Here is a 140,642-nt window from a genome sequence, read left to right as displayed (position 1 = left end):
TGCTCTCCTCTCCAGACTGTCTTCTCAGTAGCCGCCCTTGTAGCTGAGGGCAGTAGCTGTAGATGTCAGGAGGCGCCTCCATTCCCCAGGGCTTGGGAAAATACCCCACACTTGACCTTGACCCCCGGGTGGAGAGGAATGTTGAGGCTGGAGCTTGAGTGGGATCTGCTATCCTGGCAGACAGCCTTCCTGTGCCTCTTGATGAGTGATGGGGAGGGGCCGTGGGTGTCAGGGACTCTCTCAGCACAGGGGGAAAGACAGGGGCAAAATCCCATCCTTGGGGCTGGCCCCCAAGACCGCCCCCTCCTTCTTGCAACAATTGGTTGTGCAGTGTTCTCAAAGTTTGTCCCCGGATGGTATCCGGCCAACCTCTCTCCAGGGAGGCTGGGTGAGGTGCCCAGAGTTGACAGAGAGGGCACTGGGGGTGGATGACTGCCAAGTCTCTCTCTTCTCATCTGAAAATGGCAACTAGGGCCAGATTAGGAGTTTCCAAGCTGTGTTCTGATAAACTCTGTGATTCCTCCAAGATGTTTCAGCGGCTACAAGGCAAGTGGATATGGGTGTGTGTGTGTGGCAGGGAGTAGGAGGAAGGCCCCTTCTCAGCTACAGCAGCTCCCCAGTTTGCTGCCTCCATCCTTGAGCTGGCCCACGAGCTGGCATTCTGGTCCCTGCATCCCTTCACCTTCTTGCCCTACCATCTGGCTTGCCCGGCGTCACCACAGCGACCTTCTGCAATTTCCTCCGACGTAAGTGCTTTCCAACCTCAGGGATTTTTCTCATAGTATCTCCTGCCTCGACCTCTCTTCTCCCTGTCTCTTTGCTTGTTTCCTATGCACCTGCCAGATCTCAGCTCATGTGTCACTTCTCTGGGGATACCTTCCCCAACACCAGCCCCCAAGTCCATATGAGGCCACCTAGCCACATGCAACTTTTTTACAGTTCTCCTTCAACTGTAACTCATTATCGATCTACTTACCTCCTTATTGGCTTAATGTCTGCCTCCCCCTGCTAGGCCAAAAGCTCGCGAGGGCAGGAATCATGTCCGTATTGCCACTGCTGTATCCTCTGGCGTACAGCAGGCATCCAATAAATATTGTTAAATGCTGAAACACTGCACAAAGATTTTTTTTTTTGCTAATTTTTTAAAAAGTTTGAAAACCATGACCTAGAGGCCTCCTTGAGCCCCGTTGAGTTCTGCACTCACATCTTTAAAACTTAGATGCAGTTACTTTCACCACCAAAATATTTCTGGCCCTCCCCATCAAACCCTTACCTGGACTTCTCCTAACTTCCAGGGTGCTCAGAGGGAGGACTGTGGACAGGAATAGGAAGAAAAATAAAGGAATCCTAATAAGGACAGGGTAACAGCCCCTCCTTCACCAATGGAGAACCAGGTGGGAGTGGGGAGGGCAGCCATATGATTGATGGAGGAAGAGGGCAGGACCCAGTATTGAATCCCAGGGGTTTTGCTCGTCCCAGGACACACTTGTCCCATGTCCATCAAGCTGCCCGGCGGGGGAAGGGTGTGCAGCCGCTTAGGACACAGTGACCATGGCTCTCAGGCCAGCTGTTTCCTTGCCTGGGAATTGGTGGCTGACCCTGAGCTGTCCCCGGTCTGTTCCAAGCAGCCTGGGAGACTTCCAAGCATGTCTCTTGCAGGCCAGATGTGTGTCCATTGGCTGTGAATTGTTGCATGGAGAACAGGTGGGTGGTAATGACTCTAGCAGAAGCCGAGTGTGACTGGAAGCTGAGGAGACAATTCTATCGAGCTGTCAAGACCAGAAACAGTGTTCGCTTTTACAGGGGAAGAGGGAGATGGAATTCAGGGCTGGAGCAAGAGCCTTGGCCCCTATGGCAGATTCTGGTGTATCCCGGAAATTCCCACACCCCACCCCACTCATCTCCCTCCACTCTAAATTGACATGCCATGTGTAGTGAACATCTGTTGTGTGCCCACCACCCCTTCCCCTTCCTCGGAGAAAGGAACTCTGTTTTCCTTCGGGGAACTCCACTGCACCAATCCCAGGCACTCCTGGTGGGACTGCCAGCCAGGGGGACTCTCCCACCCATCCACCCCCAAAGGGTGGGCACAGGACCCCAGGTACACTCATCAAACTCTCTCTTGGGGAATTCGAATCTGGAGCGAGGCCACTACTGACCACAGAAAACAGTTGGTCTTGGAATCATCCAAGCCAGCCAGCAAATGGGTTCCTATGACCCAGACTCCCAGAGCTGCCCTGGTTCCCTGGCTTCCCAGGCCTAGCTAATTGAACACCTCCTTCAATCTCCTTCACTTCTTTTATGGAACAGATGCAGGGTACTTTCTTTCTCCCCACTTAAGTTTGCCTGAGTCAACTTCTAGAACCTGAAGCCAAGGCCGATGTGTATCTCATGCACTTGGACCAGGCCTTCTTTCCCAGAAAATGCTCACCTTCTGGTTCCACCTGCAGACTCCTTTGCACTTTCCACACCTCGTGGAAATGCTCATAGCCCTTTTTCTTCTATCCAGGCCTACTCTCATGATTTATATTTCAGAGTGAATGAAAATACTGTTTTCACTCTTCCAGGGGTAGATGCATTTTCAGCTCTATGTCTAAATGTTGCCTTTTGTTTCAGGAATTAGAAGTATTCTTGAAGAGGCAGAAGAGATATTTTGGGGGGCAGAGTGGGCCTTCCCCCAAACACCTCGAAATGAGCCCTGACCACTTCTCCCCAGCACTCATCACTTGGATGCCTTGGGATTCGCCTCGTCCCAGCCCTGGTCTGTTCAGTAGCTGATTCTATCTGCCCTCCACACATTATCCCCTGATACTCGTTAGGTTTTGTCCCCACTGCAGTTACCTGCTTCAAGCTGTTAGATCTTCAGTCAACGAAACTGCACACCTAAAGCACGCAAGACCCCAGACCATCTGTATCTGGAATACAAATGTCCTTAGTTGTTGATGCTTGCAGTCTTGTTGAGCAAATAGACCCTACTCACCCGTGTCTTCTCTATGAGCCGAGTGCTATTGGAAAGCTGAGCCAGTTGGAAAGCAGGATCACAAAGGAGGGAGGCCTGCAGAGAGGAGGGGCCTAGCCTCTAATCCATCTAGCCTCTCTCTCTCTTGCTTTGTGTATAAATTAGGGTTCTTTGGCTGCAAGCAACAACAACAAGGACTCTGACTAATTTGTACATAAACAAAGAGTGGGGTTACCAGTGAGATTTTAGGAGCAAGCAAAGTGAAATAAGAATTAAACAGGTAGATATCAAGAAGGTCAGGGGGCGCCTGGGGGCTCACTTGGTTAAGCACCCGACTCTTGATTTCGACTCATGTCATGAGATTGAGCCCTGTGTTGGGCTCTGCTCTGGGCATAGAGCCTGCTTAAGATTCTCCCTCTGCCCTTCCCTGTTCATGCTCGCTTGTGCTCTCTCTCTCTCTTTCTCTGTCTCTCAGAGAAAGAAAAGAAAAGAAAAGAAAAGAAAAGAAAAGAAAAGAAAAGAAAAGAAAAGAAAAGAAAAGAGAAGAAAAGAAAAGAAAAGAAAAGAAGGAGGAGAAGGAGGTCAGGAATCTAGGCAGCAATAAGGGTCTCAGCCCCAAGAACTCCTTGGAGTGGTTTTTTTTTTTTTTTTTTTTTTTGGAAGCTGCCACAGTTATAAATGTGTGTCTCCGCTTCAGGATCAAATCATGGAAGAGAATCTGATTGGCTACTTTGGATCATGTGCCCTGTGGCAGGTATTGCAATTGGCTGCCCCATTAGAATGACCTAGAAAATGGAAGGAAATTCCGTAAAGAAAAAGGAATGCTATTCCCAGAATAGGAGAGAGCAGGGATGCTTGGCAGACACGTTGCTAAAGCCCACCTTCCTCACAGGCTAGTGACCGCCTGCCTGCCGGGTCCACCTTCGACTTGGGCTGTTCCCCTGGCAACCGCAGGCTGAGGGAAAGGCTATACCAATGAAAATCATTGCATACAGAGCTCGCTCAATCTCATGTTGCAGGTGGATAAACTGAGGTCCCAAGACAAGAGGTGACTTGTCCCTGGTCACAGCCTCAGTTCAGGTCACAGCTTCAGTCAGTGCTGAACAAGGAGCATACAGATCAGACCGGTCAGACGGGCTTCTACTTCTGGTAGATTTCTGCCCTCCTGCCCTGGCCCCACCTGACACTGGGAGGCAGAGTTGGCTCCCGCACACCAGCGCCGTGCCTAGGGTCCAAACAGAAATGCCAGGATTGAGTTCCCGGACCCTGGGCCCCTGAAGGAGTGACCAACCCACCTGGGGCTCTGTCAGCTCCTGGTTCTAGTGGGGCTTTGTGAGCTGGCTGCGGAGCTCCCAAAGTGTCCCTTCCTCCAGGACCTCTGGACAGTTCAGTGAAGAGAATGCCAGGCTCAGCCCTCCATCTCAGCCCTACCCCTCCCCTGCCCGGCCTGGCCAGGTCCCTGCAGACCCAGACAAGCCCCGTCCCTCTTGGTGTTTACAGTCTGTGAATACTTGTGGCCATTTCTGCCGCCCCGGCGGGGTTGGGACGACTCATCCATTCTGTCTGCCCTTATTAAGCCAGTTGGCCATGCAGACTTTGCCTCTGTTCAGTTTCTCTCCTCAGGATCTGTGGCTACAGCTGATGACCCCCCTGGGGCCTTTACCCTCCGCAGGGTTGGCAGGGTGCCTCTGTAACCCCTTGGCTCTCTCTCCCCCTATGCCACCGACCCTTGGCATCTTTCTAATCCCCTTTCCCCCAGGAGGCCTCATTCCGGCCTCAGCTGATTTGCCCTGACCTCCCAAGTCCCTTCTCCTGGAAGTCCCAGCCTCCAGTTTGTGAATTCAGGGTGTGGAGAGGGGACGGGCTTTGTTCCCACCCTGCTCGGTCCTCTCCCGTCCAGCTGGCATGGGGAGGGCCTTCCCTTTGCTGGCTTTCACATGCTGAGCTGTTTCCGCCTGCTTCCAGCTCATTAGTGCAGGTACAACAGGAGCCAGACCGGTCTCCCACCCAACACTGAGCTCACAGCCTGCTAGGGCCCCTTCCCGCACCCCTGCCCCAGCGCCCTCTGTTTCTCACCCAGTATAGAGCGTTTGGCACGCAGCATGCAGCCCTCCTCCCCTCGCCGACTCCGCCAGTCCTCTCTCTCTCTCTCACTTTCCCTGGCCTGGCTCTCTTTCAGGGTCTGGAAACGGGGAGGCCATTCTGCTCAGGGATCCCACCGATCTAACCCAACCTTCCTGAGCTAACACCCAGCCAGCATGAAAGTCCCCAGGTGGGTTTTGTTGGGGCGATCTGAGAGGTCATGAGCGCTAAGGGCTGGACAAGACCACCTCAAGCCATGAATCCCTTCCCCATCTTCTGAAAAAACAACAACATTAAAACCATTCCAGATTGACAAGAATTTAACCAGCCTTTAAGGACATCTGCCTTTCTTTTGCCTTTAACAGAAGGAATGTCACATGAACCTCTTTCAGCGTGTAACGCTCTTGTTGTCCCTTCTTCACATGTACTCACCTGCAAATCCTGTGTGGAACTGAAATCTGTTCCACTGCAGTATTCTGTCGTCTTCCCTCCACACTGTCCTCAGCAAGCATGAAAAATATGTCCTCACCGTTTCTCTACATTGAACAAACACCCTCATACATATGAAGACCTGATAGAATCTTCCTTTGCCTCCTTTTTCTCTGAGCTGAGGGGTTCAAACCTTACTTCTGGGGCATATACGTTGACGATCCCAGTCACTTCTAAATGACTGGCCCCCTTGATTTGCCTAGTTATCCGACCTCTTCGGGACCACAGTCCTAGGCGAGCATTGTAACATATTCGTGGGTTGTGAAATCAGTGTAGTGAGTCACAAACAGCACTCCAAAAGAAAAAAAAAAATGAGAGCACATCGCATGTAGCAAGGGTAATTTGCTCGTTAAGGGTATGGGCCCATGTGTGGTGAACCATGCTGTAAGATGTAATTCTTATCATGAGCTTCGGTTACAGAGTTTGAAAGCCACTGGTCCCGGCCGACCTGTGCTTCTGGTACCATTTGGTGCGGAAGTAGGGAGGCCACGATCATCTGAGAAACTGCCAGGCTCTAGGACTCCCTGGGACCAGGGCATGTGGAAGGAGAGACCAGAGAAGGCAAAGCCTGGAACCCTCTGTCTATTGGAATCTGTGGTTGTTGGGGGAATTGGAGGGGAGGTGGGTGGGTGGAGATTAGGTGACTGCTGAGGTCCCTTTTGATACTGAGATTCTGCTGAGACCCCACCTTTACACTGCACACCTTGATACTTTTCCTTTACTCCTCTCGAGTGCTGGGACAGTAACCCAGGCCCCTTGGTTCTGATTCCTCGTGGCATGAGCTACGGCATTAGGAAAAGTAGTTCTGGTTACTTATCTCATGCAATGCCCCGGCGGCTGGGAAAGCAGCAATCCAGATATCAGTAATGTCATCTATCCAATGAGACAGCAACCACACACTGTTGCTGTCTCCTCCTTCCTTCTCATTTCTCCAGCTGTGGTTCTTGTCTAGAGAAAAGAGAGACCGCTGGGTTTGATTCCATGAGGCAGGCTCAGAAGCATGCACTTAGCTCGTCTTTCTCCAGCTCTGTTACCCACCTGGGTTGGCATATTCCCTGGAACTTTGGGCAGTCTTCCTTGTACCTCAGAATGAACAGACTTCAAGCTCTATGAGGGGCCCTGGCACATGGAAGATTTTCTGGATGAATGAATTGCCTTTTGAGGGTCTGCTTTGGTGACCAGGAAGCACCGTAGCTTGTCAGGTCCACTAAGGAGCTAAGAAGGATTCTTTCCCTTTTGCATTGGAATCAGAGTTCATGCTGGAGCAAAGCCAGCAGCTACAGTCATGACCATGGCAGCTCGGGCCATCCAGCAGCTTCACACAGCCTTCCAAGTCCTTGAAAAATAGACTCTTCCAACTTCTAGATGTTGGTTTTTATTTCTATACCATGGAGGCTATTTCTGGCAGGTGACAAAGGTTGGGCACCAAACAAACAAACAAAGCTCCAATTAATAAAGCTGCATTAAGTTCTTCTCAAATCCACTCACACGGTGGGTCCCGCTCCCTTTTGCCCCTCAGGAGATGTGCATTTACATTTGTGTTTCGTCTCCTCCTCTTCTTCCTATCTCAGGACCCCTCCCCACGGTGACCGTGAACTTCATCTTGCCTTCTCTCCTTCCCATGTCCTAACTCTGGGGGGATGGTGGACAAGTGTGACTTTAAAATGAGCACTAATCTTCTCGTGCCATCTCTCTGGCTCTTCAGTCTATTTTCCCCTGGTCTCCCAGGACTACTCGATTCTTTGCATTGACTTTGGTGCAGCATGCTGTTGTACAGACTGCTACCCCCTGAGCTAGCTCACAGCTCTAAGGAGCCCTCAGTGGCTGTAGGACGCCTAGGGTTTCAGGAGGCAGAGCCACTCTGCTTTCCCAAAGGGCAGCTCTCAATGTCAGAGACGAGGACCTCAAGGCCAAGAGTGGAGAGGAGGCCTTGGACGAAGAGAGGTAATCAAATCTTCGGAAAACCCTGGCCCTTCACAGACTCAGATACTCCTTGGAGGTCTTCCTCCCACATCGAAATCCTTTCTATGATGCCCATCCGGCCTCTCTGTGAACACCTTCACTGTCACAGAGCTCATTACTCAGTAATGGGATCTGTCCTGCTGTTGGACAACTCCAAAAGTTGCATCTACTGTCAGTGGCAATCTGTTTTTCCTCATTTCTGATCCTGGATCTGGAACAACACCGTGAACTCTGCTGTGGCAGAGACAATACTATTAACACTCTATGTGTCATCTCAATAACTTTGGTCAGAGTTGTCTTTTTTCAATCTTCTCTTTCCTTGGATTCTGTGTCACTTCCTTCTCCCACTTTGGATATTCTTTTTTAATTTCTTTTATAGGATTATTCTCCTTCCCTCAACCTCGAAGTACTAAACGCTTAACTCTTAAAAAAGATTATTGAGGCATATTTGTATGTAGTATAATTCACCATCTTCAGCTGTAGAATTCAATTATTTTTTAGCAAATTTACCAAGTTGTACAACCACCACCTACACTCAGCTTTAGAACATTTGTACCACCCCAGTAAGATCACTTGTGCCCATTTCTTGTTAACTCCCTCCCCCTTCTCCCATCCCTGTCCCTGGGATCTACTTTGTCTCCACAGCATTGCCCTTTTCTGATATTTCATATAGACGGAAGCATACAATATATGGTTCTGGGACTGGCTTCTTTGACTGAGCATAATGTTGTTGAGGTCCATCCATGTGGTAGCAGGTACTGGTAGCTCACTCCTTTTTACTGATGAATAGTATTTCATTGTATAGATATACCAGATTTACCAGTTGATGGGCATTTAGCCAATAGCTAAGCTTTGGTTTTTATGTATAATGTTGCTAAGTCCGCATTGTTTGTGTGCAAGTCTTCATGTGGATATATCAAACTCTGAACTCTTCCCACTCCTAAGGCAGTCTTTTCCAAGTCCACACCCACAGCCTTTTTCTCCAGTTAGATTACATTTTCCAGCCTCCTTTGTTGCCAGGTATGATCATGTGACTGTTCTCCTCAATGGAATGTGGACAGAATGGTGCTTGCTTCTTCCAGACATTGCCCTTAAAAACCCTGTGCGTCCTCCTTTTTTCCCCTCTCTCCCTCTATTTATTGGCTGAATTAGGAGGAGGAAGAATCTCTATATTGGAGTTCCATGATGGAAGGATCCTAGGGGGCCCTGCATGACCCTGTGAATTGGAATCCTACTTGACATGAGCAAAAATTAACTTACTCTTTTGAGGTTCTTTGTTACTGAAGTTAACCTGTTATGACTAATGCAAACACAGAACAACTGTGTTATTCTCTTACCCAATAATCTTGCAAACAGTTGAAAATTGCTAGACTCTTCTCCAGTATCTCAAGTACTCCTCCTAGGTTGTATTTATCTTCATTCAGGTCACCTTCTCCTGGACATGCTTCAGAGTTGTAACAAGCCATCTAAAACATGGCAGCAGCATTAAGCACAAAACTGCCATTCTAATCTTTATAGCTTGGAGTACATTGTTGCCCTTCCTGTTCTAAGCCCTGGATTCTGTCCAAGATGGCACTCGACTGTTTAGAAGTTTGCGTTGTTAGTTTATTTCAAACCAGTAGTTAACCGAGATCTCCCTTTTGGACAGTCTTTGTACCTCCCCTCAACACCCTGCCCAAATAAAGTCTTTTCACATGAATTTCTATCAAAGTAAGTATCGTTCATCCTTTAATCATTACTTATTTTGGACCAAGATGTAAGACTTTTCCACTTATCTCTCTTAAATCTTGATTTATCTAGATCAGTTTATATCTTGCTTCTATCATCCAGTTTTTATCATTTATTCCTCCAGTTCTATGTCATGTGAAAAGTTCATAAAAATGCTTTTTCTGACTTCATCCAAATTGCGAGAAGTCTTGTGAAGGTGCCAGCCCTGGCTCATACGCTACTATAGACCTCAATGATCTCCACCTATTCTTCAATGTGAGGAATGGTGGTTTCAACATCTACACATAATTCTAACTGCATTACTGTAGGCTCCACATTTCCCCAGCCTATCCACATTGACTATCATTTGAATATCATTTGACTACCATTCAAAAATCTGGCAAAAACTTTTCTGACAGTAACTCCGTTGAAAAAGGAAATGGGGTAGACTCTGGCGTGGTTTAATTTTTGCAAACTTGACTCTGGTATTCACTGCTGTGCCTACTCCTCACTATCCTTTCCTCCTGCTCCAGGCTGAAACTTGTCCTGCTTTCCAGACCCTGCTCAAATGGCATCGTCAGTAGGATCTTCCCTGACCAAAGTTGCCCCACACTCCCAGCTGGGAGCACTCTGTCCTTATATTCAGTGATATTATATTGAGCTTATCTCCATCATAGCCTTTACCGTGATAGATGTTGCTACCTTTCCTACCACGACGGATGCTCCTTGAGGATAGGGACTAAGCCTTATTCTTCTTGGCAATCCTGATGCCTGACAAAGGGATGATTAATGAATGATGGCTGAAAGGCACCAGGCACTCCCCAGTCCTCTGTTTGACGTCAGTGCATATGGCTTATCTATGTATGGGGCAAAGCTAAGCTGGAGGGTGCAGAGTGGGACTTGGAGATTCATGTTATGGTATGAGGCATGGCATAACTTCAACAATATGAATTTATGGGATTGGAGAGGAATCTGAGACCAAGCAAGAATGAGACTGGGGGACAGGAGACTGACTGTGGAGCAGGGGGGGGGGGAGCTGAGTCTCCAGGAAAATCTGGGTCCAAAGAGAGTGGGAGAATTCAGGACAGTACTTGGTGAAAGGGTTGGAAAGAGTTGGTGGGTCATAGCAGTAGGATCCTGGGGACAGGCCAAACCTGTCAAATTGGCAACTCCACAATTTCTATAAAAGTGGAGCTGTGTGGGGGAACAGACTGATTGGAAGTAGGGCTTGGGGATTGCTTTTAAGCATGGCAGACTCACTGGCTTTATGTCCATTGATGTTTGTTTGGGGTGGCTTTCTGTGGGTTGACAGGTTATGAGTTATGAGTATGCTGCTTCCTCCCCATACAAATGACCCCCTGCTATTGACCAAAGGACATCCGTTTCAGAATTCCAGATAAATAGTCTGCCCCTCCAGGGTGATGGCTTGGATGTGGGGAACAGGTTCATCTTTCTGAGAAAAGGAGCAGACTAGAGTTAAGCCCCCCATGAGCTGACCCCCGCCTACCCCTCATCTCTCCTTCCATGACCTCTGTTCCTGTCTAAATTCTTGCCACGTGAGCTTATTGAAATTCCCCCAATAGCCCAGACTTCATCTAACATCCTGCCTTTGCATAGGCAGTACCTGTGCTCGGCACATTCCCCTCCTCTACATGGTAAACTCTCCTTTAGCCTTCAAGATTCAAGTCAAAGTCAAGACTCGAGAAATTCCTCCTAACCAACTGCCACTCCACATGGCAAGCAATTCTTCAGTGAGCCCAAGAGACTGTTAATTCCCGATTGAAGCACCCACCATCGCACTGGCAGTGAGGATGTCCAACCCATCCCCAGTGCCTAGCGCAGTGTCTGGCAAATATTAGACCTTCAAAAATGTTTGTGGAATGGGAGGGCATCATGACAGGTCAAGCATCAGAAGGTAGACAGATGCTTAGCGACATCTCAAGCAGTGAAAGAAATTCCAGGTCGCACCAAATAGTGCCCTTGAGGATATCAATACACATCTTGAGACCAAGGATGTGGGGTGACAGTTTTCAGCAGCTAGGCAGGGGTGGATAGTGTATGTGTGCATGTGCGTGTGCGTGTGCATGTGTGTGTGTGTTTATGAGAGAGAGAGAGAGAGAGAGAGAGAGAGAGAGAGAGAGAGAGAGAGAGAGAGAGAGAGATGCCAGCCCTCCATGGAGCAATGGCTAGTCAGAAGTGGGGGTTGTTTTCCCTCAATCATCATGGACCCTTCTCTGTTTCTTCTTGCCAACTGGAAGAGGAGAGATGCTGACAGCTTATCTCCAATACGCCCTCCCTGGCTCCTAGCCGCATCCCTCCCCACCAGCAGCTTTGGCACTTGCACCTATCCTGTCGGAGATGTTCCCAGGCTCTGAGGCTCTGCTGCTGACATGCATAGCCACTCTTGGCTCCCCTGGCTGAGACAGCCAAATAGCTCCCAGCTTCTTGAGGGAGTTGAAAGAGAAAGACTTGAGAGGTCTGGAGTCAGGAGACCCGGGTTCAAGAGCTGAGGCTGCCAAGAACCACTCATGTGACCTTGGACAAGTATCTCTCCCGCTTTGGGCCTCAGTTTCCTTGGCTGTAAATGGAAGGAATGGGCTGGCTGATCTCTCGAGGAGGTCCCCTCCAGCATTCACATTCTGTGGATCCTACAGTTCTTGGATCCATACCCACCCCTGTCTGTCTGCTCCTCAAATCAAAATCTTAGTGTTGACATTGAATTTGAGTTCATCCAGTAAAATCCTCTCTTTTTAGAGATGGGGAAACTGGCGTCTGGAAGAGGAAGGGACAGGAACAGGCAGGCACCAGGGGCACATGGGGGACTAGAACCAGGGCCTTTGCTCCCTGCTGTGATCTGACCTTGTCTGTTAAAGGCTTCCTTCAAGGGTGTAGCTCTTTGTGCAAAAGCTGGGCCGGCACAGGTTGATGAGGCATGGTGGCTCCTTGGTCTTCTTCAGACAACTAGCTCAGAGTCACATGCCTTTGAGCCTGTGGCAAGGGCCAACCACCCTGGAAGAAACCCAGCTCTAGAGATCTGAGCTCTGGCCCTCTCTGTGTTTCTGACTAGCTGCGTGACCCTGGGCAAGTAGCTACACCTGTCTGGCTTTTTTGTCCTACGGTTATATGAACCACCTTGGACTGCAAGCTCACAAGAACTGGGACTTGCCTGTTCTGTCTCGATCCCATGGCTTGGCTTTCAAAGTAAAGTCTATTAGTTCAAATCTTCAACACAGAATTTGATTTTTCCAGTAACCATTGATGTCTGCATTCAAGTCAGACTGCAGAAGTCTTAGGTCACTGACCAGCTAACGAAAAGGCGACCCTTGGGTCAGGTGCTCCTCTCTGGCCTGATCAGTTGTACCTGGAGTGTTGTGCGGTCGGTAAATGCGGGTGCTCTGTCTAGATGTGATGCTTAGAAAGACACTCATTACAGTTTCTATTTCATTGGTAAGGAAACTATGGCTCAAACAGGTTATGTCACTTTAGCCGGGGACGCGTGGCTGGTAAACGAGAGTGCAGAGTGGAACTCCAAAGCCCCGTGTATTTCCCACCACTAAGGACTGGCAGCTGTGGACTAGTCATGTAGGGTGGAGTGAGGTACACTGAGAGCTACAGGGGTTCAGTGGAGGGAGCAAGCTTTCCAGACTTGGGGTGGGGTAGGGGTTCTGGGACGTCTTCTTAGAAGATGTGGCCTTTGAGATACGAGTTAAAGAAGAGGCAGGCAGTGATGGGAAGAATATTCCAGGTGAAAGAAATGCTGTGAGCCAAGGTATTTGGGTGAGGAGACATGGGGGAGGAAACTAGGGGCAATTCTGAGCAAGTGGGAATACCATGAGGGCACGTGTGTGAGACAAGCTTGTGTGCTAGGCCTAGTAAGAAGTTCAGGCTTGATTTGTGAGGCCATGGGGAGCCACTGAAGGTTGTTGAGCAGGTGAGAGGCCTGATCAGAACTCTGTTGCCAGAAAACGTGTGATGAGCTGTTTACAAGTCTGTTTCTCCTCCACTGTTGTCTTCAGGCAGAGGTGGGGAGGAGTGCAGTGGAGACGAGGAGTGCCCATGGCACAACCATCTTTGGGCGATGACCCGAGGAGGAGTGAGAAGAGAGTGGGCAGTGGCCAGGGCTTCACGACTAGATGTAGGGGATAGAGAGGAGGGGGAGATGTCGGAGACGCCTTTCCTTCCTCCCTTGGCCATCATCGTCCTCTGGCCTGAGGTCTGGTCTGGTGAGGCAGAGCACAGAGCATGCCTCTGCTGTCTGTGTAAGTTCCTGAGCAGTGAGATCTTTAATTTTTGTCTGCTGAGCCCCGATGGGCGAGGGGCCAGCCTATGTTACAACCTTCTGGAGGCCCCTGGGCCAAGGCACTCAGACCAGAGTGGACAGAAATAAGGAATGAGTCATGCAGGCAGGCTGGGGCCCACTGGGATCTGGCTGCACCTCCTCCCCCACTCCCCAGACTGGTGTCTGTGCCCTGTCTTGAAAAATTTTAGGGTCCAAGCGTATCCACAAGGGCTTGGGGTCCTAGAGAGAGTATTGAGGGCACCAGGATATCTCCATTCTCAGCCTGTGATCCAGGGGACAATAGAGGTCAAGAGATGATAGCAGGTGTTATCCCCCTTTTCTTTGCCTGGATGATAAAGAACGCATGGGAGGCTGCTTACAAGCCTCCCTGGGAACGGCTTTTTCTGGAAAAGACTGGACAGCACCTTTTGTTCTCTATCCCCACAACTCTTATCCTTTGGGGCATGAGAGAATGCCACTGCATCCAGCAGGAAGCCATGGTGGGGACAGGCTGGGAGACCCCAAAGACAGCCAAAGGAAGTTGTTCCTACTTGCCTTGTCCTCACATTCCAGTACAGCCATTCCAGAATCCTGGCTAAGTCTACACAGTCCTTTGGCCCACGGGACTACAGAGTAAGGGATTCCTCCCCATCCAAATAAGCCCCCGCCCCCACCCCCAGTAGAGCACATGAAGCCCCTGTGGTCTTACTGGAAGGAAATAAAAGGAGGATCCCTTCCAGGCTGCCCACATTGTTTCCTTGCTCAGGTCTTCAGAGACTCTGCTTGGAGAGAAGCTATGCTTCAGCCCTCCAGGAGTTCTAGAAGATTCTACTCTGGCCAGAGGCTGAAGGAATTTATGCAGGTGAATAGGAAATGTTGCCTGAGCTTTAGCTAAGTGCCCAGAACTTTCAGATCAGCCCACTCCGAAAGAGACTGGAAATGAAGAGAAACGGAGTAAAATCAGTTATTTTGAAGAATTGCATTTCCACATCATTGCAAAACATTCTGGAGCAGGTGTAGCGTGCTACAGTGGAAACAACATGGGCTCTGGAGCTGTTAGACTCTTTAGTGGAATTCTGGCTTGACTCCTAGCTACATGACCTTGAGCAAGAGTCTTCACCCCTCTGGGTTTGTGAAATGGGAATTACAATGCCTACTACACAGGGACGCACACGTGCTCTATTGATGTCATTTTTCTTTTCCAAAGAGAAAAGCTGAGGGGAGGAGATGAGCCTTACTTAGCAATTGAACCCGATTTGGTGTAGGGTAAGCTTGATTCCCTCCTGCTCCTTGATGAGAGGGAATCAGATTCACTGAAACTCCCCTTGGCTTGATAACATTATCTGCCCCTGACCCAAAATGGATACCTAGCTGTAAACAGACTTGAGGAGGGTGGGGTGTGCTTGGTGGGGGCTATCTTATGACAGCAGCCCAAGTGGCCATCGGCACCCCCCACACACACACACACACACAACACCACCCCACAAACAGCTGTGAATGTTTCCAGTTCCCAGTCAGAGGTGCGGAGAAATGGTCCTCTGGAAGCTGACATTAGTTTCATGTCTGAAACCAGACAAGCCAGGAATGAATCCTAGGAGAGCCACTTACTAGCTTTGTGATTGTAGCTAAGCCTCTTTACCTCTCTGAGCCTTCATTGCCTCGTCTGCTCCATGATGAAGTAGAACACTGTGAGGATCAGATGAGAAAATGTCTGTGCAACACTTAGCACAGTGCCGGGTACATTTTAAGCGCTCAAGAAAGATCAGCTGGCAGATGGAATCATGGTAATTGATTCCCCGTCACGGGTTAGATGGGCTGCTTATCTTATCTGCCCTGGAGATTGGGGTGGCAAGAAGAGCGTCTTTGTTTCCATTTTCAGATGAGGAAATAGAAGCCAAGCACAGCTGAGAGCTGAGCTCAGTTCACAGAAGACAGAGGCATTCATGCCCACCCGGAAAAGACTGTACTGGAAGACCAAGGCAGGGTGGTGGTGAGCTCTGGGCAGATGCCAGGCCGTGGCGTCTAAGGTGGAATGGTCTCGGCAGCCCCTGTGGGCCTTGAAGGCCTCATGTAGGAGGAAGCTGGGGGCTCTTCATCCAGCCCCCACCTTCCAAAAATGGAGGCTGAGGCTCACAGTGTAGAGATCCCAGCTGCCCAGCGTCTGGACAAGAACATCTGAGCCCATGGGCTGTTCCAGTCTGGAAGGCCGGGGGCCCAATCCAGCTTCCTTCAGCTGTTCTGCCCACTGATTAACCAGGAAATGTGTTATTTGTTCTGAGCAGGGGAACAAGCTCTCCTGGGGAGAGGAATTCAGGGCTGGAGGTCCAGTCACTTCCAAGGAGGAAAAATCCCTGGAATTCTGTTGGAAGTCTGGGTCTCAGCAAAGGGAACAGAAATTCATTCCTTGCTTTTGGTCCCAATTTACCAAATTAGTTTAAGTTCTGGTAGCTACGTGGCTGCCAGCATTATTCCCACAAGACACGGGAAAGCAAAAAGGTTGCCCTGGGTGTCCAGCAGACTGCCGTGGCCTTCTGTGGTGCATGCGTCCCGGCAAACCTTTCCCACAGGAATCTTTTATCAGTCCCTTCTGCCTCTCTCTGCAGGCCTTCCAGAGATGGGGTGACTAGGCTCAGCAGCATTCTGTGCCTCATTAGGGAGGAAGCTGGGATCAGGGGTGAGGAAGTGACACACAGTGAGTCAGGGGCCATGCTGGAAACAGTTAGCCCCCCCTTCTCTTACCGGACAGATGGGTAGAGAGGGACAGAAGGTTCTAGGAACTCATTACAGGGGGAACTGAGCTGTGGGCTCGCAGGCAGGGAAAGGGGCAGTGGGGAATATACAGTGGACGAGCTTAGGTAGTGCCAACAGCAGAGGTGCTGGGAAAGGTACCACTTCAGCTATGAGGAGCCCTGCCCAGGCCCAAGCCCCGGGTTAAAACAGCACGATACAGGCTTCCAAGCTTGGCTCAGGTGGAAATGGCCAAAGTTGGAGTCCTGCGTCCGCTACGTGCCAGCTGAGTGATCTTGCACGAGCAAGTCGGTAGCAATTCCCAGCCTCAGTTTCCTCCTTCGGATACGGGGGGGAATCATAATGCCTCCTCTATTTCCTGAAATGAGCCAATTTACGTAGCACGCTTAGCACAGTGCTTGGGCCATGGTAGGCTCCGTAAATTCTGGCAGCTCAAAACCAGGAAAACAAACAAAAAGCTCAAGTGTTTATGGGACTGGAGAGGCTGAAGAGCTGTAGCAACAAATCCAGTTATAGGGAGAGGAGGGATGGGCAGTGAGCGGCAGCCAGGACAGGAGGATGGCAGCGGGGTGGGGCAGAAGGAGAGTCTTCAGGGTAGATTAGCCAGGCTGCAGCCCCGGGAGACCAGGGTGGGAACTTCCAAGGACCACTTGTACTCACCAAGGAGTAGGCGGGGCGCCTAGTGGTGAGGGAAATGTGTCTGCGTGAGGGTTTTGGCTGAGGCCAGCGGTGAGAGACTGAATGGGCGGCAGACTTCCAGCAATGCAGACGAAGGAGACGGAGCAGTAATAATGACTTGGACACATGGGAGGAAAAAATAGCTCAGGGACGAAGATGACGCCAAGGTTTCTGGCCTTGGGAGGCTCGTGGGGCTGTAAGGTGAGCATCGAAGGATGAAGCGAGCTCCTGAAGGAAAGGGGCAGGTAATGGGGAGCCCAGAGTTAAAGAGTGGGGTGGATCAGGGGGCAAGGGGGGGGGTGGAGTGTGAAGCTGAGGTTTTCCCAAATCTGGGAAGGTGCAGTGTCTCAGGAGAGCACTGAGCATTCCGGAAATTCAGATGGCATTCATCTCAAAACACAAGGCACAAGAGTCAAGGAGATCCTTAGGACCAGCCTTGGAGGAAGCCAGCACATGAACTTAGACCAGTAACTAATACCAGGAACTGAGTTTTTCTCTCTTAAAATGGATCTAGTGATACCATCCCTTAAAAAAAAAAGTTTATTTATTGATTTTGAGAGAGAAGGAGAGAGAGAGTGACCAGGGGAGGGGCAGAGAGGCAGGCAGAGAATCTCAAGCAGGTCTGCACTGTCCGCACAGAGACGGACATGCGGCTTGATCCCACCAGCCGTGAGATGGTGACCTGAGCTGAAATCAAGAGTCGGACGCTTAACCAGCTGAACCACCCAGGCGCCCTGAAACCAGCCCTTTTTACTTGATGGGACCATTGTGTCATTCGTGTACTTAGCCACCCAGTGAACACATATTTCGTGGCTGTCTATTGGAATCAAGCACTGTTCTGGGTTCTGGAGAAAGAGTGGTGAGCCACGTGGACAAGATACCTATTCCTTTATCATTGTGGCTTGGAAAATCAGACATGATTTTATAGGCTGTTGAACAGGATTTTTCTGTGATCTTTGAATTTCTTCTGAGGCTGCACAGCCTAGAACAATAAGGACTAAATATTCTCACATTCCAAAGAGAAGTACTGGACACCTTCCTAAAGGCAGAACAAGTTCAACAACACTTAGCCACATCCCTCGATTCCAGTCTATACATGAAAGGGATTGAAGAAAGTTGTTGAGGTAGGGAACCGCGGTATTAGTCGGCAAGGCTGAGATTTTCCCTGAGGGCACTCCTCAATGCAAACCGAGCCCCAAAAGAACCAGTCATAGAGATTGGGGGCCTCCAAGAAGAGGAGACTAGCATTCTCCTTCCATGGATGCTGGCTGAGTTGCTGGAAGTCGAAGCATTCCAGGGCCCCCAAGCACATCAAGGACATTCTGGAAGGAGTCCAACACATGTCTTCAGGATTTGAGGATGGGCATAAGTGAAGAGACTTGTGTGCATTTCTTTTGTCTGGAGAATTCTGACTGTGAAGCCTGGCTGGAGTGGCCTCTATGGCAGAGCAAGAGCAGCCAAGTCACCAGTGACTTGCTGGCATTGGCAGGCAAGTCCCACAAGAGGCAGGAAATACAGGGGTCTGTAAGAGGCTGGCCAGAGAGCGCTCTGGTACAGCAGTGCAGGATGGAGGTCCTGCAGAGAGCCTCCCAAGAGCCCACAAAGGTGCCCATGAAAGGGCAAGCGCTTGGCACCTGCCAGCCAAGGGCACCTGTCACATAGGATTTTGCCACTTTCCCTCTGACACCTCTCCCCCAACTCTGACACGAGGGAGCCACAGCAGCAAAGGAAGATTAGAAAAACAGACCATGCCCTACTCTCCCCACTACAGGATCTCCAGCCAGGGGACAGGCCCATGGGGGAGGGGAGGGGAGGAGTATTAAATTGGATGCGAAGATTGATTAAATTGGATGAGGTTTTGATTTGGATAGGACCAGACTTTTTAGTGCCTGGAAATTGGTCTTAATTGCAGAAATGAGACTGTTCTTGCGAGTGGTGGGGATGGGCAAGCCAAGGACTCTGCTTGAGATGTCATTAAAGGCGGAGAAGAGGAATTCACCGTAACATGGGTAAAGGCAGTGAGGGGAGGAAACTGTAGCTGTTTCCCGATAGTCCCTCTTCAAGGTCAGCCCATTCAATAGGTCAGTTGCACAGGCAAGCAAATAAAAAGGATACTTTCAGCTAGGCATTAGAGCAATGACCGCAAAGCAGGGTGATGTGCTGCAAGTGAGCGGGAGGGCTGCTCTAGATTGGAGGCTCAGAGAGACCACTCCAGGAGGTAGGTGATATTTGAGTTGGGAGGGGAAGTGACAAAAAGCTAATTCTGTAAAACATCTTGGAGGTGAGTGTTCCAGGGAGAGGGAAGCGGGCATGAATTCCAACATCAGGTGTTGACCGACCGTACTTTGGTAGTGTGGGAAGTTATCCACTGGTGCCGTCCTGCCTGCTCTGTCACTCTTCCTCTCTGGGAAACAGGAGGCTGTAGAAAGCCACCCGGGACAGCATGGTTGCCAGGCCTTTAGACTTTGGGGCCGAGGGTCATGGTGTGAATGAGCTCACTGCGCACACCCAGGTCAATCACAGACTCATCGAATCCGCCCGCTCCCCCACCTCCAGGAAATTCCCTTGGGAAAGAGGGGCTGGGGGTCCAGAGTATGGGCTTCTGAGCTTGAAGCAGGAGGCCAGGATTTCATTCCCTTTTTGGATACACGCTGTTTCCTGTGTGACCTTATTCTAGATCCTCTATATCTATACCTTTGTTTAAAAGATGATATCTCTTCCAGGATCCGCCATCGCCGCCTCAGGCCTAGTCTGGACCCTGACGCAACAGGAAAAGGATTAAGACCTAGGAGCGAAGGCGGCCGGCAGCGGCTGCAAGGTGGCGGAGGACGCAGCCAGCTCCACTAGAGGGCGCGCGCCCCAGGCAGGGCGCGCGCCCCAGGCGACCTTCCAGCGCTCACGCGTCCTGCCGCGCGGAGGGGGAGGCGAGCTCCGTGCGCTGCCCCGCGCGGCCCCGCCCCCGCCGCAGGCTAGCCGATCCCGCAGCGGGCGCCCCCAGTGGCCGGGGCGGGAAGCGAAGGGGCCGGACGGCGGTCCCGCCGGGCCAGTCTCTTGTCACGCCGTTCTTAATACCTCTCCTGGCCTCCTTCAGACCTTCGAGGCCGCAGCCTGGGTCACCCAACCGGGAGTTTGTCCCCGAGCGCGGGGGCAGCACATAAATGCGGGACAGGTCAGCAGTTCGAGCTTGCCCAGCACGAGAGAAAGGCGACCAGGTGCCCCCGTCCCGGCAGGCGTCGTCTCCCCCGCCAGCCGTCGGGTCAGCTCTGCGCTGCCCCCAGCTCCTCACGGGTTAACCCCCCTCGCCGCCCGCTCGCGTCCCGGTGCCAAAGTGGGTGTTGCTGGAATTCCTCTCTCCCTCTCCCGTAATGAGGGGGCTGAGCTGTCCCTCCGAGGAGGGGGCATGATGTAGATAAAAGAGACGAAAAAACAGGGGGAAGTTTCCAAAAATAAAAGCGTCCGTCTCCCCTTCAGAAGGCCGCAGAGACCGGGAGAAGGCGCGAAAAGTGCAGCGGCGGTGCGCACCCGGCTGGAGACGAGCGGACGCCAGGCTCGGGGCGCCCAGCCCCGCAGCGCTCACGCCGCCCAGCCCTCGCCCGGGGAAGGCTGGCTCGGAGCCCCTAGACCAGGAGTAGCGGGCCGCCGGCAGGGGAGCGGAGCGCAGGCGCCGCAAGCCCCCGGGGCTGTTCCCCGCGCTCACCGCTCTCCAGTCGCCCCCGGAGCCATGAGGCCCCCGACCACCCACCGCTGCACCGGGCGCGCCCTGCGGAACCCCTGCGGGAGCCTCCTGGCCCTCACCCTGGCTCTCTTCGTGGGCATGGGTCACGCTCAGAGGGACCCGGTAGGAAGATACGAGCCGGCTGGCAGGGAGGCGAACCGGCTGCGGCGCCCCGGGGGCAGTCACCCCGCCGCGGCTGCCGCCAAGGTGTACAGTCTGTTCCGAGAGCAGGACGCGCCCGTCCCGGGCTTGCCGCCCACGGAGCGGGCCCAACTCGGCTGGGGGAGCGCCCGGAGGCCCGCCAACGCGCTGGCCAGGAGGCCGCCCCGCGCGCAGCAGCCGCGCCGAGCCCAGCCACCTGCGCAGACCTGGAGAAGCAGTCCCCTGGGCCAGCAGCAGCCCGCAGTCCGCGCCCGGGCCGCCCCGGCTCTCCCGCGCCTCGGAACCCCGCAGCGGCCCGGGGCTGCGCCCCCAACCCCGCCGCGAGGGCGACTTACGGGGTGAGCACTGCAGAGGGGTCGGGGGGAAGCGAGGGCGGGTCTCCGTGTGCTCATTAGTGGAGGGATGGGCAGGCGAGAGGAGAGAGGGCCCCGGGCTCGTGCCCTTGGTTCTTCTGGCCTCAGGACTGCAAGCAAACAGCACCGGGGTCCCGAAGCTGAGGCTCGGAGATCCGCCCCACTTTCGAAGAGTTGAGGGCAGAGAGAAACACCATCCTCACCCTTTCGTGCCAGCTCGCCGAGACCTGACGTTAAATCCTTTCGCAAGGCGCGGGTGCATTCGCCTGCCCTCCGCTAACTGGTGCCCGCAGACTCCCGCAGCGCTGCCGGGAACCAAAAGGGAGCCCCGAAGGGGCAGCGGGGTGGGCGTTCCAGGCGCCTGAGACCCGAGAGCGGGCTCAGAGCGCAGGTAGGTAGAGGAGGTCGGGGCTCCAGAATGCCAAGGCAGATGCATCTCCGGGAACGGAGCTGGCAGCGAAGCCTCAACTTGGCTACAAGTGTATATACAGTTGGGACGCAGGTCTGCCTGGGCCCTCGCATGGCTGGACGTGGGAGGCGGCATGGGCTCAAGGGCACTTTGGGTTCGAAGCCTGTTCCCGCTCGAGCTGGGGTACAGTAGGTACGTGGGAGAATGGGTCTGTGTGCTCGTCTGTGCAGCTACGTGTCAGCGCGACTCGTGCAATCTACAGGACTAAGTCTCTCCCCAACCTTGCGAGTTGCTTTTTTCCCCTCTCCCCGGGCATCCCTGCTGCCCGCTGGGGGCGCCCTCGCAGCGTCGGGAGCCTCCCAGGCAGCCCTCATCCCAGCTGGGATCCTCATGGCTGAGGGACACTGGCCTTGTCTGGGTATGACAGGTGTCTCTAGAATAGAGGGCATGGGAGCCCTGGGCAGTGAGCGGCTGGTTGGGGGCAGGATGGGGGAGGCTGGGAAGGGCTCTGGCTTTATGGCCTGGGCCCAATATACTAGCTGGTTTCAGTCCCAGTGCACAGTAAGGACACTTGTACCCTCAGTTTTATCCTGGAGGACCGTGTGCCTCATGGCCTTCCACCCTGGGTTTTCCTTGGCCGCTGCACCCTTCCCACTTCAGCAGGATTGCCTCCCTTCGTTCAGATCTCTGCTCAGACAGGTCTCTGATTACTCCTGCCCCACCCTCTCTCCCTTCACTCTGCTTTACCTGTTTCTGTTTCCGCATTTATGGTTTGGTCTCCCAGCCCGTGCTAATGTAAATTCTATGAAAACAGAGGCTTTGTTTTGTTCATTGCTGTATTACCAGTGCCTAGAACAGTGCCTGCATATAATTGATGCTCATTGAGTATCTGTTGAATGAGTGGATGAAGTCGCTGCTGCCCACGGAAGGCCCAGCTTCAAGCAGGCCGAGAGTACACCCACGCACTGCCAAGTTGCTCAGACCCAGGATCAGCCAACAAGGGTTAATGGAGGACCCACGTGTTTCAGTTTTTTCCTTTCCTGATGTGTGCAAGTTGATACATGCTTCCTAAGAGCTAGTGTGCAGAGCAGGGGATAGGAGATGGCAGCCCAGTGACAAAGGCATTGTTCCTGCAGGGAAAGCAACTCAATTACTTCAAAGTTAGAGAGATGAACAGATATGTGCCCGTGAATGTGCTTTCTAGTAACGGAAAGTACATGTTAAAGCATAAAGAAATGGGACAGCTATGGCTGAGGAGCTCGGAGGAGAAGGCAGCCCCGTGAGCTGCAGTCCCTGGGGGTCAATGGACAGTTTGTGGGGAAGCAGAGGGGAGGCGGCAGGAGTGGGGTCCAGAGGTGTAGCAGTGCCCGAGGACAAGGCCCTTTCACTATTGGCACTGGCCTGGGGACAAGCGGGCGCCCTGGTGTAGGGAAGCCATAGGAGTGATGCTGGAGCCATAGGTTGGGCGAGATCATGGGGGAACTTATTCATTGGCATTTAGGTGGAAGTTGGGGGGAAGGTAGGTGCAGGGTGGGAGTGGAAGGGTGCACTATTAGAAGTTGTGAAATGAGGTGAAGATGTGCAAAGCAGATTGTCACCACAATAGAGCCGGTATATGTGCACAGGCGTGTAAGGACATGGACGGGGTGCCACCCGTAGGCACCTACCATACACAGGCGCACACACGGTATCACAAGTTGTGTATCTGGGGGCTCGGCTTCTCCCCCAGATAGTTTTCTGCAGCTTTGATAAAGGGTGGGTTCATCTGGCAGTCCACACAACCGCTCCAAATCAGCTGGGGAGGGCTGAGTGGCAGTCTTGTCCATCTGCTTCCTCTACGCAGGCCCATTCTGGCTAATGGCTTCTGGCCAGGCTGACCTCTCTGGCAATTGCCTAGTGGGTTGCTCAGGGCCAAGGACCAAGTGCCACCTTCTGGTGGAGCTTGGAACTGCGTTACGACTTCCCGGGATTCTTTATTCTTTCAACAAGTATTTGAAAAGCCTCCTATATGCCAGGCGCTGTGCTGGATCATGGAGATAACAGCAGTGGTGGGCACAGCGCGTGTCCTCACGAAACTGGCATGTAGTGGGAATTTATTGCACACAAGGATGATTTAGTAAGCATGTGCGAGGCACAATGCTAGGTGTGTGAGATACATTGTAACCATAGCCGAAAGATCCTGCCTGCACTAATGAAATTTATGGTCTTCATGGGACTTAAAATTTTTTTTAATGTTTATTTTTGAGAGAGACAGAGCACGAGCAGGGGAAGGGCAGAGAAAGAGGGAGACACAGAATCTGAAGCAGGCTCCAGGCTCTGAGCTGTCAGCACAGAGCCCTCAGACTCACTTAACGGTGAGATCGTGACCTGAGCCCAAGTCTGTCGCTTAACCAACTGAGCCACCCAGGCACCCCTACAGGGGACTTTTAAAGCCATTGTCTCAAAATAGGCAGTGTGTCTTGAACTAGCCTCACAGCCAAACACTTTCATAATATTTTCCTTGATCTTTTCCCTCTTCTATTATTTTCCTTTGGATTTATATACTGTTAAAATAGCAGGTTTTTGTATTTTATCAATTTTAAAGTATTTTATAATATGAAGTTTTGTACAAACATACAAAAAGGTATTGGAAATAATATGCCTAACAATCCAGATTGTTCAAACCTTAAGATTTTAGCACATCTTACTTCTGATTTTTTTTCAGTTGAAAATTCCTCTATAAATTTCTCTCTCTCTCTCTCTCTCTCTCTCTCTGCCCAGAGTTAACCACTACCCTGAGTTCATTCATGATTCCAGTGTATGTTTTTACACAATTACTATGAATGCACGGCTCCGTAAAATACACAGTATTGTTTTGCATATCTTTAAACTTAGATAAGTGATACCATACTGTATTATCCCTCCTACAATTTGCTTTCTCCCTTCCTCATTAGATTTTTAAGTTTAACCAGGTTAGTATATTCAGCTCACGTTTATTCAGTTTAACTGTGGTTTATTATGCCATTGTCTGAATATACAATTATCCACCCTCCTGTTTTTGACCCTTTAGATGATTTACCTTTTTTTGCGATTGCAAATAGTGCTTGGCTCATTTTTCTACATAAATCAATTCATCTTTCGAGGACACTTTGTATCACTCTTATCGAGCTGAAAATAGTACCACTTGTCACAAAAAGAAGGTGATTGCAGGAGAATTGAAATAATGAAGTGTTCTCAAATTCTAGTCAGACACCATTATCTTAGGAAGCTCACCCCTGTGGTATGCTTCCTATTGAAAGGGGGGACTGGGAAATGTTAGGGGAAGGACCTGGCGTGGAGACCTAACCTCAGGCAGATTTTTTTTTTTTTTCACTCATCTAATCAGGCTAGAAAGATCACTGAAAAGGGAATCTCTTGCATTGTCGAATGCTATGATTGTGGAAACCTAAAACCCCCTTTCCTACTCTGGGTGTGGCTCCTGTTATTTGGGAAACAGTGGATTAAGTGAAACAAAGAAGTATTAAATGTATACCAGGTGTCAGGCATTGTGTTAGACACAAAGAGGAATAAGAAAGACTTCTCCAGATAGTCAAGACGAAGACACATATGACCAATAACCCGAGACATCAGTTCTAAATCTTTAAAAAAATTTTTTTTAATGTTTATTTATTTTTGAGAGAGAGAGAGATAGAGACAGAGATAGAGCATGAGCAAGGGAGGGGCAAAGAGAGAGGGAGACACAGAATCCAAAGCAGGCTCCAGACTCTGAGCTGTCAGCACAGAGCGCCATGCGGGTCTCGAACCCACAAAACACAAGATCGTGACCTGAGCAGAAGTTGGACACTCAAACGACTGAGCCACCCAGGCCCTGAGACAATCCGTTCTAAATGAATGCAGTGGATGGGGAATGGGAAAGGCTGAGTGTATATCAGGGGAGGTTCACACAAAGGAGGTAACATTCGATCTGGAAGTCTTGGAGTATGCAAAGGGTTTCAATCGGCAAAGAGAAGGAAGGCATTCTAGATAGAGAGCAGTTTAAGCAAAGGCATCAAAATGTGACCCTATGTGGTGCAATTCAGGGACAACACATTTTGCAGCCTTGGAGGATCATAGCTTTGGTTGTGGAAGGTCATGGAGACAAGGGAAGGGTGATGGGAGCAATTAGACTGCACAGGCAGGTGGGGGTCTGGCCAGCTTCATAAGAGGCCAATGGAGAGCCTTGTGAGGTTTTTAACAAAGTACCAATGTGACCACGTTGGTCCTAGGTGGAACAGCAGCTGTCCCAGGCTGTTAGCCAGATGTGTCCCCAAGGGCTGGACAATGATGCTGGATACTGAGTTGATGTGTGCTGAGAGGTGTCACCTGGAAGGTTGGGCTCAAATGACTTTCCAGGGAGTCAGAATCCCTGGGTAATATATGCCCCAGCTAGTCAAACACTTGCTCCCTCCAGCTAGCCAGAGCCTGCTGAGTGGTCATTTCCCACCTCCCTGGGCCTCTACCCAAGATTCTGATACTGGCCTAGAAGGAACTCTCAGAGTCCTCCATTGAGTACCCAAATCCCTCTTGAGTGCCCTTCCAGCCCCATTCTGGCCCCCTCTGCCTGGCAGTCTTTGATTCTGACCAGGCTTCACTGTGTTCTACCACTAGCAGGCAGGGCAGAGCTGGCTGCTGCCTCCTATACTCAGCTGCAAAGCTGTCCTGAGGGCTTTGGGGGTGACAGCTGGCTCAGGGGGCCTCCTTGGGCTGGGCTCCATGCCATGACCTCCTAGCCACGTGGGCCCCTCGGTCTGTGCTGTCTGAGCTCTAACAGACCTTAGTTCTTAGGAAACTCCCAGGGGATGCAGACTGTTTCCTTTCAAAGACCCCTAGGCCCCTGTGAGGACTTGTCACTTACGAGTGACTTACAAATGGATGGGTAAAATATCCACCCCTTCCACCGGCGTGCACACTCAGAAAGCCTGGGTATGAGGACCAGCCCCTTCCCCTTGGGCCCTGATGGGGAGGAGGTTCTCATAGAGCCAGGAAACTGCTGAAGGCAGCGGTCCAGAGAGGCTACAAGGTGGCCAGAATGGCACAGCTTTTGGCTGGGAGGATATTCTGGGAGCTCCCTGGGAGGCAGCTCCCCACAACTCTGGGCCAAAGGGCTAGAAACGGGCTTCAGCTTTTCCAAGCTGCAGGAATTTATTTTGAATGTTTTGTAAGACTGCAAAAACCACACAAGCTTTGGGGTCCGTTGAAATGTCAAATAAATTCATGAGCGAGACCAGATGCTTACTCCCCTGGCCACAGAGGTCATAGGAACAGGCCCCCTTCTCTGTCCTTCGCCCTGATTCTCCAGCTCGTGCTCTGCTGCCCCACTCATCCTGTTTCAGTGAGTGCTCAGTAGACCATTTCTGATGCCAGTAATGGGGCCCATGAAGCCAGGGCCAAGGCCCTCAGAAGCCTTCTCCAGGAAGAGTCCTTCTAGAGAAGTCACCCAGGTCTGGGCATTTGAGTCTTCAGACAAAGAGTGGGGGCTAGTGAAACCCGCTGGGGCTACAGGGGTCTGATCACACACCTGAAAGCAGAGTGCGAGTGAGCTGGGTAACTGCCCCAGCGATCAGTATAGACCAGCGTCTCCTGCGGATGCCCTCAGTGCGAGAACCAAGGAGTAGCTGGGGAAGGACTATCCCCCATGGAGTAAGTTCTATCAGCCTGCCCAAAGAAAAAGTGTGCTCGCTATGCAGAGGCAGCTTAACCCAAGTACACAGTTTCATCTTCTTACCAGCTCACCACCTCAAGCCCCTCCTCGATAGAAATTCTATAACCCCAGGTCCCCCTGTCCCCACTGCACACCCACCGGCCTGCCAGGGGCAGGCTTCTCCCCGTGTGCATGTGTGGGCAGGTGACGCATATGTAGGTCCTTAAGACTGTTTTACATGTGTTTTCCAGCTTCCCCTACATGGTCAGCATTTGTTGGGCAAAGGACCATGGTGTTTCGTTTTGGTGAGAGGCAGTGTGGGGTCGGAGCATGACTTAGAGACGGGCCAACTCAAGTTTGCATTTGACTTCGGCACTTACTCATTGTTTAGCCTCGGCAAGTGACTGAACCTTTCTGAACTTGCTTTTTTCATCATCTGCATGATCACTCATTATTGTCCCAGGAGAGTGACTTCTTTGTGTTAGGTACTGTATCTCTCTCTCTCCCTCTCCCTCTCTCTCGTTTAATCATGACAACAACCCAGTTAGGCATGTATTATTATGTCCATCATCCTGATGGAGGGAGTGGAGTTTCTCAAGCTCACTCAGAGAATAGCAGTCAGGAATCAGTGTTAGATCTGCAGGATGTCAAAGTGCTTACCCCTGGGCCATGTGGACTCCCCAGAGAAGGGGGACAGTGTGGCCAGCCTGGCAGTGTTCCCCCAGGCCCTGCCAGTAGAGGGCGGGACCACCAAAGCAGCTCTGTGAATAGTACCACTCTGAGCACCCTGTGCTGACCCCGTTTTGCTGATCCGGCAGGAGGAATGTCTGCGGGGGACAGTGCTGCCCGGGATGGACGACGGCGAACAGCACCAACCACTGTATCAAACGTGAGTGCCTCCGCCGCATTCACCCTTCTCCCCCCTCTCTCCCTGGAGGTTGGCCAGGCCAGGAGCCTATGGTGGAAGGGAGGAGATTTTAAAAAGGCCTCCAGCTGGAACAACTTCTCGGAGAAAATCCCCGATTATGTTTTTTAAAGCTTCCTGCATTCCCTTCCTGCTGCCCCACTGTGTCGGTGCCCCACTTGCCCCGTCCACAGGGTCCCTTAGGTGCCCACATGCCCCTGTAGTCTGCAAAACATGCCTGGCCCCAGAGTCTCCGCGTCCCACATTTCTAGCGGCACAATTCACATCGTGTGCCATGGGACTCCACCCTGCCATGGCCCCTGGCCCTGCTGGTCCTGGCCTCTGTCAGGCGTCTGCCAGGATGAGGCTGTCAGATGAGGCTCTGATCCCATGTCTGGAGAAGCTTTTGAGACTGCTCTGAAGCTGGCAGGCTGGCCCCGATGAGAGAAAAGAGAGAAGAGTCATCTTAGTTACATGGAAACCAGGGAGCCAGGCAGAAAGAGCCAGGGGTCCATGCCTAAGCCTCTCGGAGAGGCTTCGTGGTGTAGAGGCGGTGACAACGACAAGAGCCAATCCCTACACAGGACTCGCTTTGTGCAAGCTACACTTTATATGGCCAGGGGGGCAGGGAGTACTACTCTCCATTTGGCAAATAAGGAAACTGAGGCACAAGCAGGTCACAAGCAGGTTCCGGGTCACGTGGCCTGGAAATGGCAGGGTTTGAGCTCAAGTGACCTGACTCCGGGGGGTCCCTCTTCTTAATCACTGGACCCTGCTGCCAGATGTCTTATCTTACCTTATCTTTGTGGGCCTCACTTTCTACACCTGTGAACTGGGATCAGTACTGCTATTCCTACTGGCTAAGAGCTGAGCATTCACTGTGTGCCTAACACTGTGCTAAGCCCTTCACGTACATCATCGAGACTCTCAATAATCCTGTAAAGTGGGTATTTACTGACCATTCCCACTTACGGGCAAGGAGGCTGAGTCTTGGGTTGATTAGGAAACATGGCCAAGGTTACACGACTCCAAGCACTAGATCTGGGGCTGGATCCAGGCATTTTGACTTTAGAACCCCATACTCTTCTCTGTGGGGGGTTGTGTGGGGCTCCCGACACCAGCTGAGGCCGGGCCTTCTGGAATTTGGAATCCTCACAGGTGAAAACATATGGGGGCTCCAGAGAGCCCCTTGGATCTTTCTCCTTCGCACCCCAGGGCTCCTCGTGAGCACTCATCAGCTCCCCAGGTCTGGTTGGCCCAGGGGCCTCACTTGTCTCTTCCTGCCACTACCTTCTCCCAGGCCCTAAGCCTGGATACAGAGATTCATTCTCAGCAGAACCCCTTCCTACCCAATGACAAGCCCCAGGCCCTTTTCAGCGCGAGGGTTTCACAGCTAATGGTCTGGGTATTTGACCAAACCTGTGGCATTCCCAGCCCTGATGGATGCCCTCATCTCTCCCGAGATGGGGATGACAGGGGACAAAATGGGCATGCATCTGTTTCTCTGGGGATGGACCTACTGGCTCCCCAAGCTCCTGGTTCTGCTTCAAACTCCATGGCCCTGACCCTCTCCTAGCCTGACAGCAAAGCTCAGGCAGAAGCTTGGGTCTCTCTAAGGGTCTCCAGATAGACCAAAACCCCAAGCTCAAAAACAAACAGCAAAGCAGAACTTTCACCTGAAAATTCTTTCCTTTTCAGGGAGCCTGGATTAGTGGGGCTCTCAGAGGACAGGCCCTCTGTGGCTGGTGGCAGAGTTGGGGGAAAGACACTTTTCCTTCAGAACTATAAGATGAAGTCATTATGCCTCGGGTGGCTTGCGTAAGGTCACAGGCTCACTGGGGGAGGATCTGAGCCTCAACATCAGCCACACCGCTGGGCAGAGGAGACAAGGGATGTGGGTAGCCAGGTGCCTTTATGCTCAGCAGAAGATTTGGAGTTAGAAGCTAGGGCCTGGGCACTGGTATATTTTTAAAACAACCCTAGGGCAATTCTCACCAGGGCTGAAGACCACTGAACAGAGTTTAGTCAGTCAGAGGAAGATTTGCCTTGGGGGCCCTAACTCAAATCTGGGATGTTCCCATGACTCCTCTGGGATCTTATTGAAGTACAGATTCTGACTCAGCAGGTCTGGGGAAGGGGCTGGAGAGTCTGAGTTTCTAGCAAGCTCCCAGGTGCTGCTGGTGGTTCAGGGACCACACTTTGAATATCAGGGCCTTGGGGCCCTCTGGAGGACTGGGGAGGGATTCGGGATTGGGGATGGGGAGGAGGGTTGATATGTTCTAGGGAGCTCGGCAGAGAGTGTTGTTGAGAGCGGGGTGGCTTTCAGAGGGGGTGGGCTTCTCATCAGCTACCTGAGGGGTCTGGGCATGGGCCTCGCTCGGGCCCTCCAGCCCTGGAGGTTCTCAGTTTCCTAGCTTGTTCATGATTTTCCAGCGTCAGTCTCTGCCCAGCTGGAGTGTTGACTCTGGAAACTCAAAAGTTGGGGGAGTCTGCAGATTGTCAGACCCAACACGCGTGTGTGCAGTTGTCCCCAGCCGGGGGATGCGCCGGCATGCGGACAAATCCCCAGTCCACCCTGGGAGTCCTCAGCCCCCGTATTTCTCTCCGGGTCCCCTCTCCCTGCTGTTCCCCTGGTCATCCCCCCTCGACCCTGGCACGCTTTCCTGGAGGAATCGCCAGGGGGCCTTTCCCAACTGGAGGTTGGCTTGCCCACCGAAGGTCTGTGTGCTGGTTAGCTGGGCCTTGTACTGTTTGCTTGTTGCTGTTTTGCTGCTAAAGAGCCTAACGAGAACCACGTGGGCGGTGGGGTGTTGGCTCTGTAGAATGTGGGGCTCTTGGCACCACACCCTGTCAGCTGGCTCTCTCCTGCCTCCCCCTGTTGGTTAGTATCTTCCTCTCCCTTCCCCACAGCTGCCCTCCTGGCTGGAGCCAAGGGTACCAATGCTGGAGAATGCTCGGGACTCTTCCCTAGCACTTTCACACATGTGGGGTGCCTCCTTGGCCAGCGGGAGAGGGAGGCGGACGAGGAGGACTTTCCTCACTTCCAAGAATGAAGTCTAGTCCCAGGACCCTATGGAGACTCAGTCTGTCCCCCGGTCTCTCCCAGATATCTGTGGGTCCAACCCACTGCCCATGCACAGGGAGGGATGGCCCTTGCCCGCTGGGCCACACCCTGGTCCCCTCTCACCTCCTCTCGCAGAATCCTCGGTGGCTGTGACATACCAGTCCAGCCCCCCGGCCCCTTCCTTCCTCCCTGTCCAGTGTCTGGACCTCAGGGAGCCACTGCGTCTGCAGGCGGCCATTGTTCGAATCCCAGCTCCTCACTCCACCTTGGCAGGGTCGAGAGTTGGGCTCTAATCTCTTCTTCTGCTCTTGGTCTCTGCCTTCCCGTTTGTGGCTTTGCCAGCTCTGCCCCAGGATTTATGTGTTTATGTATTTGTGGAGGCAGCTGACGGGGGCCTGCCTGAAGTCCTTCCTGAGGGGAAGCACCGTAGAGTGTGGGCTGACTGGATCCTGTTTATAGTTGGGGCATTTGGAAGACTGTCCAGCCTTTCCAAACTGGCTCACCCCCATCACCACCCCAACACACACACAAGCTTTGGGGGCTTCTGAAGGCTCATGCGGGGAAAGAAGCTTTGAAGAATTCTTTGATTTCTCATTATTTTCTCAGCCTAGATGCACAGAGGCTGGGACTCTTCTGGGGAGGGCAGGAGGAGTCCCTGTAGCTGTTGAGGGGGCTAGGTGGGTTACCCCACCGTCACCACCACCAAGCAGTAAGGTTCAAGGTTGAGAGCGTGTGCTTTGGATTCTGGTGCCAAATCCAAGGAGTCGTGGATTTGAATCCCGGCCCTGCGTCTTCAGGCAAGTGACTGGCCCTCTTCTACCATAAAGCCTCATCCATAAAATGGGTGCAACCATCTCTTTGAGGATTAACAATAATAACAGTCTGTAGCTATTACCTTCGAAGGACTTTATGTTGTTCGTTTTTAATCCTCACAATCCTGTAAGTTCGATTTGATCTTTCTGTCCATTTACAAATGAGGCTAACTCTTCCCCTAAGCCATGCACCTAGGAATCGGCAGGGCCTGGCTATGAATCCAGGTAGCCTGGCTCTGGAGGGACAGGACTCTTGGTCCTGATAAATGACAAGTCTGTGCAGAGAGCCTGGCACTTGGTAAGTTTGGCTGTCATTTTAATCCACATCCAGGAGATTGTGCTGACTCCCTGGGTTTAAATGCAAGCTCTGCCACTGAGCTATGTGACCGTGTGTGAGATGCGTAAGCTCTCTGTGCCTCAGTTTCCTCACCTGTAAAATGCGACTAATAGTAGTCCCTGCCTCACAGAGTTGTAAGAGACAAATGAGATAACTCAGGTTAAATGTTTAGCTCAAGGCCTGGCATGTTCCCTGTGCTCCGTGCATGTTTGGCCTTGATGTCGGGAGAAGGGATTGTGTCTCGAGGCCCTCGGCGTGCAGCACAGTGGCAGGTGCTCATTGGACATGATATAAAAAGGCTCAGTAAGCATGTACTAAATAATACAGGGCCCATCCCAGGATTGTGCTGACTGCTCTCAGCCTCAGTTTTTCCACATGCCAAACAGGGATAAGAATGGCACCCATAGTAGTTATAAGAATGAAGAGGAGTGGCACGTGTAAAGAAGTTAGCCCAGGGCCTCATAATGGTAAATGCCGAACAACATTAGGGGAAAGAGTCACAGCACGGGTGGGATCTTTACTGACTGGTTAGGAACTTCCAGGAGCCAGTTTTGAGCCTCTGTGTGGCTTGTCTCTGGAAGAACCATCCTCTGAGACTCAGTAGTTGGCGGGGAGTGGAGGAGAGCAAGGTGAGAAGTGGCCAAGGGGAATAATCGCACAACTTCAGTGGAGACCCAACTAACATTAAGGTACAATCCTAGCAAGAGACCGTCATCTCTCCCCCCGAGCATATACGGGTACCTTAGGTTTTCCTGGTGGGCAGGTATGTGCCCCCAAGGCTCTTTGCTCAAAGAAGTATTTAGGAGATGTTCTTACCCAGGGATCATGAAGCCAGGTGTTGTGTCCTGTTGATAGCAGTGAAGTGTCTACCTGGTCCACATGTGGTAAAGGACCGAGTAGGTGAAGGATCACATGGGTGGCCTGGTAGCTTCCTTCTGCCATCCCCAGCTGCCTCTTCTCACCTCCTTGGCTGGAGTCTCCTTTTCTTTTTCTTTTTCTTTTTCTTTTTTTTATTAAATTTTTTTTTCCAACGTTTTATTTATTTTTGGGACAGAGAGAGACAGAGCATGAACGGGCGAGGGGCAGAGAGAGAGGGAGACACAGAATCGGAAACAGGCTCCAGGCTCTGAGCCATCAGCCCAGAGCCCGACGCGGGGCTCGAACTCACGGACCGCGAGATCGTGACCTGAGCTGAAGTCGGACGCTTAACTGACTGCGCCACCCAGGCGCCCCTAATTTTTTTTTTTTAATGTTTATGTATTTTAGAGAGAGAGACAGAGGGCGAGTGGGGGCAGGATGGAGAGAGAGGGAGACACAGAACCGGAAGCAGGCTCCAGGCTCTGGGCTGTCAGCACAGAGCCTGACACAGGTCTCGAACCCACAAGCTGTAGGATCATGACCTAGGTGGAAGTTGGACGCCCAACTGACTGAGCCAGCCAGGCGCCCATCTTAATGCTGGGATTCCCCAAGACTTTCCACAGATCTTCGAAATCGCCCCCGCAAAGAGGGAGCCCATGGGAGCCAACCCAAACATTAGTCGTCCCTCATTATTGAGCCCTAGTAGGCACTCTTAACTGTCAACAAACACACAACAATAATAGCAGCCATGCTCTGTTATAGCCAGGGACCACACTAAACATTTCACCCCCTTGACCCTGTGAGTGGTCATCGTGTGTTCTCTGTTGTGCTCCCTCTTCTGTCCCTGGCTGTGGCTTGTGGCCTCTACCCAGTGACTAAACATTGGGTTCCCCAGGACTGAGGCCTGGGTCCACTTCCTTCTCGCTGTACCGCTCCTAGAATGATCTCACGTATCCCCATGGATGGAAGGATTATCTCTGGGCTGACGACACCCAGATTTATATAGACGTCTTCAGCCAGACCTCTTTTCTGACCTCCAGACTCCTTCGTCGTGATGCCTACTCAACATCTGTTCTTGATATTCTCCAGACATCCCCACCCTCAACTGGTCCAAAAGGAGATCGTCGTTTCGCTCCCTCTGCCAGTTCTCCTGCCCAGGTGTTACCCACCCTGTTTAAAGCCATCCACATCTACCTGAATGCTCGAGTCAGATATCTGGGGGCCATCCGGGACACCCCTCACTGAGCCCTCTTTGCTTCACTTCCTAAATCCCTCGGGGGCCTGTCTGCTTCTCCCTGCTGCCCCCGCTGCCTCTCCAGTCTAAGGAGCCAGTATGGGCTCCCGGGTGACTGCTGCAGCCTGCTGGCTGCTCTCCCCACTCTCTGGGTCTTTCTCCATAAACCATATCATAACACATCTCTGTTCACTCCTTCCTGCCGCGGTGTACCCAGCCTCGTCTCCCAGAACTCCCCCGGCTCACCGAATCCAGCCTGGGTTCCTGGAAGACACATCCTCCGGGCTGTTGCACGTGCTGCTCTGTTTGCTTTTCCTTCTCTCTCTATGCAGCCAGCTCCTTGTCATCTTTCCCATCTCTGTTTCAAGTGCCTCTCCTCAGAGGAGCTCCCCTAACCCTTCCGTCAGGGCTTGCCCACACCAGCCTTGTTATTCTGGATCCTAGCCCCCTTGACTTTTTCCCCTCCGTGACTCATACCTTGATTTGGGTTTTCCTAGTTATGTGTTTACTTGTTTTGTGACTCTCTAAGTTGGAAGCTCCGTGAAGGAAGGACAATGTCTGTCCTGCTTACCATCCTAGGTAAATAGTAAATGTTGGATGCGTGACCATTTTCTAGATGACACAGAGGTGAGCTAAAGTCCCACAGAATCTGAACACAGGTCTCCGACTGCAAGGTTGTTCTCCCCTCCGTGCTTCTGCCATGACCTTGGCTGAATTGTAAGCAGGAGTGGTGTATTCCCCGCCTCCTGATCTTCCTGGGTCCTGGGCAGGGATCTGGTGCTCTTGGAGAACAGCGTGGTGGGCTTCATGTCAACCACAGAACTCTCTTCCATGCCCCGAAGCTACTCCCCTGGAAAAGGCTGGTCCCTGGGCTCATCCCTGTTGGAGGCTGTCCTGGGGCCCCATCCCATCCTTCTCTCCTCTCCAGAGGCCCCTCTGGCACTGACACCTCCAAACCCTGCCTGTTCTCAGACAAGGCCCCGGGGCTGCAGGGATAGTGGGGTAACTCTTCTGCTTTGGCGCAGGAGCTGGAGACAAACCCAGGCCTGAGCCCTGGGCCGTGAGCCCTGCCCAGTGGTCTCCCTCCTCATGCCTGCTGGAGCCGGTGGGAATTGGGCCTGCTCTCTGCCCTTGGCCTCCTGCCCCTGACTGGCCCAGCGTTGTGGCATTTGTTAATGCAATTAGCAGGGCGGTCCATGCCGAGGGGCTGGGGGCCAAGGTCTGACTCACACCTCCCCTTCCTCCCCTCTGGCCGCCAAACGGTAGAGGCCCGCTTGGCCTGCCAGACGGCGTCTGCAGAGAGCACACGAGGGGCCAAGAACGGCATCTTTCTCTCATTAGAGGCTTTTATGTGAACACAACTGCTATTTTGGAGCCGGGTGCTTGGCTGGCCCCTGAGCCCCAGTGCTGTTTCCAGCCGTCCCGAGAACAGCTGCGGCGGGAGCCGGGCAAGTCCTTGAGGACCTGACTTTTCCCACAGCCTGGGGTCTCAGGGCCCAGATTGGGGCCTGGAGACACAGCCCCCGGGCAGAGCTCGGGTATGGACAGGGCCTAGGTGGACTCTGAAGTCGTCTGGGGACCCGACGGGGATTTCCTTGCCTCAGAGATCTCTGACAATCAAGGTCCCTTTCTGTGGAAAGCAAAGGTCAAGGCTATGGAGAAACTGCTCAAGCCGTAGTGGACACCCCACCCCCTGTAAGAGAATTTCAGGGCCAACCAAAACCTCTGGGTGAGGGCCTAAGTTGGGGCGCCCAGGGCAGGGCTGAGATAAACACTGAGGGTGGGGAGGACTGTCCTGTCTGCAAAGGCCTCTGGATGTAGAAGGGGACAGGGCCCTGTCCTGAGGGAGGGATCGGTAATTTAGTGGGTAGGTTCTTTGTGTCCCACTGACACGGATTTTAGGGAAAATGGAGGTTAAATCCGGGGAGCAACTGTGCTTCAGGTGAGGGGGTTCTGGGCCCAGAGTCTGACCTGCAGCCAAGGCTCATCTCCCAGACAAGAGGCACCAGAACTGTGGCTTCTGTGACTGAGGAACTGAATTTTACATTTTATTTGATTTTAATCAATTTCATGTTGGGGCGCCTGGGTGGCGCAGTCAGTTAAGCGTCCGACTTCAACCAGGTCACGATCTCGCGGTCCGGGAGTTCGAGCCCCGCGTCAGGCTCTGGGCTGATGGCTCGGAGCCTGGAGCCTGTTTCCGATTCTGTGTCTCCCTCTCTCTCTGCCCCTCCCCCGTTCATGCTCTGTCTCTCTGTCCCAAAAATAAATTAAAAAAAAAAATTTCATGTTAAATAACCTCATACAGCTTGTGGCTGCAGCATTAGACTGTTGCGTCGCACAGCTGTAGAGAGTGCAGTGCCCCTCCACACCCACGATCTCTCTTGAGACTCACATGACTCTTTGAGGCAAGAATTATCAGCCCCCTTTTATAGAAGAGATCACTGAGGCACCGGCTGAGGCATCTCGCTGAGATGAGACGAGTCCAAGGTCACAGAGCAGGGATGTGGCTGAGCCGGGGTCAAACCAAACCCTTCTGACTCCCAGCCTCATGTTCTTTCTGCTACCAAGTAGCTGATCAGAGGCTCAGAGCAGGAGTAAGGCCACACGGCGAGAGCTATTTCCAGAATCCCCCCGGGCCTGCCCATTCTGAGTTTGGTCTCCTCCCAGAGGCAGGGGTTTGTGTGGAAAATCTGAGCAAACCTCAGCTCGACTGTTCTGGAGCGGAGTGAAGGGAGAAGGGGCACAGCCAGAAGATGGGGGTTGGAGGGAACGATGCCTTCTATTTCTTACTTTCAAAGCAATTTCGGGAGTTTTCTTTTCATTCCCCTCTCTTTCGGCATCCTGCTAACTGCACAGAGCTGAACTCCCAAAGTTGAAACTTTCCACGTGTCCAATCCTCAGTGGGGAAGAGAGTGCCAGGAGAGTGTGGAAAAGCAAGGGTTCGGGAGAAGCCCAAATTATGAATGGCCAAGGACTGGCATTGGGGAGTGAGCACCGGGGAGGCTGAAACAGCCTTGCTTGCTGGTTGTCCGAGGAAGCTGGCTTCTGGGTGGGGGGCGGGGGGTGCTGGCTGTGCCCTTCGTGGCATCATGATTGACAACATTTTTACCAATAATCAGTGAATATTCACGAAAGCCATGTACCCCATCCTGGTTAATTTCTCAAGTATAAAGCATGATCTCTGCTCCTGTGGAAAAAGTGGGAGAGAGGAGGCTCCAAGGACAAAACATAAAGACTTCCCGGCTGGCCATGGCTGGGAGTTTTCTCTCCTACAATTCTCACAACGCTGCATGGAGCTGCCTGCCCCGGGGCCCTTGGCATTTCCTTTCCTGCTTTGTGCAGCAGGCCCTGCCATCGGCCGGCCGTTCTGACGGGGATGATTTCCTCTCTGATCCTTCAGCTTTGAAACCTGTGTTCATTTGACAGGAGCGTTTTGCTTCAGTCTCCTTTCAACAAAAGGACACATGACCACTCTTGCCGAAGGGTCCCAAACTTCTGGACTTCATGCACCAGTAAAATATCCGAAAACCTCATAGGTACCGAAGTACAGGAGGCCAACTTTTCATTTTGCCACGTGAGGATGTTAGAAATACAAACTACCATTTGCCATCACTTTTAATTTAAAAAGAACATCTAGGGGGTACCTCCGGGGTGGCTCAGTTGGTTGAGCGTCCGACTTCAGCTCAGGTCACGATTGCCCGGTTGGTGAGTTCGAGCCCCACATCGGGCTCTCTGCTGTCAGCCTGTCAGTGCAGAGCCCCTTCAAATCTTCTGTGCCCCTCTCTCTGCCCCTTCCTCTGCTTGTACTCTCCTAAAAATAAACAAACATTTAAAAAATAAATAAATTAAAGGGGCTCCTGGGTGGCTCAGTCGGTTAAGCGTCTGACTTCGGCTCAGGTCATGATTTCACAGTTCATGGGTTCGAGCCCCACGTCGGGCTCTGTGCTGACAGCTCAGAGCTGGAGCCTGCTTCACATTCGGTGTCCCCCCCCCTCTCTCTGCCCCTCCCCCGCTTGCACTCTAAGAAATAAAATGAAAACGTTAATAAAAATTTTTTTAAATAAATATATAAATAATAAATAAATAAAGAGAGTACCAAAAAAAAAAAAAAAGTAGGAAAGACATCTCAAAATAAAAGACACTTTTTAAATGGGAAAACAGCATTACAAAAAAACTCGGGGCACCTTTTTTATTTTCTTTATTTTATGGCAGACCAGTAAAAACGGTCATAAGAATGTGCCCTTGACAGATGGGCACTAGGAACCACCACTTTGAACCATTTGGGGGTGACTTTGGGGATAGTGGAGAGAGAAGAGAGGAGTTTCAGCTCCAGTCCCATAAGGCAATGCCCCGCTCAGAACAGAAGCGTGACCCCTTTAGTGAGGAGGTCAGGTAGTTCCCTGCATCTTGCTGAAACATGTAAAACAACTCAAGAGAGGGTGTAGATGGTGTCAGTGAGAGGTGGCTCAAAACCTCCAAAACCCTGACCCCTGGCAAATCTGGGCCTCTGTGCAGTTTCCTAAATGGTTGATCCAGAGAGGTTATCTTCCCCAGCAGGTTTTTTTCTGCTAACCAACCTGGCTGGCGTGGAAGCCTTTTAGAACTTTCATTTACCATGGTATTCCATCCATCCATCCATAAGTGCTGTTTTTATGGTTTCCCTCAACCACCCATTTTCAATAAGCTGTTCATTGTACCAGCCGAGGTTGGCCAACCCCGGTCCTCAGTGAGGACCTAACGCCCTGCCTGGCAAGGGGCTTCTGTGGTTGTGAGAACCCACCCTTGGGCAGAGCTTCCTCCACGCAGGAACCAGCTTTGTTGTCTTTGTGCCCCCCCCCCGCCCCCCGTCAGCCAGTCTGGCCAAGGGATGGTGCCCACCAATTGTTGATGGAATAGAGTAGCAAATAAGGCAGAACCAGAAGTGAGTGAATCAAAATAAAAGTGAGACAGGGAGGCCTGCAGGATTTCAGGTCTGGGGTTTCTAGAGTGTGAAAGATCTTATTATTAAAGTCAAGGATGGGCCATCCTGGGGCCCAAGAGGAGAAGGACAGAAGCCAGACTGGTTTTGAAAAGCTGTCTTGGGGCGCCTGGGTGGCGCAGTCGGTTAAGCGCCCGACTTCAGCCAGGTCACGATCTCGCGGTCCGTGAGTTCGAGCCCCGCGTCAGGCTCTGGGCTGATGGCTCAGAGCCTGGAGCCTGCTTCCGATTCTGTGTCTCCCTCTCTCTCTGCCCCTCCCCCGTTCATGCTCTGTCTCTCTCTGTCCCAAAAATAAATAAACGTTGAAAAAAAAAAAGAAAAGCTGTCTTAAGGCAAGGACTGCCCACTCAGAGGTGGAAGGAAGACTGGGATTGGGAGAGGCTGTGTGACACTCCTCTCACCCAGGCCAGGCTTTGGTCACAGCCGGCAGGGAGATGGTCCGAGAGACTAGGCGCCCTGCGGTGTTCGTGGGAAAACACTCAGGCCTTCCCTTTTTACTTCCTCTCAAAACTAAAGCGGGGCCAAGACCTGCCCTGGACAAACCTGCTTCCGCAGTGTTCACTGACCTTGGTTTGGCTGCCTGGCTGGTCTCTGGGGTGGTGGTGACGGGGTCTGGTGGGTGGTCAGCTGGGGGCCAAGTCCCCAGAGTGGCAGCCAGGAGATAGGCCCACATCTTGCCACTGTGGCAGTGTGTGTTTGGGGAAGCGCTCAGGGTCAATCTTCTGACATGGTCTGTTTATCTGGAGGCCAGGGGCCTGCCAGGAAGTGATGCTGAGGCACTCAGGAAGTGCTCTGGCAACAGGATTCAGCTCATGGTGGGAATCCTGAAGTAAGACCTGTATTTCCCCACTCTCTCCTGAGTAGGCAGATTGCCCTTGACCGACATGATGCCCGATCAACACATCCTTTGTGTCTCTGAGCAGCACCACCTCCTCCAGGAAGCCTTCCGTGACTTTCCCTTCTCCTTGCCTCAGCCTGGGTTCGAGGACCTGGCTGACATTTATCACATGACCTATCTCCTGGCTTCCATATGAGACAATACACTTCATGCATGAGAGATTGGTTCTTTCTGCCATAGGCCTCGCACCTAGTGAGCCCTCTATGAATGTTCACTGAATGAATGCATGAACTGGTAAACATGGTCCATCATCATCTAAGATTTACTGTGTGGGCTCTGGAGAGGGACAGGGTCCTGAAGTCTCCACCACCTGCAAAGGTGCATTCGGTGGCTGACCTGAAGCCACTAGATCCCTTCATTTCATCAGCAGCTCCAGGTAGAGGTTCAGAAATGGTAGGGAGGAAGGACCGTACCAGCCCCACTGGAAAGCAGTGGGGAGGAAAGAGCCTGGGCTTTGCAGTCAAACAGACCTGGATTCGAATCCTAGATCTACCACTGACTAGCTGGGTGGCCTCGGGCAAGTTTTTACCCTCTCTGAGCTTGAGGCCTTATTTGTAAAATGAGAAGCATAATCACCCTTGCTGCAAAGGATTGTTGTTAGGGTTAAATGAGATAGTATATGCGAAGTACTGTGCCTGGCATAGTGTAAACACTCAATAGATAGTAGCTGCCTTAAGAAAAAATAATCTGTCATCGGTGCGCATATAGTAGGGCTAAGGATGCAAAGAGGTGTAAGGGACAGTCACAGGAGCTGATCACAGGAATCCATGGGGAATTGGGCCACGTACGTGAACACCCATCATGCTGACGGCAGCATGCCCACTGAGCGGTGTGCACGGTGCCAGTCCTAGTTGCTCACAGGAGGGTGCACTAGCTCGAGGTGGTCATCAGGGATGGGGAAGACGCCTTGAGGGAACGGTAGGACTTAGGTTAAGTGGAGAGGAATTGGAAAGAGTTCCGGGGAGGGGCCACAGTACACTCAGAGGCAGAAAGAAGAGAGAGCCACACCCACAGGCCGGTCTGGCCACCGAGGATTAATTTAGAGGGATTGATTGTTAGAGGGGGATCAGACGGGGGAAGGCATTCAGTGCTGGTCTCTGGAGGCGCCCGGGAGCCAGTGAGTGTCTCCGAGAGGGAGGTGGCATGGGCCAAGTGGAATTTTGGAGAGATTTATTCAGACTGGCCCCTGGTGTGGACTCCAGGCCTGTTCTCAGAAAGAAGAGTACAGCTCAGGAAATCCCAGGCTCAGGATCTGTGTTGTGGTGCCTGGTATTTTAACGCACTTAGAATAACTGAGGCCCATGAGGGTCTGCGTGATCTGCCTCTATTTCCCTGACCTTGCATGCTCTCCCCTATCACCAGACCCCAGCCTCCCTGGACCTCTGGCACTTTCTCGAACGTACCCTGCTCCCGCCAGCCCCCAGAGCTTTGGATGTGCCTGGCTGTCTGTCTGCCTGGAAGACCTTGGCCTATCCACCTCTTTTGTATCCGTTGTGGCCGGCTCTTCAGAGAGACCTGTCCTGATCTCCCCATCTAAAGTCACGCATGGGCCACCGCATCGCCCTGTTTAATTGTCTTCACAGCCTGAGATACCGCCCGAAGCAATATTATGGTATTTTCTTATTTCCTGTTGGTCCCTCCCACTGGACTGTGGGCTCCACGTAGACAAAGACATTGTCCCCGGTGCCTAGTAGGGGCTCAGCAAATATTTGTTGAGTGAATGAGTGACAGATAGAGGCGACTTTGGGTTTAGAGGATCCAACATGAGCCTAACCATGCTCTCCTGGGTTCTTTTGTGTTCGTGTTCCCCATGCAGGGCCCCGCATCCCGATATGTACCTCTGCATGGGACTCTCTCTCCCATGACTGCTAGTCACTGGAGGGGACTCCAGATTTGGCAAGGTGATGAAGGGCAGTGAAAAGTCATGGCTCTGGGGGGCCAGTGGCTGCTGCCCAGCACCAGCTCAGAGGAAGGGGCCCCGGTCCAGCCCCACTTTGCCCCCGGGCTGGATCCAGGGCCCAGGAGCCAGAATTCTTCCTGCTTTTGGGCAGGAGTTCTACCACTTGCTAAGGAAGGTGAGGAGCTTGAGAGCACATGCTCTCCAAAGAGGAAGAAGAGAGACTATCAATGCTGAAGATGTCTTTGAGAGACCCTTAGGATGCCCCCCAGCCTCCTCAGTCTGCCCTTCATGTGATTCATGAGGAAATTGGGGCTCAATGAGATCAAGATCACGCAGCTCACGGAAGACAGAAAAACCCCAACAACTCAACCTCCCCCCGCCCCTTGACTTTCAGGCCACTGTTGAGCCCTTTCCCATGAAAGAAACTCATTCGTTCATTCATTGTTTGTTTGTTTGCTTGTTTGTTTATTGAGAATCTACTCTGTGACAGTCTCTATTCCAAGTTCTGGGGCGGCCGGAGGGAAGAAAACAACAAAACATCTGCCCTCTGGGACTTTCAGTCTGGGAGGAGAGACAGACAACCAGAAGTGAGCACAAATGTACCCTACAATGTCAAGTGCCTCACGCCTTTGGCCATTCGGTGTCTGCTTGGCTGTTCAGAGAGGACAGGGGAACCTCACCCTGGGGACCGGAGGGGGGAGGCGGGGACAAATGGGCCCAGGGAGCCTTCTGAGGCCAGAGTCGGGCTCCCTGCTTGAGTGGGGAAGCCCAAGCAGCACCAGCCAGGAAAGTGCCAGGACGCCCGGGCCCCTGCCCTCATCCCTCTCCCTGTCTCCCCAGCTGTGTGCCAGCCGCCCTGCCAGAACCGGGGATCCTGTAGCCGGCCCCAGCTCTGCGTGTGCCGCTCCGGCTTCCGGGGAGCCCGCTGCGAGGAGGTCATTCCCGAGGAGGAATTTGACCCCCAGAACTCGAGGCCAGCGCCCCGGCGCTCAGCCGAGGGGTCACCCAACCCACGCAGGAGCAGTGCAGCCAGAGAAAGCACCACGACCCCCAGAACACGCTCACTGGCCTCGCAGCTGCCGCCGGCCAGGTAAGTCCTCAGTGGGACCTCGAGTCCAGGGGCAAGTGTCTCTCTCTCTCTCTCTCTCTCTCTCTCTCTCTCTCTCTCGGGATATCTTCCTTAGAACCGTTGGGTGAAGACCTCGGTGGAGAAGACCAGAGTTATCCTTCCTTCCCTCCCCCCTGCTCTCTTCCCCTTTCCCTGCCCTGACCGGAGGTGCAGGGAGCAGAAAAGTGGGTGTCGGGGTTGGCACAGGCTTTTTCAGGCTGGGGTGGCCAGGAGAGGTGGGAAGTGGAATCTCTACCCTCCAGTCCTGGGAGAAAGCTGAGGAGGGCATGTACCCGGGCCCTCTTGTTTCGAATCCTGGCGTGGCCCCTTCCTGGCTGCGTGGCCTTAGGCAATTTCTTTACCTCTCTGATTCCTCGTCAGTGAGGCGGGGACAAATGATGATAACCACAAGCATGGAATGGTTGTAAGGATTAAGTTAGTTAATATGAAGACAGTGCTTAAAACAGTGGCTGCCACATAGTAAACTCTTTATAAGTGTTTTCCTCTGGGGCATCTGGGTGGCTCAGTCGATTGAGCGTCCAACTTTGGCTCAGGTCGTGATCTCACAGTTTGTGAGTTGGAGCCCCGAGTTGGGCTCTGTGCTGACAGCTCTGAGCCTGGAGCCTGCTTCTTCAGATTCCGTGTCTCCTTCTCTCTCTGCCCGTCCCCCACTCACGCTCTGTCTCTCTTTCTCAAAAATAAATAAACATTAAAAAAAAAAAATGTTTTCCTCCTCCACCTCCTGCTCTGCCTATGGTCCATGCAGGAAGGACCCCTCTGCCTGAAGAAACCCTTCAGTTCATTCACTGCTCAGCAGTAACCTCTCTCCTTGAAGGGGAAGAGAAGGAGCATGTGGGGTGAGGGGAATGTTCATGGGCAGGATTCCCTGGCCTGCTTACCAGCCAACCTGGCTAGACTTTTTCTAGCTCTGGACAGGAAATCTGAACTCTGTAAACTGGTCCATTTCTAGGGGGCTGTGTTTTCCTTTTGGTTTTTCAGGCTCGTTTTTCCATTCGCTTCCTACTTAAGATGTTCTTTCTGAAATGTTGCAACCTCGTCTTGCTGAACTAAGGGGGAAAAGGAGTGGTCCTCCGGGGGGCCAGGAGCAGCAGGGAGAGGAGGCTGACCTCAAGGTCAGGGCCCCCGCAGAGAAGCTCAGGAGAGAAAGGAAAGGAGCTTGACATCGTCCAGCAACTCGGAAGGGGGAGGCAACCAGGGTCTCAGGAAGGTAGGGGTCCAGAGCCCCAACCACCCAGGCAGGTAGTTTCCCAGCGCGGCCAGAAACACAAAGAGCACAAGGATAGACTCAGGCTGAGGTCTAGGGAGATCCAAATCAAAACCAGAAGAGCCAGACCCTTTGGCCAAGGCCTTGGGATGCGGGGGCAGAGAGAAGGGCAGAGCCAGTGGCCGGGTGGGCAACATAGGAAGCAGAGTGAATGACCTGGGAGTGGCTGTGAGCAGGTGGGCAGGGCCTGAGCCTTGTTATGGTCGGTCCCAACTGTTGATGCAAGGTAGGTGGGCCCGGCGTGAAGGCATCTGGAAGAACACCGGAGGTACAAGCTCCAGAGTCAGCCCAGAGCAGGATGGGAGTAGAGTCCTTCCAGCCTGGAATTCACCAGCAAGCTCTCTTTTGGCTTGCAGGGCTCGTTCGTTTTATAATGCACGGAATCCCTGTTGTTACGCACGAGCGGGGATGGGGGATAGTTGCCATGCTGTCCGTTGTACTCTGGCGTCAGAGCTGTTCAACATCCCCTGCCCCATCTTGCCAGCCCATCCCGCCCCTGCTATTCAAGGCCCAGTCCCACTTTCTCCCAAAGGCCCTCTGATCACTTCCGTCCAGCTCTCTGACCCCCTGCAACGCATCCCTTGTGGATCTGTGCCCTGTGTCTGCAATCAGACTGTGTGGCCTGGGCCCTGGAAGGCAGTGACTCCGTCTCTCCTTCTTTGGATCTCCCGCAAAGCTCCTCCCACAGTCCTCACTTACAGAAAATGCTCAGTCCACATTTGCTTCACTGGGTCCAAACTGAAGAGTCACCTAGAAAGCATCCACCCAGCATTGCCTCCTCGCCTTGTACCTGGAACCAACACACCAGCCCCTGTGCTGCTCTGAGTACAGGAAGAGGTGAGGCTCTGTGCTTCCGGGTGGAGCACCTCACACTCTCCCTCGGGACAGTCCGTTCATCTGCTCACCGGACCAGAAGCTCTCTGAGAGTAGCGACTGTGTCCTGCTCTCTTATGGATGTGTCCTTGGTACCCAATACCGTGCTTGGCTCGCTGTAGGTGCTCAACTTATGTGAGCGAAATGAATAGACGGATGAGGCCCAGTGCTGGGGAGAGGAGGAGGCTGGGTTACACGAGCCTTCCGTCCCCCAGCAAAGGATCCATGTGTGCGAGAGGCCGTGGAGGGCGAGGGCCCACAGTGAGGTCAATGGCCCACGGCAGGGACGTCCTCTTCGAGCCTCACAGCCTCCCTGGCCAGGGGCTACTGTGTGGTCATGAATGAGCTACAGCCTCCAGGCCGGCCCAGTCTCTCTGTCTCTGCCCCGGGACCTCAGTGCCATGAAATCTGGGAAAGTCCGAGTGGCCCGCTGTCGGCCCAGCTGTGTTTTGCTTTGAGAGGCCAAATCCCGCTTGCCTGGTGGTGTCAGACATTTCCTGTGAGCTTGGCTAGGTTCCCCAAGCAGCCTTTGGCCTCTTTCCTGATGGCAACTTGCACAGGCCCTTGGTGTCCAGATAGAGGGACTGGCATGAAGCAGGGGGCACTCTAGAAGTGAGAGGGGGGCCCAAAATATCTGGGGAGGGGAGACACTGCAAGGATTGGTGATGTCCAGGAAACCCCCTTCAGGAAAACACCAGACAGAGGCCAAGAGACGTGTGTTCCCGAAGGAAGTCGAAAGGGAGGGGCCAGGAGCGTCTAGGGCAGCAGCAGCAGCAGCAGCTCGTCCTATGCAGAGGCAGACGTGGATGGAGGTCGTCCAGCTGTGGCCTGGGCCGGCTGCAGGGGCCCGGAGACTTCCTCCGAGACCCAGGTCGGAGACCTTCCCCAGGGCTGGTCAGAGGGCCTGCCCCACCTGGGGAGCAGGAGCCAGGCAGCTGGGGACAGGCCTGAAGAGGTGGGGCAGGGGTGGTTACAACCACCTGGAACAGACCAGCCAGCCATGGAAGAGCGCTTTACATCCACGCTTCTCAGGCTGCAACGGGAACTTTGTTAACATGCAGCTGCTGATGCTGCAGGTCTGGGGAAAGCATCGCTAACGTGGCCTCAGGTGATGCTGATGCCGCTGGTCCATGGACCACACCTTGAATAGTGAGGGTCCAGCCTGGGCTTTGGGCTCAGACAATCCTGGGGGGTCCAATTCTGGATTTATGACTCATCAGCTGTGTGACATTAGGCAAGAATCCTAAGTAATCTGAGTCAATAGTCCCCACCTGATAGGATTGCAGAACGGACGAAATGAGACCGGGTATGCAGAGCACTTAGTAGAGTGCCTGAGAGTTAGTCTTCAGTGTAGGTTAGCCATCAGCAGGCTGGTTCTTTCTGCTGTGGGGACGTGGGTGGCAAAGAGCAGACAAAACGTGGGGTGCATGCATGTGTGCATAGACCTGCTCCGGGGAGCAGCCAGAGGCCCAGGCCAGCCTCAGAGGAGCCAGGACCAGCAGATCCCACAGTAGCACCCATAGTGGGTTTGGCTGGCTTGTTTCTTCCACCAGGACCGTCCTTATGGTAAGGAGGGGAGCCCTATGGGAGAGGGGGCTGAGCGAGGTGTCACATTTCTCAGAATGGGAGGCACCTCCATTGGGTTTGCTCCTTAGCCTGACCCAAGGACCTAGAAGCTGGGCTCTGGGGACATTCTAAGCAGTCTTGCTCACTCCTTGGGCAACAACAGGCCTGGAGGACAGTGCTAAGCGGGGGTCGGGGGGGAGAGGTCTGGGAAGCTGTGGGCCCCATGGTAGTGGCTGTCCGTTGGCTGCTCCCCCAGAAGGCAGCTAGAGTTCGCCTTCTTTTTACTAACCCGGTCTCTCTCTGTCTCTCTGTCTCTCTGTCTCTCTCTCCTGGATCTCCTGTCCACACACCCCACGTCTTAATCCACCGTGTTAGTTTCTTACGGCTGCCATAACAGATTGTCACAAGCCAGCAGCTTAACACAATGCAGATGCATTATCCTACAGCTCTATAAGTCAAACATCTGACTCCGGTCTCACCAGTCTAAAGTCAAGGTGTCAGCGGGCTCAGTTCCTGGAGGCCCTAGGGGAAAATCCATTTCCTTGCTCATTCAGGTTGTTGGCAGAATTTAGTTCCTTGCAGTTGTGGGACTGAAGTCTCTGTTTCTTGCTATCTGTCACTTGAGGGCCGTTTTTAGCATATAGAAGCCATTTACACTCTTGGCTTGTGGCCACCTTCCTATCTTACAAACCAGCAATGGCACGTGAACTCTTCACGTTTTTGAATCTCCCCTCTACCTCCCTCTTTGGCTGACTCTTTCTCACTGATTTGTCTGCTACCTTCCTCCACGTTTAAACACTGGGCCCCCCTGGGTAATCCAGCTGTTTTGTCAGCTGATTAGCAACCTTAATTCCATCTGCTACCATGATTTCTCTTTGCCATTTAGTTTTTTTTTTTTTAAATTTTAATTCCAGTGTGGTTAACGTACAGTGTTATATGGGTGTCATTCCTTTTGTCATTTAATGTAACGTATTCAAAAGTGTAACACTAGGGGACAAAGATCATGGGGACCAACCAAACCCACCCACCGCAGCCCATTCCAGCTGGGACCCTCCATCTGAAGTGCAACAACTCCCCTTTTCAAGGGCTTGCCACAGGGCAGCCCCACACGATTTGGCTCCCAAAACCTTTCTGACATCTCTGATGTCAGGTTTGACCATCCATTACTCTCATTCACTCTGCTTCTGTCGCATTGGCCAACTGGTGCTTCCTCAAATATGCCAGAGGTGCACCTACCTCAGGGCCTTTGCACTTGCTATCCCCCCACCCCCTAGGGATACCATGTTAATATTTCCTAGAGTAGCCATAACAAATTACTACAAACTGTGGCTTAAAACAACAGAAATTTATTCTCTTCCAGTTCAAGAGGCCAGAAATCCAAAGTCAAGATGTCAGTCGGGTTGTTCCTTCTGAGAGAGGATCTGTTCCATGCCTCTCTTCTAGCATCTGGTGGCTCCCGTCAATCCTTGGGGTCCCTTGGCTTATAGCTGCCTCATACTAATTTCTGCCTCTGTTATCACATGGCCTGATGTGTGTGTGTGTGTGTGTGTGTGTGTGTGTGTGTGTGTGGTGTCCTTCTTATAAGGACACCAGTCATTGAATTTAGGGTGTGCCCTAATCCAGTATAATCTCGTCTAAACCTAACTGATTATGTCTGCACAGACCCCATATCCAAATAAGGTCACAATTATAGGATGAGGGTTAGGACTTCAGCACATTTGGTGAGGGGTACAATTCAAACCACATCAAACACTCTTTCTAGATCCTCACATGGCTCGCTTCCTCCCCCCTCAGCCCTTCTCTTCTCAGTGGGGTCCTCTGTTCACCTGATTTAAACCTGCACACTCCCTAACCCTCCCTCCCTACCCCAGCCCCAAAGATTTTGTTCCACTGCACTAATGTCTTCTGTGTTTTACTTATTTGTTTGGCTTATTGTTTTTCTTATCCCGGTAAAAAGGCCAGGTCCAGGAGGGCAGGGGGCTTTATCTGCGTTCTTGCTGCCACACCTCCAGCACCCGAACACAACTGGCCCAGAATGGGGATAGGTGAACACGTGCTGAGGGACAGGCTCGGGTCTCCACTCAGTCATCTCATGTACCCATCACAGCTCTGTGCCGTTCTGTTGACGAAGCTCAGAGAGTTGAGGTCACTGGTCCGCACTCCCCCAGCCTGGCCTGAGATGCGGGCCTGTGCCGGGCCTCTCCGGGCTTCTGCCTGTGGGAGAGGGAGGAAGGGCAGGTACCAGCCAGCCCCTGCTGAAGGCCCAGCCTCAGCAGTGAGAACCAGGCCACTGAGCACGTGTGGGTGCGTGTGGTTGGTTATAGGACTCGCCTCCTCAGGGCAGGACCCTCGAATTGTTCAGCCCCCACCTCTCTACCTGGGCCCCCTTTGGCACTTCCTGACCTGTGACCTTTAACCTGCTGGTGCTGAGACTGCGCCCACAGGCTTCCCATGGGAGTGCTTCCCCCTTCACTCCCAGGCCTTGCCTGGGCCTCCTCTGGTGGGTGCAGGGTCTCAGCTCCCAAGGGGTGCTCTCTGCCCAAGTAGATCACTGCACCAAGAGCCACCACAGGGGAGACCCGGGCTCCCTGCCTGGGGGCAAAGGCAGCACCCGCTGCCTGACAGAACGGCAAAGAGGAGACCGATGACCCAGAACCAGAAACTAGGTAGCTGGGGTGAGGGCAGCTGGGAACGGAAGGAGCCGAGCAGGTGCGAGGAAGCAGCCAACGTGTGTCTCAGGGGAGTGCTGGGTTTTGGAGCCAGGCCGAATTTAAACCCCGGTGCCCTCACAAACTAGTTATGCAAGTCACTTTACTTCACTGCAGCTCAGTTTCTTTGGCTCTGAAATGGGAAAACTGATGCCCATCTCATAGGAGCGTTGAGAAACTCCATTGAAATAATGTATGTGGAGGGATCGGTGGGGTGCCTGGCACACGGGAGGTCCAATAAATAACCTTATCTGTGACAAATCAGTGTGACACATCCCATTTGCCAGGATGGGCTTTCCTCCACCCCACTGTCTAGACTGACAGATAGGGAAACTGAGGCACGACAAAGCTCGGCAGCTGGGTTAGGGGTCTGTTCTGGGAACCCGGGAGATCCTGACTCTGGGCCACTCTGAAGGCTTGCCAGGGTCCCCTGAGCCTGCCTGCTGCTCCAGCCACCTCCCACCCACTCCCCTCCTCTGCTCTGGGCTCTGACAAGCTGTCACATGCCCTCTGCTGGCTCCTTTGGGCGACATGACCCTCTGCCCTCCCTCCTCCCTCATTCAAGGCCCCTTGGACCCAAGACCATTCTCCAATTCCCCTGGGACGTGATGAGGGACTGACTCATGCTAGAAGGCCTTGGAAAACTCCTTTGCCCTCCGGGGCCTCAGTTTCCACACTTGTAAATCAGAGACATAGAGTGGGTCTTCTCTGAGGTCGAGCTAACGGTCTCAGATTCTGGCCTCCAGCTTGGTCATTTCCTGTCCCAGATGGCGAAATGTGCTTACTCCCCTTTTACCTATTTCCAAGATCGTGACAAGGACCCATGATGCCTTCCCTGGGGCAGACCTTAGCTGTCCGTGACCTTCTGGCCTCAAGTTCTCCTTGGCAAGGCTGCAGTGGGGTTAAGCAGCCTGCGTCTTTCATGCTGTGTCACCCCTTCCTCACAGCCATGCAGTGGCAGACCTGTTAGGTTAACTCAACCCTGCAATCCTGTCTGAGTCAGGCTTTTGAGACCTCTGGGGACTGAGTGTCATCTTTCCTTTTTTCCTTTCCTTTTTTTTTTTTTTTTTTTTTTAGCCTTATTTTTTTCTGATTTGTTTTTCTAACATTGAGCCCCAAGCTTGCCCCCTGGGGTTTTTCTGGACTTCCCCAACCCTGAGGACCTTGGATACACTATTTTGAAAGGACTTAGAAGCAGGAGACCCAATTTTCTTTCTGGCGAGGACACTAAGTAGCTTTGTGGCTTGGACTAGCCACTTAACTTCACTAAGACTTATTGTCTCTATCTGCAAAATAGGAACAAATAATTCTTTCCTCACTGGGATGTTGTCAGGATTCACAAGAACATTGCGGGCAAAAGATTACGTTGTGAACCGTAATGCTTTTTGCAAATGCTGGTTAATGTTGTTAACTACCAGTCTTGACAGTGAGCTGGGGTATTTTCTTATGTCTCCTATTTGTGCATGGGTTACTTTTCAGGAGAAGCTCCTCATTGAGGCCCTTCCTGACCACTAAGGTTTTCACCTTAGGGTTAACCTTAGAGACAGGGCAGGTTCCCACCAGGAGATGTACTTCACGGCACAGACCAGGAGATGTACTTCACGGCACAGAGCACAGTGTCTCTGACGGGTTCCCCAACAGTTGTGCAGTGCACAGCCCGTGCAGCTGTATGTGGCAATCCTGGACCCGGTTTCTTCTGGGAGGGAGACATCTCCTAGCTCCCTATCACCTAATATTGTAAACCTCCAATCTGAGACTCTTCTCATCTTATTTACTTTTTATTTTCATAGTACTTTTTATTTTCTATTTTCTAAGTTAATTATTTGTTATGTTTAGTATTTATCGTCTGTTTTTTCCCAGCTGCAATGTGAGCTTCTCAAGGGCAAGGATCTTGCTTTGTTAACTGACATATCCCGATATCCTAGAGCAGTGCTTGGTATACAGTAAGCCCTCAATAAATAAATAGCTACTGAATGAACACCCCTATTGCAATGCATCCCCTCATGCTATTTGGAGCAAAGAAAGATGGTCTTGCGTCCGTTCCCTTCTGAGCTGACACTCAGCCCATCCCCTAGCATGTCATTGATCAGGAAGGGGATCTCCCAGTCCTCCCAGCAGGTGGGAACCTGCCCTGTCTCTGCCCCGTGGCCTGGAAGCTCTGGAGCCAAGGTGGGCCTAGGGCAATGCTTCTCTCCTAATGGTGACTAGGTTGGGGCAGAGCCGGACTTAGCAGACTCTGAGGAGGCTGGTACAGGACTGTGGCAGCTGTGAAGGGGCTGTTCTTCCAGCTTCTTCTGCCTCTTGGGCCTTAAACGAGCCCCATGAACCACCCCTCTCCCTGGACTTGTGGGTTTGGAAGAGAGAGGGCTCAGAGGGAGATGCTCACTGTGGGCCTCCAGCCAGAACAAATGGAGAGGGTATTATTTTCCCAAGTCTGAAATCCCAGAAGCCCTGCTGCTGCTTTTTGAGGAGAGCAGAAAAAAAATCTGTGTCTCAGCCAAGCGCTTCCTTTACTGCCCACGCCCCTCTCCCTGCCGCTTGTAGGGGATTCTACAAGTGTAGATGGGCCACATTAAGGTTTTTCTGCAGGGTCCCTCGGCACTGCCCAGCAGACTGCTTGGCGGTAATGGCTAAGTCTGAAGCGCTCCATTCCCACCAGGGAGAGGAGTGAGACAGGCTATCCTGTGCTGGACATTTCCATAACTGGATACAACAGGAGATGTCCGTCACCTCACAGTCTCTATGATAGGCACTCCAAGAATTGTGCAGTGCACAACCTGTGCAGCTGTGTGCAGTGACCCCGAACCTGGCTTCTTCTCAGGAGGGAGATGTTTCGCAGTTCCCCCACAAAGTGCTCTGTAACTGGGCATGGCTGCTGAGGTCCCTTCTAGATTTCTCTGAAATGGTAACGTTGGGGTGGACCCCTGGGGCCATTTAGAGTGTTAATATGCACCTCCTTGACCCACACACGTACCTGAGACCCAGAGAGCTCAGGACCTGGGCGGGGTCTTGGCTAGCCGTGCACGAATAACAAAAAGATACAGACTCTGGGCAGATGCAGCCCGAGACATGCATTCTGGCTCTGCTTTGCCTCTAGGCCTGGTGGTCCCAACAGAGATCACGAAGAAGGAATATTCAGCCCAGTGCAGACACCTCTGGGTTGGTGGAGATGCCAAGCTCAGGCCTCTGAGTGCTCAGAGGAGAAGGGAGCCCAGCACATTCTAATACCTCTCCTGCTCCCCACGTAGGACAAGGGGGCAGGCTCCAGGAAAATGGTGTCTGCTTCCTGCGCCCTTTCTCGTGCCTTCCTTTCTCTCCTAGTTAAGCCTGAAGGCGAACATCTGGCCTGAGGCAGCCCCCAAATCTCTGGTGAAGCCTGCGTGTCTCCCTTTTCCAGGAATCTCTTCCTTTTCCGGGAATATCAGAACCTCGCTAGGTGTGATTACAGAGAGGAACTCCAGCCCAGCCCAGCCCAGGCGCTAGCCCTCGAAAATTCTCTGAGCCAGGAGCTCGTCACCTCCGATCTGCCCACAGCCTGCAGCAAAGCGATAGAGAAAGCTAGGGAACTTCCTCCTCCTCCACACTCCTTCTTCCGCACCACCATCGACAGCATTATGGTGCCCTGCTGTGCTAGATTTCCTACCCTCCTCTTTCCTCTCCTTGCCCTCCCCACACCAAAGCCACCAGCTCGGTGACATGCGGGAAGCAAATGTTGCACAAATGTCTTTTGGCCAATCACGTGGAGTCTACTTAGTGGGGTATAAGTGGAGTGAGGTGACAGGACGGCACCTGTCGGTGGGATGGGGACAACCACCCAGGAGCAAGCAGAGGGTCAGGGAGACCTCCCAGTGCTCGCCCCTGCCCTGACCCTAGTCTGACCCTGAGGGGGCGTCTAGAATTGTGGTTACAGTGGTGATTGCTTGGGTTAGGATTGGGTGGGACCAGGGATGTGATGAGGGTGATACCGTATTTCACAATAGGGTGGTGGTCGGGGTGAGATGAGAGGGTAACTTTAGTGTGGTGTTACAGTGAGATTTTAACCTTAGGGTTGTGGCTAGGGCTGGGTTAGGGCTGTGCTAGAGTTGAATTTAGGATTGTGGGGCTCTTTTTGCGTGTGGTATGGTGGTTATTTTAACCCACCGTTTGTGGAGCCTCATTGAGTGAGCTGGCCCTACTGTGCAAAGGACTCAACAGGCACCACCTAATAACGGGGACCATATGACGTAGTGGTTAAGAGCGTGGGTCATGAGTCAGACCTCTGTTTCGCTGATTCTTTTGCTCACAGCCATTTGATGCTGTGCATTCCTTCCCCTCCCTGCGTCTCAGTGTAAAAGGATGATTCTAACCCTGGCTGCCCAGGCCTGTGGGGAGAATAAAATAGAAGTGGGTAAAGTGCTGAGTCACAAGGCTAAGTGTTCAATACTCAACAGCTGATACTCTTTATCCGTATCAATCAGAGTTCCAACGGGAAACAGATGGCTCACTCGATGAGCTCAGTTTGATAAAGGGTCTATCTGCAAAGGCACGGAGAGGGTTAGAGGAAGTAATAAAAGGGATGGGATATCCCGGGGGTGGCTGTGTAGGGAAGTTCAAGGGGCCAGGGGCCAGCAGTTACTGGAACCAAAGTAGCTTCAGCCACAGGAGAAGGCCATGACAGGGCTGTGGCCTCTGCTAGAGGAACACACCGCTGCTGCCCCATGGTGCCCGTCAAGAGGGAGCTGGGAGGATCAATACTTCCACTCCCTCTCCTGCCCGCCTGCTGGGGTTCCCCTTCGGCTGAACAGGACTGGAAGGCAGAGGGTGACGGAGCCTTCTGGGGCCCAGAGTGGGGTGGAGAAAGGTCCGGAGGAGCGAGTGGAAGATCTCCAGCACATTAGTGGGTCCTCACGGTGACACTACGACGAGGACGTTCCTGTTAACCCCACTGCACAGTGAGGACACTGAGGGGAAGGGCCATTCCAGCCCAGCTCTACTCAAGACCACAGAGCCCTTGCCAGCCGCCATTTTGCTAGACAGCCTCTAGAGCAGGTGAGCTCAGGCAAGTGCAGAGCAGCAAGCCTGGTGTGGGAGCCACGGGGACTGGGGCAGGCAAGGCATCTAGGGACTTTTCGGAAGACCACGGGCACCGGAAACCAGCAAGAGCCTGGAGTAGATTCTCCACAGCCGTGGGTGGGGAACAAAGGCGGCTTGTTGGGGTCATTCAAATGTAATGTATACAGTTTCCAGCATCCAACTTAAAAAATAGTAACAATAAACATTTCAAGCTTGTGGCTGTCCTCGGAGCATTTAACTGACCCACGTCCTCTAGGATTTTTGTTTGAAAGGAAAAGGTTAGGGAGTGATGAAGAATCAAGAAGGGACTGAAAAGACAGTCAATGCTCTCTTTCAGATGCCCCAAGGGATGTTTGGCCCATCGGTTGCTTTGCACAGAACTGTGGGTACTCCATGAATGTCACCCTCTGGGTAGGGGTGTGTGTGTGTGTGTGTGTGTGTGTGTGTGTGCGCGCGCGTGTGTGTGGCATGGGTGGGAAAGCTGTATGAGAGAACATGCCTCAGAAATAATAATGGAGATTTTTTTTGGACCTTGTGAATTCTCCTTTTGAGTTCAAGGTTTTCAAATATATGTATATCAGGTTTCACCCCTTGTCTGGGACGTAGAGGAAGTTTCTGATTTATGGGCCCGGTAGCTTTTCCAGTTACACAATCTTTAAATCTGCCATCAGTTAATTAATTTGCCACCGTCAGAAAAGGCACTGTCAGCTTCCCAGGTGAAAATCGCTTTACCAAACTGGTACTGTGATAACAATAATAAAAAAGGGGCCCAAACGCGTGCTTGTGTCCACTTGGGGGACTAACGTGGAACTAACTGCATCAGGGTCTCACATTCCTCTCCTGATCACTGGCACGTGGGTCTGCACGTGGCTGTACACGCGCGTGCACACACGCACACCCCCCCCCCCACTGGAGAGGGCGCTAATGAGGAAGCGTTAAGGCTTGCGGGATAATTTCCTGGAAGAAGGTTAGAAAGGAGCAATGAATTAAGTGCAAAGTCGTCTGACAACCATGGCTGCAAGATTGGCTGCTTAGTACCCAGAGGGGCGTGTGTGTATCCGTCTGTCCGTCTGCGTGCGGATGACATAGTAAAGATTGCTAAATGATTTCCAATAACAAAATGTGAAAACACATAGTTCCTTTGTCAGCCACATAGCTGTGGTTTTGTGTCCGTGATTCATTGTGGAAGTGAGTAGCTGCGACAGGCATTTTGTGGGGTTTTTTTTGTTCTTTTTTCTCCTAAAAAAATATTTGTGAAAGGTCTAAAATTCAAGGAAGTCCAGTGCTGTTTGAAGAGAAAAATTCCCGTTCCTTGCAAAACGGAGATTGCAGATCAAAACCTCTGGAGCTACCACATTCCGGCTTCTAGCCAGCTGTCTACACTGCATTTCCCTCCCAGAGCCTCAGCCCCTGACCACTACCTGACATCCACTCCGCCCTCCTGTGCACCCACCAGGAGGCGGGGGTTGCCCCTTAATGGAATCTGGTCCTGGAAGGGGACCTCAGGCCACACTCTCGGGGAACATATTTCTTTCTTTTTTTGAGGTTCTTGGGTCAAGGTCAGAGGCTCTGGAGCAGGCAGTGGTGTGCAGGGAATTATGAAAGTAGTTATGTCTCAGAGAAGTCTGGGTCTGGACCTCAGCTCTGCCACTTAACAACTATGCAGCCACGAGCAAATGATGGAAACCTGACAAGCCTCAGTTTTCTTATCTATAAGATGGGACTGTCCGTCACTACCTTACAGAATAGTCAGGAGGGTTTACTAATACATGCAAATGCACCTGGCACCTTTGAAGTGTTCCGTGAGTGACACCCACTCTTATTTGTCCCTGCACTCTGGAGTTACCTGAGCCTTTTGTCGACATCAGAGAAGGAGCAGAGGTGACTAGAAAGTCTGAGAGGTTGCCCGGACCACACGAAGTGTTTCTGGCCCTAGTGAGGTTTCTTGCTATGGGCAAGGGTGAATATCGTCCATCAGAGGCAGGCAATGCTCAGGCCTTGAGACCCACCCCAGCACTGCCCTGCTGGTGGTGATCCTGGCCAGAGCAACAGCCTCCCTCTGCTTCAGTCTTCCCTTCTGTAAAACGGGGGGCGCTAGTTCCTATATCATAGGGTTGTTGTGCTAATCACGTGACCTGTCGAACATAGAGAGCCCAGAAAAAAATTTTAAAAATGAAACTCCTGTAGTAGATGTGTGGCACGTAATCAGTTGGTAGGTTTGGGCTGCTATAGTGCTGAACGGAGGCTCCTCGGGTTGGGGCCCCAGTTCTCATAGACATCTCCTTTTGTTGATGTCCTGGGGTAGAGTTTCAGCCCCTGGAAAAGCAGGCTGGCTGTGGGCTACCAGCACTTTGGCCTGCCCCTGAGGAGTATGTCACTGACCCAGGCCCCCCAGAGGGCCTATCGGGGCAGGTCCAAAAGGGGGATAGACTCATCTGACGTCACAGACCTGTGTTTGCTGTCCGGTAAGGCAGGCCTGCTAAGCTCCATACACGGGGATGTGTTATGGAGGATAGAGGGGTCCCAAAGGCCATGAGCTGGGAACTTGAGGGTTCAGGAGGTGGGCATTTCATGCCAACTTGGTGGTGGTGAAATGCCCATATACCAGGCTCTCCGTGGCTTTGGGAAATGGTCCTAGCTCAATGCCCTTGTCCTCAAGCTCTCTCCTCTCCCTGCTTCACCTTCAGCCCCTCATCTCCTCTAATCTCCCAGAGCGCTTGCCATGCCCACCACCACACCACGACAGCAGCTCCGAGGAGAGCACCATCAAGGGCGTGATGAGCTTCTGCACATGAGATGCACAGGTCAAGCCCCAGACTCTTGGCTTTACAGCTCAGTCCCAAAACACAGTTCTCAAGCTGCCATGATAGTAGAGGGGTTTGGAGTACAGGCTCTGGAACCAGGATATCTGTAGGCTGTGTTTGATTCCCAGCTCTGTTAGTCACTGGCTGTGTGACTTTGGACGAGTTACCTAGCTTCTCTGTGCCTCATCAGTAAAATGGAGATAATAATAATACCTACTTCCTAATTTTAAAGATAAATTAGTTAATATATATATAAAGTGCTTAAAATCGTGCCTGGAAGTAATAATACCTACTTCCTAATTTTAAAGATAGTTAAATTAGTTAATATATATATATATATATATATATATATATATATATATATATATATATAACGTGCTTAAAATCATGCCTGGCATGTTGTAAGCACTGTGTAGCTACTTACTATTATTGACTGTCATCCTCGGCCCCTTCTGTTTTCCCTTTAACCAGACAGGCCTCCTTCTTGAACACCACCTGTTAACAGCACATGCCTGAATTTGTCCCCTTGTGCTCACGGTTCTCTCCCCACTCCTTTTCTCCGGCTCATATCACACAACCACTTAGAAAGCCTTCCCCACGCATCTAGCTGTGAGATTCCTGGCCCCTGCTGCTTTCCTATCTTGGACTGTTATGAATCACTCACATGCAGGGTCTTGTCCCAGGGCTGGTATGTATGGGTGTGTGTGCCATGGCCTGCACGAAGATGCTGCTCAGGGAATAAATGTGGCTAAAATCTAGCCTGTGTTCCGCTCACCCGGCTCTGGCACCGGGAAGGAAATGGGGCAGCTTCTGTGAACTGGCCGCCCCGAGGGGCCCCTTGTCTAGTTTACAGCAAGGCCCCAAGTGCTGGCCCTCCCCCGCCCTCTGCCTCCCTGTTTGGAGGGAGCAAGGTGCCTTTCCTACTGTGCCCACATGGGACTATGCACCTTATAAGGTGCCCATAAATGCACGTTGGAAGCGGGGGAATGATGAATTCGTGACATCCAGGCTCCCCACAAGCCGACAAGTCTTCCGCGGGGGAGCCGGAGCCAAAGGCTTCAGACTGCCCGCTGGCACCGGCTGGCTGAAGGATGGGGCCCGGCCAGGGCTGGAGAGAGAGCTCCAGTGAGGCGGGAGGGTTGGAAGAGGCCCCTGGGACGGTGGAAGTTCACGTGGTAACTATTTGGGGACAGTAGCTATGTGCCCAGCACTGTGTGACTCCCTGGAGAATATAAAGAGGGTGAGACTCGATCCCTTGCCTTTCTCTCTGGGGGGATCTGTGTTCCTGGCCAAGCTGCAGCCCTTGGGGTGGTCTGCTGGACCCAGAGGGAGGCAGAGGAACTCTTGGAAAGGCCCTTTCCTCTGGGGAAAGGGCGACGACCCCAGTAGTTTGACACTTGGGCAAGGTAGGTAGAAACTAAGGGGCATTTCTGGGGACCAGGGCAGCCTGCTCAGGCTCTCCTGCCCTATTCCCTTGCCCAGCCAGGAGAGAAAAAAAAGGCAATGCAGGGTCTCCAGGGGCCAGGGCTTGGCCACCTGACAGCATACGAGGCAGGCTGCTCAATAGAAAAGGGTATGTCGACATGGGGGGTCTAGAGGGTGGAGGAGAGAGATGAGGCCTAGAGGGGTCTTTGAACCCTTGGGATACGAGGCAGCAACTACTTCAGGGCTGCTTTGGAGGCGGGGGTCAGGCCCAGGCCAGGCTTGTGCTCCACAGACATTCCCCGGGACACGCACACCTCCCGCCAACCTCTGCCTCTTATTCACCTGCAGTGAAACAGGGGTGCTCTTTCCTCCTGAGCTGCCTGGGAGAGCAAAGCGGCCAGAGACTGGGATCTCAGACTCCCCCAGGAGTCTGCCCCCAGCCTGGTAGAGGCATCCCCTGGGGTCTGTGTCCCACATCTCCAGAACTCTCAGGCCTGGGTGTGGCCACAGTGCTAGAGACTCAGACCTCAGAGCTTGGGGATATGACTCACAGGCAGCTGACGGGGGCCGGGCTGGGGACTCCAGCTGACCACTGAGGCCCAAGGGATTAGGCACAGCAGGGTAAGCATAGCAGGGTTAGTGGCAGGAGAGGTCTTGAGACAGCCAACTCTCGGACATTTCAGGAAGGCACCAGGGAGTGAGTGATACCACATCAGCGTGCCAGGAAGCAGGCAGGGGCGGGGTCCCCTGGGCACCACCCCACTGAGCTTGCCATGGGCCTGGAGGCCTATGGATTCCTCTCTGGCATGCAGGAGCACAGATCCACTATTCCTGGGACAAAAAGCTCCCGCCTCAGGGGCGCCTGGGTGGCTCAGTGGGCTAAGCGTCCAACTTCAGCTCAGATCATGAGCTCACAGTTCATGGGTTCGAGCCCTGCGTCAGGCTCCGTGCCAACAGCTCGGAGCCTGGAACCTGCTTCGGATTCTGTGTCTCCCTCTCTTTCTGCCCCTCTCTTGCTCGTGCTCTGTCTCTGTCTCTCTCTCAAAAGTAAATAAACATTAAAAAAAGAAATCTCCTGCCTCTTCGGGGTCACCGTGTCACTGAAGCCAGGGTCAACCCTGGCTCTTTAAAAGCCCTTCCTCACACTGTGCTGAAAGTGGCTCCCCTGTGCATGGTCCTGGGTCTGTCCTCTGGAAATCCAGTCTCCTTCCTGCCTCAGGCCTCCTCGTATCTGATGACAGATACTGCAGTTTGGGGGAAGGTAGCAAGGTTTAGGAGGGTCCTAATTCCCCCAGGCACAGTCAGGGGACCCTAGCGCCTGGGGTATGAGCGAAGCCTTCAAGGGACAGAGAAGACAGTCAGAGGAGCCAGGAGAACCTTCTAACTGATAGTTACAGGCCAAGATAGACTTTCGGGGTGCAAATGCTGACTCCTCCATTTTTGATACCGTACTGTCCAATGTGGTAATCACCAGCCACATGGGGCTGTTTAAATTTAATGTGATGTAAAACTCAGTCACTCAGCCACACTAGCCACATTTCCAAGTTTCAAACGTGGCTGGTAGCGTATTGAATAGCACGGACTATAGAGCATTTCCATCAGCACAGAAAGCTCTTTTGGACAGAGTGATGCTAGACAAATGACCTTGAACAAGTTTCCTTGACCTCTCTGTGCCTCAGTTTCCTTTTCTGAAAAACGGGGCTAATGACCGTGCCTAGCCCCTAAGGTGGTTATGAAGATTAGATATCATAATGCAAATGTAATAATTAATACACAGCCCAGAATTAGTGCTCAATATATTCATTATCATTGTCTAAGACACAGGGGACAGGGTTCAAGCCCTCCCCTCCTGACAGTGTCATCAGAGAACCCATCACCGTGGCACGTCTTGTACCCAGATGCTGAAGAGTGACAGCTGACAAGTCTTAGCCAGCCTGGGTCTCACCTGCTCAGCCACCGAGCCGCGCATCGTCTAGAATCAGTGGGCTCCCGGCTCCTATGTCACCACCGCCACAGTGTCCCCTCCTCCTTATCCACCCTGGCTGGGTGGCCCCTTGCCCTCTGCTGAGGCAAGGCAGGTTTGTGGCCGTGCCTGGAGCAGGATGTCTGGCGACAATGTCTTGGGTCCCCCAGGGTTTGGCACAAGGGCTGGCTGACCCTGGCCTGGGCGTGACGCCTGCCTGGCCTGAGGAGAGAAGGGGTGGAGCTTCCCGGGCCTCGCAGCACCCAGATCCTCAGGGGAGACTGAGCCCCTTGGGAGGCGCTAGGGCCTGGTCACCTGCAATTGGCTAAGCCTGCAGTCACAGGAGGGCCAGAAGCAGAGATGGCCTTCTGGGAACGCCCTCCTGTCTCGGTGCTCCTCCTACCTCTCTGGCTGCTCCTTCCCCGACACCTTCACGGCCTCTTCCTCTGCCTGCCCTCAGGGGACCCCTCCTCCACCGTGCCTCTTCCCTCTTCACCCCTGTATTTCTCAAAGTGTTTAGGTGTCAGGGTGCCTGGAAGTCATAAGGAATGCCATCCATGTACTCCGTTCCATGATTAGAGCCGGGAACTGTTTTATTAGCAGAAACTATGACGATCGTCTGTGTGTTCAAAACAAAAACCCAGCTCTAGGCACACGCGTGTGTCCGTGAAAAGAACCTGCTGTCAGGTGAAGGGGACGGCCGCCACGTTTTCTGTTAATGGTCACTTACTGCTTGTTCGTTTGTCTTATCGCGTGCTAGCAGACAGATGGTAGCAGGTGCCCCAGGCTGGAGACAAATTTATGGGCACAAAACTTAAAACTGAGGCCAGCCTATTCATTAACACATCTTCCCTCCTGAAACGGGGAGGCGTTAGCAGAGTTAACGCCTCAGTCCAACAGGGAGCTCTGAAGCGTGGTTTGTTCGACGCGCTCCCCCTGAGTGGTGTCAGCCCTCCCCCTTAACTCTGTATCCACCACCTCTGTCTACCCTTACGAGTCTCCCCTCTCCTGACTGTATCCTGTCTCTCTCCTGACTGCTGCGTCCTGAGGGCTTCCCCGTGGAGATCCATCCTGAGCCACCCGACACTCGTCCTGCCTGAACTGAGCCACTTCTTGGATCTCCCAGTTGAGATGTTGGTCCGTGGAGCTCCCTCCACCCATTGGTCGGGAAGTCTCTGTGTCTTAAAAAGCCCTTGAATCCAGGCTTTCTTCTTGGTCCCGGCCTTGGTCCCTGCTAGTCTAGAGCACAGCCAAAACCTTCCAGCTGGCCTCCAGCCCTCCCCTCTCTGGTCCATCTACACTGGGTAATCTTTTACCAGAGTAACAATCATTTGAAAAGGCCCATCTCATCATGTCCTAGACCTGCGTGAAGACCACGAACATCTCAAGGCTAATATGCGGCTCCCCTGTGCCCTCACACCTTTGCTGGGGAGCTGGACCCTTTGCCCAGGCTCCATGGGAGCAGAGAGGGTCTGAGGGTCTTTGCCATCCTTGACCTCAGTGCCTGGCATGTGGCAGGCATTCAGTAAGTGCTTCTTGAAGGAGTGAAAGAAGGTGGGCTTCTCCAAGGACCTCCTCACCCACTCAGTTGAGCCCAGACACCTCTCTGGTATTTCATGCTGTCCATCATATGAACTGGCGCCTGTCTTTCTTTAACCCTGCAAAATCTCAGCGTCCCCATCTGTAAAATGGTGATACAGAAATAACAAACGGAGGGGTAGTTCTAGGATGAACTTACCTGGTTCGGTAACCTGGCTTCTGCCCTTAGGAGTTCTGTAACCTTCAGGAAGGGAGAGAAACTTGCTACTCTGTTTCCTTGACTGTAAAATGGGATAATGGGTAATTCTCAGAGGTACTGAGGGGCCTACATGAGATACTATGTGCACTGCGCGTTATTGGCATGGAGCCTGGCACAGAGCGAGCCTTCATTAAATTGTGGCGCAGTTTATGCCCCGCCCACCCCCCTCCTGCGGCCTCCCACCCCACATACATAGGTAACCACTGTGATTAATTTCCAAGGTAGCCTTCCAAGGTTGCTTGATAAATATGCAAATAAATGCAGCACGTATACTTATTTTCTCTACTTTTACACAAAAATTTACATGCCCCACACCAGGAGCCAGCAAGCTTTTCCATAAAAGGCCAGATAGTAAATATTTCAGGCTTTGTATGACATAAAGTTTCTGCAAGTACTCAGCTCTGCCATTGTAGGGCAAACACAGTCACGGACAATGAGTGTGGCCGTGTGCCAACTAAACTTTATTTATGGAAACCTAAATTTGAATTTCACATCACTTTCTCATGTCGTGAAATACATTCTTCTTTTTGACCTTTTCCAACCATTTAAATAGATTAAAAAATATTATGTCACTGTCCATACAAAAACAGTCAGTGGGCCACATTATGGCTGGTTTATTTTTCGCTTAAAAAAATTTTTTTTGAAGTTTATTTATTTTGAGAGAGACAGAGAGAGTGAGCAGGGGAAGGACAGAGAGAGAGGGAGAGACAGAATCCCAAGCAGGCTCCACAATTCAGTGTGGAACCCAATGCAGGGCTTGAACTTATGAACCGTGAGATCATGACCTGAGCTAAAACCAAGAGTGGGAAGCTTAACCGACTGAGCCATCCAGGCGTCCCTTTTTCACTTTTCGTTGTGTCTTAGAGAGCTTTTCCGATCGATGTAAAGGAACTGCTGCTTTCTGTTTCGAAGGCATATGACTTCATCTCATGGATGTATCTTAGTTTGTTTAACCAATCTCCTACTGAAGGACACTTAAGTTGTTTCTATTCTTTGCAAATATTTTGCTATTACAAAATAGTGCTGCTATGAATAATCTTGTTCATCCATCACTTTGGACATTAACAAGTGTCTTAGGTCACATTCCTCTGGAGGTGGAGCTGGGACACGGATTCGGGTGTGTGTGATTTATTGGGGGATTGCCAAGGGAGGGAGGGAAGCAGAACGGGAAGGTGGAAAGAGCCAAGCAAGGACTGGTCCCAGAGAAAGGGAGCACAACGCCTGATGGAGGGTGGAGCTTGCAGAGCTATCCCACCTTGAGGCAAGGGGCAGGGGTTTTGAACTTCCCATTGGTTGTGGGAGGGGCTTGTCAGGTGGTTGCATCCACCCAGGGCAAGGAAGAAGCCAGCAGAAGGTGCACCAGCTGCAAAGGGGACCTGGGAAGGGTGGCAGCAGCACCTTCCATGGCAGGTTTAATCTGCAGCATCGTCTTGGAGGTGGAGAGGCAGGAGCGAAGCACAGGTGCGTTGCAGTGTGGATAGACTTGCCACATCGCTTTCCATGAGGGCAATTTCGCTGGATCGATTTACGTTCCCACCAGCAACATTTGAGAGTGCCGGTTTCAGCACAATCCCGCCACATTAGTCTATTATTAAACTTTTGAATTTTTGCTGATCTAATGGATTAAAAATACCACCTCAGAGTCATTTTCTTTTGCACATCTCTTAGAATGAGCGTACTGTCATGTGTTTAGCAAACATTTGTATTTTTTTTCCTGTGAACTATTCCTATTCCTTTGCTGATTTTTCTTTTAGGGCTGTTGGTCTGTCTTTTCCATCTCCAGGCGCTCTCTATATATTATGGAGATGGGTCCTTTGTGATAGGAGTTGTACGTATTTTTCCGTTTTGCCATTTGTCTTTTTACTTTAAGGGTTTTGGCCACACAGATGTTTTTATCATAGGGCTGTTTGGACAAGTAAGTGATACATTATGTAAAACACCTGGAATGATGCCTGCTACCCTGTAGGCACTGACTGGATATTATTTCCTTCCCGTCCCTCCCCTCCATTCTATGCTTAATCCAACCATGCTCATTATTTTCCCCTAAATATGGCCCATGCTTCCCCCCTCCATGGATTTTCTTGTTATTTTTCTTATCTGCAATGTCTTCCTCCTCCTATTGGACAGTGAAAATCCTACCCATCTCTTAAGCCCCAGCTCAAATGTCATGGTCTTTCCTTCTTTTTTTTTTTTTTTTAATTTTTTTAAAACATTTATTTATTTTTGAGAGACAGAGTATGAGCAGGGGAGGGGCAGAGAGAGAGGGAGACACCAGAATTCGAAGCAGGCTCCAGGCTCCAAGCTGTCAGCACAGAGCCCGACGCGGGGCTCGAACTCACAAACCACGAGCTCATGACCTGAGCCGAAGTCGGACGCTTAACCGACTGAGCCACCCAGGCGCCCCGTCATGGTCTTTCTTAAATCTGAATTCCTGTACCTCTTTAGCCACTACAGTCCACCTTGGATCCTAGTTTTTTGCACACACTTCCCTTGCTTTTCCTGAACCTCAGTTTCTTTACCTATAAGATGGAGCTGCTGTGGGAAATATTTATTTTTATTCCCAAATGATGCATGTTTACTGTAAAAAGTTTCAAATTTTTTACTGAAAAAAGTTTCACATTTTTTACTGAAAACAGTTCCAAAACTATAGAAACAGGGGCAGCCTCTGTTTACAGACCCTTCCAGATCTTTCCTGTCCCTGATTCAATATCTATAGGGGGAGAGAGAAGTTTTTCTGAAGACACAAACCTGGAAGCATACTATCCATATTATTCTGCAACTTACTCGCATTCAATAAAATAACGTGGATGAGATGATGCATTTAAAGCACCTGGCTCAGTGCTCAGTGTGATAGCTCTAACTACTCTGTGCACCTTCTTAGTGATGTTTTTAACCTTTCTTTTAGCAGCGGAAGGCTTTTCAATCAAAATGGTATTTGGAACCCCAACCTCTAAATTAGATGGAGTGGAGGTCCTACAATGTTTGGTCCTTTGCGGAGTTGTATATATCCTAGTACTTTGCGTTCTGGCTGGGGTGCACTTGGATGGGGTGGAAGGTATGGAGGCCCTCATCCAGTTGTCTCCCCATTGCTCTTGAAAATCTCAGTGTAAAATATCTTTTAAGGATGGCAGGATATGGGCACACCACAGTTAACTGAGCGGCATCACGGGACGCACTGTCCAGGCAGTTTTCACTTGGGTCTAAAGATCCCAGCCGGCAAGGACAGGAAGTCTTCTCCCCCAAATTGGTCGAAAGAGCCCAAATGTGCTCAGACTAGAGCAGACCTTGGGCGATCATGTTGCCCAGTGGCTTCCCCTTGGCTTGGTGCTAGCCTGTCATGAATTTTTTATTGGTCCATGGAGAAACGAAAATAAAGTCAATATGGTAAGGTTTCTGTCAAGTTAAGCTTTAGTCAAGTGTTTCTTTTGACATTGAAATGTCTTTTATTTCATGGAATTATGGCGGTAATAATTGGTAGGGGTGTGTGTGTGTGTGTGTGTGTGTGAGAATTTCTTACTTACCTAAATAAAAAAATTGGCAACTTTATGTTTTTCCTCTACATTTGTTTCAAGACTTTACTGATCCACAAGATCCTAAAGTCTAGAGACAGCTGTTTTGGTTCATTGTGGCTGCTTTGCCAGGACTTCCCTGGAACAATCCCAGAGAGATAGCAACTTCTATTCTTGTGCCAGGAGAGTTCGAGAACCGCTATCCTTTGATGAAATCGAAGCAGCTCTTCCAAAGCTGAGTGGACACGACCTCTCCCAAAGGGCTGTGGTCCAAGAAAGTCACCTTCTCAGTGAACCTCTAGCTTGCCTCTGTCACCACCACGCTTGTCCTTAAGGGGGCATTGCTTCTTTAGACCACTCTGGGCAGAACATGATGCCACAGCCTTTTCTTGACGTCCCATAACCTGGGGCATACGAACAAGCTTTTGCTGACGGCTTGTGGTTCACTTAAAAGAAATGAGTACAAAGATTAACACAAAGCCAGGCTACTGGGCTTACAGACTCCGCAGCTCACAGTCTGCACCCCACCCTAGATGCCTGTGGTCTTCGAAGTGCTGATGGCACGAGTGACCAGCCAGAGACCAAGGGACCTGTACCCCTGTTCACATGGTGGACCTCAGTGCCCCCCTCCAAGGACTGAGCTGGGGCTTATGAAGGGAGATGGCAATTTCCTTATAGGGGTACTTTCGGTGGAGGAGATAGAAACTATCAAAGAACCAGGGGCTTCCTCCTTTATTCTGGGAGCCTCTCAGACTGGGAAGAACTTTTCATTTCTGTCATTTATCCTCACATCCCCATCACAGCAGTAGATGATGATGGATTGGGTTCAGGAGACTCTGGTTGTTAAAATTTGTGTGAACACGAGATTGGGCACTTGGCCCTTGACGTATAAGGATGTGTGGTAGTAAAACAAAGCATTTGGGGAAGTCTTTTATTCTCCTTAGATAAATAAGAACTTTCAGGGTCTTGTCTAAAGTGTATCTAGCACTGGGGCACCTGGGTGGCTCAGTTGGTTAAGCGGCCGACTTCAGGTCATGATCTTGCAGTTCATGAGTTCGAGCCCCATGTCTGTGCTGACAGCTCAGAGCCTGGAGCCTGCTTCAGATTCTGTGTCTCCCTCTCTCTGCCCCTCCCCTGCTCATGTTCTGTCTCTCAAGAATAAATAAAAATGTTTAAAAATATAAAAATAAATAAATAGATAAATAAATAAAGTGTATCTAGTGTATCTAGCACTTTTGTTGTTATTGTTGTTCATGTGATTTTAAATTTGGGGCATATTTTTCAACTTGTGACCATTTGTTTATATTTGCAAAGCAATCCCATGGCCTCACTGTTTCTCTTAGCCCTCACTGCAGCCCCTTGAGGTGGTATCACTATTCCCATTTTGCTAATGAGGAATTTGAGGCTCAGAGGAGCTAAGGGACTTGCTCAAGACCATTCTTCTAGAAGAGGAAGAACTGACATCTGCCCGGCCTAATCCCGTTCTCTCTCCTCGGTACAGCCAGGTCCTATCTACAACTAGGGAATGCATGACTTTCTTTGTGGGCGGTGGTTTTTTCTTCTCTGCAACATTAACCTCTAGCCTTAGGATTTGGACTCAGGAATCTTGGGGCCATTAGCACTGAGTTCCATTAGAGAAACAAGTGACAGCAGCGACAACGATGACAACAAACCGCCAAGAAAGCATCCTTTGAGTTTCCACCTTGACCAGATTGGGGATCTCTTTGTTGGTCAAGTTCAAAACGGTGAAGAGCTGGGCAGAACATGAGCTACTCCCTTCATCTTTCTAAGGTGCTTTGTGACGATGGCACTAAGCTGAGCCGTGGCACCAGCCTGGTGCCACCAGGAGGAGACTCCCACCAACCCCCTGCTCGTTCTCTCTCTCTCAGGCACGCTCTGGGAAGCTATTGAAAGGATTGTGTTTTCTGCTGCAGCTGGTTGTGTTACTCTTCTCCTAGGAGTGAGGAGCAGGTGCCTGAGGCTTGGGCTCCCCATTCTGGCCCATTACATCTCCCAGAACTTCTCAAGTGGCTAACAGGACCTCTCTCCCACTCCAGACCCCAAATCCGGGAAGCAGGGTGAGGCATGGTTCATGCCCGTCAGAGTAAGGATTTGTTGCTGGTGGCCCTGGAAGGAAGAGCCTCATTAAAGCCTAAGGGAGCCAAGCTTTGAGCAAAGGGGCCTGGGGAAGGGTCAAACATTTCCTGGGGAAGCACTGGGGTGCTGGCCTCTGGCAACTCTCCTAATTTGGCTTCTGCCAGGGAAGGATAAGAGGAAGTTTGCTCATGGCCTAAGCACCCAGGGTCAACAAAACTGGAGTAGGGGCAGCAGAGGGAGAGGGTCCCAGGACCTTGGGCAAGGAATCCCAAGTAGGGTTGGGACCTACTGGGGGAAGGAGCACCCTCCAGGCCTGAGCAGATGCTTCTAGGCTGAGCTTCCATCGTGGTCTGGGCTGGTCTATTGGGTGGCACAGGAGTCAGGATGCTCTAGGTTGGAATCCTGGGGCCCAATCCCAATTTACCTGTTGTCTAATCTTGGACAAGGAATTGCTCCCTCAGCTTCAATGGCCCCAGTGTGATCCCACTCGCCACGGGCCAGACACCATCATATACAGGTTCATATACATTGTGAAGTGATGGGATATTTACAATGGAGGCTGCTTTGTAGAATGGCCTGGTAATAAACATATGAGTAACACGTTCACATTTGTGAGACAAACAACTCAAACGGTTAAGATGTCAAAGGCCAGGAGCGGAAAGTTTTCAAGGCAGTGAATAGATCCATGAAGAACATGTCAACTCAGAAGTAATAAAGGAGAGAAAAGCAACAATGAAGTACCATTTTATCCTTAATTAGCCAAGCATGAGAAATTAATAATACATTAGGGTGTCGAGGGTGCCCTCTGAGTGGTACGTTACTACCTTTGATAGAACCTTCTCTGAAAGCAAGGCACCAGTGTGCACCTAGAGCCAGACATGTTTAGAACCTTTGAGAGGGTCATTCTAGTCCACAGAATTAATCCTAAAATAATAGTCCTTTTTAAATGTCTGTTATACATATTTTTCAAATATACGGAATAAAATAGTATAGTATAGCGAATCCCCCTATACTAAAGGGATATTTTAACAGATGGAAAAAAGCCACATGAGTACGTATGTCCACAGTTAAAAATTAAAAACAGTGAGGGCACCTTGGGTGGCTCGGTAGGTTAAGCAACTGACTTCGGCTCAGGTCATGGTCCCACAGTTTGTGATTTCGAGCCCCACATCTGGTGAGCATGAACCCCACTTCGGGCCCCATGCTGACAGTGTGGAGCCAGCATGGGATTCTCTCTCTCTCTCTCTCTCTCTCTCTCTCTCTCTCACTCACTTGAGCCCTCTCTCCAAAAATAACTAACTAAATAAATAAATGTTTCATAAAAAAATTAAAAACAATCTATGTAACAGGCGAATGTCTGAATAAATTGTGATTTGTCTTCTGATAGACTATCATGTAGTAATTGAGATGCTAAAATATGAAAACTGAAATTGTATCAAGTATGATCTAATGTTAAGTGAAAAAAATAATAACTCAAGGTGCACCTACAGGCGATGACAATAGGGTAAGAACATAGATTTGAGCAAAGGTTGAAAGGAAACATGCAGGGCGCCTGGGTGGCTCAGTCGGTTGAGCGTCCAACTTCAGCTCAGCTCACGATCTCGCTCGCAGTTTGTGCGTTCAGGCCCTGTGTCGGGCTCTGTGCTGACAGCTTGGAGCCTGGGGCCTGCTTCAGATTTTGTGTCTCCCTCTCTCTCTGCCCCTCTCCAGCTTGCACTCTGTCTGTCTGTCTGTCTCTCTCTCTCTCAAAAATAAATAAAAACATTAGAAAGAAAGGGAATGTCCAAAGTATTTGAGGGGTGGGGGCAGGGGGATGATGAACTCGATTTTTTTTCTCCTTGAATATTGTTGTATTATTTGCACAATGAAAATAAATGAGAGGGATATTCTAGGCTCTGCCTCCCAAATCAATCTATGAATGAGCATTTGCTGGGCACGTAGCCCACAGGTAATTTGTGTTAAGGGTTGAATTATGAAGTGGCAGGGGGTAGGCACAGGACTCAGTTGGGGGGCAGAGCTTGACTGCTAAGAGTCTCAAAGACTCTCAGAATGTCAGAGCCACAGGAGACCAGTCTAACACCTTCATTTTGTAGTCGAGGGCCCTGAGGCTCAGAGAGGCTCTGACTCACCCAGAACAGCCCAGCAAAAGCCTAGCTATTCCTCGTAGGGAACAAACTGGCGGACCTTACCTCACTCCCCCTACCTCAGGGCACCTCCATATCCCTGAGTCACTGCACATAGATGGGGAGAAGGCAGCCAAACAGACAGCACTCTTCTAGTGCAGAGGCAGCGGGGTGGGTGGTCCGAGCGGGGACAGAGAGCACAGGGATGCTGCTTCTAGGTGGTAAACCCCTGTACCATGATTATCTCCACAGGACCCTGAGTGGGCTCAGCCAGACGCAGCCCTCCCAGCAGCACGTGGGGTTGTCCCGGACGGCCCGGCTTTACCCAACCACCGCAGCCAGCGGTCAGCTCACCTCCAATGCCCTGCCCGCAGGGCCAGGCCTTGAGCGGAGGGATGGCACCCAGCAGGCGGCGTATCTGGACCACCCGTCATCCCCCTGGGGTAAGGATGCCCCGTCTCAAGGTCCTGGAAGAGCAGAGCATCTAAATTGCTGACCTTCCCCTCCACTCTCACAGAGGGGCTGAGTTTCACCTTGTCACTCATCCTCTCAGCCAATCAACCAACAGTCGTCAAATGCCTGCTTTGTGCCGGGCTCCAAGGGTCCCAAACCAGCTGATCGGAGACTTTGCCCCTGTCACATGTCCTGCCTTTGCTTCCTTCATATCCAGCCGTGAACCTCACCTCCCTGACCCTGTTCCTTCCACCTCATTCTTCCTGCAAAGCACAACCCTCCTGGACCAACCTGACCAGTTGCTTTCTTAGCACCCACAGCCGGGCCTCTGCTTTCTAGAGGAGACACCTGACCATCCCTGCAGGTTCATGCCTCTGCATATTCTGGTCATTGCCCAACCGTCCTTCCCCAGGTGCCTGCTCTCTCTCTCTCTCTCTCTCTCTCTCTCTCTCTCTCTGTCTCTCTCTTTTTCTGTTTCTCTCTCATCCCTCAGAGCAGCTACTCCAAGCTGCCCCCACTTCCCCAAGTGCCATCCCGTCAGCACATGGGCACCCTGCCACCCCTGGGAGAGCTCCTCACCTTCCTGCCCACCTGCCTCACCATGTGACCATGCACACGATGCCCTTACCTACACCTGTCCCTGAGCTGACCTCTTTTCTTTTTTTTTCCCCATTTTAAAAGTTGAGGTGAAATTCATATAAAATTAACCATTTTAAAGTGGACGCATCAGTGAGTTTTAGTGGATTCATAATTTTGCACAACCACCACCACTATCTAATTCCAGAACACTGTCATCACTCCAAAAGGAAGCCGCATGCCCATTAAGCCTCTTTCCCAAGCTCCGGGCCCCGCTAGTCTACTTTATCTCTACAGATTTGCTTATCTTGGACATGTCGTAAACCGAGCCTGTCCCATATGTAGCCCTTTGTGACTTCGTGTAATGTTTTCGAGGTTTATCCCTGCCCGTATTCGTTCCTCTTTTTAGTCTGTGACCACCTTTCTTGCCATCTTGGAAAGGGGGGCGTCCACCTTCTTGATTCCTCTAGAACACTAGACCATCCCTTGCCCTCCCCCCTGCACCTCTCTCCTCCCTCTTCACGCTGTCTCCTCTCCCAGCCGCTTCCCATCAGCAAATATACTTGGTCAGCTCTCCATGCTCATACCCGTGCATGGGCACACACACACACACACACACACACACACACACACCCCACTTCCCTTGGGCTTCCTCTCTATCTCTCCTCTCACGGGCTAGCTTCTTGAACACACGGTCTATGTAGACTTTTAAACCTCCCTCCTCTACCCCTCTCCCTCTGGCTTCCCTCCCTGGGCTCCCCATGCTGAATGAACACCTCTCCTCTGTATTTGCACTGCCACCACCTGTGTTACAGAACCAGCTGGGACGGCCAAAGTGACCTCCCAACTGGTCACCCTGCCTCCCCTTCCACCTGCACACTCCAGCTGGGAGGGCATTAGCTCCCCACACTGACTCTGCTCTGGCTAGTCTGAGCTCGGTCGTTTCTCTCTGCCTGCCGGCTCAAAGCCCAGCTGCAGCACTTGCTAGCTGTGTGATTTGGGGCAACCCAACCTTCCCTGGGCCTCAGTTTCCATATCTGTAAAAGAGAAACGTTAGATTAGGAACAGTGCCAGTGTTCAGTTATCTTAACCTACAGAAATGGCAATTTCTAGCGGATCAACCTAAAATAATACTCAGCCAAGAGGGATAAGAGCTAATTTGCCTAAAGCATGAGCTGAGTGGTTGGCACTTTGGCGTCCCCCAATAGCTGTTGGACTGTGAGCTTCTCAAAGGTATTACCCTGCCCCCACTACGGGACCTTGCTTCCAGTAGGTACTTAGCAAATGCCCTTGGGATGGAGTCACCCTTGACCCCGTGGGCCTCTCTAAGCAGCCTCTGGAGGTCACAGCTGTGCCTCTCAGCCCTGCCCCCTGGACCCAAGCCCTCTCTCTGCAGGGCTGAACCTCACTGAGAAAATCAAGAAGATCAAGATCGTCTTCACTCCCACCATCTGCAAGCAGACTTGTGCCCGTGGGCACTGCTCCAACAGCTGTGAACGCGGCGACACCACCACCCTGTATAGCCAGGGTGGCCACGGGCATGACCCCAAGTCTGGCTTCCGAATCTGTGAGTCCCTTCCCCCTGAGATGGCTCCCAGGGCCTGGGAGGGGACAGGGTGGCCAGAGCGACAGGCTTGCCTTGGGCAGGAGCCCAGGCCTCCTGCAGGAAGGAAGCCCACTGCTCTCCTCCTGTGGCTTCTGTGAGTTGTTCCCAGTCACACGGAGTGCCGAGTCCTCACCCCGCTCTGTCACAGCCTGGCTGTGCGACTCTAGGCAAGTCACATAACTTTCCTGAGTCCATGTTTCCTCCACAGAGAAGTTAAGGGAGTTCGTAGTGCCACTGCCCTCCTGTCCCCCAGGTTTCGGTGGAGGGGGGAGGGGTCCCGCTGTACAGTGGGGTCCAGGAAAGGCGTGAAAGGGCTCTTTAGAAAGGCAAGGGCTGGTTATCATCTACCCTTCTTCATTCCCGGCCTCCTGGAAAGTCCCTGCATTTCAGGGTGCGCCGGACTCCCCCAGCCACCCAGATTTGGGTTCCTGCTCCCCCTGCTTCCCTGTGGCCACCCGCCAGCCGTATGCTGGGTGCTGCTGTGTTCTTCTGCCAGCAGTCACCTTGAGGTCGATGTTACAGATTTCTGCCAGATCCCCTGCCTGAACGGAGGCCGCTGCATCGGCAGGGATGAGTGCTGGTGCCCCACCAACTCCACTGGGAAGTTCTGCCACCTGCCGGCCCCGAATCTGGACAAGGGGCCTCCCGAGAGGGGCTCCCGCCACAGGGCCCTGCTGGAAGTCCCCTTGAGGCAGTCCACCTTCACATTGCCTCTCTCCAACCAGCTGGGTGAGTGCGAGACTCGGGATGCACTGGGTAAGGACACGGGGGTGCTGGTCCTGTGGTGGAGGGCAGGGAAACTGACTCTGGTCAAACCTCCCTCCTTCTCGGTTTGACCTCCCTCCCCCGGGGCTCAGTGTCACTTGCTAAACTTCTCTTTGCCCTTCCTCTGAATTCATCTATATATATATATATATATATATATATATTTTTTTTTTTTGCCCTTGACCCCTACTGGGTGCTATGGGTGTAAGAGTATAAGGGCAGGGGCCTGCCTTCAGGGAACAGTAGAGGCGGGCTGGATAGGAGAGAGAATATCATCATAAAACATTTCATTTCCCCTGCCTTCCATTATCAGGTACCAGGTAAAGGGTACCAGACTTCTATGGGAGGTCAGCAGATAGAGAGCCCCCTGACTGTGCTCAGGAAAGCCATTAAACAATGGAGAGCCTTTGACTAAGCAGAGAGGGTGGGAGGGGTTCCCCTGCAGAGGGGCCGGCCCGTGACCAAACGTGTGGAGGTGGGGCCCTGCAGGGTCAGTTGGGCTGGAATTCAGGGGTTGTATAGGGTTGTGGGGGGAGCTAGAATCCAGAGAGGCAGTTTGGTGGTTGATAATGAAGGTCCTTCATTGGAAGGTGCAGAGTGAAGGAGTTTGTGCCCCGTCCTGTCCTCGCTGGGGAGTGGTCCTGGGGTTTGAGCAGAGAGTGAAGAGACGGAAGGAGAATTTGGGGGAGACATACAGCCAGTGGCCTGCACGGCCCAGGGGTGGTGGGCCCTCTTCAGAAGGCGGGTCCCTGTTTGCCGGCTCTGACCCAGCCCCTGTGCCCAGCCTCCGTGAACCCCTCCTTGGTGAAGGTGCACATTCACCACCCGCCGGAGGCCTCTGTGCAGGTCCACCAGGTGGCACGGGTGCGGGGCGAGGCCCCGGAGGAGAACAGCGTGGAGACCAGACCCTCGCCCCGGCTCCCCGCCAGCCCCCGCCACAGCCACTGGGACAGCAACAGCATCCCCGCCCGGTCTGGAGAGGCCCCTCAGCCCCCGCCCCCAGCAGCACCCAGGCCTCCGGGACTGCTGGGCCGCTGTTATCTGAGCTCTGTGAACGGACAGGTGAGAATGCATCCCCTGCCTCAGCCCGGAGGGCTTCCAGAATAGTGACTGCCCCTCATTCTGCCCCTTCTTCTCTGTCTCCTCTTCGTCCTGTAGAATGGATATGTGCAGTCTCTATTCCCCGTACGGGACAGCTCAGGGCATAAAATTGCCCGAGTGAGGAGAGGGCTCCTTACTACCTGGGCTCCACAGGATACTTGTCAGTGCCAGGCCTGCCGAAGAGGACCCAAAAGAGTCCCCCTCTGGAAGGGCATCGGCATCCTCTGTTCCCAGTAAATCCTGGCCTCTCCTGGAGCTGAGCCTAGGGTCCCGGTGCATGAACAGTAGGGCGTTAGGTCCAGACAAGAAAGAGTTTGGTATTCAGTTGAGATTGGGGCCACAGAGGTGGGGAATTAGAAAAGGCAGGTTAAACCCTAAAGCCTTGGGGGTAAAGGATGAGAGACACTTCATCCCCCCTCCCCCCCTCCCCCCGGAGGCATCCGTAGTCAGTGATGGGAAATCAGGTGAGTTTTTCTGAGTCTAGGCATCTAAAACTATGGGGCAAGCCAGACCCAGGATGGTTTTTGTTGGGGTTGCATTTTGGTGTTTCCAGAACCCCCTCCTGAGGTTAGGGAACTGGAGGCGGTAGGAAGTAGCCAAGGGATCCCCTGGATCCTCCTTGACCTCTCGACATGTAGTGTCCCTGAGCCTAGACCCTGTTCATGGGGAAGGCCTGCATGGTGGGTGACCCTATAGTTCCCTGGAGTTTGATGGAGGAAAACCCATCTTTTGGGACCCTCTGTGGGCTGGGGGCCCGGAAGGGGGCAGGTTGCAGGCCTGCACAGGGCAGATCTTTTCTTTTCTGGGTGTGCCCTGCCCCCAAGTTTAGGGTTTGGAAGAATAGACTGCAGGTCTCTTTGTTTTCTGCCGGGACATCATCTGACTCTCTTCTCTCCTCCCTCGGGTGGAGGCATCCTGTAGCAGGAAATTGGGGTTGAGCTCCTGTCTCGGGTTTTCCTGGGACATTTCGGTGCACGGCAGGGAAGGGTTTGATGGGTGTCCACGGCCTCTTTTCCAGTGTGCCAACCCCTTGCTGGAGCTGACTGCCCAAGAGGATTGCTGCGGCAGCGTGGGAGCCTTCTGGGGGGTGACCTCGTGTGCCCCGTGCCCACCCAGACCAGGTGAGTGCTAGGTGCCAGGGTCTAGGGTGAAGCTTTCCCAAGGCCTGGCCTTCACTTCATCTCCCATCGGGGTCTCAGAGGCCAGGCGGGCAGAACAGGCTGGCAAACGGGGCAGGCTTTCCAGATCTGCCCTGAGGGTGCTTCTGGCTGGTGGCTGAGGCTCCCGACAGCACATGCGGCCTGGACTGCCTGTCTATCTGATTGCCTGGGAGGGGTTCCTCCCTCTTACTAGCTGTTCTGGCTCAGACTTTAAGGATCCTGTCCCATACTGGGCCCCCTTCTACATACCTACCTGCCCACGTATCAGGGGCCCAGGGGTCTTGGTTTAGTGACTCAGCGTTCCCCTCATTCTTTCCTTGATGGGGCCTCCAGGACTCGTCTTCACCTCCTCGCTTCCTGTCTCCAACCCAGTCCGGGTTGAGTGTCTGTCCCAGAATGCCCTCTGCCTTGGGATATGGGACACCCAGTTCCCTGCCCTCTTTCGGATGGTGGGCAAACCTAACGTGTATTCATTCGTTCGTTCATTCGTTCACTTATTCAGCAAATGCTCACCAGGTGCCTTGTGTGGGCCAAGCACAGAGGATTTTGGAGTCAGCACAAGGCCCATTCATGCTGCTCTCATAGACATCTACCTTACAGCTGGGAGGTGGGTGATGAGGTGCCTGTGCCTCAGTATGGCTTCTGCCCGCTCAGCCTGTCTTCTCCCTCCAGACCCCACTCCTGGGCCTGGTTCCAGGCCTGGCATGTATTTCTTTTGCCTGTCAACAATTGACTTGGTGAGTTGGCTCCGTAGGGGGTCTGGCCTGGAGCCTAAAGGTGGGAGGGACAGGGCTGTTCCTAACTTCAGACTTGGTTGTGGGGCAGTGACCGTATTTTCCAAATTAAAACTAAGTATGGGTGGTTTTGCAGTGCGATGGAACTTTTGGCAAAGCAGCAGAGGGTAGCATTCAGCTTCCGGGCTTGAGCGTGCAACACATAGGTACCAGTCTCAGCTCTGCTGGCTGACCTCTTCTCTGCGCCGTCTCCAATCTGCACGATGAAGACAGGGACAGCGCCAGTAGGCCTGCTCTAGAGCGTAGAGGATGCATGTCCTTAGGATTAGGTCAATAAACAGTAGCTGTTGTTATAATTGCTAAAAAGTATGCCTCTAAAAAGGGAAAAGAGAATGGACACACGACACTGGCTCATGGTTGGGAGGCGGGGGGCGGGAGGTGGGCAGGGGCAAGGCCTTGACCTGCTCAGCATCTCCCCCTGCAGCTCACAGATCGTTTCACCCCTTTTCTTCTCCACCCCCTGCCCCAACCCATTTCTGTTCCTTCTAGTTAGGCCCACCCTTGAGACTTCCGTATCCCACATTCCATTCAGTCAACAGATATTGACATTAACGAAGCACCCATCTGAAGCGTCCCTAGTGTGCAGGCCCTGGGAAGACAGTGGAGAATTAGCAGAAGCAGGGACTCCTTTCTCCAAGCTTACAGTCTGAGGTGTGGGGGGTATATACAGGTAGCACTAACTAGACACATGTCAAGTACTGTGGGAACACAGACGGCAGAACCGGGACCACTGATAGGTCCTATGGCACCTCTGTACAAATTAGAGGAAGGTTCTACTTCCATTTGTTCCAAACAGTCTTCACAAATACAAATCTAGGATGCCAGCGATTCTCGTAGATGTGGTGCTTTTGTGCAGTGCACAACCTGCACATCTGTTCCCTGTGCAGTAGAAGATCCTACCTCAAACTTATGGATCCGGCAAAGCTTCTTGTAGGAGGTGACATCATCCAGGATGAGAGCTGAAGAATTATTACAGTAGACCAATAAGATGGGAAAGAGCTTAACAAACAACCCAAGGGAATTGCAGAGGCAGGTGAGACCAAGAGAGTGAGCGACATTTCCTAGAGCACAGCACACCCAAGTCTGTGCCCTCACCTCCTCCCTGGCCCGGTTAATGCCTCCCACCCCCTTCCCCCGCTGTCTTCAGCACATCTCAGCAAGCTGGGCGCCAGGGTGCAAACCCTAGAGTGTGAAGTATTCCAGCACACCAAGCAAGAAATAACAAAGACCAGGGAACGCAAACATTTAAAACACATTAAAGTGCAGCTGGGCATCGTAGAGAGACAGGCTAAGACTGAGGAGCCTTGTGTGTGTTGACAGGGTGCCAGACTGAGCCTGGGGCTGCGGGTGGGGGATAGATGTTTCTCTAAGTAGGCACGACTAGCAGGCTACAGTGCAAGAGACAGCGGAAGAAAAGTTGCGCTGCTGGGGTGGGTTTGGGAATGGTTGGCAAGACAGGCAGGACTTCGGTGTTCGAGAACATTCCCAGGCCCGGGGGCTTTGCCCCTCTGAGCCTCTACTTGTCTTCTGGTGAAATAAGGCTGTGTCCCTCGGGGAAGAGCTTTGTCATCCTGTTCATCTAGCAGGATCAGGGGGTGAGGGGAGTAATAAAGCCAGCAGCCAGGGAGCTATGTGAGTTCATGGCTTCCTCTAAGTCCTTTTGGCTTCTGAGGTTCCATGCTGGACGGTCAAAGGCTCCTGCAGAATGATGCTATTTCTGAGGAGGAAAAGAATTGTCTTGAAGTCTCATTTACATGACACAGACAAATCCCTTCTCTTCCACAAAAATTCCTCTTTCTCCGGGAGACAGCTCGGCTCGGGGAGCCTACGATCCCCTCCCTTCTCCCTCCACTCGGAGTGGCAGATACAGCTGACCTTCCAGGACCCAACCCCAGCCACGTCTTCCTAACCGTTGGGAGTTTTTCGAAGATTCTGCAGTTCCCCTGCTGGGTCCAAAGAGCACACAGCTCTCAAAAGCCACTTTGATTGAGGCCACATTTTTGAGTTTCTGTCTGAGAAAGACAGACATCTGGGTCGACTGGAAAGTTGGCCACTGTTCCATCTGGCTTGGCATTGGCTGTGTCAACCCCAAGGCCCCTTTCCTGGGGCAGGCGTGGCTGGCACTCTGAGCTCCAGCTGTTTGCCGCGAGATGATCCGTCCATCCGCCTGGCATGGGATGAGTTCACCTCAAAACCCGGGCCCCTCCCTGTACCTCCAGGGACTGGTGATTCTCTTGCTCTGCCCCTCAAGGAGTTCCGCATCTTTCCATCTTAAAAACAATAATAGCTGAACTTTTACCCTATGCCCGTCTCTTTACCTGCCCGACCTCACTAAATTGTTGCAACCACCTTCGAGCTAAGAGTCTTTATCCCCACTTGACAAATGAAGCTCAGAGAGGGCCGAGGAACTTGTCCAAGGTCATGCAGCTAGGACAGGGGAGCAAGGCTTCACACCACAGAGTGATTCTCAGCTGACCAAGATCTCCCTAATCATTCTGGGGAGAGTTAGGCCTGCCCAAAGACAGCAACGCTCAGGACGTTAGACTAGGAGTTCACAGCCAAGAGGGGGCTGCCCAGGATTGTGTTTCATGAGTTATTTGTGCCCAAAGGACATCCCTCAAGAAGATTGGGATAGAATAGACAGGCAGGGCAGCTACCTGAAGCTCAGGCCTAAGGGTTCACGGAGATGCGTTAAAAGAATTGTCCCGGAGGGAAGCTGGTGGGATTGTTCCCTGTGGTTCTTGGAGGGCTAAAGCCAATGTGAGGATGTTTCTGGTGAGCAGAGCTCAATTCGAAGCACAAGCAACAGCTTATTAAAAACTGAAGCTCATTGGGCGTGCCAGGGTGGCTCCGTCAGTCGATTTTGGTTGAGGCCATGATCCCAGGGTTGTGGGATCAAGCCCCGTGTCAGGCTCCACGCTGAGGGTGGAACCTGCTTGGGATTTTCTCTCTTTCCCTCTGCCCCTCCCCCCAGCTTGTGTCCTCTCTCTCTCTCTCTCTCTCTCTCTCTCTCTCTCTCAAAAACAAAAACCCCAAAACCAAACCCCAAAACCACAGTTTATCAAAACCCAACGATATAATGGGGTGTGCCCAGAAGAACTGAGCTCTCTGCCACAGAGAGTTTGGCTGCTAAGAACAGGTTCGTGGAAGGAGTTGGGAAAGGAAATTTATTTTTGAGGGAATGGAGGTTTAATATACATGTCTGCAAATGTATTTGGAACCCTCAGTAGAAAGAAAGCTTTGGTTTGCCTGGGTTTTACCAGGGCCCTTGCCCGCGGGGACTGCTTCAGGTGAGGCCAACCCCCGGAGAGGGTGGGTATGTGAGGGGACACAGGCAATTGGCAGAATTTGGGGCAGAGAGCACCAGAGGGCAAGTCACTGCAGCAACCTCGTTATCATCACCATCATCGTTAGCAACCATTTCTTTGGAGCACTTAGTAAGTGCCAGGCCCCGGTGCTAAGTACTTCCTCATTCCACTGCATCCTGACCCTGTCTCTGGGCGTTGGGTGTGACTGTCTTCATTTTCCAGAAGGGGAAATTGTGTGCCCGTGACTCGGGACCCCTGCCTCTAACCAGCCCGTAATCTTCCTCTCGTGTGGCCTCGTGTGCACTTGGCTTAGAGAATTTGTTCAACCAGAGGACCCCGGCTTAGGGAACAGCTGTGCTGGGGTGGGGCTCCTGTTCTCTGGGACTCCGGGTGAGACGCCCAGTCTCCTGCCCTAAAGAAATGGGATTTTTCAGAATTCCAGTTGTTGGGCTGAAGAAAAAGCAGTGTCTCTTTGGCTCGGGGATGTTCTGAAAGCTTCTTCCAAGGGACTCGAGGCCTCCTGGGAGTTGTGCCTCAGCTCAAGTTAGCGCCCTCCTTACCCCAGAGCGGTGTCACCGACACGTGGCATCTCTGGCCTGGAGAGGTCCAGGGAGGACTGCGGTGGGGTTGGCTGGAGTGGCGCCTGTCTGAGCCAAGGGTCTGACCAGATCCCTCTCTACCTCATTGCTTGCGGTAACCAAGATACCCGCTTTGGATCTAGTGCTGCCCCAAGGAAGCAGTCAGAGCCCATCTTTGGGTGTGATTTCCACAATCCTTGAGGGGATCCATTAGGACCTCACCAAGCAGAAAATCGGGAATAACGAACTTATAATAATCACCAGTGTGTGACAAGTATCATGCTCGGGGTTTTGCACAATAGCATTCACAATAGCCCCAAGGAAGGAATTGTCTTCCACATTTTACCGATAACAAACTCAGAGAGGTTGAGTCATTTGCCCAAGTGTCTCCAGCCAATGAGGGGCAGCAGTCAGCTTGCTGTCCTTGAAACTGTGTTATGGAAGGAAGGAAGGAAGGAAGGAAGGAAGGAAGGAAGGAAGGAAGGGAGGGAGGGAGGGAGGGAGGGAGCATAGAGGGAGGGAGGGAGGGAAGGAAAGGAAGAGAGAGGAACTAAGTGTTGGGGAGCATCTGCAGGGACTTTGCTAGGCACGGTGCTAGCTTCAGTGACACTGGTTGTTTCAGTACAGTTGACCTTCACGAGCCATGACACGGAGTGTCTGTCCCCACCTGTGCAGATGAAAAAATTAAGACCGAAACAGGTTAAGAGATGTGTGCCAGGTCACACAGCTAGTCAGAATAGAGCCAGGGATTCAGTGTGGGTCTGGCTGCCCCAGGACCCACACTCCTTTCACTGCTCTGGGGGAGCAGAAGTTTCTTTCCAGCTTACCCACCTGAGGTTTGCAAATGGAGTATTCAGCACCAATGCGCTCACATGCCCCGGTGCATCGAGCTTGGCCTCATCCAGGGTATGTGTGTGTGTGTGTGTGTGTGTGTGTGTGTGTGTGTGTCCGTCTGTCTGTTCTCTGGCAGAGGCGTGTGTGGCCGGGCACCCTCCACAACTCCCTGCTGTGGTCATCTGTCATCACGGGCTGAGATCAGCATGGCTTGTAAACAGCTCCGTGGCCAGACATATGTCTCCACCAACTCCTCCCTGTGCTCTGTCGTAGAGTCAGGGCCAAAACTGTCTCCAGCAATTAGTCGGTCCTGGTTGAGACCTCCTGGGGAGTCCCAGCAGCCAAGGGAGAGAGCCAGCGGGGCAGCGGCAGACTGCCGCCAGGGACCCCTCTGCTTCCTTCCCCGGTGTGTGAGCCAGCTCAGGTGCGGTAGTGAGTAAACAGGGCTGGGGTCAGGGGCCCAGAGATGGGAGGTTCTGGCCCCCAATGCCCGGGTTTCCTTAGGCAAGAGAGGTACATACCTCCACTCTACAGGCTTCGTGGGCATTTTGTGATGCTCAGACTCCTTGGAGTTCGGGTTGATCCTGGCTGACCCCTCAGCAGCCGCTTGGGCTTTCTCAGGCCTAAGAGGCCCAACCGCAAGGTCACTGGCAGCCACTCTCCACGTATCTCTGCGAAGCGCCCGTGGGAAGCGTAGCTTAGCCTCTCAATTTCCAGACCTACCTCTCTCTGCTTTCCGACCCACTGTCTTCCCCTCGTGTTGGCCGAGGGGCCATGAGGGGTAGTGCGGGTTCTTACCCATTGCCTTTACTGATTCTGCATGGCACTTCGGTTGTAGACCTTGTAGGGCATTTACCCAACATCTGAGTAGTTCTTCCGACCTCCATCTGGGTACCGCTGCCTTTGTTTTTCCCAGTCGCTCTCCTGGTCCCTTGTTTCAAGAAAAAGGGGCGGGGCGCCTGGGTGGCGCAGTCGGTTAAGCGTCCGACTTCAGCCAGGTCACGATCTCGCGGTCCATGAGTTCGAGCCCCGCGTCAGGCTCTGGACTGATGGCTCGGAGCCTGGAGCCTGTTTCCGATTCTGTGTCTCCCTCTCTCTCTGCCCCTCCCCCGTTCGTGCTCTGTCTCTCTCTGTCCCCAAAATAAATAAACGTTGAAAAAAAATTTAAAAAAAAAAAAAAGGGGGGAAGAGAGGTTCCCAAGATGGGCGATATATTTCCTGATGGGCACACATCTCCCTGTAGCCTGCAGACCCTAGGATTCCAGACCTAGATAACTCCTGAGGCTTGTCATGAGTTCATGCATTTATTTATTTGGAGGCAGTAGAGAGGAATGGTTCAGAATTTATCCTCTGGAAGCAGACGGCCTGCGTTCATAATCCCAGCGCCACCCACCAGCTGGGAGACCTGGGGCCTGTTTCCTGACCTCTCTGGACCTCAGTTTGCTCCTCCATAAAATGGGGACAATATCAGTAAGTCCCCTCAAGGGCTGTTAAGAGGATCAAATAAGTTAATACAGGTAAGGACTTTATAACAAAGCCCGGCCCATCGTAAGTGCCATTTTAGCGTTTGCTATTGTTAGTCATCCCATTTTGACTGAGTGCCTCTAGTGTTCCGCGTGCTGTGCTTGGCTCTAGAGACATGGCAACAATAAGACAGGGTCCCTGAACTCAAGGAGCTCACACTTCAGCGGGAGAGATGGGCAAGCAAACAGGCGGTCGCAACAAAGTATTTTAAGCGTCAAGAAAAAGGAAGGCCCGAGCGTGTTGAGAGCACTTGGGAGGCAACCTAGGGTGGGTGGCAGGGGTGGTGGTGCCTGCCCTCCCCCCTCACCATGAATCACAGCTCGCTGGCTGCCAAGATCACTCCTGGAGCCGCAGGTGGGTGCTGGGTTCCACCTGAGCCAAGGTTCTCCCTTCCACATGGCGGTCTAAACTTCAGCCTTCTAGGGGCGCCTGGGTGGCTCAGTCGGTTAAGCATCCGACTCTTGGTTTCAGCTCAGGCCATGATCTCACAGGTCGTGAGATTGAGCCCCACATCAGGCTCGGCACTGACAACCCAGAACCTGCTTGGGATTCATTTTTTCTTTCTTTCTTTCTTTCTTTCTTTCTTTCTTTCTTTCTTTCTTTCTTTCATCATCTATCTCAAAATAAGTAAATAAAAAAAATAAACTTCAGTCTTCTATCCCCCCCACTAGATTGAAACTGACTTTTCTAGATTGGATGCTACACTTGCTGTTACAGAAGCTCGTACGTAGGTGGCCTCTGTGAGGTGTGGGGACAGGTCTCGGGGCCCTCTTTGGGATCAGGTCGGGGTTGCTGGCAAAATGGGAGTTTGACCAGGGACAGCGGCTTTGAAATGCATTCCTCCCCAGAAGCCTGCCTTCACAGATGCTTATCCATCCAACAGTTTCTCTTTCCTCCTCCTCCTCCTCCTTCTTCTTCTTCTTCTTCTTCTTCTTCTTCTTCTTCTTCTTCTTTAACATGTATTTATTTTTGAGAGGGAAAGAGACAGAGCGTGAGCAGGGGAAGGGCAGAGAGAGGGGGAGACACAGAATCCGAAGCAGGCTCCAGGCTCTGAGCTGTCAGCACAGAGCCTGATTCAGGGCTTGAACTGACAAACTGCCAGATCATGACATGACCCAAAGTTGGATGCTTAACCTAACCGACTGAGCCGTCCAGGCGCCCCCAACAGTTTCTCTTAAGGCCAGCAAGAGGGCAGAGCCCTCTGGAAAAGAAATCACTTTATAAGAAAAGCACATGAATCTGGACGAATGAATGAACACAGCTCTTCTCAGTTGCCACCTTCCCCAGGTTCTCGCGGTGCCCTGAAGGTGCCCGCCGTTGTTCCACCCCGGTTCCTGGCTTTAATCCCAGCTCGGACCATTCATCTCCCACTCGCTGAGGAAGCGGGGTCCTTCTGCCTCACGATTCCCCCCTGACATCTCGGTGCCACCCTGGCCTCCTGGCCCCTCTCTCCCGCCCGCTTTCAGCAGAGCGGCACATGAGGGATGTGGCCTTCGCAGCCAGAGGCTTGGGTTCAACCGCTACTCGGCCCCTCTGAGCTACGCTTTCCTAATCTGTAAAACAGGGATAATGCTCCCTGCCTTGCAGGTCATTGTGTGGGAAACAGGATTCTATGTACCGGTGGCCTTGCAGCTCCAAAGCCCCGTCCAGATGTTCTGGCATCGGCCTTGCACTATTCTTTCCCACCTTCTGCTCCTCATAATGGTTGCAGGCTGCATCTAATCAGCTTGCTTTCTGAGTTTCTCCAAACAACTTCCCCTCTCCCTTTCCTCCTCCCTGTCCTCAGCCGATGCCACCGGGCCCCCTGCCAGGGGCGCTGACAGTTTCCCAACCTCACTCCCATCCCTCTGTCTCAATAGCGGCGTGTTCAGAATCCTCATTTATCTCCACTGGGCCGCAGCCCAGTCCCCACCGTGGAACGACCTGTCAACCCTGAGCAAGACTGTCGTCCATAGCGGGAAAAGATTTTACAAATTCCACTGACGATTTTTTTGAATGTGAAAAAAAAAATTAAGCTTTACTAATTTATATCCTTGCTTGGTCTGTATGGCAGACTGTGGGATGTCGTGTTTGGCCTGTGGAGTGTCCTCAGGGAAGAGAAGGTTCCGGAAAAACATGGCACCTCCTCTTGTTTGTGTCTGGCCTATCACAACACGTAACCCACAACAGTGCTGGGTTTACGGGGTCTTTCAATTATGTCGTCAGGTTTTAACGAAAACAACCCTCGCCACGGGGAGAAGTGACTCTAAAAAAAAATTCCTGCAAAGAAACAGGATTCAAAATAATACTAATAGCATAATCGCCAAGTAATGATTTTTTTTTTTAATTCAATGCTGCCGCTTCTCCTCTGACATGTAACCAACCATGTTCCAAAGTAAAAATGATCAGGACCTCTCAGACATGACCCAAAACGGACCCCAGGGTCCAAATGATCAAGAAGGCTGTATGAAATAATATATCGTTAATAACAGACTTTGCCCTGGGGGCGCCTGAGTGGCTCCATCGGTTAAGAGTCCGACTCTTGACTGTGGCTCAGGTCATGATCTCACAGTCGTGAGATGGAGTCCCTCATGGGGCTCCTTGCTGGGCGTGGAGTCTGCTTGGGATTCTCTCTCTCTCTCTCTCTCTCTCTCTCTCTCTCTCTCTCTCTCCCCCCCCACCCCCCGCTCGCACTTGAAAGAAAGAAGGAAGGAAAGGAGGGAGGGAGGAAGAAAACAGAATGTGCTGGGAAACAGCAGCTAATGATAGAGTAAAAGCCATCTGGATTAGAAACACATTTAAAAACTCCGAGATGCTCAAACTTTGCTGTATAGTTGGGTGGAAGTATAGATACCTCTAACGTGTCTCTCGGTATTTGCGAGAATCTATTTCCACAATAAAACACATGAAGAATTATCTTTGTGCAAGCTACTAAAGAAAGGATCAACCCCCAGGCATATATTCCCAAACGTTAAATGACTTCTTGAATAAAAGTAAGCTTTTCCACCAACTCTGTAAGGGTCGTTGCTGATGCCCCGACTGGAATAAAAAGGAATCCAGGTGAAGTCATAGAGGTGGAGAGCACTCTATGGAAAATTCCCTCACCGCAGCACTCACAGACAAGCTATTGCCCCGAGGAAGTAAAAGTCAGAAGGAGACAAATTGCTAGAGGAAGTCATCATGCGGTTCACTCTATGAAACAAGACCTTTAAAATCGAATGGCATCTTTATGGAACGTGATGTCAAAACATCACGAAAATCCCTGGACCCCTTGAGAATTGCGGGCTGTGTCTTGGCAAAGAAATGGTCAGACTTATAGATGAGCTATTCTTTTGGGAAAAAAAAAAATGGGTGTTTCACATCTGCTGCCTTTTTCTATGATGACAGATGGCTGTCAGTCATATGCTACCTGCTAGAGCTTTTCAACAAAAACCAACCAACCAACCAACCAAACCCCAAAAAAAGCCAAACCCTTCCAAGTATTCCTCTGGAGGCTGACACACCAGTCCATCCCCCCAAAGGAATAGAAATGTCTTCCCTGTTTTTAAATAGGTTTTTCTTTTTCAAAGTACTTTTTTCTCTTGGGGCACCTGGGTGGCTCAGTCGGTTGAGCGTCCGACTTCGGCTCAGGTCATGATCTCACAGTTCGTGAGTTCGAGCCCCACATTGGGCTCTGTGCTGACAGCTTAGAGCCTGGAGCCTGCTTCGAATTCTACGTCTCCCTATTTCTCTGTTCCTCCCCTGCTCATGCTCTGTCTCTCTCTCCTTCAAAAATAAATAAAAACATTAAAAAAAAATTTAAAAAAAAAAAGTACTTTTTTCTCTTTAACGTACAGGAGAACGTTGTGCGATCGGGTAGGGCAGGTGTCAGCACCAGAATTCTGAGACTTATTTCCTTGTTGGTCAGTCTAGAGTCAGACATCTGCCCGGTTTTGTCTGCTTTGCACTTCAGGCAGGGCTGCTGGTCAGGAGACTTGTACCACAGAGAGAACCTTTTGAAAATGGAAACAGTTCCATCGTTACGGGGTTTGTTGCTAGAAGCCAACTCCATTTGCACACTTAAAAAACTGGAAAACTGGAATTTTCTAATGTACCTTACATCTGTTAGGAACCACTAGCTGACCTCAGGGGAGATGGAAAGCTACCAGCCAAATTTCGACACCAGCATCACACAGTTGGTGAATGTGAGTGAAAAATGAATAGCGTGGTTTCATGAGTGCAATCAAGGATGGCCTTCTTCCATCTTGAGCTGAGATACCTTGTCGGCTATGGCAGCATTAACACCAAGTATCAAAATAAACAGAACTTGGAATTAGACTGTGAATTGTTGTGTCTAGAGGTTTAAAAACTAATAAAATAACCATCGTTACGTAAGATGTAACCTATTAGGAGAAGCGGGGTGATGGACACACAGGACTTCTCTGTGACTGTTTTTTGTAACTTCCTGTAAATCTATAATGACTTGACACCCCCCCCCAAATTAGATAAATAAACAAACGAAGCTTGTTTAATCACATTGTAGTGTATAACATTGATACATACAAGAATATCGTCACTGAGGGTCATTTCTAGTAAGAGCAAGTTGGGTCAAGGGTAACCTGGTGAGAGCCAGGGAAGGGATTGCAGCCAAGATGCCATCACAGCTACCCACAGTGGTGACTTGGGGGGACAGAGCCTCACAGCTGTGGAGTGGGTTGTACCCCACTTTTCAGCGTGGGTGACAGAGGAAGCCAAGGGCCTTCCAGTGAGGCCCATCTATATCTTCACTCCTTAGCCTCGCCGGTGGTTGAAAATGGCCAGCTGGAGTGTCCCCAAGGGTACAAGAGACTGAATCTCACTCACTGCCAAGGTAAGGATGACCGGGGCCAGGGCTGGGCTTGGGGAGGGGAAATGATGAAGGTCTGATGGTGCCGGGGCACTACCCCCATCCCCAGACAGAAGGAATGGTGTCGCTGAGTGGTCTTCTCTGGGTACCGCTAAGCCCCAGCTTGGGATGCTATGGGGGCTGCTGGTTCCAGGAGCCTAAGGAAGTCGGAGAGATAATGATAGAGCAAGCCTAGAAGGGACCTGGTAGCTGAGCCTGTCCCTCCTCCCATTTCCACCTGTCCCCACTGGACCTGGGCCAGGTGGGTCTCTAGAGCTGTGGGTCTGTGTGTGAAGGTACTGCCCAGGTCCCTACATGTTTACTCACCTCCTGGGCCAATCTCCCTGGATTGGGAGGACTTTTGACTCCAGGATCAAGTCAGCCTGAGTTGATGGGGACCTCTGTGGACTTTCCCCAACACCACACCTTCAGCTACTCATACCTGCCTCCCACAGCTAGGAGGGGGAAGAAAGAGGGAACAGGGGGCCATAAAGTCTAGCCCATGATCCTTGCTGGCCTGCTGACAGGCTCTCTAAGGCCACCAAGGCCTGGAGCACTCTGTATTACAGAGCCCCCAGAGGGGCAAGGCCCAGAGGCACCTTAGGACAGATGGGTGGGAGGTGGGTCTCAGCTATGGCTTTGTCACTACAGGGAGTTCCAGTGGAGATGGGGAGTGGGATCAGGATGACTGAGGGTCCAGAAGCCTTCACTGAGGGGCAGCTGTTACCACTGCGCCGCTAAGGCTCTGAGCAGGGAGCCGCTGTTGGCTATGGGCCTGGCGGTAGGAGAGGTGAGCAGGGCCTTCCAGCTGGGAGGCTCCTGAGGCTGGCAGAGGTCAGTGGGGAGCTGAGGCAGCCTCCCCTTTGGGGAACTAGACACACTGCTGTCTGTATGACTTGCTTTGAATGAAGCTGGGTTAGAGACAGGGGATTGACCCAGATGGCTTCCTAGGTACCTCCCCCTGGAGGCTTCTTCAGGAGAGAGGGATCTGAGGGAGTCCAGGGCCGGGGTGGGGGGGTGGGGGGTTTGGCTGTCTGCTGTGGGGTGCCAGGCCCAAAGGGGATTTCTGGACCATGGATAAAGTGCTTGGACCAGGCAAAAGGGCAGGCCTCTGACCCAGCCCAAGGTCAGACTCCCCTGGGGGCAATGGGGACTAGTAGACTAGACAGTGGGTGTGGAGAGAAGTCTTTAGTTTTGCCCTTGGAGGGTACAGTAGGGCCATTCATATCTCAACTGTCCCCAGTGGCCTCTCCTCCTGGCTGGTTTCCCAGTGCACAGGATTAAAGTTATTCCCAGGATTTCAAATGAGCTCTCAGCCCTCCCTCCACGGAGCCTCAGGAATATAGGAAGCCAGGGGGCCCTCCCCTAGGAGACCCTGCCCCCTAAAACTCCCCCTTCCCGTGTCTGTAGGCTTGGTCTCCATATCTGGGAGGGGACCTGCTCACCTCTACATCCGTGTGCATCACCCTCCTCTCTCTCTCTCTCCAACCTTCTCTCCTTCCACGGGACAATTTTGGGGTCTTGTCATGAGCTGCATGCGTTGTGCTAGGTGCTTAGTACACAGTGACAGATAAACACGGAAGCTGCCTCAGGTGAATACAGATGCTTAAACCATTACACCCCACGGGAGAAGTGCTCTCACCGGAAAGAAGTTCTGGGTGCTGTGGGATCCCATGGTGGGGACCCCTTCCCAGACTGGGAGGGTAGGAGAGGGGCTTCAGGTGACACCTCACCTCGACTTAAGGAATGAGTAGAGGTGACCAATTAAAGGGGATGCGGGCATTCCAGGCCGAGGAAACAGCACAAGCAAAGGAACAGTTTAGGCCGGCTGAAGTACAGCCTGTGTGCCCACAGGAGACGACACAGACATCCCAGAGCCTCGTCGGGGCCAGCTGCCCACCCACAGGCTGTGGGGAAATATGGTGGAGGGCACTGGATGCCCTGTGAGGGTTTAGGAGCTCCCTCTAGGAGGTGAATGGGGACCAGAGGCATGTCAGATTTGCATTTAGGTACTTAGACACATCACTATGGCCACAGTCCAGGGGCAGGTGGGTCTGTTCCCTTTCCTAGATCTCAGTAGCATCTCCCCATGCACCTCCCTCCCAACAGGGTATCCTGCCAAAGAGTAGTTGGGCCATCTTCTAAACCTTCATTCCTGTGCTTACTGCACAGGCTTCCCTGAAGCCTGTGGGTGAGCATGCGACTCCGGTGACACTGGGTCGCGCCATGTCTAATCTCCCGGCCCTGGAGGCAGGAGATCTGCCCCTCACGGATCTTCCTCACTTACCATCATCGACAAGGGTGCCATCACCAAGACTTCTTGGAGCTTAGAGTAAGGGTTGGGATTTCTCCTTGGCAGGAAGAAGTTTCCAGCATGAAATGTTTTTGAGATCAGAAGGGAAGCTAATGTCACTCCCTTGTTTGAAGAACAGCATGTGCCCCCACTGGTCTTGGAGGATGTGTGGGGCCTGCCTGAGGCCTTCCACCTCCTGGAAACATAGCCTCTGGCCTCCTGCCTCCTCGACCTTGCTGGGCCCCTCTGTCCTGCGGATGTGTCCCCCAGACCTGCAGAGATGCTTCAGAGTCTCTCCAGGAAGGCTGAATAGGAGGGACTGGGCAGATGGTTCTCCACTCTCCAGCCCGAAATGTGCCCTTATCTGCTCCCCCCCATATGCATCCCAGCATGCTACTTACTAGCTGGGTGCCTTTAAGCAAGTTACTCCTGGAACCTGCTTCCTCACCTATAAGATGAAGCCCCGTGGACCTACTTGATAAAATTGTTGGTAAGAACTGAATGGGGTATCATAGGTAAGCCACCTCGCCTGGTACCTGGTGCATAATATGCACTCAATAAATATTCACTTTTAATATTATGACCATTATTACCAGTTAGCGGACTAAGTGATTTGCAATTTTTATCTTGTTTTATTCTCCTAACAAGACTATCTGGTAGTTACTATTTTTTTTTTAAATTTTTTAAGCGTTTATTTCTGAGACAGAGAGAGACAGAGCATGAGTGGGGGAGGGGCAGAGAGAGAGGGAGACACATAATCTGAAACAGGCTCCAGGCTCTAAGCTGTCAGCACAGAGCCCGACGCAGGGCTCGAACTTACAAACCGCGAGATCATGACCTGAGCTGAAGTCGGTCGCTCAACCGACTGAGCCACACAGGCGCCCCTGGTAGTTACTACTAATGTCCCCATTTTATGAATTAGGAAACGGAGGTACAGAGAGAGGGACCACACTTAATAGATGGCAGCTCCATTGTTGTCTTTTTTTTTTTTTTTTTTTTTGAGAAAGTGTTTGCAGAGCTCTGCACCGGCCCCTCCCCTCCGTCCAGCCTCGGTGGGGCGGGCGCTCGCTCACCTCCTCCAACCCCACAGATATCAACGAGTGCCTGACCCTGGGCCTGTGCAAGGACTCGGAATGCGTGAACACCAGGGGGAGTTACCTATGCACCTGCAGGCCTGGTCTCATGCTGGACCCGTCCAGGAGCCGCTGTGTGTGTAAGTGCTGGCGGGGGCCAGGGGTGGGGGACACAGGGAGGCAAGATGGGATCCTCAGGGTCCCCCGGCCAGGCCCAGAGCGGTAACTTCCCCCAGGCTCCATCCCAAGGCCCGGGACCTGTGTCTCAACCGGGAGCTGGGCCCGATGTACAAAAACTGACCTGCCCCCGCCTGCTGGAGCAGAGATGGTTACGACTTCAGTTTGGGTTTTTGGCATTTCTTTGGGGGCTTTGCGGCTGGGGATTTTCTGCTTCTGTGTATTCTCTAATCCTTTCTGTCCTATCTGTTGCCTCATTTACTTTGAGGGGGCGGGTGCGTGTGTCGCCTCTGTTCTGATGTCTGGCTGAGCTGTGGCTGCCTCTTCCAGGGCCCGAGCTTAGCAGCCTGGTCACTTGGCTGCAGCCCTTTCTTAAAGGGCCTGTCTGGAGCGTGAAGGCCTGCTGCCTGACCCCCAGGCCTTTCCTTAAAACGCGCGTCCCTTATGGTTCAGAACGTGTGTCTGTATATGTGCATGTGTGCACCCCCAGCCAGCTGTTTCCAGCGGCCTCTGTGGTTTCCTGCTAGGAGAGGCCCAGGCTGGCAGCACCCCCAGATAGCAGGACTGACGCCACGGCCCAGACAGGGCTCTCCTTGGGCAGGGAGGCCCGACCAGAACTGAATAAAACCAGTCCCGACTGGCATCTGGAAAGTGGCAGCCCAGCTCAGCAGAGCTCCCTGGGGCTGGCCCAGCCCTCGGCCTACAAACCGCCAGGTACCGGGTCTGGGGAGGCCACAGGATGAGCAAGACTCCAGTGCCACCCAGAGGGAGCGTCCATGTGAAGGGAAAGAGGAGACTGGACCCAGTAAGCGTCTCCAGAGAGAGGAGACAGTAAAAAAGGCTTAAGAGGGGACACCCAGAGAGTGAGGAATCCCAGAGTGGGGAGAACACGTCTGGCGGCTCTCAAGAAGACTTGATGGTGACCAGACATGTGATCAAGGCCTCAAGAGACGTATAGCACTTTCTTCTCATCTCACCCCCCCCCCACTTAAGATTCCTTTATTAGGCAGGCATAATTCACACCTGAAGTGACTTTGACTTGTTAGTGCCAGAAAGAAAGACTTAATACAGGGAGGCAGAGATGGCCCTTGGGTGTTCTTTACTGTTTCTCCCTGCCTACTGTTACCCCCTCCAGCTGATGATTTACCTCCCTGTAGGCAGAGAGGGGCAGGCATGAAGTTTCTCTTCTCTTCATTTCTGAACTTTGCCCTCTTCCCTGCCACCTGACCAGGGCCAGTTAGGGCAGTCTACAAGGGTCCCTCTGTGCTGGGGCAGTCTCCTGATACTTTCAGCCGGGTCACCTCCACCCTGGGGCTCAAAAGGACCGAGTGCCACCACACTGGTGGTGCAGAGCCTGCTTGGGATTCTCTCTCTCCCTCTCCCTTTCTGCCCTTTCCCCACTTGTGCATGTGCTCTCTCTCAAAATAAATAAGCTTTAAAAAAAAATAAATAAAAGGACCGAGCCATTCCCTACAGTACTGCAAGGGAAGTAGCTGCTCAAAGCATAGATTATACCTGGAGACCCAGGCTCATGCACTGACCAGTGATTGACCTGTGTGTGTAGCACATAACCTTTGACAAGGAACCTTCACATACATCATTGTGAAGAAAGTATATCAGACAGGGGGTGCCTGGCCCCTGTGACTCTTGATCTCATGTGACTCTTGATCTCACGGTTGTGACATTGAACCCCACGTTGGGTATAGAGATTACTTAAATAAATAAACTTTAAGAAGAAGAAGGAGAAGGAGAAGGAGGAGAAGGGGGAGAAGGAGAAGGAAGAGGAGGAGGAGAGGAGGAGGAGAAGGAGAAGGAGGAGGAGAAGGAGAAGAAGAAGGAGAAGGAGAAGAAGAAGAAAGAGAAGGAGGAGGAGAAGGAGGAGGAGGAGAAGGAGGAGGAGGAAGAGGAGGAGGAGGAGGAGGAGAAGGAGGAGGAGGAGGAGAAGGAGGAGGAGGAGAAGGAGGAGGAGGAGGAGGAGGAGGAGGAGGAGAAGAAGAAGAAGAAGAAGAAGAAGAAGAAGAAGAAGAAAGAGGAGAGGAGGAGGAAGAGGAAGAGGAGGAGGAGGAGGAGGAAGAAGAGGAAGAGGAGGAGGAGGAGGAGGAAGAAGAGGAGAAGAAGAAGAAGAAGAAGAAGAAGAAGAAGAAGAAGAAGAAGAAAGAGGAGGAGAAGAAGGAGGAGGAGAAGGAGGAGGAGGAGGAGGAGGAGGAGAAGGAGGAGGAGGAGAAGGAGGAGGAGGAAGAGGAGGAGGAGGAGGAGGAGGAGGAGGAGAAGGAGGAGGAGGAGGAGGAGGAGGAGAAGGAGGAGGAGGAGGAGGAGGAGGAGGAGGAGAAGGAGGAGGAGGAGAAGAAGGAGGAGGAGGAGGAGGAGGAGGAGGAGAAGGAGAAGGAGAAGAAAGTATATTTATTAGTCAGGAGTCTTTGGGTTGCAAGTGACAGAAACCCAACTCAAACCACCGCAAGCAAAAATAATTAATTGCTCCACACAACTGCGAAGTCCAGGGGTAGGTGTGCCTTAGGCTTGGTTGGATACAGGTATTCGCAGTGTCTTTAGGATGCCTCTTGCTATTTTCTTTGTGTTGATTTCATAATTCCTTCAAAGGTGGCCACTAGACACTCAGACACTCCAGACCTACATCTCCCAGCCTTGCAAACTCCAATTTAAAAATAGAGGAATTGGGGCGCCTGGGTGGCTCAGTCAGTTGAGTGTCTGACATCGGCTCAGCTCATGCTCTCACGGTTCATGAGTTCAAGCCCCATGTCAGGCTCTATGCTGACAGCTCAGAGCCCAGAGCCTGCTTCGGATTCTGTGTCCCCCCCCCCCCCGCCCCCCGTCTCTCCTCTCCTTGCACTCCGTCTCTCAAAAACAAATCAACATTACAAATAGAGAAGTAAAAAGAATCTCCTTTCTAATAATCCATGGAAAGTCCCAAAGCTGATTATTATCACTGGGCGTACTTGGTCAAGTGCCCGTCCCTGACCCACTCACTGTGACCAGGGCTATGGACTCTCTCAGCTAGGAAGTGGAGTCAGCCTCTACTCCACATGGACAGAGTGAGAGGCAGGGTAGATCCCATAGGAAGCCAGGGTGCTGTTACCAGAATACAGGGGCATAGATGCCAAGCAGGCAAAAACACAGGTGTCTACTCCCCATGGAGTTAACATCATCCTTTTTTTTACACATGAGGACGGTAAAGCCCAGGGAGTCATGTAGCTCCTGGCGGAGCAGGGATTGGAACTTGGCCTGCTGAGTCCTGGGCCCTGACCTGGACTTCCCCAGGGTCATTCTTCCCTTAGTTTTGAGTGTTGTGTTGTCTTCTCTGCCCTTTTCTCATCCCTTCGTCTGGCCCTACGAGGAAGTCAGTCCCTTCCAGTGTGGCATGGCCTCTTTGTCCTCCACTGAGATAACGTACAAGAGGATAATCTTTAATACTCATTATCAAAAGACGAGAAAGGAGACAATGGTGATGGTATTATCACCGTGTAAAACCAGCATAGCTCACGCCCACGGTGGTGCCCGGGATTTTGATTCGTGGATCTGACCATCCACCTACACTGGTCCAGCGAGCTTTTACTGAGCATCCGCATGCACCGGACCCTGCACAGGGTGCCTGGGCTACAAAGACGGCCCAGACAGGGTCCCTGTCCTCAAAGCTCCCCATCAAGCCTTTGGCTCTCACCTTGTCTCATCTCCCCAGGGTGACTCCGGCCCTAGAGCACACTGCTCCCCACCCAACCCCAGGCCTGTGGTAAACACTTGTTAACTTGGCATCTGGAGACAAGCACATACATCCCCATATCCTGCCCTCAGGCCCTCCGTGTGAGAGTGGGAATCAAGGGGCCCCTCAATCAGGTAACGCAAGGAGAGACACCAAAGGCTTCCACTGTGATTATTCCTCCCAACGTTCTTTTGAGCCCTTTCAGTGCCCAAACCTGCAGACTGAGACTCTGAGACTCGGCTGGGCCAGCTGGGTGTTCACTGCCAGCAGCCGCTCCCATCACCTGCCCCCCTCCCCCACCCCCACCCTGCACTTCCCCCGTGGCTGGCCACCTGCCCACCCCACCTGTGGTGTCTGTTGCAGCCGACAAGGCCGTCTCCATGCAGCAGGGGCTGTGCTACCGGTCGCTGGGGGCTGGCACCTGCACCCTGCCTTTGGCCCAGAGCATCACCAAGCAGATCTGCTGCTGCAGCCGAGTGGGCAAAGCTTGGGGCAGCAAGTGTGAGAGATGCCCCCTCCCTGGCACAGGTAAGCATCTTGCCTGGTCTCAGCTCTGGCCACCCAGGGGCTTCCTCCAAGCCAGTGGCCACTTTCTCCCACCTGGGCCTCACCTCCAGCCAGAAGACCCTTAGTCTCTTCCATCCTTCCTGCTCAACTCCTTACCCCAACCTGGGTCCCTCCTCCCCTGTTGCCACAATTGCTTGTCCCCCAAAGGGAGGGAAGGGAGGGCCCTGGGCTCCTGCAGGAACGGCACCTCTCAGCTTGGCCTCTGACCCCTGACCTTGCAGAGGGCTTCAGGGAGATCTGCCCTGCTGGCCACGGCTACACCTACTCGAGCTCACATATCCGCCTGGCCATGAGGAAAGCCGAGGAGGAGGAACTGGCCAGGCCCTCCAGGGAGCAAGCGCAGAAGAGCTATGGGACCCTGCTCGGGCCAGCGGAGAGGCAGCCACTCCGGGCAGTCACTGACACCTGGCTGGAGGCCGAGACCGTCCCTGACAAGGGTATCTGGGCTGGGGGAGGTGCCTGAGGGATTCCCCTTCTCCCTCAAAGAGCCACTGGGTGTTTATCCCGGATCCATGGCTTCCCAACTCTGGAGCATTAGGGGAGGGAGTTTAGAGCAGCAGCGCCGGGAGCCCTGCTCTCCTGGCCTGGCAGGATGGGAAGGTCTCACCTCCTTCCCTACCCATATGGGGTCAAAGGTGCCCACATCCCAAGGGTTGCCGGTGGAAGCGGGCAAGGTCAGCCGCAGGCCCCACCCCAACCCATCAGGCCTTCCTGGCCCCTGGCCCCTGGTCCCATGGCCCCGGCCACACAGCTTCTGGGGCTGGTGCTTGCTTCAAGGCCTGAAGGTCTAGTAGAGAGACCCTGGGGAGTCTGGACACTGTCGATCCCCTCCCCTGGCCTTAGAATCAGAGTGCCAACTCCAGCTCAGTCGCCTCGGGCCGGGGAGGCACAGGCTGGAAAGAGATGGCCTGAGACACCCCTGGCAGGAGCCCCAGGAAGCCAGGCTGCAAGCACACCCGGGTCACTGGTAGCCCTGAGCGCAGGAGGCCAAGGACACACTAGGACAGGACAGCTACATGATGGCCAAAATTGCTCCAGGAATCTGGAATAGACGGGGAAGTCCGGACAGAGCCCCAGTCATGGGAATTGGACGCTGGCCAGGCCAGGAGCAGCTCTTCTCTTTCTAGAACCGTTGCCCTGGGCCGTAGCCCACGGCAGAGGGTGGAGTGACCTGGTGTGGCTGGGAGGCTTGAGAGGGAGGAGGTGGCAGAACAAAGAGGAGAGTTATATCCAGGACAGATGGGTGGATGGGCCCGGGAAGGGGTGGGACTCCCATCACAGGGGCCTTAAAGGAAGGCAGGAGGCTCCCTCTCACCCAGGGAGCCACGTCATAGGCCCTCCAGACCTGGCCTTCTGGGGTCTGTGGTGGCCAGTGCCTGCAAGGCCAGGAGGGGCAGAGGCTGTACTCTCTCCACTGCTGACCTCTGGGGACAGCTCAGGAGGTCAGTGACTGACCGAGCCTGGCCGTGGGTGGAGGGAAGGAGGCGGCCCGGCTCTCCTCCCTGAGCTCATGCTCTCACCTTTCCTTCCCAGGAGACTCCCAGGCTGGCCAGGTGAGTGCATCCAGGGATCGGCCAAGCGTGGCAGAGAGCGGGGCACGGTAGCCACTGAGACTGCAGGGCACTGTCCCCTGAAGGAGGAAAGGGAGGCAGAGGGGTTATGTGTGGCGTGTTACCTGGAGAGACGCTGGCATTGGGGTGGGGGGGGACTCACCCAAAGACCTAGTTTTACCCCAAGGGAAGTCAGAACATCAACTCTTGTGCAGGCAGTCTCTCATTTGGGGTGCTCTGGGGCCCCCCTCAGAAAGGAAGTAGGAACAGGTCCTGTACTGCAGCTAAGGTCTAGAACTGGTTCCAGACGAATTCTGGACGCGGCACTTTCTGAGCCTGGTTTGCTCACACCGCAGGATCTCCCCTGTGGGTGGCTTGTGGGGAAGTAGAAGCAGAGATGTGGCTGGCCTCACACCCCTTCACTCCCTTCCCTGCACCCAGGATTCCCCCAGGAAGAACCGAATCCTCCCGGAAAGACATCCCACAAGAGTGAACCTGCTTTTTCCCTCGCCAGTCTGCCGGTCCCTACCCTGTCCCCTGCCCCTCCAACCTACATACCTGACTGTCCCCAAACCCCGTTCCTCCAGTGAGCTGCTTCTCTCCCCAGAGAATCACATATTGTCCTCCCAGACCAGAGTCCACTTCTGCGTCCGCACAGCCCCCAGCCTTGCTCCTGGCCCGCTGTCGTCCCCTGCCCCTTCTCTCCTCCTGGTTCACCACTGCTGTCTGTGAGCTGTGGTGAGGGACGCCAGGGATGGCCTGGGGGACTCGGATTCACCGCACTGGTCCTGTGACCCTAGGTAGGCTAGTTGACCCCTGGAGCTTCTGTGACTTTATCTGGGCTCCTAGCATTGAGATGATCATTGAACATTGCTGGTGCGACACAGATCTGGCACACCACATACATCAGTTCACTTAATTGTTACAACCTACTATCATAGGATAGTTGAGCAGATTAATTCAGACAGTGGACATAAAGCGCTGGCAGAATGCCCAGCATCTAGGAAAAACTCCTCAATGCCTGGAATGAATGAGAGAGTGATTAAGTAAAGTGGACAGGAAGCCCCGGGGGCAGGGGTGAGTGTGATGGAAGAAAGAACATCAGAGAGGTGACAAAGGATCCAACTGTGACTGCCTCCTCTATTCTGTGCAGGTCACAACCAGTGTTACCCAAGTACCTGCCTGGGTCCCAGGTGAGTCCCTCCTCCTAGCAGCTCCCAGGAAAGGGAGACCGTAGAGTTTGTACCCTGGGCTGAGGCACGGGGCTCATACCAGATGAGGTCGTGGGTGGCGTGACACGCGAAGGCTTTTTTTTCTGGGTGCTCTATACACTTAAGGTGCTGCAAGGTCGGTGAAAGACACAGAGATGTTTTGCGAATATTTCCCTAAACACCTTTCCGCATTTCACGGTGCCACTCAGCATATAAACGAGACCAAAGAGGAAGCACTGATGAAGCAGGGGCCCGTCAGGTCCCCGGAGCCCTTCCCCGGGGGCCTGTCTCCCCTTGGGAAAAGGTTGGAGCTCTGCAGAGGCCAGCTTGCAGAGGGTCACTGGGGTTGGGGACAGGGCACTGTTCAGGGGCTCTGTCTCCAACAAGCTAGCTGGCCTTGGCCAGGTGGTCGTTTCCACGAGCCTGTCTCCTGACCTGTGAAACGGAAGCTGAGACTGGATGTCCTGGCGGACCCATTCGAGCTCTCAGATTCTCTGACTCTATTTGGAACAGACAGATGAGGAGGTCAGGACAGAATCCACCCTAGGCTCCACCCCTGGTTCTCCAGCTGGAACAGCAGGAAGAGGGAAGGGCCACTGCCAGCACCTCTGGAGGGCACACTGTCTGGGGGTGGGAAGGCAGGTGGCCAAGGGGCCATGGCTCATCTGCTCTCTCCTCTCCCCCACCGCAGGCAATGCCACAGAAAGACCAACACCACCACTGCCTGGACAGGAGATTCCAGACAACCCGGAAGAAGAGCGAGTGACCACCCCCCATGATGGGCTGGAGGCCCGGGGCCCCTCAGGTACCTGGCAGTCTGGCGAAGTGTGGCTGGTCAGAGCCAACTCCGGGCCTCCTCGCCCACCAGATGAAGAGTCTCTAGTGAATTCCTGCTCATCTCATCCCAGGGGGCCCCTAATGAACACAGCAGTCCTGTCAGGAGCACGAGTCAAGTGGGGAAGGAGAAAGAGAAGGGAGGCCTCGGAGGCTCCTCTTACTCAGAGACCTTCTAGGAGAACCCAGGGGCCCTCGCAAGGAGCCTCCGGGAGCCTGGCTCCTCCCGGCTGTTGACCCTGAGTCAGCTGAGTGCTCCGGCAGCGAGCAGCCTCCTGCCCACGGGGCCGGCCAACTTTCGAGAAGGAAAGTGGTCCTGTTCTCAAGGTTGTTTAACTGTCGGGGAGCCTGAGCTCCCCCTCTCCGGTGGGCTACAATGGCGAGGGGTGCGGGGTGGGGGAGATCCCTGGCAAATCCACCTTGCTCTGCAATGCGCCCTCCTCAAAGGCTCATTGTCTGCAGAACTGCTGCTCCCTGTGCACAGGTGTGCTCACACGCGCGTGCCCTCACGTGTGCCCTCACGTGTGCCTCGTCAGGGGCTGGCTGATCTCTTAACCTCACAGACTGAGCTCACGTCAGGGGAGCGGGTATTTCCGGAGTTCTTCCACCAGAGAGAGAGAGACCAGGCTGCCGGGTGGAAGGAACAGCCCAGAGAGTGTGGGGTGGAGGAGGCGCTGGCCTTCCCAGGCCCGAACCGGGGGTGTCCTGCCACCCTTTCCAGGACCTCTCTCCTCGGTGCTCAGTGCACTGCATCAGGGAGCATCCTTATCCCCCTCTGCTGGGCAGGCAAGATGAGCTGGGTTAAGGGGATCCGTTGGGGATTCTCCGACCAGAAAAATGGGCCTGGAGGGAGGGACAGGGGCGGGGGGAGGGGGCAGGAGGAAGAGCCCAGGTGAGGCTCAGCAGTGGCTCTCAGCTCTGTGGGGGGACAGAATCCCCCCCTCGGTCACCACCCACAGCTTAATCCCCCTTCTCCCCTGCCTTCCCCCAACCTCACCCCTCTGGGAGCATACATAGAACCTGGCAGGGGGTCCCCATAAGCCTCCCCCAACTGACCCAGACTTGGAGCCAGGCCAGGGACAGGCTAGCCTTGCCAACAGGCCGGTATGCACATTCGGTTCTGTCCTGCTTAGCAAATGCCGTGAAGCCTTGCTGTGCACCAACACAGGCATCGCCCCAACCCATTCCCCTGGGCCTCCAGGGTGACCTCAGTACTGTGGGGCAGGGCAGGGGAGCCCTGGGTATGTGGGCTTCCGGCCATGACCTCAGGACAGACACAGAGCCTGGACATGTCCCTCACCCATTCATCCAATCAGTGGTTCATTCAGCACGCTCTAGGTGCCAGGTACACTGCTAATATTAAGGACACAGTTCAAAAACGCTAGAGTTTCTGCCCTCTATACGGCCTCAGCGCTGAGTCCGGATGGGTCAGCAAACTGTTTCTGAATTCAGCACCCACCTCCCCACTTTTTACCCCACCACCCAGGGAGTCCTCGTTTAAATTACTTCAACAGGTTTCTAAGAGCCCCGGCCCTGTGCCTCCCGCCCTGTCCGTCAGCCATTTGCTACCTTTCTGAGCAAGATGGCATAGCCAGATGAGTGGTCTTTTGGAGACAGCTCTGATCATACCCCACCTTGCATGACCCCCTTTCTCATAGGCCTCTCTGAACATGGCATTCAAGGCCTTGTTCAGTTGGCCCCAGCCCACTTCTCCTTTCTTCCTCTGGCAGTTCTCCCCCAACACCCTGCTTACCAGCGCTGTCTGTCTGTCTCTGGGACTGTGGGTGAGAGCCATGCCCTTATTCAGAGAGGACTTCAGGTGTCTGAGGGTCCCCCTGCTGGGACATGGCCTAGTGGAGCCCACTGGGTTGTGGTCAGGGGGATGTACTACTGGGAGCTCCCCCCTGGGACTCAGGGTCCTGGGAGGAGTGCCGTGGGGTGTTATACAAGGCCATGCTACATGTGGATATGGGCGGGCCCAGCCAAGAGAGGGGTGAGGCTTCTGTGGGTCCTCTGAGGCCCCTGTGCCCTGCGTCCCACCCTCTCCCCACCCTACCCCACTGCCCCGCTCCCCTGCCTTTGCCTGTCCTCGCTCCCTTATGACCTCTGCCTCGTTCTGTCACAGGCATTGACCGGTGCACCGCTGGAGCCACCAACATCTGCGGCCCTGGAACCTGTGTGACCCTCCCGGACGGGTACAAATGCCTCTGCAGCCCCGGCTACCAGCTGCACCCCAGCCAGGCCTACTGCACGGGTATGCACTAGGGCATCCTGGGCTCGCTCGGTGACTGGGGACAGAGCCAAGAGTCCAGGCAACGGAAGGCCCGAGCACTGCTGTGTGCTCCGAGGAGTTGAAAAAGAATGCTGTGGCTGTAGACAAAGCTCACCTTAACCTTGGGGAGACCAGTCTCCGAGAGCACCATCCGATGAGTCTCCAGGACTCCGGAAGAGTGCAAAGCCCCTCAGGACTTCAGCCCATTCCTGGAGCCCTCAGCTCTGAGGTCAGCCCACGCCTCCAACTAGCCATCTTGCTGCCTACAGGGCAGACCAAGGCCTACCCTAGTTGGAAATGTCTCCACTGACCACCCCCTCCATATTTTTATTCAAGAGAGAAACGTTCACTGTGCCTTGAAGGAAAAGAAGTGGTCAGGAGGCCACTGGGGGAGGGGGACATGGGCAGGGAAGAAGAGCTGGGCCACTGGCCCAGGCCCTTGGTTCCGGAGTGGGCCCTAGGGGCAGACTTCGTGACCCCAGCCTTAGAGATTTTTCGTCTCCCTGGCCTCCTCTGTTCCCTCATCCCCTCCTTGACCCGCAGCAGCATCCCCTGTCCAGCTCCTAGCATGGGCAGATTGCTGGCAGGTGCCCAAAGAAAGGTCTCCCTGACCTCCCTCCCCACCTTCCTCTGCTCAGATGACAACGAGTGTCTGAGGGACCCCTGCGCTGGAAGAGGGCGGTGTGTCAACCGAGTGGGTTCCTATTCCTGCTTCTGCTACCCTGGCTACACGCTGGCCACCTCGGGGACGACGCAGGAATGTCAAGGTAAGCCAAGTCTGCCTCATCCCTGGGATAGGCACAGGACCCCCCTAGAGAGTACTGAGGTGGAAGAGGATCCAAGCATTCACAGCACCCAGCCACTGCTCTGCAGCGTGTGGAGCACGCGAGCTGTGAGAACAGAGACTCAGGGCAGTGACCTGGCCCTGGGAGGAAGCCGACCCCTACGCTGAGACCAGAAGGAGAGTTTCAGACCTGCAAGACCGCAACATTCACAAAGGCTCCGAAGAGGTGTGGCTGGAGCTGAGAGTGTGAGGGGTCTGGGGACATGGCTGGAGATGAGGACTAAAAGCCTGGTCCCCAAATTCTGAGTGACTAGGAGCCGCTTTCATTTTGGGTAAGGAAGGAGACGCGTGAGGACACCGACTGGGACTCCTGGCAGACGGGGGAGCAGACTTTGCAAGAGGAGCGTGGGTCCTCAGCAGCTCAGAGACCTGGCAAGTCTTTGCGCTTCCCTGGGAAGGCCTGGCCCCCCGCACGAGGCCCCCGGGCAGAGAAGCTTCCAACACAAACCCTTGACTCTCCAGCATTTGTACTGCAATGCAAAAACCCTCTGCATACATTTTTATGAATGAACTCACAGAGAATATGATGAGGCACTTTCCAAGCAGGGCCTTAAGATGCATAACCCAGCTGGAACACTTCACGGGAGAACTCTTCCTGAGGCTCGCATTGCTGGTTCTGGCTGGGGCAGCCCAGCAGTCACCCACAGTCCCGCCCTGGAGGCCAGGAGGCTGTGTATCCAGACATTACCAGGGACCCCAGGTTCTAATCCCCCAGAGATCTCGTCTGCAGAGACCAAGCCCGTCCGGGTCTCCTCACTTGCTATGGGGGAGAGGGAGTAGGGGAGAACAACCAGCTAGCTTAATCAGGGTGGGGGATTGCACTTGATCATACGAAGCTCATCTTCCCAGCCCCGGTCGGTAGAAATCCTTACCCATTTTATAGTTAAGCAAACTGAGGCTCAGGGAAGTGAATTGAAATGCCCAGGGACCTCGTACCGAGTTGTGGCAGAGCCAGAAAAGAATCAAAGTCATTCTGGTGTCAAAGCGTGGTTTGCTTCCAAAAACATGCACAGAGAAGGAATGGAGAAAGCAGAGAGTGTTCCAGAGAAAGGGAATGAACCATTTCTACAGAGGGCAGAGTAGTGACCAAGCCTGGCAGGCTCTGGGAATAATGATAAATCCAGTGTGACTGGAGCATGTGGTATGTGGAGGAAGTGGCAGGAGCGGAGGCCAGTGTGTGAAGTCTTGAGTGCCAGGCTGAAGGGTTTGGACACCATCCCTCAGGCAGTGGGCAGCCAGTAGAGGTTTATAAGCAGAAGGTGGCGACGCGCTCAGCTGGTCCTCAGGGAGGTGACTCAGCAGCACTGGCCGGTGCTGTAGGTCAGAGGCGCTGCTCTCTGTGGGTCCAGCCCAGGGCACCGGCCCCAGGAACAGGCAGTGGCTGCTGCCGGGAATGGCGTCACCGGTCCCGGATGTCTCCGCCAGCCCCGGCAGCTGGGGAGGGAGGTCAAGGTCAGCTTCAGTGCTTCGCCTAGTGGAACCTGGCTGCCCCGTGATGGGACCTTATTCGGGATAACATCCCCTTTCTAAAGTCTGCCAGTCTTATGAAGCAGCATCTCATTATTTAATTATGTGTGAATTATTTCATTAATTTGTGTAACGAATTAATATAAATTATAACAGTTTCTAGAAGTAAAATTAATGCAATTGATTATTATAAATTGTTCGCATGTTAAATATTTTTTTATATTTTTAAGCTTACTTATTTATTTTGAGAGTGGGGGAAGTGCAGAGAGAAGAGAGAGAGGGGGTCCCAAGCAGGCTCCGCACTGCCAGCGTAGAGCCTGATGCAGGGCTCGAACTCACGAACCGTGAGATCATGATGTGGGCTCAGATCAAGAGTCAGACCCTCAACCAACTGAGATACCCAAGTATTTTTTAAAAACATTTACTTCGCAGGGTGCCTGGGTGGCTCATTCAGTTAAGTGTCCAACTTCAGCTCAGATCATGATTTCATGGTTTATGAACTGGAGCCCCACATCAGACTCTCTGCTGTCAGAACAGAGCCTGCTTCAATTACTTTGTCTCCTCTCTCTCTCTCTGCTGCTCCCCTGCTGGTTCCCTCTCTCTCAAAATAAATAAATAGACTTAAAAAAAAAAAAAACCATTTACTTTACTAATAAATATGAGCATCTCTTCGTACATTAGCCTTGGGGTTTCCTTATCTGAAAATTGCTTGTTCCTATTTTTTTGCTCAGTTTCCCAGTGGCTGCTGGTTTTCCCTGGGGCTCTTTGGGAGTTTCTTGTATATTCCAGATACTTGCCTGGGTTTAGATATTGTAACTCTCTCATTTCATCCTCTGTCCGTTAACCTTATCCACATGTCCTCCTTTTTAACAGAAATCCTTAATTCTAACATATTGAAATTCACCTTTTTGCCTTATTTTTTATGCTTTTAGGGCTTTATTTAAAAAGCCCTTCCCCATCCCAAGGCCACAAAGATATCCTTCCACGCTTTCTTTCATAAAAGTTAGTTCACCTTTTACAGCATGTTTTAATCCATCTGGAGTCTGTCTGTACAGACGTTATGATCTGGTTTTGTTTTGGTTTTCTGGAGTTTTTTTGTTTTTTTTTTTTTTTTTTTTTCGTTTCTATGCCTGTCGCTCTGCACAGAGCAAGTCCGCTTTCTCAGCCTCGTCTATCAGTCGCCCTGGCCCTGCCGGTCTGTGAGCTCTTCCTCAAGTACCCATGTGTGGCTCTGCCTCTGAGTTCCCTTTCCTCTTCCCCTGGGATCCCAGCTTCTCGAAGTGAGGATGAGTTATTTCAGAAATGCCCGGAGAGGTATTGCAATGCAGGCTCCAGTACTGCGAGGGCAGAATCCCTGGATGTGGGCCCGGGGGGTGTGACTTTTACACCTTCTGCCAATGACTCCGCTGGGCACTACAGTGGTACAAAGTACCGCTCGGATGAAAACACTGTCCATAAACAAATGATTAGTATTCCATTCACGCAACAAGCACTATTTGGGGTTCTGTGCTGGACATTAGGGACATTCGGATAATAAGAACCGTTCTCAGCAGTCGGAGAGAAAAAAGCAAGTAAATGAACAGTCACTATAGTGGCTGAGTCCTAAGGGAACCCTGGGGAGGGACATATGGGGTGGAGGGGAGAGGTCAGCCTCACCTGAGAGATGAGTAGGAGGCAGCCAAGCTAGTGGGCAGGAAGCCACTCCGGACAAGCAAGCAGGACATGCCCAAGTTCAGGAGCAGGTCCTGTGTGGCTGAGGCTAGGAGGCAGGAACCAAGGTGGGAGAAGCAGACGGGGCCAGATCATGAAAGATCTCACATGCCAGGCCTAGGAGACCAGATATTATAGGGTAAGTTTAATGCTAGAATAATAATAGCTAACATTTCTTCAGCGGTTACCCTGTGCCAGGCAGGCACTGTGCTAGGCCCTTCGCTTGGATTATCTCTTCTGATCTGAGTAGGGACCCCATGAAATGTTTGAACCAGTGCTGGGGGCCGGGGGGCAAAAGTAAGTCCTCCATTGATTTGACTGTGAGGACAAGGAATGGGGAGGGGCCAGAGCAACCTTGAGTGGGTCAATTGAACCAGTCCTTGAAATGGAGGTAGGACACTGCTGACCGTTAAGGCAAAGAAAGATGCTCCAAGTGGAGACATTTGTATGAACAAAGGTTTGGTGGCTGACCAGTGGGGACCAGCAAACACAGCAAGGCTGGGGCCGAGCGGCAGAGGCCTTGTGAGCCATACTGAAGCATCAGGGAACCCCAGTAGGGGTTTAAGCAGGGGAGTCGCATGAGCAGGGTCAGACTTTTGAGCCACTGTGGGGCACCAGTATGCTTTGGGACAGTGGAATAAACCACTTCAGTAGATTCACGGCTGCCTAAGATGCTATCTTTCTGGTTGTTTAATCCCTAACCTTTGAGAAGGCCCTTAAGAACTCTAGGATCAGACCTCTGGAGGATGCATTGGGGTTCATGGGGGGGCTTTATTGGCCTCCTCGGATCACGCCATATGGACGGCCGGGTGACCTCAAGACCAGCCTTTGCCTCAGGGTGGGAAGACAGCTTTGAGGGTTCCCAAGGGCCTTGGGAGAAAGGAACTCAGGAATTTGCAGGGGCCTGAGCTAGATCAGTCTCAGAGCTGGCATAGGAGCCCCCCCACCGATCACGGCTGCAGCAAGGATGCCTTTTCCTGCCTGGGCCTCAGCACGGGCATCCTTGTCCTGGGCCTCTGAAGGGATGCCCCGGGACCCCTGCAGGGCTGACGCCAACCCAGGACTCGTTTCGTGTGTTCACAGACATAGACGAGTGTGAGCAGCCAGGGGTGTGCAGCGGGGGACAATGCACCAATACAGAGGGTTCGTACGACTGCCAGTGTGACCAGGGCTACATCATGGTCAGGAAGGGACACTGTCAAGGTAAGAAATGGGATGAGGGAGGGCAGCCGGCCGCCCTACCCATCTCTTGGCCCCTCCCCAGGTGCTGGCTACCCCCACCTCCCCTTCCAGCTTCTCTCCGACTGGGCCCCTTGATGCTGAGCCCACTCTAATGGACAGAGATCTGTCTGGGAATTCTTGAGGCCTTCCATCCCCTTCAATGATATTTTGGCATCCTGTCTGCCCCCCAAAGCAGGGGAGCACAGCAACTTTATACACACGAGACCCTGGGAACATCCCTCCGTACACCTCTTCCCCTGGCCTTGAGTCACACTGCTCTCCTATATGACGGAGGAGAAGCCAGTCTCTCTGGGAGGTGCTTGCGGCCTCAGCCATGACCGACTTGCTAAAACTTGTTAGGCCATGAGCTCCTCAGGGCTGGACCATATCTTTAGATGACCCCTGTGCACACACCTGATAAATGTCCCGCATTGGACAAACGTTAGCAAATGCTAGCGGAATGAGTAAAGGAATGAAGAATGATTGATGGAGCCCCAGTCCTTGCTCCCTTTCCCAGGCCCTGCCAAGAGGTGGCTGTGACATTGCCAATCAGTCTCCCCACAGACTGGCTTGGAGCTGCCACTATCACACCAGCTCCTGGCAACTCTCCCACTACCGCCTCCTGGCCAGGCTGGGGTGGCAAATGCTCGAAAGAGGCCTGGGTTGTGTGCGAAGAGTGGTGGAGACAGGAATGAATGAGGGTAAATCAAGGCTCTCTCTGGAAAGAAATCCTGTCCTGGATCTGAGGTTAGGACCAGACACCTCTCAGCCTCCAGGTTCTTCCTGGCCAGGACTTGCCTGATTGCACAGGGTCCTGGAGGTGAGGGATGGGCTTTTATGCCTTATGATGGGAAGGTGTGCCTTCCCAGTGCCATTAGCAGGGAAGCTAGGTCTGGGGTCCTAGAAGGTCTTAGCAAAGGGGAGACATGGCTGGGGGTGTAGGGCAGTCTGCCCCCCCCCCCAGGGTGTCACCTTCTCCTCTCAATGCCTCCCTCTTGGTGATTTCCCTTTCATACTCTGGACTACACATGATCAAAGCCAGAATGGCCTCTCTTTGTCCTCATAAGCATGATGGAGGCACACAGCCTAGCATTTTCCAGGAGAATGGAGAGTTGATGAGGGCCTACCATGTGCCAGGAGGTGTCCTAGTACTTGACAGATTACCTCATTCAAGCATCACAACAATACATTTAAGAAATTTTTTTAATTTTTTTTTTTTTTTTTTTGAGAGAAAGAGAGAAGGACAGAGTACAAGCAGGGGAGGGGCAGAGAGAGAGGGAGACACAGAATCTGAAGCAGGCTGCAGGCTCCAAGCTGTCAGCACAGAGCCCAATACAGGGCTCGAACCCATGAACCATAAGATCATGACCTGAGCTGAAGTCGGACATTTAACTGACTGAGCCACCCAGGCGCCCCAGACAACATTACAGATGTGACGTTAGACTTTATTAAAAAGAAAAGCAAACCCAAAGGAGATGAACCAAGAAAATACCAGGACATTAAAAAGATCAGATTTATACAAACCAGTCCATGTTAAGGGCATAGGTTCTGTAGAGACAGGCCTGGGTTTGACTCTTGTCTTGACATCTGAAAATGGAAACCATAATGCCCATCTCGGAGGTTCTTGTGAGGATCAAATAAGCTAACACGTACAACAAGACTTTCAGTGAATACGGGGGAGTGTTTCCATCTGAAAGCCCCGTTCTTTTTTCACCTCTAGACACCCCTCACGCTGCAGTCCACGCCTCCAGATTGTCCCCTTCCCTTCCGGAAAAGTTCCGGAGGGAACTTTTTCCGGAGGAAAAGTTCCAGACACACACCTCAACTGGGAGGTCAGGCTGAGTTCCTGGCCCAGGCCAGACATTCAGTCTGCTGAAAGAAAGGCTGATGTAGCCTGCACACTTCTCCAGGTTTCCATCAGTAACCACAGACCCAGCCATCACCCTGGGAGCCCAGTCAATTTCCTCCCCCTCTTTCTTCTCACTCCAACTGAGAAACCACTCTCTCCACTTAAACTCAAAGTCTCTGGTGGAAGGCCTGAGTGCTCTGGGCAGCAGCCCATCCAAAGTCTCAATGGCATTTCCGCCATACCAGAAACTCTGGGTTCCCACAGAAAGGGGTTGGATCCCCTTGCAGACTGCCTGGGCTTTGCTGTGCCCCAACCACATCCCAGGTCTCCTGCGCTTCTGGCCCCTGACCGAGCACGCTCCGCCTCCCACCCTGTGCTCTCACAAGGAGCGGAGATGGGCAACCTCACATTTCCTCATGCAAAGAATAAAGCCCTGGTTAGGGAAGATCCAGGACCCCAACTTGTACAGACAAGTTGGCAAGCTGGTCCCTGGCGTGCCTGTTTCCCTGGGTCCTCTGGGGTCTCTTCAGAACCTCATACCAATAAGGTGTGACATTTTAATCACGTGGTCTCATTCTTGCCCCCAACTACCAAGATATTAGAACCCAGCAAAATATACGATAATTTTAGATTTAAATTCAAACCCTAGACTAGGGAGAAAAATCCAGCTCTAGTCCACATACCAAGGGATCGATGGAACAGCTTCAAGATATCTGGTGACATTAGAGCCTTTGCCCTTAACACGGACTGGTCAGAAGTGGAATCTACTTCATCCGGAATCTTTCTCTGGCTCCTTTTGATGGGCTTGGCAGATGGCTCTGTTACATGCACTCCCATGTGGGAGAGCCTTTCCTTGGCTCATGGGGTGACTAAGGGCTGCTTTGATCTTCTGCCTTGCCTCTCCCACTTGCTGACAGACCTCTCACATACAATAATCGTGGCTGGGGCTCTGATCCGAGGAAAGAAGCCAGCAGTGGTGTGCCGGGCTAGAGTATGTTATGCTACGTTAACAAGCGACCCCAGCCCTCATGACTTAGAACACAGCAAAGTTTACATCTGATCAGTGCTACATGCTCATCGTGGGTCAGCTGGGGATCCTGCCTCATGTTTCTTCACTCTAGAACTAGCCTAAAGGGATAGCCAGCATCTTGAACACGGCCAGTCTCCATGGAAGAAAGGAAGAGTTGCTCACAGTTATGCCTTGGTCCATAAATTATATGCGTCATAGCTCATCAGCCAGCACGAGTGCCCTGGTCCGACCCAAAGAACCGGGAGGCACGGGACGCCTGGGTGATCCAGTCAGTTAAGCATCTGACTCTTGATTTTGGCTCAGGTCATGATCTCACAGTCCGTGAGTTCAAGCCCCGTGTCAGGCTCTGCACTGATAGCACAGGGCCTGCTTGGGATTCTCTTTCTCTCCCTTTCTCTCTCTCTGCCCGTCTCCCACTTGCGTTGCATGCACACAGACACTCTCTCTCTCTCTCTGTCTCAAAATAAATAAACTTGAGAGAGAGAGAGAGAGAGAGAGAGAGAGAGAACCAGGAAGCACAAGCCTACCTGGCCCAGCAAGGGGAAAGCTGGAATATTTAGTGAACAGCATCAATACCAGGAGTCTCCTAATGCCCAGTAGAGGACACTTTGTGCAACACCTCCACAGATGTGCCCAGAACATTTGGGGCAGGACAGGCATCAGGGCTCTTTGCTCCTGGTGAATCTAATCTCCTTCTTACACTACCTGATCCCTGTAGGAGAGATGCAAAGGTTTCATTTTTTCTCAGTGTGGTCTTAGAAAAGGGTCCTCACCTCTGTCTCTTTATCTCCCGAAGCAATGATCACTTATCACTCCCAATGGCTTTGCTCATCCTTCTTCTGGTACCTCAGCTAAGGCCGCAGGCCATGGAGCTGGCTGCTCTCTAATGAGCAGCCAAAGTTGGTGGTCCTAGATCCTTCAATCCCCCTCTTCTGTCTCATTCTCTTCAATTCTGTCTTTACAGAGATCCTTAGAATAGGTTAGCCCAGTGTCACCACAACCCAACCAAGAGCTGTTGGCTACCCTCTTTCTAGAGACGAACCTTATCTCATTGTCCCCAAGATTGCCTTGGGGGCCTGGGTATTTCCTTGCAGATACCCAGCTGAACAACCGCCTGCCCTCTGTATACCTTCCTCTTCTGGACCCTCAGGGTGAAGTTTTGGCCTTGAGAGGGCCCAGGTGCCCTGGGATAGAGGGCTTTGATGTGGCCCGGCTTCTGCAGACCAAACAAGGTCAGAGGAGACTTATTTTCACTCTCCACTTCAGGGGCCATATCGTGTTCTATAACAGCTGCTGGCTTTCGTCCCTTTGCAGAGAGCCTGCGTTCTGACCCTTGGCCCTGCCGCCTGCATTTCCTCCATGGGTGCTGAGCAGATCTTCCTCTTGGGCAGTAGGTCTTCTGCATCTGCATAAGCTGGTGGACTTCCTCCAGGAGAATGACAGTTCCCGATTTAGGAAGAGTAGATCCTCTTGTTTCCTCTGGAGCTCAGTCAGTCTGTCTGTCACTAACAGTGGCTGGCAGCCTCACCCTTGAGCCCGAGGCACATCCTGCCTTCCTGCAGTCCCAACCCAGAGTTCAGTCCCTGTGTTATGACCTCCCGAAGTCCGCCCAAGTCCCCTGTGTGCCTTGAATGAGGACTTCTGGGTATGTCAGGTCGTATCAGGAAGAACCCTGCCTGCAGCCCCCCCGGGAGCAAGATCTCTGTCCTCCCCCTCGCTGCCCCAGGCTCATCCTTTCGGACTCTCTCCCGGATCTCACCAGAGTGGGCATTGGCAGCCCTACATGCTTCTCACCTGGAACAAAAGTCTCTCCGGCCAAGAAGCCTTGCCAGCCTCCACCCTTGACTCTGCATCAGCCTCAGGGCTGGTCTTGGTCACATCCGAGATTGGGGGTCCTCCTCAGTCCCCATTTCCTGCTGCAGGGGAGCCCATTTTGCCCTCAATGCCCAGCGACCTGTTCTGGGGTCTCCGGGACCTGCCATACCAAGCATGTACGGTCCCAGTAACGTAAAGGAACAGGATTCACCAAGGCAGATAGGAAGGCCCTTCCCAACAGGCCAGCTCATGGAGTAGAGCTCTCCCACCCTCCCACAGCTGTGGTGACCACGGCCTCTTGCCCCACCCAGGGAGTCTCCCTTTCTAAAGTTCTTCTGTCTCTTTTGTCCAGGACAGTGGGTGGGAGGTGAAGCTGGGAACACCAGACAGGACTCACTTTTTCCTAGTTTCCATCTGTACAGAAACTGGCATCCCTCCCTCTCCCCCACCAAGGGCAGGGTCAAGGATTTGCTTCCTCTCAGACCTACCCATGTGCTGTGGTTCCCGGCGATGACCAAGGGTGGAGATGTTATTTTGCAGATATCAACGAATGCCGTCACCCTGGCACCTGCCCGGATGGGAGATGCGTCAACTCCCCCGGCTCCTACACTTGCCTAGCCTGCGAGGAGGGCTACAGGGGCCAGAGCGGGAGCTGTGTAGGTGAGGGCTGCTTGCCAAGGCAGTGAGAGGGCTGTTTGGCCTTGGGACCTCTGGTTGAGCCCACACACAGGGAGGGAAGGAGATGGGCAGGGGGAAGTGGCTTGGAGGCCATTGTCCTCCATGACCTGGCTGGGTTCCCACATGATGTTGGCCATGAGATGGGTGTGCTTCAATTACTGGTGTTCTGCCCTCTGAATCAGCTTGTGTGGGGGCCCCTTTGGTTCCTTGACCATATCCATCCAGGAGCTACAGCCCAAGGTCCCAGAAGCTTCTGGGGCTGGATCCTGCTCGGTAGAGTGAGTTGCCAAGAATCTTAGGAAGAGGGTGGCTCTGGTGGTGTGAGCTGGCGGCCAAGTCCTCCCGGGGAGGAGGGCCTTCTGTTTTTCTGCATCTCAACAGCAATGTCTAAACAGCAACACCTAACTCAACAGTGGGTGTGCTTCTCCCTCCAGAGGAGGCTGCGTGTCAGCTGTAGGAAGAGTGTTCTTTCCCCTCAGTCCCTGCAGGAAGAAAGGCCCAGGGTTCAGAAGGCCAGGAGGGACTGAATTGTGAATAGATGCTTTGAGGCTCTGGAGAGGGCAGGCATTTCCCAGGCCCTTGAGACTCCGGTCAGCCAGCCAGGCATAGATCAGCCTGTCTCTGCATTGCCCACTCACCTATTGAAGCTGGTTGTTGGGCTGGGAACATGGAATCATACCAGTTTGGTTGGCAAGTAGGAGGTCAGAAGGGTTCAGAGCCACTGTAAGGTGAGTCAAGGGTCTTGGACATTTCATTCCAGGTGTCCTCAGATGGGCCAAACCAGCCCCAGGGCTGGGGAACCTGGCCTCCTTTTCTAGGACATGCAAAGTGCTGTGTGTTACCAGATAGAGCTGCAGCGGGCCCAGGCGGGAAGGGCACCCTGCCCTGAACTAGGTGGGTGGGGCCAGGAGCAGGAACAACCTGATGGCCTTCCCAGGGTGGCCTGTGGCCCCTCAGAATGCTGATTCCCTGGCCTCGTAACTGAGATGCTCTAAGCCTGACAATGGGGACCACATGGAGGAGAGGAGGCCAACCTGCCATCTTGGACTTCTCTTCCACAGATGTAAATGAGTGTCTGACCCCTGGGGTCTGCGCCCATGGAAAGTGCATCAACCTGGAGGGCTCCTTTAGATGCTCTTGTGAGCCGGGCTATGAGGTCACCTCAGATGAGAAGGGCTGCCAAGGTACATAGATGCTGAAGCACCCTTCGTCCATGCAAATCCACCCGCAGCTCCTTCCCTCTGCACACCCACTGCTGATCCAGCCGTCGTCCCACATCCCTAATCATGCGGACCCAACCACACATCCTGCCAAGTCCCATCCTTCCCCCCCGCCCACCGCCCACCTGTCAGTGCCGTCCGCCCTGCCATGTCTGTCCTGCAGAGGGTCCCACACAGAACCCCATGGCCTGTTTCAGATGTCGACGAGTGTGCCAGCCGGGCCTCGTGCCCCACGGGCCTCTGCCTCAACACTGAGGGCTCCTTCACCTGCTCCGCCTGCGAGAGTGGGTACTGGGTGAATGAAGACGGCACTGCCTGTGAAGGTAAACCCGGGGAGGGGCTGGCAGAGGGGGACCAGGAATATAGGCTTTCTGACCCCCCAAAGAACACTCCGTTTGTCCCCCAGCTTTGGGCTGATGCTCAGGGTCTCCAGGCTAGACTAGAGGACCTTATCAATGGACTTGGCCCCAAGGGGAGCATCTATTGTCATCATCCCCAAGTTTGGAGGCGAGGATAGAAGGAAAAAAAGGGAGTCGCGGAGACAGGAGGGAAGCTGACGGTAGAGCTGCCCCCACCCAGAGCGTTCTGGGGAGAGGGTGCCAGGGTTGCCCTATAGAAGGCCCCCAGCTTGGGCCTGCCTCTTCCCATGGGCCCCAAGACAGTCCTATAAGCTCCGAGGAGGCCACGTGTGTGGGAAGCTTCCTGCCCTGACAGGTAGAGGGAGCTCTCCCAAGCCCACAGGGTGACTGGCTGGCTGTCTGCCCCAGACCTAGACGAGTGCGCCTTTCCGGGAGTCTGCCCCTCGGGAGTCTGCACCAACACCGCTGGCTCCTTCTCCTGCAGGGACTGTGAGGAGGGTTACCGGCCCAGCCCCCTGGGCCACACCTGCGAAGGTGAGAGCCCCCTTCCCCCGCCACCGCGAGGGAGGGGAGCACAGATGGGGCGCAGGAGACCAACCCACCACCCTTAGAGAAGGGAGTGACCAGACATGGCAGGGATTGCTTCCAGGCCGGGGGCCCTTCTGTCTACCTTGGACTGGCTAGCTGGGGACACCTATTCTCACCCCTCCCTCAACAGGAGTTGGAAAGGTGACTACGCATCTGGGTTTAGGGGGCCAATGAGCCACTGGATCACAAGCTTCAGGGGAGTCTGGTCCACGTACAGCTTCGTGGGTTCTTTGTAAGGGTGGGGGCTGGGACCATATTTTGGAAAACATCGGCCTGTACCAGGCAATCTGTAGGCCCGCTTAAAGAACCTAGTTCCTGTGACCTTCTTAGCTTCTCTGTATATTTCCTTCATTTATCTCTCATTTGTTTTCCCATTGCTTCTCAGAAAAGTCTAAGCCATCTCAGCCATGGTCAGGGCAGTGGGTTTGGCCACTGTAGGCCAAGGTCGCGGGGAGGGGCCAAGCATCCCCAGGGGCACTGTGTGGGCAGCTGGAGACGCCCAGCCAAAGGCTGCTGGGCCAGGGCAACGATGGAGGGAGCTGCAGTGATACTGCTCCCCGAAGCCTCCCTCGCCAGCTGCTTTATAAGGCGATGAGGCCCCTGTGGGTCCAGACTCCTCAGGCAGGGGACTGGTCCTCTGGAGGCCTCCCTGTTGGTTCCTGTCCTGGTGGGGGTGGTGCTGCCACGGGCTGCCTTCCCCCCTGTGTGACCCTGCAGATGTGGATGAGTGTAAGGACTTCCAGAGCAGCTGCCTGGGAGGCGAGTGCAAGAACACGGCTGGCTCCTATCAGTGCCTCTGTCCCACAGGCTTCCAGCTGGCCAATGGCACCACGTGTGAGGGTGAGTGGCTCCCTATCCCCAGCGGGAACCGTGGACAATGAGTGGGGCGGAGGAGGGGGCAACATGCCTGGGCGACACCGCTGCCTACCTTCTCCTTGCAGATGTGGACGAGTGCGTGGGAGAGGAGTACTGTGCACCCCGCGGCGAGTGCCTCAACAGCCACGGGTCCTTCTTCTGTCTCTGCGCACCGGGCTTCGCCAGCGCCGAGGGGGGCACCAGCTGCCAGGGTGAGAAGCCAGCTGGGCCATGTCTGCTTGCCAGCAGCAGGGGGCGCTGGAGGCTCTGTCTAGACTACTGAAATAAAGTGCTCCTGGCCCCACCCGGGGATGGGAGGCGGGAGGCTGAGTGATGACAGGGAGACAGGTTTCAGGAAGGCACTCAACAGGGCCTCTCCATGGTATCTATGACAGGCATGTGCCCTTTGAATCCTTTGGGTGTCACCCTTCTGTCCTTGGTAGTGTCCCAGTTCTGGGGCTCCTCCCCCCAGCCTGGCCTCTGGCCTCTAGCTCCAGGCTCTTCCTCAGATCTTCTAGCCCTTTCCTAACCTGAGGCACTCTCTGGCTCTCCTGTGGACTACTTAGGGCCCCAGGGACCCATGGCTGGGCCTGCTGACAAATGTCTCTATTCTAGATGTGGACGAATGTGCAGTCACAGACCGGTGTCTGGGAGGACACTGTGTCAACACCGAGGGCTCCTTCAACTGTCTGTGTGAAACCGGCTTCCAGCCCTCCCCAGAGAGCGGGGAGTGTGTGGGTAAGGTCGCCAGGGGGGAGTGGACAGGGCTCTGCCCCATGTCCGCCCACCTCCACCCCTGCCTGGTCCTCAGCTCCCTGGGACTAGGAACTGCAGCTTCCAGAAAGCAGAGCACTTTCCACAGATTAATCATCCAATGGAGAATGCATTTATTGACTGTCCGCTGACTCCGGACATATCCAAGGATGACAAAATAAAGACAATCAGGATCCTTGTGCCAGCAGAGCACACAATCTAGTTTTTAAAGCCAAACTGATTCAATAGACATTTATTAAACCCCTGCTAGGTTCAATGTCTTTTGCTAGGACAAAGTAGACAGTTATGGACAATCTTCAAATTGAGCAAGGGAGACAGATAAGAAAGACAATTTTCGGTAAATACGCTTTGGTGCAGACTTATATAAAAAGAAGCATAAAGTACTCTGCCGTAGGGAGAAGGGGGTGAGGGAAAAAATATGTCACAGAAGGCTAAGAGCTCAGTGCGTTCCTAAACAGCATATAGTTTTCTACCTAGACACTCATCCTGCCGGGTCAGGAGAAATGATCCTGAACTTAATGTTTTGGGGGTGGGTTGAGCACAGTCATTTGCAGCGGATCAAGGACCCCAAAGGTTGTGGGGCATGACCTTGTAATGCCAAAACGGTGGGGCCAAAGCAGTGACCTGCCCACTTCCGCCCCCTCTCTTGGCTCTGGGGACAGATATTGACGAGTGTAAGGACCACGGCGACTCGGTATGTGGGGCCTGGAGGTGTGAGAACAGCCCTGGCTCCTACCGCTGTGTCCTAGCCTGCCAGCCTGGCTTCCACATGGCTCCGACTGGAGACTGCATTGGTGAGTAGGAATGGGGAGTCGGAGGCAGAAGGGCTGAGGACACCTATTTTCACGTATCCAGCTAGAAACTGCTTTCGCCTGAGGACATTGTGTTGGCAGCTGTTGGAAGTTTGCGTATTTTCCAAACAGCAGGGCTTATACAAAAATTGAAGAGGAACGTCAATGTTAGAGTGTTCTTGTCCTGTGTTTAGAAGTTACTTTTTACAGACATTGGTGTCAATAGTCCAAGTATAACCAGCAAACAGAGCAAGAGCGCACCCTACACCCTAGTCCCCACTGTCCCACAGACATAGACGAGTGTGCCAACGACACCATGTGTGGGAGCCACGGCTTCTGCGACAACACTGATGGCTCCTTCCGCTGCCTCTGTGACCAGGGCTTCGAGACTTCGTCCTCCGGCTGGGAATGTGTTGGTGAGAAGTCTGCAGGCTAGCCAGGCTCCGGGCCCGGGAAGGGGAGGCCCTTGGGCCCATCTCCACAGATTTTGGCTGTCCTGGAGAGAGGCCCTAGGGCCCTCCTCCTGAAGGGCTCGAGGTCACACGCCTCCACAATAGGTCCTCATAGAGAGGGCAAGAGAGGGGGATTTCAGCTCTACCCTACAGCAGGCAGGGGGACCAGGTTGGCAGGAGAAACGTGGCCATGTTCCACCAGCAGGGGGAGCAAGCATATCAGCGAAGGCGCACCACCCTTCCCCAGAGACCTCTGGGTCTCGAGAGGCACATTTGGAGAACGTGCCCGGAGGGAGGAACCCTTCCTCTTTGTCTGTTTAGTGACCGTTTCCTGCCACCCTTCGCCTCGCTCCCTTCCCACGCCCTCTGTTCATCGGTCCCTCCTTCCTGCTAGCTCCCTTCTGCTCTTCTCCCAAGACCTAGTCTGTTTCTTTTGAGGGGATGGATGAGGATCTGCCCCTGGGCTGCGGGCAGAGGGGCAGGGGCACAGGCTGCGTCTTCTCCACCCACAAGCCCATCCTCGTGCCTGGCAGACGTGAACGAGTGTGAGCTCATGCTGGCGGTGTGTGGGGCGGCGCTCTGTGAGAATGTGGAGGGCTCCTTCCTGTGCCTCTGTGCCAGTGACCTGGAGGAGTACGACGCTCAGGAGGGGCACTGCCGCCCGCGGGTGGCTGGAGGTGAGCGTGCCCCATACTCTACCCAGTCGTTGCGAATGGCCACTCTGCGGCTTACAAAGCACTTCAACTGCGGCAGCTACTGAGAAGGAGCCCGGGCAGTGTGGGCAGGGGCACCACTTAGGAATGCAGTGCGGCAGGGCAAGGAGTGCAGCAAATGTCAAGACGAGAGCGGGGGGGGGGGGGGGGGGGGGGGGGGGGGCCTGTCCCCGGCCGGGAATGTCTGGGAGGCTCGGGAAGCTCTGATGCCAACTGAAGGTGCCCAGGGATCTCAGACTGAGCCTCACGGGGGTCCCAGGGCACGTTTGGTGAGGGAGGCCTTGAAGCTAAGCCTCACTCTCTCCTGTCCGCTCCACTCTTGAGCTGCCGGATCCAGCCTGTCACCCCAGGCTGCATTAGGACTCAGCTGGCCTCCTCTGACTTGGGGAAAAGAAAACAGGACCTGGAGGGGCACCCGGGTGGCTCAGTTGGTTGAGCGTCCGACTTCAGCTCAGGTCACGATCTCGTGGTCTGTGAGTTCGAGCCCCGCGTTGGGTTCTGGACTGATGGCTCAGAGCCTGGAGCCTACTTCCGATTCTGTGTCTCCCTCTCTCTGCCCCTCCCCCGTTCATGCTCTGTCTCTCTCTGTCTCAAAAATAAATAAATGTTAAAAAAAATTACTAAAAAAAAAAAAGAAAACAGGACCTGGAACAGGGAAGGTGGGAGGGGCTGGGGTATAGTGTGAGCTGAGGAATGGGGGAGGGCTGCCTCTATGGTTATGCCAAGGACTGGGGGCACCCCCTATAGTGGGGGATAGCAGGGGGGATAGCAGGGGATAGCAGAAGAACAGGGGTCTGGGCCACTTAACAGCTGGTGGCTACAGTAAGTCACCTAGTTTTTCTGAATCTTAACTGCCTCATCTGTGAGAGGGAGGTGACAATATAAAGTTGTTGAGAGCATCAAGCACGATAATACAGGTAAAAGCATGTTGTACACTGGGAAGTGCTATTATATAAACATAAAATTTTGAAAATAAATTCAAAGCCTAGGGTGCCCTAGAGAGCCACGGACAGACAGTAATAAAGGGCATCCCTCACACACAGGTCAGAGTATTCCTGAGGCCCCGCCAGGGGACCACCCCCCGGGCCCCATCCGCATGGAGTGCTACTCTGGGCACAATGACCAGCTGCCCTGCTCCAGCCTTCTGGGCCGGAAACACCACACAGGCCGAGTGCTGCTGCACTCAGGGTGCCAGCTGGGGAGACGCCTGTGACCTCTGCCCAGCTGAGGACTCAGGTAAGGCCCCCAAGGGTCCCAAATCCTCAGTGTCAGCTCTGCAGGGTGACCCTGAAAGAAGGGGAGAGAAGATGGGGGCAGAGCCCTTCCGTCTCTAAGCTTGGATGCCTCCTTGCACAGTGGAATTCAGCGAGATCTGCCCTAGTGGTAAAGGCTACATCCCTGTGGACGGAGCCTGGATGTTTGGACAGACCACGTACACAGGTAACCTCCCTAGAGACCCTCCTCCCCGGACTCCACTCACCCGAGCGGGCCCGGCCTGGTCCTCCGGGAGGGTCCCCAGGGAAGCTCTGCATGAAGCCCCAGCCTCCCAGCTGGCTCCCTGGTTCCTGTCCTTGGGGCTGACTACCTATGGATGTGTAGCTGAAGTTCTGACCTGAGCTCCCTCTGCTCCCCCGAGGCCGAACCCTCCGGAATAAACTATGACGCCTTGACTAACCCAGGCCTGGGGCATAGGGACAGAGTGGGAAGTACTGCTATATACCGAGGCAGCTGCTTATCTCCCTGGTCTCACTTAGAAAGCCAGCAACTTTGGGGGAACCCACACTCAAAGTGGGCAGTTCCGGCACGAGCCCTTCCGCATCCTAATCCTGAGGCCGGAGAAGGAAATCACAGAAACAGAAGCAGCTTTCCTTAAGTGCTTGCTACCTGCCAAGTGCTATGGAAGCACCTACATATATTAACCTCTTAATCTTCATAACAATTGTGAGAGATTGAGTAATAGCATCCACATATTTTTAGGTAGGAGACTGAGGCAAGGAGACCTGAACAAGTTGCCCAAAGTCACCTGACTGCCAAGTGGCAGCGCCGGGACCCAAACCCAGCAGGTCTGGCTTTGGAGCCCTTAGTATCACGTTCTGCTTCGCACTGCTTCTCACCTCGGCTCCGCCCTCCCGCAGATGCGGACGAGTGTGTGATGTTCGGGCCTGGGCTCTGCCAGAACGGCCGGTGCCTCAACACGGTGCCCGGCTACATCTGCCTGTGCCATCCCGGCTACCACTACAACGCCGCCCACAGGAAGTGTGAGGGTGAGGACACACACCGCCCCTCCCCGCCCCAGCCCCCACCAGCCAGCCCCATTCTTGCTGGGAGCTCCCACAGCAGCAGGCAGGTCTGAGGTGAGGGGAGCTGGACACCTGTTGGAAAGGCATCCCTGGGGAGGGCTCCCCCCCTCCCCAGACTGGACTGGGTCGGGCGGGGGGGGGGGAGGGGGAAGCAGGGTGCCACCTCTTCATTGTCAGTTACAAGAAAACCCCCTTCCACGAAGGCGGTCCGCGGGCAAGCCGCCTTGGTACTGCCCCCCACATCCCCCTTCCGTCTTTCTGCCACCACAGATCATGACGAGTGCCAGGACATGGTCTGCGAGAACGGTGAGTGTGTGAACACTGAAGGCTCTTTCCACTGCTTCTGCAGCCCCCCGCTCACCCTGGACCTCGGCCAGCAGCGCTGCGTGAACAGCACCGGCGGCACGGGTCAGTAGGCCTGGAGTGGCGGGGCAGCGGTGGGGGGACTGAATCTGGGCCGGGAGGGCTCACGTGCCCCTGTGCGCTGTGCCACCAGAGGACCTGCCTGACCACGACATCCACATGGACATCTGCTGGAAAAGAGTCACCAATTATGTGTGCAGCCAACCCCTGCACGGGCGCCGCACCACCTACACAGAATGCTGCTGTCAGGATGGCGAGGCCTGGAGCCAGCAGTGTGCCCTGTGCCCCCCCAGGAGCTCTGGTGAGAAGGGTGACCCGTGCCTGCCTGGGGGGGGGGGGGGGGGGGGGGGAGGGGCCCCAGGGAAGGAAATGCCCTCACCTGGGAAGGAGGGATTTAGGAGTAGAGCAATCAGAGTGTGGCCATCTTCCATCTCTATTGTCTGGGGACAGAGTGGGGGAGGGGCTGGGGTGACGAGGAGAGCGCTGTCAGGAACTCCCAGAGGACACCAGTCCCAGCATGCTCCCTCTCCCCGGGGAAATGAGCCTGGGAACCACACTCCAGGCTTTAGCTCTCAAGAGCCTGGCAGCATCCTCTCTCCCTCCTCCCTGACAGAGGTCTACGCTCAGCTGTGCAACGTGGCCCGGATCGAAGCCGAGCGGGAGGCTGGAGTCCACTTCCGGCCAGGCTATGAGTACGGCCCCGGGCCCGAGGACCTGCATTACAGCCTCTACGGCCCAGACGGGGCCCCCTTCTACAACTACCTGGGTCCCGAGGACACCGTCCCAGAGCCACCCTTCCCCAACACAGCCAGCCGCCCAGGGGACCACCTACCAGTTCTTGAGCCCCCCCTGCAGCCCTCAGAACTCCAGCCCCACTACGTGGCCAGCCACCCAGGTCTGTGTTGCTGCAAAAATGGGGAAGCGGCGGGCACCAAAATGGTTTCACTGCCATCTCCTCTACCTACTAATCGCTGCCAGCGGGGTGAGGCCCGGGGTGGGAAAAGACCCAGCCAGCCCTCTCACAGGTCACTCAAGGGACAACTCCAAATGCCTGGGTCAGACCCAAACAACTCTGATGAACCAAAGAGGTACAGGACAGGACACCATCCCAACCTCAAAAACTTCCCTGTGGGGGTTGAGAGAGCAAGAGAAAGCAGGTACACTCCGGTCCGTCTCTCTCCCTCCATACCACCCACGGTGTGCAGAATAACCTGGTCTACAGGCTCACACTCGTGACCTGAAATGTGCATTCAGGATTTCTAATCACTTTAGAGGTCCACTGTGGTGACTCGGTTTGTAAGTGGCAAGGACCCCAGCATATAGGACTTGAATTCTAATGAAGAAGTCAGGCCTGGCACCTGTGCAATGGATGTGGTAGCTGTCCCAGGCACAGGCCACTGTACCAGACAAAGGCTTCACGGGGACCAGGGATCCGGTCTTTCTCAGGGGTTGGGACCTGCTTAAAGAGGAGAGGGTTAAGCAGATCCCTAAGTTTTGCTTCGTGTTGGGTGAGGGTAATCCCCTTTTGCTGCCAATCTCCTCCCCACAAAAAACCATCTAAAGATTTTAACCACCACCAACCACAAAACCAACACTATATAGACACCCACCTGCTCGGGAACCCTGGCACTATGAGAGCAAGGAGTCTCAACCTTCCGGAGCTCACATTTAAAGTACCGCAGGTCTCTGCCACCATAAAGTAATGACACATAATTCTCTCTTAAGGGTAGTGCCTTTTGTTTTAGCATCTCTGTGAGAGTTTTAGACCCTCCCAACCCTGACCTTAGGATTCCAAAAGGAGCAACCTTCATAGTGGAGGGTGAGGCTCCCAAGGCTGGGTGCAAGGCCTCAGCTTCCTTCTGACTCCCTCCTACCAGAGCACCAGGCCGGCTTCGAAGGGCTTCAGGCAGAGGAATGCGGCATCCTGAACGGCTGTGAGAACGGCCGCTGTGTGCGAGTGAGGGAGGGCTACACCTGTGACTGCTTTGAGGGCTTCCAGCTGGACATGGCCCACATGGCCTGCGTGGGTAAGTTGTGATGTGAGTGGCCCAGGGAGCAGGATGGCCCTGATGGCTCCAGGTGGAAAGGTCAGACTGGCCCACCGCTCGCTGAGGAATACAAGGCTGACCTTGAGAGTGGAACATACACTGCTGCCCCCTAGTGGGGCTGTCTGGAACCAGGCCAAGTGGTGAGACCGCACCAAAGGAAGGTCTCCTGTTGTGTATAGAAAGCCCTTTCCAGGGAGGTTCCTAGAGAGAAGAAAGGCAGGGACAAAAGAGCATGGTCACTGTCCAGGAGCACAGGATGGGTTCACTACCACCTGCTTTGTGTCTCTGACTTGCCTAATTTGGGGCAATGACCTCAGCTCCTGGCTGCCACATGTAGGATTCCACTGTGGGGCAGGGGCTGGTGCTTAGTGACCACAAGAGCAGAGGCACCTGGGTTCCCCACAGCTCTCTCTTCCTTCCCTTCCTCTTAGATATCAATGAGTGTGACGACTTGAACGGGCCTGCTGCGCTCTGTGCCCACGGTCACTGCGAGAACACCGAGGGCTCCTACCGCTGCCATTGCTCCCCAGGTTATGTGGCCGAGGCCGGCCCCCCACACTGTACCTCCAAGGAATAGCAGTGAGGGCTCAGTGTGGGCAGCTACCTGGAAATGGGCCCAGGCCACACAGGCAGGGGCCTCGAGAAGGCTTTCCTAGCTGGGAAGACACCGTGAAGAAGCAGGCAGAAGGCCCTGCAGCCCAGCTCCCAGCCAGCCCCGCCTGCTTTTCATCTCTCCCAGCTTAGGCTCTGGCTGAGCTTCTGTCACTGCCTTCATGCTGCCGTGCCCTTGCTTGGCTCAAACACCACCAAATGCTTTAATGCTTCAGCCACTGGCCATGAGGACCAGTCTGCCATTTGTCCTGGCCTTGCTATGGATGCTTCCTAAAGGATGGCCCTCATCCACCCCCTCAAGCTGTGCAAACACGCAAGGTCACTCGGACTCACATTGCAGATACCCTTTCCCAGCCATGATCCACAGGACATCCTGATGATTCCACAACTGGGTCAGAGGTCACATCTGCCCAGGGATGGTCCTTCAGTATCTCTTGAGCAAAAAAGGATTGGGGGGGGGGGGGGTTGGGGAGTGACTCCAAGGCCGCCTCCAGAGAACCAACACTTCACTCAGCCAATCCGGTCTGGGCCAGATTTTGCCACAGCTCCATCCAATAGCAGTTCTGTGGCCCCAGGGAGGAGCAGATCAGCTCAGCTCATCTCGGAAGAGCAAAAACTGATACCAGCTTGCTGAGTGTAGAGACACGAGTGAAGGGGAACAAGAAGCCTAAGAAAGCAGCAAGAGGGCAATATGAAAAATACGGGGAGTTGTTAAGAAAGGGGGAGCCAAGGCTTTCAACAAGTCTAAAGAAAACGTTCAGTAACTTCGGGTAAACACTCACCATCTACCCATGATAATTCGCGTGCACCCAGCAAAGGCTGCCGCAGGACAGGGTGCCCATCTCCGAAGACCTGTATTAAATACATACTGCTTCTTACAGGAAACGAATCTCTCCTGGGTTCCCTTTTGTGGATGCCAGTTTTGAGGTACTAAAAATAAAGGGGCCTATTTTCTAGCTTGTGAGATACAGTGTAGTCTTATTTAGGGGAAGCCAGATTTCCTATGTTGTTTCTGTATTCTCAGATGCCCCTGCCATCTTTCTTTCAAAAATGGGATGGCTGCTATCCCTCTCAGTTTACAAGTAGAGACCCACTCCAACCTTGGCCAGCCAGGAGTTTAGAACCATTGTGGAATAAAAAGATGTACATCTGGGCTTTTCTGTTTTTGTTTTTATTTCATATTAAACCAAATTTCTTTACCATGTTGGCTAAGTCTAATTATTAGACATGAGGCTGTGCCTACCCTCTTGCCAACTCTGCCAATAGCCTAGGATTGCGATCCAATGGGAAAAGGTTCCTTCTTCTTCTGAGACAAGGGAAGCTCTGCCTTTGCATTTGTCTGATGAAAGGCAATGTAAATGAACGAGACTCCATGCGCCTGAAGACATAGGGACGAATGTCATTTTCTTAATTTAATCTGTCCTGTCCTAGCAGTTGCTCTGATTGTCAGCCATCCCATAATAACTTCCGAATGCCTGTTATGTGCCAGGCACTGTGTTGAGTGCTGGACACAAATTTCATTTAATCATCCAACAATCCTACTGACTATTTTTTATTCCCAACTTACAGCTGAGGAAATTGAGACACACAAGAGTTTAAACAATTTGCCCTAGGTCACTCTACTAGCTAAGATGTTTTCAGCCAACAAAACTATATAGTTCTTACACATGTGAAAATATTCTGACCTTCTTTCGTAATAAAAGAAATGTGAATTAAAACCACACTGAGATACTTTTTAAAAATTGTCAGATTGGCAAGGATCAAAACGTTTAAGACTCCTAGTCTGCAAGCATCTGATGAAAGAGGCACTCACATACACAGCTAACAGGGACGGAAACTGATAGAACTTCTGAAAAGGATAATATGGCAACGTCTTTCAAACTTATAAAAGCTCTTAGTCTTTGAATCTTCTAGGAATTTAACCTTCAGATATTTCTCACCAAATGTGAAACGACACACGTCAGAGGTTATTTATTATAGCATTACTTGTAACAGTAAAAGATTAGAAACTATTAGTTGAAACGGAGGCCTAAAAAAGGAGGAAAAAAAAAAAAGTGGCTGTAAATGCCTTGATAAGAAATCCAAACCAGACGAAGGGGGGAAAGAAGGTCACATAACAAAGTGTAATATATGCTGCTATTTATCTAAAGAAAGGGGGAAGACAGCTGGGTATCTGCTGACCTCACCCTCGCCACTCTCCTTACGCCCCACGGTTCAGAGAACTTCTTACCACTCTTCAGTACACCTGCTGGCACTGTGCCTCCTCTCAACCCTCGCCTTCCTGCTCACCCTTCCAGAAAAACTTCATGCACATACACGGATTTCTTCGTATCAAAACACAAAGACCACTCTATGCATGCTGTTCTGCACTTTGCTTTTTTCACTTAATCCGTATTTTCACATAAAGAGTTGTCTCGTTCTATATTGTAATTGTATGCTATTCCACTGAATGGATCAATCATAGTTTGTAATCAGTCCCCTATTGACAGATGTTTCCATTGTTTCCTATCTCTTGCTATTTATAAGTAATGCTGTAATGAACATTCTTGTATGTTATTTCACATTATATCTATGGATCATACCTGTAGGGTAAATTCTTAGAAACAACAGTGGTTTGTGGGGAGGGTGACAGGGTACATGGGTACAGGATTGGGACTTTTCACTGTATCCCCTTTTGTGTCTTTTTGAATTTTGTACCGTGTGTATTACCTTTTCAAAAAAATAAAATATTTTTAAATACAGCTGCTGGCCACAGACCACTTAAATGCTCCCTCCTTTATGTCTTTATCTGACAATTAAAGCCCCGCAATTACTGCAAAACTTCTTAAAGCAAACTTCCTTTAAACAGCCCTGCAGCATTTCTGTGGAGAAATGGAAAACAGGGATTCTGAAAGAGCAACCATAAACACCAATGCTAGATACCCAGAAAGTAGAGGAGTTTCCTGCCTTTGAGACACACATGCAAAACCGTAATTAATGTTGCACTGGACAGTGTCAGGTCCCGTCCACTACCAGCGGCACGAGACCCACTCCTGGCCAGCACTGACGGGAGGGCTATGCCAGATGATCGGTGCCGCCCACTTCTCAATACAGGATGCTCCTACCACATGTCAGCCCTCCGTTTGAGGCTTTGTAACAGAAGACCGAAAGAACGGGTTTCAATTCTTAAGAAGAGAAGTTAGAAAGTTCTTAGACACCTACTTCTAACCCCTTTACTTCTAAACCTGTTTTCTCCTAATCCCTTGTAATCAGTCAACATTCCCACACAAACGAAGGGTGGGTGGGACACCTACAGTGTACATACCACCAGTCACTATCAGTCACGGAACTGAAGCGTATGACTCCACAAGGTAAGATCTGGATGTTGACCCAGAGACCCCCCTCTTTTGAGCGAACACAGTAGAGCAGATTCACAACATGAAGCAGACGCAGGGCTCCCTTGTCTTTGGTTCTTGCTAAAGCAAAGGGGGGACATGCCGCCCCAGATACTCTCTAACTTTGCATAAATAAAACCAATTCTGCAACAAATAGGGCCTTTCCCCTTGAAAGTAATGGGGAAGCAAAAAAAAAAAAAAAAAAAAAAAGTCTCCCAATGGATACTAGAGGAGTGTCAAGTTTTCGTAAATGAATTTGCACAGTGAGCAAAATTTGTGAAAACACCTGCTGGTCTTTACTGCTTGCCAGAAAGAGGGCATCTGGTCAAAAAGGGCCTGCAAAAGACCCTAAACCCATTTTACTATACTTAACTATTTGTTCCAAGCCAACTGCCCACCGTCCCCTTGATGCTATCATTTCTCTATGCCCCGTGCTTTTAAAATTTCTACGTCATCCTACTCCAATGGAGGCTTCTTGTTATCACTTCAGATTTTCCCCTGAGGCTTTCTCAGTGTAATAAAGTGAGGTGATTTCTCCCAAACCCACCCTTTCTAAAACACAGAAGTCCAAATCTCCCATTAACAGCAAGTACTTCCATAAAGGCATTCAAAAATTCGGTTCCTGTCTGACTACTGCAATTTAATGATTTATTTAGCAGCTAAAGCTACCTTGGATGTGCTCGGCATGAGTTTTAAAATCACCAAATCATGGAGCACCTGGCTGGCTCAGTCAGTGTAACATGCAACTCTTGATCTCAGGGTCATGAGTTCAAGGCCCATGTTGGGTACAGGGCTTCCTTCAAAAAATAAACAAAAATAAAGTGCACTCTTTAAACAGGTTCTAATACATAAAATGTAGCAAAATCTCTTTTTAACGAGGATGAAAAAACTTAGTCTGAGCTGAAGATCTTATCAGGCCCAGGTACTGATGCATCTTTAGGTATCTAAGTAAAGCCACACAGATGCCCCTATGGTATGCTGCTCTCTGCCTCCTTCCATGGAAAACTGCCAAGAAAGCTCAGGTATCTGAGCCTCCCTTTGTTTCCTCTTTGTACTCACAATAGGCTTGCTTTCTCCAAATTCTAGGTTTTCCCACATTGAAAATGTAAGTACCTAAGCTTCTGTCCCAGATACTTTTCTCTAAACTCTGCATTTCCCTTTTTAATGGTAAATTCTTTTAATGAATGACCTTAATTCCAATCCAGTCCAGAAATGCAAGTTTTGCCGTAACAAACTTTAAGGCTCTTGAGGAAAACAAGGGTTTAACCAGCAATTCTTCCATCATCAATTTGGTTGTGGTTTTCCCCGACACGAGCATTAATAAATCATTTGTTATGGTAGTGGTATTTCTTTTTTTCGTTGTCCATACAGTTCCAGCTCCCCCAGCCCTGTCACACACATGCCACAACTATTTCTAGATCTGTAGACTAATTAAGTGCCATACCCAAAGAAATACTTTAAAATTCATCGGAATTTTGGCTTAAAAACCTTTCCTTGGGGCGCCTGGGTGGCTCATTCGTTCCGTTAAGCACCAGACTCTTGATTTCAGCTCAGGTCATGATCTCATGGTTCATGAGATGCAGCTGTCAGCACAGAGCCTGCTTGGGATTCTCTCTCTCCCCCTCTCTCCCCTCCCCAACTCACACTCTCTCTCTCAAAATAAATAAATAAAACTTAAAAAAAAAAAAAAAAGTTTTTCTTTCAGTGACCCTAAAATAAAGCTGCCAGGTTTAACAAACAGAAATACACAATGTCCCTGATGCCTGGGTGGCTCAGTCGATTAAGCATCCAACTCTTGGTTTTGGCTTAGGTCATGATCTCACAGTTTGTGAGTTCGAGCCCCACACTGGGCTCCGCAATGTGTGTGGAGCCTCCTTGAAATTCTCTCTTCCTCTCTCTCTCTGCCCCTCCCCTTCCCCCACTCGCTCTCTCTCTCAAAATAAATAAACTTAAAAAAAAAAAAACACAGTGCCCAGTTAAATTTGAATTTCAAATAAACCACACATAATTTTTAGTATAAATATGTTTCACGAAATATTTGGGGCACACTTATACTAAAAATTACGTGTTATTTGAAATTCAAATTTAACTGGGCATCTTACATTTTATCTGGTAATCCCTAACTATCCACATCCATACCAACACAAAAACCACGTCCTGCTATGCACGCGACAAAAGACATTTTACACAATAAGGTAAGTGAAGCAACATATCAGTCACTGAATGATCACAGAATCTTGAAATGTCTCTGTGAGTATGGAGTATGGGGCCTACTTTCCAAATGATTCAGGTTATCAGCGGGGGTTCGATCCAAGTTTTCTGGGTGAGCTACTGGTTTTGTAAATTTAGCAGAATGAGGAGTAAGAAAGAGAAAAGGATTTACCCTAACAAACGGAAAGTGGAGAATGAGCTGCATAGAAAATAAGGACGCCAAAAAAAAAAAAAAAAGAGAAAAGGAAAAGAAAAGAAAAGAAAAGAAAAGAAAAGAAAAGAAAAGAAAAGAAAAGAAAAGAAAAGAGACGGATGTCTAGTAACACATTCAGGAAGGGTGAGATGAAAAAAGAGAACACTGCCTTTCTCATCCTCTCTAGCCTGGTAACCAGAGTCAAGGTCCCCGATCTGTGACCCTGATCCAGAACACAATAAGGACTTCCTTCAAAATAAAGCTTTTATACATAGCTATACGCATATGTACAAGCAGCTCTGAAGGCCAGAGAAGTAACTCGAAACTCTGGAACTTTGAAGGCTCTACAGATTACACAGGGTGGGTTTCAACAAGTTAGCAGAGCTTAGATCATCGCATCTAGACGCTTGGCCTCAGAACTGTGTGAGTAAGATTAAATCAAGAGTAAAAGCTTCACGTTCTGAAAATAACAGTGGCAAACACAACACTCCTAGACTGAAGGGAAAAAAAACAATTGAGAGAACGATGATTGGAAGGAAACCTCTAGAATTCTACTACTGCCAGGCTCCTCAAATTGGTGCAAGTGGAAGCAATCTCTGGGTCACCTGCCGTCGCATCAAAGTTTGACAGAGAAGGATGAGCCACAGGAGCAGCCTTGCTGCGCTTGAGGATTGTTCAATACTTGAAATGAGCTGCGGATCAGTTCTTGGCTGAAGTCCACCTGGGCCCCTTTCACGAAGGCCAAGCTATCAGAGTCAACCACCACTCTTGCCCCACCCTGTTCAAATACCCTGAAAAGACAGGAGGAAGACATTAACGACTATCATAAACACCAAAAACATTACACCCTCTGAGCCCAGAGGTACACATTCTGTTTTAGAAATACAGATGGGACACCTGGGTGGCTCAGTTGATTAAGCCTCCGACTTCGGCTCAGGTCATGATCTCAGGGTTCGTGAGTTCAAGCCCGGTGGTGGGCTCTGTGCTGATAGCTCGGCGCCTGGAGCCTGCTTCAGATTCTATGTCTCCCTCTCTCTCTCTGCCCCTCCCCTGCTCATGTTCTTTCTCTCAAAAATAAAGAGACATTAAAATTTTTTTTTTTTTTTTTTTTTTAGAAATACAGAGGAAGCATTCCTTGTTACCTCTAACAAGTGCTGCTTTCCTCCGAGGCAAAAAGAGCCCATGGAATGAATACTGGTAAATGGTTAAGGATTTAGGGCTGGAATCCAGTCCAGGCTGGCTCTCTTACCAGTAACACTAGGGACGTCGGCAGGCCAATTTTCTTCCTATAGCATAGTTATTTTGAAGCATGACACAAATCCTCACTGTATTCCCACTGTGTGAGAAGGGTGGTGTTAGGCATTCTCAGCAACCCTTTCAAATTTGAACTAAATGTGCACTTTTATCCCTCCCGCACATTCTCTGAGGACCCACCCCTTCCTCCTTGCCTGTCGTCGGGATTGATAACTGTATCCAGTGAAAATTTGTATTGGAATCCGGAGCATCCGCCTCCCTCCACCTCCAGCCTGAGGAATTCTGACCCTTCGGTGATTTCCAGAAGCCTCTGAAATGCAGGAAGGGGGATCAAGAATGCCAGGCAAGGGGAGGAACAAGGGTGAGCCAAGGGCAAGTCCCCGCACTCCTGACACCCTGGCGCCGCCGCCCCGAGTCCGACCTCCTACCTGGACGCAGCTGTCGGTCAGGTGGATCTGTCCTTCTCCGGCCTCGGAGCTGGAGGACGACGCTTCCCGACGAGCCTGAGGTCCGCGAGAGGCCGCGAGGAGCCTATTGCGCAAGGGAGGAGGATGAGCCTGGAGCAGATGGGCACCTGGTGACCTGCACCTGGACAGCCTCACGCCAAACCTGACGACCTCCACCTGGACAGCCTCACGCCAAACCCTCGCCTCCCCCGGAGGCCTTAGCTTCCCCCTTAGTCCTGGAGGCGCAGAAACTAACACCCTTCCCAGGTGCCTTTGTAGCCTTGGTACCTGCCCCTTGCCCAGGGAGTGACCACCCTCAGCGCCACGGCCATTAGCGATAACCCACGGGCGGCCGCCATCTTCCTCCACAAACTCCACCCCTCGCGTCATCCCAATCGCCTTCTCCATCTGGGCCTCCGGGGACGGGACCCACGGAGACCCCGCCTCCGAGCACACCCATTGGGTGGTGGTGGAGGAGAAGGGATTTGATTGGCTAGAAATGCTCCCATTACGGAAGCTGGGGCGCACCGACAAACCCTGGGCGGAGCGCCGGAGGGAGGAGCGGAACGGGGCGGAGATGGATTCTAGCCTACCCGGTGGCGGAGCGGACAAGGTGGGCGGAGATAGCGGGCATCTAGGCGGGACCGAGCCGAGCTCGGCAACCTGGAGCGGGCGGGGCGGAGCGCGGGCGGGGCGGAGCGCGGGCGGGCCCGGCCCTGGTTGCTGGTGAGAGTCGCCTGACCTGGCTCCTCCCCAGGCCCGCCCGGGCAGGTTTATCTTGTGACTGAGGCGGTCGCTTCTTCCTTCTTCGTGCTTGGAACCTGTTCAGCTGCGATGCGTTCCCTGGCCGTCGCGTTCGTGCTCCTGGCGCTCAGCGCCTCCGGCCTCGCCGAGCCAGTGATTTTCAAGGACTGCGGTGAGCCGGAGCCGGCCCGAGATTCCCGCGCCCTCTGCGGGAGCCCCCACCCGAACCCCGCGCCGAGACCCCCGGCTGGGTTGGGCGGGTCCCGCGGGCGGCCAGGTTCAGCCTCGGACCCCACGTGGAGTGGGCTGGGGTTGGGGAGAAGGTGCGGGGGCGGAACCCAATGGCTCACAACTTCGCCTCTTCCTGGGACGCGTTTTGGGGGTCCCTGGACATTAACTGGAGCTGGGCCTTTTGCAGAAGTTTTCTAAAGTTTGTAGCAGAGACAACTAACTGAAGGTTCCAATGATGCGCGGGACGTGAGGGGCACAGAACTTTGTATGTCTGCTTTGTGTCTTTGGATGACCTCTCCCTCCCTACTCCGTTTGCTTTTATTTTTAATTTCCCTTTTGCTGACAAGTCAAAAGTCAATTCTCCTTTTCATGATTTATTCCGTTACCGCTTCCTTTGTGCTATATAATTTGGTGATTCTTAATCACTGTCTCCTCCTATCTATAAAGCTCGTGTTGCTGTGACACAGCTTGTGACACATAACCCCGTCTTGGCGCTGTGGTAGGGATCTTTGTTGGGAAGTACAGCGGGGGCTTGTAGGAAATTGTGAGTTCTTTCGTTCAGCCACGTCTATAGAATTAAGTATTCTAGCAGAACGTTTTCTGACGTGGAAAGGTGTGATAAATGAAAGAAGACATAAAATTTGTGAGCTGGAAGGAAACTTCAAAGTGTGTGTGCCCCTCCCTCCCCCGCTCACGCTTTGTCTTCCTCTAAAAAATAAACATTAAAAAAAAAAACTTTTTAAAGCAAAAGTAGATGAGAGGATAAATACTCCTTCCACTATGTCATCAGTTCATTTTGAGGCAAAAGCAGAGTTAGGCTAGGGGACAGGATTGATTAAGGAATAAGACTGCTGGTCTATTAATAGTTAGCAAATGCTGTTCCACTAAACTAGTGGCACTTGAAAGATCCTATTATCACCTCAAATTACTGCCTATCCCTCCATTAAACTTAGTGGCCAAATTTGGACAAAGACACTATATTAACTCATCCAGCCCTCAGGATCTGTTTTACAGATAGGAAACAGGCACATGGAGTAACTTACCCAAGTTCGTTCGTTCTCTCTCTCTCTCTCTCTCTCTCTCTCTCTCTCTTTTTAATTTTTAACGTTTATTTATTTTTGAGACAGAGAGAGCATGAACGGGGGAGGGTCAGAGAGAGAGGGAGACACAGAATCCGAAACAGGCTCCAGGCTCTGAGCAGTCAGCACAGAGCCTGATGCGGGGCTCCAACTCACGGACCGCGAGATCATGACCTGAGCTGAAGTCAGCCGCTTAACCGACTGAGCCACCCAGGCGCCCCTCTCTTTCTCTTTTTAATGTTTATTTTTGAGAAGGAGCAAGCTGGGGAGGAGAAGAGAAAGGAAGACAGCACCCTAAGCAGGCTCCAGGCTCTGAGCTGTCAGCACAAAGCCCAACTTGGGGCTCGAACTCTTAAACCATGAGATCATGATCTAAGCCGATGGCGGACACTTAACCACTGGGCCACCCACATGCCCCAAACCCAAGTCTCACAGCTAGTTCGTGGTAGGAAATTAGTGGGTGTCTGTGAACCACCTTGAGTTTCAGTGGTAACATTAACATTAAAAAAAGGGGGGGGGGGATGCCTGGGTGGTTCAGGTGGTTAAGCGCATGACTGCAGCTCAGGTCATGACCTCACACTCCTTGATTTTGAGGGAGCGCCTCATCGCCCCTCTCTCTTCTCTCTGCCCCTCCCCCACAAGTGCACATTCTCTCTCTCTCTCTCAAAAATAAACATCAGGAAAAAAAAAAAAAAAAAGACCAAGGAAACCAAATCCAGATATACACCTATGGCAAGTGCTTCTTAAGGAAGGAAGGGTTTCAGTTACAGATTTTCAATTTACTTTTGAATTGGGAAATAACAATGTAAACTTCAGTGCCCACATCAAAAGATTTTTGAGTTCCACTCTCTATGACCCCTTTCCCTGGGAGGAGTATTTCCTCAAGTAAGAAATGGGGCCAAGCAAACTGGTTTTGCTGTTTTTGCCAGTTAGGACTGAGGAGTTCTGTTGACATTGGAAGTCCAAGAACCTCTTGTCAGTAAAACTCAAGGAGCTACAAGTACTAATCACGTGACCCAGCCTTGAAAGAAGCACATTGAAGCAGACGTTGAAAGCTTTAGCATAAGCACTGATTTTTTTTTAAATTTTTTTTAATGTATATTTAGTTTTTTGAGACAGAGAGAGACAGAGCATGAATGGGGGAGGGTCAGAGAGAGAGGGAGACACAGAATCTGAAGCAGGCTCCAGGCTCTGAGCTGTCAGCACAGAGCCCGACGCGGGGCTCGAACTCACGGACTGCGAGATCATGACCTGAGCCGAAGTCGGACGCCCAAGCCACTGAGCCACCCAGGCGCCCCATAAGCACTGATTTTCAATAGGTTGTTGATTAAAGTTCTGGATATTTTTTCCCTATCTGTAGAAGACCGGAGGACAGAGTAGAAGACAGTGCTTAAAGAAGAGAATTCTCGCGTGTGTATTTCAAAAACCTTGGAACCTTGCAATGACGGAGAAGCAAGCAGGGGGCTGAGGGACTGCAAGTTATTACTCACAGACTTAGCTGGAGGAGCGCTGGTCAGTAGGATGAAACCGTTCACCCAAGAGCAGGCACAGGCTGGGAAAGCCAAGTGCGTCTACATGAGCTCATTTCATAGCCCATGGGCTGAGCCAACCTGATGACTGCAGAGGAGAGGCCCAGCTTTTGTGTGAAAAGGGGACTTACTAACCCACCCACAGCAACTATTCTAGATTAAATTCATGGACTGAATCCCGATGTGATGATAATAAAGTAAACATTTATATAGCATTACCATGTTGCAAAGACTTACCTGAGACCTTTCTGTGTGTTCACTCACCTACCCTATGAGGCAGTTACTGTTGTTATCCCCAGAGGGGTGAAGTGCCTTGTTTTGAGGTTTCACTGTGAGTAAGGGAGCCAGTGAGATTGCAAACCCAGGCGCCCGGTCCCAGAGCCCACCTCAGCAGTGATGGCTCAATGGCAGAGCCATTGCTGTAAGTGGTGTTACCAGGCAGTTTGCTTGCATTCTCTCGATTCGGCTGTCCAGTTTCAGGGACCCGGATGCGGCCATGGGATTCTTAAAGACTTGACTTAACCTGTTTAGGTCAAGCATTTCTTGGGAACAAACAGCACTTTTGTCTTTGTTTGGACTGAGATTTTTACAAAAAGACACACACCCTGTCTCAGAGACACTTATCTTGAAGAACACGTTTTTAAAGTGGAGTGTCCGACTGTATACTGTGGATTCGTTCTTAAAATCGTTTTCACTGGTAGGGATGTACAAAGCTCGGAGATCACTGATTTGGATCCGTACCGGGACAGGATTGGAAGAAAGGATGGGGGGCGGGGGCGTCTCAGAAGCAGCCAGGCTCAAGAGTCCAAGTGGAAACAGCACCGAAGCTTTGAGCCATCACTTGCGCCATATGTATGCTGCTTTAAATCCTACCTGGGGATGGAAGGAGGGGTGGAGATGACTTGCCCTGGCGTAGTCCTGCCAGGATACGGAGCAGGGAAGCTGGCTTTATATACTTAACTCATTTTCTTAATTCCCCTTCACCCATCAAATAATGGGAAGAGTTTCCTGACGAGCAGAGCACCTTTCCATTAGGTAGGAAATAGCACAGGTGGTTTATCTTGCCTCCTATTCCAATTCATGTTTCTTTTTTTTCACAGGTTCTGGGTTTGGAGTTATAAAGGAACTGAATGTGAGCCCATGCCCCACCCAGCCCTGCAAATTGCACAAAGGCCAGTCTTACAGTGTCAATGTCACCTTCACCAGTAGTAAGTAAAAGTGGCTCTTGACTTCAAATTCATCATAAAGCAGAACATCAGTCTCAAATGTTGGAATGAGCACAGGGATATGGGGGGAGGAATTGCAGTCAGGAAGTCTGTGACCTCCCTTCCAACTTCTGCAAAGCTCAGACGTCCCCTCTGTAAGGTTGAGGGAATTCATTTGGGACCCAAGGAAAAAAATCTGAGCTTCCTTCCTCAACGTAAAGAAATATTATTGGAACTTGTTGCTTTCTGGTACCACATTTATCACCTTCAGCTTCCCAGGAATCTAGACAAATGCAAAATCTTTATTTCTACAAGGGGTATCGACCTTGAATCCTTTACTCGTTTTCTATCCTATGGAACTAGATGTGGCAGTCTAATAAGAAATGTCAAAGTTCCTATCATCTCCTTCTTTTAAGCCTGAAGACAGCATTAAATACTAGAGTTGTTTTCTCTGCTGGATGATACCCTGCCCCTCTATTGTCCCAAACCAAAAATGTACCTTCTTTTTTTTTTCTTTTTAGATTTTTTTTTTTTTAAGTAATCCCTGTACCCAACATGGGGCTCAAACTCACAACCCCGAGATCAAAAGTCACGTGTTCTACCAGGCACCCCCCCCCAAAATGTACCTTCTAAACAAAAGTAATCCCCATCCCAGAAAGAAAGAAAGAAAGAGAAAGAAAGAAAGAAAGAAAGAAAGAAAGAAAGAAAGAAAGAAAGAAAAGAAAAGAAAAGAAAAGAAAAGAAAAGAAAAGAAAAGAAAAGAAAAGAAAGACAGGAAGGAAGGATGGGAGGGAGGGAGGGAGGGAACCAAGCCAATACCCTGGATCTCCACAATAGCCTAACAGCTGATAACCCTGGTTACCCTAATTTTATTGCATTTATTCCTCCTGCCCATCTTGTGATATGGAGGGTAGAGGATGTCAAGAGATGTACCTCATCTTTCAAACCTTACCCAGTTTCTAAAGGGTTATCTCTTACTGTTACTTAACTGCATTTCTGCGGAGATTCCTTTCTGTTTCCTTATTTTCTGAAGGAATCCTGTGAGCAGGGCATTGGAGAATTCAGAGACCAATCTTCTAAAGCTCTGTAAGATACACAGTACGCTCTGACGGAAGCTGACGTAGTTAGGAAACAAAGTTTACTGCCCGAAAAAAACTCCGTTACTTGGTTGGATAAGGTTATTTATCCAGGTAGCTCTGATTCTCCTGAGAAACCGTGACAGGCAAGGAAGAGCAGGGTGGGGTTGGGAGCAAAGAAAACCGCTCTCTCCGTTGCTTTTTTTTTTTTTTTTAAGAGTGAATACTTATTCTGTAGCATTCGTAGAGGTACTAAGCATAACTACAAAGAGAAGTAGACTCTAGGAGTTAAGAAGTACGGACTTTATGGTTTGCTATCATAGCACTGCCACTGCTTGAGAACGTATCTGACTCTTTTACTTCGAGTTGAGAAATAAGCTGGCCCTGTCACTATCTCATTCTCTTTCTTTCCTCTTAGATGTTTCATCTCAGGGTAGCAAAGCTTTGGTGTATGGCATCCTGATGGGCGTAGCAGTTCCCTTTCCCATTCCTGAGGCTGATGGTTGTAAGAGTGGAATCAACTGCCCCATCCAGCAAGGCAAGACCTATAGCTACCTGAATAAACTACCAGTGAAGAATGAATACCCCTCTGTAAGTGACATCGTTGTTCAGGACACTGGTAGCCTTGTGACTAGATGAGGAATCTGATGGGGGGGGGTGGCGGGGTGGGGGGTCAGGAAGAAAAGATTGGGTAGGAGTCCTTCGTCTCTCTATGATGAAGAAGCAGAAGCTGGGGGCAAGGAGATGAATTTGAGTGTTGGGAATCACAAGGTAGGGCGGGTATTTTTCCCTATGCCCCTTTGTTCTTTGTTGCCTAATCGTTAGCCTGGGCCTCATGATGCCATTTTGATACACAGCATCTTCCTGGATTCTCATGACCATGCTTGGCGGAGGCAGTATTATCCCTTTTTGCAAATGAAGAAACTTGAGCCTCCAATGTTAAGCAAAATGAGCAGTGTCTACTCTGCTAAGAAATATTACGTCTAGATCCTTGTGACCTAGACCTTGTCTAGATCCTTGGCCTTGTGACCCCAAAACCTGTGCACTGTTAAAAGATTTTAGGCAGTTGTCAAGTAGTTCAAGATGTCAAGTTATAGAAAAATTCTGGTTTCTCCATTAATCTCTTAATAAGAGAGCAGTAGTTTCCTAGCTCCATAGCAAAGAGGTCACTTTTCCACACAATTCTTTCTCCCCTATCCCCGCCCCCCCCCCCAGCCCCTGCCTTCTCCTTTGACTCGCCCTGCTATACCTACTACTTTTTCTACCACACACATGAGGTAGAACCTGTTGGAATGGGCCTGTATTAAAGATATGAATCCTGATAAGTAATGGAAGAAGTAAGGGGATTCCTTTTTTCCATGAAGAAAAAAAAACAAAAAACAAAAAACACTTCATATTTTGAAAGGAAATCAAGTAGAACCCAGGAGCATTCCAGCCATTTATTTTCTAGAAACGGCAAGTAATTAAAGAACATTCCAAAGAGGCTGTAATATAGGGAGTCTATGTTTAAGGGATATAAGAGACCCTATGGGTCAGGGACAGGTTTATAGATTAATTTGTGGAGTATCTATAAAATCATAGGCATTTCTGAGCCTTGGTCATTTACACAGTGTCTAATTAGGGCCTGATACATAGTAGGCACTTCCTATATGGTAGCAGCTGTTAAGTGAATTACGTTTCATTTGAAAAACATCTTGGGGCGCCTGGGTGGCGCAGTCGGTTAGGCGTCCGACTTCAGCCAGGTCACGATCTCGCGGTCCGTGAGTTCGAGCCCCGCGTCGGGCTCTGGGCTGATGGCTCAGAGCCTGGAGCCTGTTTCCGATTCTGTGTCTCCCTCTCTCTCTGCCCCTCCCCGTTCATGCTCTGTCTCTCTCTGTCCCAAAAATAAATAAACGTTGACAAAAAAAAAAAATTAAAAACAAACAAACAAACAAAAAAAACATCTTAAACTATGTTAATTTAAGCACTAAGTGAAACAGTAGTTAATGTGTACTAGTCTTGAAAAACTTGCAAGTTTCGAGATGCAGGTATCACAGTCACTCAGATGTTGAATTGTAAAGAAACATTTGAATCCAAATTAGGGGCAGTAACTAATCATAAGAAAGCTAATATCTACATAAGAAAGGACTGGAAAATTCTCAGTGATTTTTTTTTTTTTTTTTTTTTGTTTAAGAATTGGAAGGGACAGTTCCTAGTATAACAAGTCAAAGCAGAGATTTCTAATGATGTATATTATTAAAAAACCAAAAAAGTTTAAGGAAATTAACTGAAGCTGTATTGCTATGAAGCATTGTTGTTCCCGGAACCATTCGTATACTTATAAACTTCTTGGGACACCCTTCGTGTTCTGACATTTTCGGCTAACAAGTAACAAGGTATTTTGTTACACCTACGAATAACTTTACTCTCTTCCTCATGGTTACCCTCGGAAAAAGCTAGATCAGATTGCCAAGTACATAAGAAATTGTTTGAATGTAAAATTCTCTTCCCCTCAAGGCTTCATCATGTGCCTTTGATCTGAAAGGGAAAAGAATGCTTCCGAAATTATGTCTGATGAGTTAAGGAGGTTAGTATGTGGTGCCGCTGACGCCGAATCCTAGGTGTCACTTGGCTGGTCTTTGAAGACCACAGGCTGCCCCCGAGTCCCAAGCGGCCTCCATGGTGGCATGATTTAAGAAAAAAAGTCTGAGGAGTTAGGCAGTTTGTTAACTCGGATTCATAGTTAGACCGGTTCTGGATTGAGGTGAGGGCCTGCTTTCATTTTTCCCAATTCTTTTTCTCTTTCTCCAGATAAAAGTGATGGTGAAGTGGCAGCTTCTGGGCGACAAGGAACAGAATCTCTTCTGCTGGGAGATCCCAGTGCAGATTGAAGGCTAGAGGTGCTAATGCCAGCATGTTGCGTGGGGGTGAGAGAGGAACGGGTGGAGGGAGGGCGGGAGAAATCGAGTCTAACCTAAAGGAAAGGAATTTTGACACAGCTGTTTGGTGCCTCTCAGTCTCCAGAAGGTTCCAGACCCTGTTTCCTGAGAGCTCAGAACTATTGCCCTTGTAGTATCTTTGGTGAAGGGTTGGAGGGAAGAAGAGAGGGGGAGAGAGGCACGGATTTAATTTGTCTTCAGTATTTTTTGCGTTGGAAAAAGGAAGGTCCCGTCTGTGAGGACCCAAATGAGGCTGCTTCGGGCTATCGGCTAACCTGCCCTCGGGTTATCGGCCCTCGGCCCCCTCGCAGCGGAGGAGGGTTTCCACACCTCCCCCACCTAACAGGGATATTACATCTGCAAGTTCCTCATCTCCAAGTGCCTCACTGAGTTCAGCGCGTCGGGCCAGCCAGCCTGCTGACTCTTAACAGTACCTGCTGGTCCGCTGCTTCATCCATCGTGACATGCTGGCCGGTGGCGCCCAGCAGCTGGGCGGAGGGGGGTCGCTCTGCGACGGAAACTCACCCCTGAATGGCCGGTTGTCTGCGGTTACCCGCTGTCTCCTTAGGTTACCCCCTGTCTTAGGCGGTATTCATTAAACGCAGCACTTGATCAACAGACGTTTGATTTTTTTTTTTTTTTTTAACAACATTAACCTGTGGCCTCTTTATGCACCTGGAAATAAAAACGTGGCGGTCTTGCCTTCCGCATGTTGGCAGCGGTCACCTGCTGCTTTCAGGACAGTGTTTTCCCCCAGATCTGTGGAGGGTGGACACCCTGGTCCCATGGTCCCAGAGTGCAGCAAAGACACGACTCTTTCAGAAACTGCCTTTTCTTCCCTTTCTGCCCAACCAGACTTTACCTATTTTATACAAAATGACCTTATGTTTTGCTTTATTTTGCACACTCTTATGCCACCAGAAGCAATGAAAGCAAACACCACCTAGTTGAATAATAACAT

The 140,642-nt window shown here is 52.2% G+C and overlaps 3 protein-coding genes across 3 annotated transcripts; 2 read left to right on the top strand and 1 right to left on the bottom strand.

Moving 5' to 3' along the window:
* The first annotated feature begins 19,901 nt into the window (after window positions 1-19,901).
* On the top strand, window positions 19,902-126,162 carry LTBP2 (latent transforming growth factor beta binding protein 2). Its single transcript, XM_023255858.2, is given in 37 exon segments — window positions 19,902-21,119; window positions 28,021-28,091; window positions 43,028-43,277; window positions 70,751-70,941; window positions 72,924-73,094; window positions 73,656-73,862; window positions 74,683-74,960; window positions 76,018-76,120; window positions 87,951-88,025; window positions 91,424-91,546; window positions 95,662-95,826; window positions 96,087-96,302; window positions 97,399-97,418; window positions 98,569-98,608; window positions 99,318-99,431; window positions 101,586-101,714; window positions 102,371-102,499; window positions 106,837-106,956; window positions 112,209-112,328; window positions 113,408-113,530; window positions 113,764-113,889; window positions 114,334-114,459; window positions 115,231-115,353; window positions 115,455-115,580; window positions 115,984-116,106; window positions 116,805-116,936; window positions 117,224-117,349; window positions 117,919-118,062; window positions 119,142-119,251; window positions 119,253-119,334; window positions 119,455-119,538; window positions 120,234-120,362; window positions 120,669-120,806; window positions 120,895-121,062; window positions 121,375-121,656; window positions 122,639-122,788; window positions 123,241-126,162. Coding segments are annotated over 37 exon segments (5,454 nt in total). The 5' UTR covers window positions 19,902-20,625; the 3' UTR covers window positions 123,387-126,162.
* A 2,796-nt stretch (window positions 126,163-128,958) lies between these two features.
* ISCA2 (iron-sulfur cluster assembly 2) lies at window positions 128,959-131,347 on the bottom strand. Its single transcript, XM_003987834.4, has 4 exons — window positions 131,188-131,347; window positions 130,882-130,984; window positions 130,648-130,763; window positions 128,959-129,990 (listed from the first exon to the last, which is right to left on the bottom strand). Exons 1-4 carry the CDS (start codon window positions 131,256-131,258, stop codon window positions 129,816-129,818), a joined length of 465 nt encoding a protein of 154 aa, XP_003987883.1. The 5' UTR covers window positions 131,259-131,347; the 3' UTR covers window positions 128,959-129,815.
* A 271-nt stretch (window positions 131,348-131,618) lies between these two features.
* Window positions 131,619-140,299, top strand: NPC2 (NPC intracellular cholesterol transporter 2). Its single transcript, XM_003987833.6, has 4 exons — window positions 131,619-131,815; window positions 135,583-135,690; window positions 137,182-137,354; window positions 139,554-140,299. Exons 1-4 carry the CDS (start codon window positions 131,734-131,736, stop codon window positions 139,638-139,640), a joined length of 450 nt encoding a protein of 149 aa, XP_003987882.1. The 5' UTR covers window positions 131,619-131,733; the 3' UTR covers window positions 139,641-140,299.
* Window positions 140,300-140,642: the final 343 nt, after the last annotated feature.

Source organism: Felis catus, chromosome B3 (genome assembly GCF_018350175.1).
Source record: "Felis catus isolate Fca126 chromosome B3, F.catus_Fca126_mat1.0, whole genome shotgun sequence".
NCBI lineage: Eukaryota > Metazoa > Chordata > Mammalia > Carnivora > Felidae > Felis > Felis catus.
The sequence above is the reverse complement of the archived record's forward strand: the minus strand, read 5'-3'. Positions and strand labels throughout refer to the sequence as shown.

Excerpts from the sequence above, each read along its gene's own strand:
- ISCA2 (XM_003987834.4), bottom strand. The coding sequence starts at position 131,258 with ATGGCGGCCGCCCGTGGGTTATCGCTAATGGCCGTGGCGCTGAGGGTG. Across the intron at positions 130,764-130,881 it reads TGACCGACAGCTGCGTCCAG|AGGCTTCTGGAAATCACCGA; the intron begins GTAGGAGGTCGG and ends CCTGCATTTCAG. Across the intron at positions 129,991-130,647 it reads GTTATCAATCCCGACGACAG|GGTATTTGAACAGGGTGGGG; the intron begins GCAAGGAGGAAG and ends CTGTCTTTTCAG.
- NPC2 (XM_003987833.6), top strand. The coding sequence starts at position 131,734 with ATGCGTTCCCTGGCCGTCGCGTTCGTGCTCCTGGCGCTCAGCGCCTCC. Across the intron at positions 131,816-135,582 it reads AGTGATTTTCAAGGACTGCG|GTTCTGGGTTTGGAGTTATA; the intron begins GTGAGCCGGAGC and ends TTTTTTTCACAG. Across the intron at positions 137,355-139,553 it reads TGAAGAATGAATACCCCTCT|ATAAAAGTGATGGTGAAGTG; the intron begins GTAAGTGACATC and ends CTCTTTCTCCAG.